Genomic DNA, 142388 nt, shown 5'->3' with positions numbered 1-142388 from the left:
TGCTTAATAAAGAGTAGCTGTGATTATCTTCTGTCCAGGAATATGAAGGGGAACGGAATGAGGCAGGTGAACGGCATGGACACGGGAAAGCAAGACTGCCCAATGGGGACATATATGAAGGGAACTATGAGCATGGTAAAAGACACGGCCAGGTCAGAATCGGTGACTTGAGTGGGTGGTTTTCCCGATTTAATGCTCTATTAGCAATCATTAAATCCAGGAGTGATATAAATTATATCATCACTGTGTTTCAGGGGATCTACAAATTTAAAAATGGTGCTCGGTACATCGGAGAATATGTTAGAAACCAAAAGCACGGCCAAGGCACGTTCATCTACCCAGATGGATCGAGATATGAAGGTAAAGTGTTACCACGAAGCAAACCTTCTTGCTGGGGCGGGGGTGGGGGGGTAGGGTGTAGGGAAGCTGCGGGATGAGGGTAGACCCGGGGTAGTAGGGTGGACCGAGGCCATTGGTGCTTGGTGTATTCTTCTCCTTGGAGTTGTTTTTGCTGTTTTCCATTTCTGACCAGCCCCTCTTCTGATGAACACAGTGTCTGTTTATATGATGATTCTTTCACTGAGGGCTTCTGCTCTGGGAGGCGTTCTTACCTCTGCCGTAGTTGTAACCTCTGTGTTACATGGCAGAGTCATGTCTCAGGAAGATTCTTGCCCCCTAACATGAACCTCACTGTTGCTCCCCCCACCACTGTCACCTGTGTGATGACAAGTGAAAGTGAAAGTGAAGTCGCTCAGTCGTGTCCAACTCTTTGCGACCCCATGGACTGTAGCCCACCAGGCTCCTCTGTCCATGGGATTTTCCAGGCAAGAATACTGGAGTGGGTTGCCATTTCCTTCTCCAGGGGATCTTCCCCACCCAGGGATTGAAACCGGGTTTCCCTCATTGTAGGCAGATGCTTTACTGTCTGAGCCACCAGGGAAGTCAATCCCAACAACAGATGAAGGCAGTTCCGACAGGCAGGGCTGGGTGGTGAGCTTCGCAAACCGCGTGCAAAGGTTAGGCTCTGGGCTGCTTTTCTGGGCAGAAATTGTCTAGTTTTCATCAGATTTCCAAAAAGGTCTGTGAGCCCAACCCTGGTGCTGGGGTGACAATAGGTGTGACCTTATTCAGGGACGTCATTCCGCCTCGTTTCTGCCTCCTCCTCTTCAGTGTGAGGACTAGATGGATTCACACAGGTGAGATGCTCAGAGCCAGGGCTAACCGATGGTACTTGTTCAGTAAATGCAGGCGAGGGACAATGTCGCTTGTGTGACAGCGGCGTGTCTTAGCTCGGATGCCACCTTCTCAGGGGGCAGGCTGGAGCGGCCTGTCTGCTGGCCACGTGAAACCAGAGCCCAGGCTGCCTCGGAACTTCTGCTGGAACCCGAGACCGAAGTGGAGAGTGTCGCTGCTCTTCCTTCTAGCAATGGGATTTCTCTTTTGTTTTGTTTCATGAATCTTAGAAAACTGGCTCCAGACATAGCTCCATCTGCTTTTTAAATCAGCTCAAAGCAATTTAATTTAGGATTTAATTGAATTCTTTTAAATCCTTAGGAGCCTAATCTCATTGTGGTCATTTTGATTTCAGTGTAGGTGTTAATCTAATTTGAACAACATTTCTATTTATATATGTTATTACGTATGACAAGATATTTGTTATGTATGATAAAATATGTACATATGTGGAGATACATATGTACATACACACATGTGTGTGCGGTCCCTCCAGGGGAGTGGGCAGACGACCTGCGGCATGGCCACGGCGTGTACTACTACGTCAACAACGATACCTACACCGGAGAATGGTTTGCCCACCAAAGGTTCGATTCCCTCCTCGGACCCACAGCTCGGTTCATGTCGTGAGCACACGACCGTGACTAAGCAACATCATGACCTGAGCCCACTGGGCAGCGTGGCCCTGCAGTTCATAGCTTTAGGGCGAGCCTGTGGGCAATGCCCTGTTGGTCAGGTGCGTTCCCCGGGAAACAGGCCCAAGGGCCCCAAGCCATGGAGGACACAGGACAACCTGCTGGGGCTGAACCACAGCTCCCGGGAGCCCTGCCCCTTGCCTGAGCCAACCAGCTGATGGGCAGGAGGTCGCCGCTGCCCAGCAGGGGTGCCCAGCCATGCCTGGACTGTGAACAGGATGTGTTTTGAATGAGCCCAGATATAGAAGCCATTTCGTTTGTGAGCCACATCAGCCTAGGCCCCCTGGATTTAAATTTCTGTCTCATAAACCTGGAAGGGTTTTCACTGCAGCAGAACCAAGTGTGTTGTGCTCCTTGTCTTCACCAGGCATGGGCAGGGCACCTACTTCTATGCAGAGACGGGCAGCAAGTACGTGGGTACCTGGGTGAATGGCCAACAGGAGGGCGCAGCTGAGCTCATCCACCTGAACCACAGGTACCAGGGCAAGTTCTTGAACAAAAACGTAAGTCAATGGGCAGTGACATTTGCCAGTGAAATAAGCAGCACCCTCCGTGCCCCACCCCCTGCCCTGCTTGTGACTATGTGTGAGCAGGAAAGAGGACAAACCCAGGCAAACCATCCACCCGCTCCAGACAGGGAGACAGAGCTGAGCCTCTCTGTTACCCACAGAGGACAGGGTGGGCACGGGGGAGGCTTGGCGGGTCTCTGCATCTCTGTAACATTCACACAGCCTCCCAGCAGTGGGAATCCTTATAGCATTGGGGCATCTTGACCTGGTCTCATAAGTAAATTGGATATGAAATACTTACTTGTTTGAATGACTGAGCAGTTGGGCATGTGATGTTTTGACTTTCTTTCTCCTGAGAGGCCCACAGCCTGAGCCTGGGAAGGAAGACCCCATGAATTCCTCCCTTGAGCTCTGTGCCAGCCCACCCACTCCAGGCTACGGTGGGATTGGAGGGCTGCTCCTGGCCTTGGGCCTGGAGGTTTCCAGTTCACAGTACCCACGATTGATCATCTCTGTCTGGAGGATTCTGTGGCCTTGCTTGTCCTACTTCCCAAGCCCTGGTGGGATGCAGAGAAACCCTGAATCATTTGGAACCTACCTACCACCCTGCATTTGCTATAGCTTTGATCAGGGGTTGAACAGACACTTTCCACAAAAAGAGAGTTTTTGGAGCAAATGAAAGGTGTTAGATGTTGACATAGGGAACATCCAACTGATTTAATAAAGTTGCCCCAGATTCCAGTTTTCATTCCCGTATAATTCACGCCCTTATTACAGATTCTACTTGTAGTCTCTTTAGTGCAGGCAGCTTTTCCTCAAATCTATACATTAAACATGTTTGCTGTTTTAGTCGTTCAGTCGTGTCTGACTCTTTGTGATCCCATGGACTATAGCCTACCAGGCTCCTCTGTCCATGGGATTTCCCAGGCAGGAATACTAGAGTGGGTTGCCAGTTCCTTCTCCACTGAGTATGTCATTCTTGCAAAATTCTCCTGGGATATTTTTTTTTGGCACAGGGAGGTGAGTGGAGGAAAGAGAATTTAACACAAGTTGGTTGGGAGGAATCAATGAATATGGTGAACTTAAACCAACCTGAGGAATGAGAATGAAAGTGAGACTTCGTTCTGCCAGTTAGTAAAAGATTTAAGGGTTGCACAGGTAACACATCAGGATGTTCCACTTGTAAAACACTCCGCCTCTGGACTCCTCCTCACTCACCTCAAGCGGCCTGGAGGTACAGACTTATACAGACAGCTCATACAGAAGTGCAGTGTGGGGATTTTAACTATACAAATAGGACCACTCTGTTATCAGGACACAAAAATATGCCCAGAGAAACATCTTTTATCTTTGTGCACATTTGGAAGTTTTTATGTTGGTTAGCTACTGGAATTGGAGAATCTACAAGTATTGATATTTTTTTTCTTACAGATGCTGGTGATTTATTGATGATTAGATGCAGTAAATGTTGTATATAACTTAGTTTCATTCTACCTTAATAATATTGCATCATTTTTTGAGTAATTACTATGTGCCAGGCATTGTTCTAAGTATTTTACATGTATTAACTCATATAATTTAAAATAAGTGTACCCATTGAAAAAAAAAAAAGTGTACCCATTGATGTATAAGTATACCAAAAACAAAGACAGGTTAAACTGAGGCTCCCAAAGTTGTTCTGTTAAGTGGTAGAGCTAGGATTCAAATGCCAGCAGCCTACTGCTGGAGCTTGTGTTCCTAGATTTGGTATTTTTTTCAAACTGTTGATATTTTAAATGATGCCAGATACTGCCGATTGTCCTGAAAAGCTGAGCCAGTTTATATTCTGATCAACAGGATATGGGAGTCTCTTCATCACATTTTCCCAACAACATTGGATTTTATTAGTCTTTTTTTTTTTCAAACCTAATTGGGTAAAAAATGTTATCTCATAGTTTTACTGTGCAGTTCACTGGTTACTGGTGAGGCCCAGCATCTTCAAACACTTCTCCTGCTAGTCTGACTGTCTTCCTTCAGAGACTTACCTGTTCACATCCTTGCTGGCAGGCTGTGAAATATACGATAAAGCTTCAATAACGAAAACAGAGTGCCGCTAGGTTAGAGATATACATAGTCAGGGACTTAGGTCAAAGAGTAGACAGATTCAAGCATATATAGTAATTCAGCACTTGAAAGGATGTCATTTCCAGTTGAAAGAAATGGTGGGGAGAAATCAAGAAATGGTGCTGGGAGAGCCTGATGACAACTTGGGAGAAAAAAAAACCAGAGTTTGTCCTTCAGCATTTAGGTGAAGACACTGGGTTGGCCAAAAAGTTCATTTGGGGTTTTCCATATGACGCCATGGAAAATCCAAGCACATGTTTTGGCTAACCATACTTGCTAGAAGAAATAAAGATTTAAATGTAAACAGAAAGTCACAGACAGAAAAATAGGCATTTTTTTTTTTTGAGAAATATGGACTTTCTAAACAGAAATATAAAGGAAAAACCAAGAGATCCCACTTGACAAACATAATCCCATATAGATTAGAAAACACCATAAAGAAAATTTAAAACCTAAAGGACAAATGGGCTTGGGATATTTGTAACATGTAATATGTAAAGCACTTATGTCAATCAGCATGATTTAAATTTCAAAAATGTTGAAAAAATTAAACCTTGCTAATAATGTAAAAGATGTGACTTAAAATTCTGAGGTTCTATTTTTTTACATATAAGAATGTAAAGATAGAACAAATGTTAATGCCCAGAAAAAAATAAGGGTTTGAGGACAAAGGGATCTTAAGTGCTGTTGTGGGAGTGAAAGTTACTAGAGGCTCATTCTGATAAAATCTATCAGATTATCTGTCTACCTATACATACTTTTGTCCAGAAATTCAATTTCTATAAACTTACTTTGAGGAAATTATCAAGACTGTATGTAAAGATTTAGCTCAGAATATGTTTACATAGTGTTTTTTGTCAAAGTATCAGCATAACAAATATTAACAACAGTGAGTAAAATAGATGATGATTCCTTGATGAAATAGCATACCACGTTGACTACTGATGTTATGGAAGAGTATCTCTAAATATGTTCATACTCTCAGTTCAGTTTAGTCGCTCAGTCGTGTCTGACTCTGTGACCCCATAGACTGTAGCACGCCAGGCTTCCCTGTCCATCACCAATTCCCAGAGCTTGCTCAAACTCTGGCCATTGAGTCGGTGATGCCATCCAACCATCTCATCCTCTGTTGTCCCCTCCCCCTCCTGCCTTCAACCTTTCCCAGCATCATGGTCTTTTCCAGTGAGTCAGTTCTTCGCACCATGTAGCCAAAGTATTGGAGCTTCAGCTTCAGCATCAGTCCTTCCAATGAATATTCAGGATGGATTTCCTTTAGGATTGACTGGTCTAATCTCCTTGCAGTCCAAGGGACTCTCAAGAGTCTTCTCCAACACCACAGTTCAAAAGCATCAATTCTTTGGGGCTTAGCTTTCTTTATTGTCCAACTCTCACATCCATACATGACTACTGGGAAAACCGTAGTTTTGACTAGATGGACCTTTGTTGGCAAAGTAATGTCTCTGCTTTTTGAATCAACTATATTTCCATAAATATTTTAAAATTATTTATTAGTAGTCCTTTTCTAGCTAGTTTGACTGTGGGTGTTGACTAAGTAAAATTTCTGTCATAAATACTTTTGTAAAGAAATAAAATGTAGTTTTTTTTTTTTTTTAACAAATGTAAGGGGACCTACACTTTGCATTCCATCAGCTGTTAGTTTACAAAGCCATCTTTAATTTGTACTGGATTTCCCCCAGTTCCATGATTCTGGGTAGAGCTTATGCAGGTCACATTTATACTCTATGTACTTTGTATACACATTTACACATTTTGTACTTTCTACCGAGCGTTGACACTAGAGAATGAAGTTGGTTTCTCTTTGCTCATAGCCTGTTGGCCCTGGAAAGTACGTGTTTGATATTGGATGTGAACAGCACGGGGAGTATCGCTTGACTGACGTGGTAAGTTGCAGAGTCTGTATCTTTTTCTACATTCATAGGCAAATAAACTGTTCGATGATGCTGACCCTGTAGATCTATGTTGGGATCAATTGCCCTGAGGCAGTATAGGAAATGGAGTCGGGCAGAAGGGAAAGTTGGGTTGTGATGGGACCCTGTGGGAGCTCTGAAATGGTATAACCCTTCAAAGTGTCCTGAACAGGGCTTCCCTGGTGGCCCAGTGGTAAAGAATCTGCCTGCCAGTACAGGAGACAAGGGTTCGATCCCTGATATGGGAAGATTCCACAAGCCCCAGAGCAACTAAGCCCATGCGCCCCAACTATTGAGCCTTTGCTCTCAAGTCCAGGAGCCACATCCATGGAAACCTGCATGCCCTAGAGCTGGTGCTCTGCAACAAGAGAAGTGTCCACAGTGAGAAGCCTGCGCACCCAAAGGAAGAGTAGCCCCGGCTCACTGCAACTAGAGAAAGTCAGAGCAGCAACCAAGACCCAGCACAGCCAAAAATAAATAAAATAATTTTTAAAAATGTTCTCAACAGAGGCCAGGTACCTTAGACTCCCATGTGGACCAGTCACTGGGTGTGGGCTGCCCGTGGACGGAGAGGGGGCATGAAACCTAGGCTGTGCAGCTTGCTTTGGCCAAGGGCAGTTCACGGGAGGGACTTTGCTATGAGTGAGCAGCCACCCACCCTCCAGCAGCTGGAAGAAGGAGGGCCTGAATCTTGGGGGGAGAGCACGTGAGCACCTACGAGTGACGAGACAGCAGGCACCCCCTAGACGGTAGTTCTGCAATGCAGTCCCCGGCTTGCAGCTTTGGCAATGCCTGGCAGTCTGTTCCATATGCAGGTTACTGGACCTCACCCCAGACCTCCTGAATCAGAAACCCTGGGGCTGGGCCAGCGATCTGTACATTAACAACCTCTCCAGGGGATTGTGGTACAACTGAAGTCTGAGCTCCACTGTCCTGGGGTCCTGGCATCACCTTTCCTGAGGGACAAATTTTTAAACCAAGGAGTGAGGTTTATTTCTGAGTGACTCAGGGGAAGTATTAGGCAGGGATCTGTCACTCTGTGTGTTAGATATTATCATGTTTGTAGCAGTGAAGTTTTCCATATTTATAGGACTGATGTTCGAATTTTTGGAATTTTGTGATGGGTACAAATCTGAGAAGTAGACAAATACGCTTGGCAACATCGACATATGTGGCTGTTAACCACTGTTGGAATTATACATCATGGTGGTGAGGGACAGGGAGGCCTGGTGTCGTGCAGTCCTTAGGGTTGCAAAGAGTTGGACATGATTTGGCAACTGAACTACAACAAATAAACTATTCCACGTTTAGAACTGATGGACTTTGTTTACTTTGTGTTTTATTTTTCTCTCCATTATCCTTGAGACTAGAACTTAAGAGTCCATGCCCTTGCACGTCCTTACGTGGATGTCTTTGGGTGTCTTTAGGTTTTTGCTTACAGTAATGTTGACGCTGAATCTTGACCTCTGTCCACTCATGCAGAATTGAATCTCAGAGACAGAGTTTTGATGAAAAGACTAGCTTTACTGGTTTGCCAGGCAAAGGCAGACATAGAGAGCTAATGCTTTCCACACTGTCCCAAGGCGGCAGGGATTTGGTGAGGAGTTTCATAGCAGTGGTTCAAGGGCAGGGTTTTGACGAGGATGGGGTGTGTGTGGGTCCTGCGGTCCTTTAACCTGGCCGCAGGTGTTCCCCTGATGAGTTCTGTGGTTCTCCAGGTTATCCCCTGGCCCCAGGTGTTCCCCTGATGAGTTCTGTGGTTCTCCAGGTTATCCCCTGGCCCCAGGTGTTCCCCTGATGAGTTCTGTGGTTCTCCAGGTTATCCAACTATGACCTTCTCTCCAGAATGAAGAATGTTTCATCACGTAGTTAACATCTTCCACTTGTTAGGGTTTCAGTTCTGCAGAAGAGCTCAAAGACACAGTTCTGTGTGTCTCTTGAAGCAGAATTGGGCCTCTTCCCCAAGGCTTGTTGTTTCTCGGCTGCTCCTCCCTCGTCTCTGCATCCCTTCGCTTCCCTGGTTAGCAAGTGCCTGAACCTGCCCTTGGGAACTCAGGGAAGGTCATAAAGGCTGGAGTCTGTTTCCTACAAACAAGAAATGGGGGACACAGAAAGACACCCATGCCCAGGAGCCCCATGGGGTCCTACTTGGTTTCAGTGTTTGTTTCGTTATGTTTGAAGAATCTTAGAGCTGAAATGTAGCTGAATGGTTGCAAAGAGTCGTTCGTTCTGGCCATTTCTTAACTGGAAACGGTAGTCTGAAAACCTCTTGCACTGTCACCGAAATGAGTGCGGGAGCTGTACTGACCCCACTTAGATTTCTTGTCCTTGTTGTTTTAAGCTCCATTTTGAGCTCTCGAAGTATACCATTGACACTGGCAATTACTCTGATCACTGAATCCTGTTATAGAAATGTTAAAGCACCTTTTAAAACCTGTCCCATCGACCTGCACTGTACACATCCCATGCATGTTGGTCAATTTACATTGTTTTAACTTAGGAAAGAGGAGAAGAGGAGGAGGAGGAGGAGACACTGATAACTGTCATTCCAAAATGGAAAGCCACCAAAATCACAGAGCTGGCCTTGTGGACCCCAACCCTCCCCCAGGAGCAGCCCGCTGCAGACAGACCAGGCCAGGAGGAGGCCCCAGGAGCTGAGGGTATGGAGGTCTAAGGGGGTGAGGGGAATGGGGCTCTCCGGGGAGCAGGCTCTGAGTCCTTCTCCTTGGCCTGTGACTGGCTGTGGGCATGACCTGGGCAAGGTTCCGACTGCAACTGGAGTGACAGGTCCTTCCTGAAGGACAGCACTTCTCTGTGACCATCACAGGGGACTTCCTGGCAAGTCCTCAGGGGGCTGTGGAGGATCAAAGGTTACACTGGGCAGGAGCCCTTCTGTTGCAAGTGATTGAAAGTGTTAGTCACTCAGTCGTGTCCAACTCTTTGTGACCCCCATGGACTGTAGCCCACCAGGCTCCTCTGTCCATGGGATTCTGCAGGCAAGAACACTGAAGTGAATTGCCAGGCCCTTCTCCAGGAGATCTTCCTGATCCAGGGTCTCCTGCATTGCTGGCAGATTCTTTACCATCTGAGCCACCAAGGAAGCCCTAAGGGATTGAAGATCAAGTCCAGTTGGCCTAAGTGGAATAATACTGACACTAATTCATTGGTTCATACCACTGGACCAGTCGGGTAGGACGGCCTCAGGTCTGGTTGGATCAGGCATCTTCTCTCTGGTCTCCATTTTCCCGTGTACTGGCTCTACTTGGTGGTACCCCCTTCCCTTTGGAGACCAAAGCTCAGTGACTTTATCAGATTGTCACCCAATCTGCTCAAGAACCCTGGAAAACAGAAGGCTTCTTTCTCCATATGCTCATCAAAACCCCTGGGATATATACTGTACACTTAAAACAAAAAACCCTTGGGAATTAGATTATCAGACAAGGGATGCCCATCCCTAAACCTGTCACTGTGATGGGGACCGGGGACCAGGTGTCAGGCCTGGGTGGAGCTGAGACTCTGCGTTGGGGGTGGTCCCCTGATGGAGAGGTGGCCGCTGCTGTCAGCAGGAGGCAGGAGTGGGTGCTGAAAGGCGCCTGCTGATACCGTTTCCTTTTGTCCATCTCAGGTGGGGGCGAGATGGTGGAGGAGGTCCAGCCTCTGACCGATGTGTCAGAGGGGGAGTTAGAGTCGATGTGGCCTGGAGACGAGGAGGGAGACGCCAGTAGAGAGGACCGAGAGGAATTCCAATATGACAGCTTAGACCAGGGTGAGCCTGTGCTTCGGTGACCGAGGTGGGCAGAGGGGACGAGGCACTAGCACCCTGGAGTGGGCACAGCATTTTCTCTGCCTTTGCTGGAGGCCGTCCTTGGGTCAGGCCTGGGGGACTGACCCTGGGATCCAGGGTCATTCAGGGGATCCACCCTGGGAGTGTCACACCTTCTTAGCTGTCCTGCACAAGGACAGCTGTGTGACATGTGTTCTCTCTGACTCTGTCCTTGCTAGTCTCCGTTTCACCAAACACCAAATGACTTGGGTGTCCCGGTAGATAATGATGTGGCTTTATTTTATGACATGGTTTTCACCTTTATCACACTTTATAATAATGCTCTGTCTAGAAATATATAGCATACACCTTCAAAATGTAAACCCTTTCAACATTTAATTTTTCATCATTAATTCACATAAACACTATTATGGGGGTGGGGAAGGGGGGGTGGGGAGTGTGGATTACAGCCTCTGTAGAGATCAGAGTTTCAACAGTGTTGTTTATAAATTATAGTCCATCAATTTCATTACTGATCAGTGCACATAGGCAAAAGACAATGATGAACCTTACTCTCACTGACATGCATATTCTTATCTTAGCATTTACTCTGAAAATATTTTTTGCCTACTTTATTACTGGTACCAAAACAAAAACTATATAAGTCTGTCTAAGATAAAAGTTAACATTCCATGACTTTGCCTGATAATGTGTTTAATATTTGTTACAAAAGATCTGCAAGCAAATCAATAGTTTTTAAATAGAAATAAGGTTAATACACTCACGTTTCCTTTTTCTTCTCAGGAAACGTTAGTTTTGAAGAAGAGGAAGGCAGACAGTCAGAACTGCTAGAATAAGATGAAGCAAAGCCAGGATCGTAGGAGATGAATCAGAAAGATGCTCTGACACCAGCATAGTAATTACTGATGTATCACTAATTTTTCTTACTTAGTTGTTTGTTAAAATGTTTTATGATTGCAAATAAATTTCTTTATTTTCCTTTGTTTATGAAATAGCCTCTGCTTCAAGTTCTCAAGTTCTTTAAAAGTTACCAAGTTATTTTGCCATGATTTTTTAAAAGATTATTTTCTTTTAATGTGGACCATTTTTAAAGTTTTGATTGAATTTGTTACCATAACCAGCTGGTTACTTGAATTGATGCTTTTGGACTGTGGTGTTGGAGAAGACTCTTGAGAGTCCCTAGGACTGCAAGGAGATCCAACCAGTCCATTCTAAAAGAGATCAGTCCTGGGTGTTCATTGGAAGGACTGATGCTAAAGCTGAAACTCCAAAACTTTGGCCATCTCATGTGAAGAGTTGACTCATTGGAAAAGACCCTGATGCTGAGAGAGATTGGGGGCAGGAGGAAAAGGGGACGACAGAGGATGAGATGACTGGATGGCATCACCGACTCGATGGACATAGTTCAAGTGAACTCTGGGAGTTAGTGATGGACAGGGAGGCCTGGCGTGCTGCGATTCACGGGGTCGCAAAGAGTCGGACACAACTGAGCGACTGAACTGAACTGACTTGAAGTTGAAGCCCTTGCTCATTTACCATTCTTAAAATCCTAGGACCCTTAAGAATTATGCTGTACAAATTACACAAACTGGGTGGCTTTAAACAACTAAAAGGGCTTCCTGGGTGGCGCAGTGGTAAAGAATCCACCTGCCAATGCAGGAAATGCAAGAGACTCAGGTTTGATCCCTGGCTCAGGAAGATCCATCCCCTGGAGGAGGAAATGGCAACCCACTCCAGTATCCTTGCCTGGAGAATCCCATAGACAGAGGCGCCTGGAGGGTTATGAGAGAGCTAATTCTCAGGTAGGTTGATAAGGAGTCTGGGGCCCTCAAGGAGGAAGGGGTCCAGGGCCCTTGAGAGGAAAAAGGGGTCTGGGGCTCTCGAGGAGGAGATAGGGGTCTGGAGTTTTCAAAGAGGAGAAAAGGACAAAGGTTTTTTCCTTTATTGCTTTGTTTTAGTCAATATAGTATCTTCCTTCAGAGAAGGCAATGGCACCCCACTCCAGTACTTTTGCCTGGAAAATCTCATGGATGGAGGAGCCTGGTAGGCTGCAATCCATGGGGTCGCTAAGAGTCGGACACGACTGAGCGACTTCACTTTCACTTTTCACTTTCATGCATTGGAGAAGGAAATGGCAACCCACTCCAGTGTTCTTGCCTGGAGAATCCCAGGAACGGGGGAGCCTGGTGGCTGCCATCTATGGGGTCACACAGAGTCGGACACGACTGAAGTGACTTAGCATAGCATAGTATCTTCCTTGAGGACATGTTTTTCCTTCTTAAGACCCTTCTGAATAATCCTTTCATCTTAAAATGTATATTGTGGGAGTGGGTCTGGTAAGATCTTTCTATTGTTAGTTCTAATTCTGTTATCTTAAAATGTAAATTGTGGGAGTAGGTCTGTTAAGATCTTTACAACCTTGAGACATTCTTTTGACTTATTGTTAATAACCAATTGAAAAAGATATAGCTCACTTGCTAAGACTAGCAGCAAGGGAGGCACTCTCCGTCCCCCTTCTGATGTCTATGTCAGAAGCTTTCTCACTTTAATAAAACTCTGCTACACAAAAGTTCTTGGGTGATCAAGCCTGGTCCCTGATCCCGAAGCCAAATCTTCAGAGATCACGAATCCGACATCGTTCACCATAAGTTATCAGCTACAGTCCATGAGGTCCCCCAAAATCAGACACGACTGAGCACATCCTCACTCATAAATGACTAAAATGTATTCTCCCACAGCCCTGGAGGCCAGACATCCCAAACTGAGGTCTCAGCAGGGCTGTGCTCCCTTAGAGGCTCTGGGAGGTGGCGGTGCTGGTGGGGGCACATCTTTCCTGCTGCTTCAGCTCCTGGTGGCTCCCATGTCCTTTGATTCGTGGCCACATCACCATGTTGATGCTGCATCAAACGTTCCTTTGTCTGTCTTACAAGGACACGTGTGATTAGATTTGGGGCTCTCAAATTAGATCCGGGATCAGGATCCAGGATCATCTCCCCAGCTCAAAATCTTTAATGACATCTGCAAAGATCCTTGTTCCGAATGAGATGCCATTCTCAGATTCCAGGGATTGTGTTGTTGTTGTTCAGTCGTGCCTGACTCTTTGTGACCTCATGGACTGCAGCACGCCAGGCTCCCCTGTCCTTCATTATCTCCTGGAGTTTGCTCAAATTCATGTCCATTGTGTCTGTGATACTATCTAACCATCTCATTCTCTGTTGGCCCCTTCTGCTCCTGCCCTCAGTCTTTTCCAGCACCAAGGTCTTTTTCAATGAACTGGCTCTTCATATCAGGTGGCCAAAGTACTGGAGCTTCAGCTTCAGCATCAGTCCTTCCAATGAACAGTCCTTCCAGGGATTAGGACCTGCTATCTTTGGGGCCACTATTCAGCCCACTCCAGTTAGTTTAAAAAATGGTTTTTCTAGCTCAACTGATCCTTCTGCGTTTATCAGGCTGTGAAATATGCATTTAATTGGTTTCCAATACAGTCACCCTGGGAAGACAGGGTAAATACTCAATTGTTTCCTTTGAATTACCAGTTAAAATAAAAAGACATTAGTTTAATAGATGTTAGTTTAATAAATGCTTTAAATGGTAACAGACTGGTTTGTTCCGGACCTCTCTTTTTGAGCAGTCATCAAGGACTCATGGATTTTCATGGATATGATATATTTATCTGCTACAATTCTTATTCTTTATCATGATGAAACCAATGCAACTTTGGTCAGGGGTAGTTCTGCATGCTAAGTAACTTCTGGTCCTGTGGACACAACTCCATTAGTCCTTGAAAATTTTAGTACACTTTCCTCCATGTTTTTATAATTTATTTTGGTGTAAATTTAAATTTGCAAAAACACTGCAAGAATAGTGAAAGGAACTCCTGTGTACTCCTTACCCAAGATAAGCAATTACTGACACCTTGCTCTATTTGTTTTAGAGATAAAAAAAGAGAGAGAATAGTATGTATATAAATGTACATACACATGTGTGAATATATGTATACAGTTTATTTTTTTCAGAACCATTTGAATGTAAGATATGCCTAAGTATTTCAGTGTATTCTGTAAAAGCAAGGACATTCTCTTACATAACCACAGTATAAAGATCATATTCAGGAAATTTCACCTGGATATAACTTGATATGATTCCCCCAATCCACACTCCTCATGTAAATTTCATCAATTTTTCCCCTTTTAGCTAATATTAACAATGTCTGTGTGTGTTAGTTGTTCAGTCGTGTCTGACTCTTTGTGATCCCATGAACTGTGGCCTGCCAGGCTTTTCTGACCATGGAATTCTCCAGGCAAGAATACTGGAGTGGATAGCTATTCCCTTCTCCAGGGGAATCTTCCTGACCCAGGGATCGAACGCAGGTCTCCCACATTGTAGGCAGATTCTTTACCATCTGAGATACTGAGCATTTATTCATGAGTTTATTGGATATTTACATATTGTTCTTTGTTAAATGTTTGTTCAATATTTTCCCAGTTTTTGAAATTGGCTTGTCTCATTTTTTTTTATTTTTAAAAGTTCTTATCTCTTTGGATTTAACCCTCCATCAGACATGTTTTCTTTCAGTCTGTGGCTTCTTTGTTTTCCTGACCATCCTTGATGAGAAGAAGTTCAAAGTTCTGATGGATCTAATTTGGGCAGATGTATCCACAGAATTTGAGGCTCCTCCTTTCTGGCTTTTTCTGCTCCTGGAGTCTCTGCTCACCTTCCAGCAGTGTGGTGGCCCTGAATTTGGTCTTCTGGCTCTTCAGGTCAGAGGAGTGCTGTTTGGCATCCAGTCGCTCTGCGTGGCTACCACTGCCCTGGGCCAAAGTCATCATCTGCCACCAGAGATAGCATCCTATCCCACAGGGTAAGGACTCAGTCCCACAAGACTGCCCAGCCCTCCAGCAGATGCCGAAGGCCAGGAGTGGGTCCCCAGCTGACCCACAACTTCTGTCTGACATTGCTACAAATCAGAGGTGTCTATGACCCACCTCCCTTCTGGATGCAATAACTTTCAAGAACCGCTCACAGGACTCAGGGAAGCACATTTACCAATTTATTAAAGGATGAGATAAGAGAAGCAGATAAATACCCAGAGAAGTAGGTACAGAGGCTCCTGAGCACAGGAGCTTCTGAATCCATGGAATTGGGGTGTATCACACTCCAGAAGAACCAACTGGAAGAGCCTCAAACCTCATCCTGTTGGGATTTTTATGGAGGCTTCCTCACATAAGCACCATCAATCATTAACTCCATTTCCAGCCCCCATCCCATCTTTGAAGAACAGCGGGGAGCAGGGGCTGAAAACTCCAAGCTTCTCATCCTGGCTGGTCTTTCTGGTAAGATCAGCTCCCATTCAGGAGCCACCCAGAGTCATCTCATTGGAACAAAAGACCCTCTCATCACCCAGGAAATTCCAAGAGATTTAGGAGCTCTGTGTCAAGAACTGGGGTCAAGGAACAAACATTAGAACAGTGATGCTCCTAGTTGTTTTATCACCTAGAAAATGACTAGGGTTTCAGGAACCCTGTGCCTGGAACAGAGACCAATTTATGTATTTTCTACTATTTCTTCTTTACCTTCCACCTCTTCACAAAGGCCTCCTTTGACCTGCTTTCTTCTAGACCCCTCCTTAATGTCCTGTCTTTTAGCCCTCTTTTGTTTTTCTTTATGCCTTTCCCGTAATTTTCAATTCATTCATCCAGCAAGTATTTCCTGAAAGCCAGTTGCTTGCCAGGCAGTGTGCTGGAGGTGGGGCTTGGAGTGGGCGCTTGTTCCCAGGATCCCCTGTTACATAGTGAAGCAAGAGCAGTCTGGCTTCCTTGACTGTGTTAGCCAATGCACCGGCCACCGAGAGAAGGCTTCCTCACTCAACACCGAGCCCTGAGCAGTGCTGGCACCTTTCTGTCTTTGACCATCATGCCCACACTTCTGGCAGTCAGTTTTTCTGACTGTCAAATTTTCTGCAATACAATACTGCCAACAGATGCCAAAGTGAAAATTCCAGTCTTGCAAAAGACATAAGATTTCATGGAATTGATTAATGTCGGAGGAATGCTCAAATCACAAACAAAACTAGTGGGAGAGGTGCTGGCAAAGTTAGACTGAATTACAATCGGGTATAAGACCGACTGGAAGAGGGCATGGCAATCCACTCCAGTATTCTTGCCTGGAGAAGTCCATGGACAGAGGAGCCTGGCAGACTACAGTCCATGGGGTTGCAAAGAGTCAGACATGACTGAAGTGACTTAGCATGCAAGGGAGACCATCAACAAAGGAGACATAACAAGGCCTTCAAAACACAGCAGCTTAATTCAAAGGAGAATGAAGAGCTCTTGGGAAAAATCACAGGCCAAATATTTCTGCTAAAAGGATCACGTTGGTGCACATACTCTGTTGGTCAGTCACAGGATCTATGATGATGTGATGCTCTCATAAAACTTTACCAGAACCATTATGAGTGCTCCACTGCCATCGCTCACTTTGGCTTATTCCTTATTCCAAGAATTTGAGCAGAAATGCAATTTTGCCTAATTTACCTTTAGGTAAAAACCAGATAAGACTAACCCATGTTCATAATTTTTAGTTTATCAAGCCAGAGTCTAAATCAATACCCATTTTTTTCACTCCTTACTTGAATTTTGGTTTCCGTTTCAGCTGGATTGTCTTTGTGGTCAGGAGAACTTCCTGATGAATTTTTAAGTAATTGCTTGTGGAATGACCATCAGCCCCACTGAGATGAAAGGCCATGAGCGCACAGCCCTCTGAGATCAGGCTCCCAGAAAGAAACAGATGGTTCTTTCAAAACAGGGTCATTGGAGGGCACACCCAACAAAGGACCATCCTGAGGGGTGCAGGGAACCGACTGAGGGCCAGGAACTGGGCTGCAGTCCTGGGATTTCCAAGCCTTCATCTGCTGAGCAGGACTTAGCAGGCAGGCATCTCTTTCCTGTCTAGGGACCCTGTGAGCAAGGAGCCAGCAACATAGTTGCCCTTCTGTCCCTGGGCCTCCTCCCTGGTGGTTGGGCACTGCCCTCTTCCTGGGGGCCCCATTATTCCCACCAAGATGGGGAATTCAGCCCCCAACTTCACTTCCAGCTTGGAGAGGACAGACCTCCAGAGCTCCTTAAGGATGCATTTTTTTTTTTTTTTTTTTTTTGCCATCTGGCCTCTGGGGAGAGGGCTGCAATTAGGGGCTGGCTGAGTCAGCTGCAGACAGCAGACCCATTTCCACAGTTCTATTTCCCTGAGCCTTTGGCCTCTGTTCTGCACAGCAGGCCAGGGATTTCAAGGAGTTTTACCTCATTAATTCTAAACCACCCATGTTCAGGATTCAAAGAGTCAACCTGGTAGATTATTAAACACCTTCTCAGGGCTTGAGCCAAATGTAAACCTCAGATGAGAGAATCTGTGTCAAACATTCCAGCCAAATCTAGGTGTTTTTCCATCCATTGGGTCCGGTAGTCTGACTCCACGTCCACGTGGCCCCCGAGGCTCTGCTGGTGGCACCAGGTGGACCTGTAATCCTCTCCCTGGGGGTGCCATCTCCCGTCCCCGCTCCAGTGTGTATGTGGGGGTGTCCTGTGCTTCATCTCCTGGGCTCTGCTGGCCTCAGCTCTCTTCTAGGTCTGGGGGGCGTTAGAGGTGGTAGGTGGGTCCTGGGCAGAACAGGCATCAGATTGCAAAGGCACCTGCTCCCAGCAAGTGTTGAAAGGCTTTAATAACAGAGGTTGGCTTCCCTAAGGGAGGGACACAAAGGAGTGAAGGAGAAATGAGAGGAGGGGCGAGGCTGGCTGGGAGAAGCGGAGTGGACCTTCCAGAGGGGTCCACACAGGTCAGAAGACACTCAGCTCTGCACCTGCGAACCCAGCCCTCACCACAGACTCTGGCACCATGTGGACACGCAACAGTCAACCTTGAAGGTTTGGGCAAGAGTTGTTTTAGGAGCTCTACCGCGAAGGCGCCGCCCCACCTACCCAGGCCGGCCCGAAAGCGGCGTTGCACATGTGTTCTTCAGGCTCCTTGTTGCTGGTTGCGTTCCTTTTGGTCGTCTGTCCTTCTGTCTTCTTCCTCAGACATCTGGAGGAAGATAAGAAAATGAGCATTAGTTGAAATGTTGTCTATGTCTCTAGCTTCCCTAAATTCAGGGTCTTCTTTTTCTGAAACTTAAAGAAAAAATAGAATAAGTGGTTTGCTTACGACTCCACCCAAGCAGCCCCACTTTCCGTTGGGTCCCTGGGAGTCCCATCCGGGAGCAAAAATCTGTGCACCCTTCCCCTCCGCCTGGGGGCAGTCCCCAGGGGGCCTCTCGCCAAGACCAAGTGTTGATCCTGGTCCTGTGAAAACAAAGCTGGCCGCCTGCAGGCTCATCAAACACTGCTTTTACAATTCCAATATTGTAACTACCCGGATTACAATTATTGTAATCCGGGTAATTATGCAGTAATTTATTTTCCCACAACTGAAATTTGGCAGGAAGAACTTACTGGTCAGTTTTTACTGAGCTCTTGGGAGTATCCTCAAACACCCAGGAGCCCCCATAAAGGGTGGATGGGGTCCCAGGAGCTTCTCTGGGGAGAGGGTCATTGCAGTGCAGAGCCTCAGACTGCAAGGTGGTGTATGCATTTTTGAATTTCCGTGTAGTGAAGACCTTATTATTTCTTCATCAAAATTGTAAGAAGGAACAAATATGCACATATATAAATACATGATATACATGATGAATGCATATGTATATGTATGCATATATATGTCACGTCATGAGATAATTTTCTTGTCTTGCCTTTGAGCAAATCTGACCTGCTGGCCTCAGTTCTCTTCTAGGGCTGGGGGTGTGCGAGATGGTGGGTGGGTCCTGGGCAGAATGGGACATGAACACCTGATCACCAACCTCAAAGGGGCAGCCTTCCTAATGGACTTGCAGTGGGATTCTTTTACAAAGCTAAGTTGCCTCACTGCAGTGGTTCTCAAACTTAAGTGTGTACTGGAATCTCCTGGAGGGTTGTGAAAACAGATTACTCTTCTCCACCCCAGAGTTTCTGATTCACTGAGCCTGCGGTGGGCCCCAATGTGTTTGTCACAAGTTCTCAGGGGATGCAGGTGCTGTTGGTCCAGGTGTTGCAGGAAGGGGGACCCCTGCAGGGCCCGAAAGGGGGCTCTTGTCTAACATTCAGAAATCAGTTGTCTGAAGAGACACATGTGCTGATGAAGCCAGAGGCTTTATTGGGAAGGGGCACCCAGGTGGAGAGCAGTAGGTTAAGGGAACCCAGGACTGCTCTGCCACGTGGCTCACAGTCTCTGTGTATTGCTGATCCTGTTCACAGTGCCAACTGTCTTGGGGTTCACACTGTTTGCTGAACCCAGGGTAGGCAAGGTGTGAGCTAAGAGGCTCCTGGAAGGAGACTCGAGGAGCCATAGGAATTGCAGACACATTTATTCTCTCCTGACTGACACAGCAGTCATAGCAGTAGACATGCTGTCTTCTCTCCTCCGGTGGCTGACCCAACAGACACAGATGTGACGCAGCAGCAATCACCCCTGCTTTCTAGGTAGAGCTCACACAGGCATACAGCACAAGGTGGCCTGTGACCAAGCGGGTACCTTGTGACACGCATTCCCAGTACTATAAGGGATCTCTGCTGTTACATAATCATTATTTACAAAACAGGGGCAAGAGTGAGAGGCCGTGGGACGAGACAGCCTGACCATGCCATCTTGGCTCATTTGCTCTTTCCCTACGCTCGGGTTTTATGGTGATGGGATTAGTTTCCGGTTGTCTCTGGCCAATCACTCTGACCCAGGGTGCTTCCTGGTGGTGCATGCATTGCTCGGCCAAGACGGATGCCAGCGAGGAGGATTCTGGGAGGTGGTGGGACATGAGGTGTCTCCTTTTGACCTTTCCCCAATGCTTCCGGTTGGTGGTGGCTTATTAATTCCACGTTCCTTACCAGTACTGCCTGTCATAAACTAACTCATGCAAATGGTTACTGTGATGCCTGGGCAGGGTGGGCAGCTTCTGTCAGTGTACTTCTACTAACACAGGGACCACACTTTGAGAACCACTGTCTTAGGGCACTTATGACATGGCTCAGAGTCACAGTGGTCAGGACAAAGGCAGATGCATCCCAAGCACCAGAATTCAGACACCAGCCTTACAGCCAGCTGGCATCATGATCGCTGCATGTTACTTATTTTTTTTTTTTCACTGTATATCTCAAAGAGTTGCCTTGAGGATTGAATGAGAAAATGTAGGTAATATGGTTATGTACCATGATGAACAGTGATTACTGCAGCTGCGTGATTAAGTCCATTCGCATTCCTTTTATATACCAGCGATCCAGAATACAATAAATTTATTTGAAAACAATATTGTAGAATTTAGATTATTTAAAGTATGTGAAACAACTTACACTAAATGACTGGATTGTATTGCCTTTGGCAAGTTTAATATAAATATATTTTTCATAAGTGTCACAAAATTATGAAGTCACAAGCTATATTAAAATCATAAAATGCATTGTAAGTGGGCTATTTTAGGTTTATCACCACAATAAAATCAACTACTGAAATAAAATTATAAGCCATTTTACTCCAGGGATTCTTCTATTTGCTTTTTCCATGACCACAATTTGCAGAACAGGGACTGTGATCAAAATATTGCTTGGAGTGCGCACAGGATGGGTAGCTCGTGTCCCATCCATATCCCATCACAGCGAGGAGTACACGCGTCTGGATAACTCTAAAGTGCAGACTGTAGGGAGGTGTGTGCAAGTGGGGCTGGGGAGTAAGGGGTGGGTCGTGGCCAAGGGGTTGTTGCTCTTGTTATTTCATCACTAAGTTATATCCGACTCTTTGTGATCCCAGGGACTGTAGCCCGCCAGGCTCCTGTGTCCATGGGATTTCCCACCCAAGAATACAGGAGTGGGTTGCCATTTCCTTCTCCAGGGGATCTTCCCAATCCAGGGATTGAACCCTAGGGTTCTGCTAATAATTCTACTGTTCTGAAATGTTTAATATTAAAATAGTCATTCCAGCTTTATTCTGAATAGGGCAAGCATGGTATTTCTTTCTCTATTCTACTTGCGGCTGCTAAGTCGCCTCAGTCGTGTCCGACTCTGTGCGACCCCATAGACAGCAGCCCACGAGGCTCCCCCGTCCCTGGGATTCTCCAGGCAAGAACACTGGAGCGGGTTGCCATTTCCTTCTCCAATGCATGAAAGTGAAAAGTGAAAGTGAAGATGCTCAGTCGTATCTGACTCTTCGCAACCCCATGGACTGCAGCCTACCAGGCTCCTCTGTCCATGGGATTTTCCAGGCAAGAGTACTGGAGTGGCTTGCCATTGCCTTCTACTTAGAATAAGTTAAAAAATACATACAAAAGATATTTCATATGTGTAGCATATAGTTCAGTTCAGTTCAGTTCAGTCACTCAGTCGTGTCCAACTCTTTGTGACCCCATGAATCGCAGCACGCCAGGCCTCCCTGCCCATCACCAACTCCTGGAGTTCACTCAGACTCACGTCCATCGAGTCTTTTCCAAGGAGTCAACTCTTCACATGAGGTGGCCAAAGTACTGGAGTTTCAGCTTTAGTATCATTCCTTCCAAAGAAATCCCAGGGCTGATCTAGGTCTTGATTATTTATCTTATTTGTTTATCTATGCTTTTTAATTGGCGTGTGCAAGCATGCTAAGTCATTTCAATCGTGTCCAACTCATTGCAATCCCATGGACTGTAGCCCTTGAGGCTCCTCTCTTCATGGAATTCTCCAGGCAAGAATACTGGAGAGGGTTGTCATGCCCTCCTCCAGGGGATCTTCCTGGATCCCAGGAGGACTGAACTCGGCTCTCCTGCATTGCAGCGAGATTCTTTACCATCTGAGCCACCAGGGAAGCCCCTTTAATTGGTATGTCTTTTTTTTTTTTGATAATTTTATTTATGACTGTTCTGGTCTTCACTGCTTGTGGGCCTCCTCTAGTTGCAGAGAATGGGGCCTACTCTTTAGTTGCAGCTCAAGGGCTTCTCACTGTGGTAGCTTCTCTTGTTGCAGAAATGGGCTCTAGGGCATGAGGGTTTCAGCAGTTGCAGTTCTCAAGCTCTAGAGCACCGAGTTGTGGTGAAAGGACTTAGTTGCTCTGCAGCCTGGGATCTTCCCAGACCAGGGATTGAACCTGTGTCTCCTGTATTGTCAGGCAGATTATTTACCACTGAGTCACTGAGGAAGCCCTGGTATGTTTATTTTTTATTTTATTTATTTCTTTTGACCATGACTTGGGACTCGGGGGACTCTTAGTTCCCCAACCAGAGAATGAACCCAGACAACTTCAGTGAAAGTGCCCAGTCCTAACCACTGGACCATCAGGGAACTACATTAATTGGTATGTTTAGACTACTGATATTTATTGGTATTATTTATTGATATTTATTGGTATTATTGATATGGTTAGGTTTAAAGCCAACTGTTATTGCCTTTTCCCTTCTTTTTTGTCTTCTTTTGGATTATTTTTATGGTTCCTTTATCACTTAGATATTAGATATGAATTTTTCTCTTGTTTTTTAGCAATTGTTTTAGGGTCTATAGTACACATATTTAAATACTAACAGTCTGCCTTCAAGTGATAGTATACTAGTTCCTATGTTGTATAAGAATCCTACAATATAATCTTTCTATTCGTGTTTCCAGTCTATTGTTGCCCTGTATTTTAATTCATCAGATATTACAAACCTTATCCTACATTGTTATTATTTTTGTCTCTCTATCCCATGGTCTCAAAAATAACAATAAGAATAAATGTTATGTACTTATCCATCCAATTACCATGGTAGATGTTCTTTATTTTTTGGGTATACCTTCAGATTTCCATCTGGCATCATTTCCTTCTGATAAAGAATTTTCTTTATATTTTTTATTATGTGGCTTTGCTGGTGATAAATTTCTTTAGCTTTTTATATTTGAAAAAGCTTTTATTTCACTTTTTTTTGATGCATGTTTTCACTTGGTATAGAACTTTATGTTGACAGGTTTTCCTTCAATACTTATAGATGCTTGTCCACATTCATCTTACTTGTATTATTTCAGACACAAAGTCTGCAGTCATTCTTAAATTTGTACCTCTGTATGTTTTGTATAATTTTACTCTTTCTGCTTTTAAGATTTCTATTTATTCCTGGTTCTGAACAATTTGATTATATTTTTTCTCATGTAATTTTCATTATATTTCTTGTGCTTGGAGTTTGTTGAAATTCTTGGCTGTGGGTTTGTACTTTTCATCAGACTTAGAAACGTTTCAGCCATGGCTTTTCAAAAATATTTTTTCCCTTTCAAGGACTCCAGTCCTTCATGCACTAGCCCGCTCAAGATTTTCTTACAATTCACCAATGTCCTATTTTGTTGTCAATCATTTTTCTCTGTTTTTATTTGGTTGGTTTTTATTGTTACGTGGTCATATTCACCAGTCTTTTCTTCTGCAATGTCCAATTGACCATAAATTCTATCCAGTGTGTTTTTAAGCCTCAGTTTTAAAATTGTAGTTTTCATCTCAAGAAACTTGATTTAAGTAAGTGTGCTGGGGACTTCCCTGGTAGTCCAGTGGTTAAGAATCCACCTTCTAGTGCAGTGGACATGGATTCCATCCTTGGTCAGAGTACTGGGATCCCACATGCCGCAGAGGAACTAAGCCTGTGTGCCACAACTCCTGAGATCGTGTGCCACAATGAAGTTTGGAATACCAATGCAATAATGAGCCCATGTGCCGCAACTAAGACTTGAAACAGCCAAAGAAGTAAATAAGTGTGCCGCTGAACAATTGAAGTTTACCATCCACATATCCCTGGAGTTCTCTCTGTGCAGCTTTCTTGTCTGGTACTGGTGAATTCCTGCTGCTTTGTCACAACAAACTCTCACCCCATCTCATCTACTCAGGCAGCCTGCTGGGCCTACCTAGGCTCGCCCTCTCTGTACTGTTATCTGACCCTCTCTCCCCAGGCAGTAAAACAGGCAATTGTACAGCCTACCTTGTTTGTTTCTCTCTCCCAGAGTTCATTGTCCTCTGTTGCCTGGTGTAAAAGATCTCAATAACCATTATGTTATATATATATATTTCCATTTCTAGCAGGAAAGAAAGCCAATCCCTCTAATTCCATCTTGACCAAAGGCTGAATTCCTATCTAGTAATTTTCAATTATATGTCTGACATTGTCAGTTTGATACTGAGCTCTGGGCTTTATTGTACTTCATTGAAGACTGTTGAAGCTTTTTTCTGTCTCACAGTTAAGATATTTGAAGACTGGCTTGATGCTTTTGTTTTATATTTGTTTGGAGCAGCTCTAAAGTATCCTTTTACTCTGCATTTGTCCCACTGCTAAGGTGTGCCTCATGCCATTTATCAGTTGTTTGCCTCTCAGCTCCTGCTCCACCCGTGGTTCTCCTGTGCTGCAGTAATGAAGCTTTAAGTCTGTCTCCTCTTCAGTGGGACTTCCCAGGTGACTCAGATGGTAAAGAATCCACCTGCAATGCAAGAGAGTTGAGTTTGATTGCTGCGTTGGCAAGATCCCCTGGAGAAGGGATTGGCTACCCATCCCAGTAGTCTTGCCTGGAAAACTACATGGACAGAGGAGCCTGGGAGTCTTCAGTTCATGGGGTTGGAAAGAGCAGGACATGACTGAGTGACTAACACTTTTCTTCCTCCTCTTCAAAAAGCACAATATTAAGTTTTGTCAGCAGAGGGTGCTGGAGGGAAATTTCAGGAGGAAAGAGCTTCTATTTCTGGTTCTGGCATGTTGTCTTATTTATATATATATTTTTTATGCTGAACACAGTCTGGTCACCACCTGGATATGGCCCTCCAGACATGGACACCAGGCTTCATGCCACTCTGTTGGCAAGTGGACTTCCAGTGTCCCATCCCTCTCTGCACACTGGCTCACCAGCTTTGGTCCATCTGCACCTGCAGGGTGTTTCCTGTTTCCATGGTTGCTGTGAACCAACTCTGGATTGCACAATCTAGCAAAGTTCTTTGCACCCATTGACTTGCAAATACTGTCTCCAATGAGGTCTGAACCCCAGCCACAGGGAGGAAGCCCTCCTCCCACAGTTGTCCGTTCTTGGATACTGTCCCTTAGCTTTAAGTTGTTTTTTAGTATTCTCTTTCAATTTTTATACTTACTCCCCTGTTACAGTTCATAATTCTTTACGTTAAATGTTCCTGTTCAAATTATTGGGTGGTATCCTGATTTGTTGTTGTTGTTGCTCATTTGGTAAGTTGTATCGGCTCTGTGCGACCCCATGGACCACAGCATACCAGGCTCCCCTGTCCTTCACTGTCTCCCAGAGTTGGCTCAAACTCATGTCCATTGAGTCAGTAATGCTATTCAACCATCTCATCCTCTGTCACCCTCTTCTTCTCTTGCCCTCAGTCTTTCCCAGCATCAGGGTCTTTTCCAATGTGTCAGCTGCTCACACCAGGTGGCCAAAGTATTGGAGCTTCAGCTTTAGCATCAGTCTTTCCGATAAATATTCAGGTTGATTTCCTTTAGGATTGACTGGTTTGGTTTCCCTGCAGTCCGAGGGACCCTCAAGAGTATTCTCCAGCACCACAATTCAAAAGCATCAATTCTTCAGCGTTCAGCCTTCTTTATGGTCCAACTGTCACATCCACATATGACGACTGGAAAAACCATAGCTTTGACTAAATGGACTTTGCTGGCAAAGTGATGTCTCTGCTTTTTAATACACGATCTAGGTTTGTCACTAACATGTAAGTTTTTTTGGCCCCTATTGAATGCCTTACATATTCAATGAGCAGCTCTGTATGCTGACGGGTGGAACTTAAGTGTTTCATACACATGTAAAGCTCTGAGAAGTCTTTTGCTTATGGTTCAGTGGTCATTCATTGCCTGACTTGGTGGAATTTCTCTCTCCTCTTGCTCAGATGGGAATTCAGCCAGAGACTCAAGGGAACCTCCTTGTAGATTCTAGACCTCTTTCTCTGTGTCTCCCTCCTTTTGTGTTCCTTGTCCTACCATTTCTATCTGCTTCATCCATCACTCAACTCTGGAAGATCTCTAGATTCTGTTTATATTTCCCTCCCTGAATTCTGGTTTAGAAATTACTTCTAGGTAGAAAGCTGAAATTATATTAGGGTTCATTTCATTTTTTTTGTTGTTTGTTTGTTTTCCTTTTCAGTCATCACAGTCTCACACTGCCTCTTGTCCAACATTTGAAAAAATTCTATTTCATGTATTTTTGAGACCAGATTTTGAGTTATTCATGGTGAGAAAGCAAGTCCCATAACAAGTTACCTTTAGGACTCACTCACTTTTGATGCAGACTCTGCATTTCCATCAAGCTCCCAGGTGACGTCCATCCTTATACAATTTTGAGAAGCAAGATGTTAGATGGCTTATTCAGAGTTTCTTGCTTTTCCTCAAAGACTGGTTGTGTTTCCCCAGATTATAAGCTCTGAGATCCCCGCTTTTTAATAATGATGATGTGAGCCAGGGTACAGTGTCTGCCCTTCTGTTAGCACCCAGACCAAGGAGAGCAAAATTTGTTCAAGGACCACTGAAGGCAGTAAAACATGTTTTCCAAAATCAGCTGCTAAAATAAGCTGGGTTCTCTTTCCAGGAAGTGTTCTAGGGGAGAGCTTACCTATGGCTCATTCAGAGCACCTCTCTTTGGGGTTTTTTCACTTTTGCGCTACAGTTTCTTTGGAAATTACAGTATTTGGCCTATTGCCAATAAGATCCTCATCTTATTGTGAATGGAACAGCATGAAAGATAATGAGTTATGAGTTGAAAGAGACATTTTTGGAGGGAGAAGGAGAAATCTGAAATTTCCAGATCTTTCATTTGGGGAATGACTTCTTCCAGGACATCTTTACTTCACTGAGAAGATTGTGTGTGTGAGTGTGTGTGTGTGTGTGTGTGTGTGTGTGTTGTTTCTAGCTTTTTGGGAGGCTGAAGTCTTAGAATAAAATGGTACCCAACAGCTGGAAATGGCATTTCCTTGGAACCAGACAGGAATGAGAAGCTAAGGATTCTGGGAATTTTCTGCAGACTCTTGCCAAGACCTTTAGACACAGCTGGCTTCTTATTACCCTTTGTGATGGGGCAGCCTTGTAAAACCTACAAACTCTCTAAATGTCAAATTCAGTTGGTAGTTTGCCGCCTCCACCTCCCAGCGTTCACTCAGCCTGTGGAGTATTTGGCTTTGTCTTGCCTCGGAGGAAGTGTGTCCGTTTCCTGTGTGGGGGAGGCAGCAAGTCAGGGCGGGTGGAAGCAGGCGGCATCCAGTTGAACGGGGTGGCTGGGTACCGGCAAGGAGAGCGGCTCCCTCCAGGCAGGGTGCAGGCGCCAGAGTCGCCAACTGGACTGGGAACCCAAAAGAGAGAACCCTGGAGGGATCTTAGGAGCCAAACGTCTGTCCGGAGGCTAGCATTTCACTCTGAACTCCGGCCCCAGCTCTTCTGAGTCTTTCCTCCCAGGCCAGGGCCACGGTCTCTTCTGATCTGGCCCCTTCCTCCTGCCCCTCTCCGCTTTGTGAAAGAGACTGGTTTTCCTCTGCAGGAAGTGGGCACCGGCCTGATGCACTTGCTGCGATAGTGCCCACAGGCCGGCCGAAGCCCCTCCCACTAAGCCAACGGAGCATTGGTGGGCTCAGCCGGTTCACACCAGATCAGGAGAGGGGGTTTTGAAATTCTCAGACAATTTGTAAATCAACTGTTACAACGCTGGTGGTGCCTCAGAATCCCCAAGGTGAGAGGAGTGTTTCCCCCGCGGAAATGAACGAACATCAGAGACACTCCAGATCAGTCCCCTCCCCCACCAGCCACCGGTAAGAGAATGAGGCTTCCTCCAGAACAGAGTGCGGGACGTTGCCCCGTGTCACAAAGGTGAGCCCAGGACACACGGAGATTGTGTCTTCAATCTCATGAGTAAAGACAGAATTGGAGCTCACACCTAGGTCCGTTGAACCCCATTCATTTCCCCTGCTGGAGGAAATGTTTATACACAAAGCTGGAGGTGATGTTTATACACGTTGAGTAATTAACGTCGCCATCATTATGGAACCTATTTCAAGCAATTCTGTTCATCTTTGTGCATCCGCACTCTTTGCTGGCCCTTGGGGCCTGGGGAGAGGGGAGTGTAGGGAGGGATTGAGGAGAAGATTACTCTGATTTAGGATCATACCCTGGTTCCAAGGACTCTACAGCCTTTGGGTGTTTGTGGCAGACTTTCATATGGTATTGCTTTTATGTGGAATCTAAAAATGCGAGCAAATGAACTTACTTACAAAACAGAAACAGACTCAGGAAACAAGCTTATGTTTATTAGAGGGGAAAGATGGTGGAGAGGGATAAATCATGAGGTTGGGATTAACATACACATACTACTATATTTAAGATAGGTAATCAACAAGGACACGTTGTATAGCACAGGGAACTCAATACTCTGGTAACCCATGTGGGAAAAGAATCTGAAAAAGAATGGAGATATATATAATTGAATCACATTGCTGTACACCTGCTGTACACCTGAGACTACCACAACATTGTAAATCAACCATACTCCAATACAAAGTTAAAAATTAAAAAACAAACAAACAGACTTTAAAGATCTAGAATTTGGTTGGAAGACTCAGTCAAACACACTAAAAGACTAGAAGCAAGGCTGGGCTGTCACCAGGACTGGCTACCAGGACAGAAAGCTCTGGCCACTGGACAGAGCTTATCCATGCTGTTCTCGGGCCCCTGTCAGAGCAGCATATCCCTGCCACTCACACATCTGTTCATGGGCACCTCTAGGCCTCCTCTGTCCACTAATTCACAGAGCCTTGTGCTTCAGATCATAACAAGCTGCTCTGGTCAAGAAGGGTCCTATTCATTCTGACATCTGTCTTCACAGTAGCATGTGTACCCAGCAGGGGTTCTGCTGCCGTACCTGTGTGGGGCCTGGGGAGCCTGAGTGCCTTGATAAGCCATCACCCAGGACCAGGGTATTTGGCATCTCTGCCAAAGGAATGCATCATTGGTTCTCAACCAGGGCTCTTTTGCTCCCAGGTACGTTTGGCAAGGTCCAGAAACATTTGGGGGGCTTCCCTGGTAGCTCAGATGGTAAAAAGAATCTGCTTGCAATGCAGGAGGCCTGGGTTCAGTCCCTGGGTCGGGAAGGTCCCCAGGAGAAGAGAATGGCCACCCACTCCAGTATTCTTGCCTGGAGAATCCCATGGACAGAGGAGCCTGGCGGGCTACAGTCCTTGAAGTTGCAAAAGAGTCAGACATGACTGAGCAACTAAGCACACACAGACACACACACACACACACACACACACACACACACATTTTTTGGTTATCGCGATAGGGAGGAGGGGTGCTTACTGGGTCTAGACCGTGGATGCTGTTGAATGTCCCTCAATGTGCAGGGCACCCCCCACAGCAAACCATGGACCCTCCCCAGTGTAAATATTGCTGAGACTGGGAAACCCTGGACCATGTGAATGGAGCAGGTTGGCAGGTGCATCACTGTCTCAGAGGTGGCTGGGTCCGCTCTGTGCCCAGGTCCTTGGCTTACAATGAACTTGGCACCCAGTCACCACTGCACTCCCTGAAACAAGTGATGCCCACACAAACAAGTGGCAGCAAACAGCAGAGCAGGGCAGAACATGGCTCAGGGCATGGGGGTCCCTGGGGTACAGAAGGCAGAGGCTGGGAGGGTTGGACAGCAGGAGAGCTCCCGGGAGGAGGGGGCTGCAGGTAGGGAGGAGCGGTTGGCTTTTCCAGCTTGTACTTTTAAGCTTTGTTTAAGGTGCCTTTCAAAGCAGATTTGAAAAATGTTTTAGTTGAATTTATCTCTTTTTCCTTTTACAGTTCCAGATTTCTGTGTCATGGTTTTACAAAGGCTTTCCTCGTACTCTGAAATACTTAAAAAAAAAAAAAAATTCTCACATGGTGTCTTCTAGTACTTCTACAATTTCACTTTTTACATTTAAATCTTTGATTTTTTTTTTTTTTGCAATGAGTGAAAAAATTTCCTTTCCTTTCCCCAGATGGTGACCCCATTGTCTCAACATCGCTGACTTAACCATCCAATTACCCCCAGTCATCCCATCACCCAGTTTAACGAACATAAACCCCTGTGTTCTATTTATACCTCTGCTCTCTCTGCCTGAAATCCAGCGTGTCTACCACACTGTTCTAACTACAGTAGCTCTGTAGCGTGTTTACTGTCTCTTGGGGTTACTTCCCTTCCTTCCCCCATCGCTCTCTTTGGGATTTGTTCATTGTTCCTGGGATGTTTGTTTTTCCACATGAACTTTCAAATCCACTTATCTCCCTCAAAAGTCATTTTCACAATTTTCATTTGACTGTGATCCCTCTGTGGGTTCATTTAGGAGACAGCTTCTTTGTGGATGTTGAATCTTCCTTTCTGTGTGGGAACCGTCCCAGCCTTCGCTGCGTCCCTCGGGTAAGCTGTGTTCGCCAGTCCTGTGAGTGTATTCCTAAGGTGTTTATGTTGTGCTGTCATGGCCGTGCAAATAGGACATTTCCTGCATTATAGTGCCTAAGGATGTGGCCATAAAGAAAAGCTATTGCCATCTGAATTTACCCCCTTGAACTCAGCCACATTGCTGAATTCTCTTCTTGGGGTATGAGGATTTCAGTCTATTTCATGGGGTTCCAGGCTTGTGGTCCAGGAGTCTGCAAATACTGACAATTGGCTTTCCATGTGACAGTTGTCTGGAAGGAGCAGGGGCTCTGCACGTGCATGGGTGGGAAGGATGGTTCTGTTCCCACTTCATCTTCCATGGCTCCTTGCACTGGTATGGATGGAGTGGGAGGAGCAGTTAGAGCTGTTTGTAGACCTTTGTGAGCCCCTGAGACCAAGCAGTAAAGGGCCTGGGAGAAGGTGAGAACCCCAACTTGTCTCTGTGCAAAGAGGTTCTGGGAGCCCTGGCTGTGACCTAGGTGGGTGCCTGGCCCTCCTCCAGGTGGCAGGTTGGCAAAGACACCAGAGGCTCATGAACTTGGGGGCTGAGAATGGCAGTGTCCCACAGACCCCTCCTCAAGCACCCGTGCTCCCTTGGGGACTCTGGGAAATACATCAGGGTGTCGGCACAGTGTCCCCAGACCTCATTCTTCCCCAGGGCCAGGGCAGGAGGACCTTTGTGTGGCCTGGGTTCTTGCCTTTATTCTTTGCAAGAGCTGCCCACAGGGAGTCAGATCTTTGTGTTTCCTATTTGAAAATAGGTACAGAAAGAGTCAGGAGAGGTCATGCATGAATCTGGATGCATTAAGTGGGTTCAGTTGGTGTGACATGTATTATCTTCCTTGTGCAGAGCTGCACGCCTCTGGCTGGTCCAGCCCTTCACAAACAACTGTTTTTGGCATTTGTATCAGTGTTTTTCACGCTCTGTATTAGTGTCCTGGGGCTGCCTTGACAAAGTGCCATAGGCTGGGCAGCTCAAAAAATAGTTGCTAATTATAGTTTTACGCTCTGGAGGCTGGGCATCCAAGGCTGAGGTGTGGGCGGGGCTGGCTCTCCTGAGGCCTTTCTCTGGGCATATGGATGGCCGTCTGCTCCGTGTCCTCACGTGGTCATCCTGTGTGTGTCAGGGTCCTCATCTCCTCTTCTTATAAGGACACTGGTCATCTTGGGTTAGGGCCACCCCAGTGAGTGCCTTTCACTTTTATTACCTCTTTAAAGGCCTGTCCAAAAAAAAAAAAAAAAAGTCCCATTCTGAAGTGCTGGGGTTAGGACTTCATCTGAACGAATTTTGGGAAGGGAAGACAGGATTCAGCAACACGACTCGTAGCTGAAGCATCTCAAATTTGGCTCTAAAATAAGACCGGGTTCAGTGGAACGTGACGGGTCTTCCTTCTCAGAGAAACTCAGCAGAGTGTTTGCAGGGACTGGTGGCCCCAGAACCTGCGGCTCAGTGCTTCTCCATCACAGTTGCAAGTTCAGGATCCCCGGCTCCTCGGCAACCCAGCCCTAGGCCAGCTCCTCCTCCGGTTTCAGCCTCCTCCCTTCTTCTGAGAAAGCTCTGCTGGGAAGAATCCCAGTCATCGTGCCCCCAGGTTCATAGACAGCGTTTGCTGGGTCGGGGATGCAAGTAAACCACGCTGGGGGTTTCCTTTCCAGTTTTGTTCCTGTCCATAGGTAAGGACATCAAAGAGATGATGTGGGGCCGGGGTTGGAGGTGGGAGCTTGTGGGAACAGGATGTCTGTTTCCAGATGATATCAGCAGGGGGTCAGATGAGGCTTGTGAACCCCGAGGACCAGCAGGGCCAAAGAAAAGAAGAAAGTGCTCAGAAATTTTTTTTTTTTTTTTTGGTTTCTTATTAGTTCACCAAAAACTTATGCCAAATAATGAAACACTTCCAAAGGCACCTCGCTGTGCGCCCCTCCCCAGCATAGTTCTGTGCTCCAGCCGCCTCCCACCCACTCCCCCCACCTCCCACTTGAGGGTCATTCTAGAAGTCAAGAATGACAGAAGAGGGCTTTTCTACCTTTGTTGCAGAAGGAGGTCTTGTCAACCAGCATTACAGGATGTAAAGAGAACTGTGTTCCTTGCATACTTGACCTCAAGCTCTGAGGTTCAGACCCATCTTGTTGTCTGGTGTAGACCCCCACAGGTAGTCCAGCGAGGAGGAGGTGGTGGTTTGCCTCCTTCATCACTCAGGCCATGAGACCCAGAAGCCTCACCCCACAGAGGGTGAACCCAGATGTCTTGGGGACCATCCCAAAGAAGTGGTGACTGTGTAAATCCCACAAGCTTGACTTGTGACGTTTTTATTCACCATCATGATTAGGAATATCAGTGTGGCACTGGTGTATCCAGAAAAGAACAAAGGTGTTGGAGTCGGGCAGCATGTCTCAGCATGACTGCGCCCTCCCTCTGAGCACTCTGAGGGCTATTTCTTCTTCTTGGGCAAGGATGGGGTGAGAGGACGGAGCTGGGTGCTCCCTCCATTGACTGCCTGGACCAGCTTGTTCAAAGTCAGAGCACCCTTGGATGCACCATCCCTGGAGGCTTCACTGTGCCCACGTGGGGGTCCTCTCTGGTTTCTCTCTCCTGACAGGGTGGGCCCCCCCCCCTCCATTTTTCAAAGCCCTCCTCCCAGCTCCACTGGATCAAAATGGAGAAAAAGAGAAACTGAGTAAGCCCTGCACCAAGGGGATGTCACAACCCTTCCACCCTGGCCTCTGTATAAATAGCCCAATGTGCTTGGGAGGACTGGGGGTGATGGACTGAAAGGTGGCCCCTGAGAGGACTGGGGGGTGATGGGCTGAAGGGTGGCCCCTGAGAGGTGCACGCCCTGATCCCTGGGCCTGTGACTGTGTCACACGGTATGGCGAAGGGGACTTTGCAGGCAGAATTAAGTTAAGGGTCTTGAGATGGGGAGATATTCCGGATTGTTGGGTGGGTTCAGTGTAATCTGAGGGAATTCACAAAAGGGAGATGGGAGAGTCAGCAGCAGAAGGTGATGTGACCGTGTAAGTAGAGGAGCAGGGAGATCTGAAGGGGCACCAGTGCTGCCTTTGAGGACAGAGGAAGGTGCCAGGGGCCAGGAGTGCGGGCACCTCTGAAAGCCAGAGAAACAGAATCAGACTCTCCCTGAGGGCTGTGGAAGAGGAGTACTCCTCTGGCCCATTTCAGAACTGCTGGCCTGCAGGGCTGCAACAGAGTAAACGCGTGTGTGTTTAAAACTTGTGTCTCTAACCACCAGCGTGGGCTTACTCGTTATAGCAGCAGCAGGTCACAATACCTGGTCTGTGGACACAAGCTCAGTTCCTGGTTTTTATCTGGTAGGTGGTTTCCTTGCACCATTTTATTCAATATTTTACCTCCTTCAGCCTGTGTGGAAACAGCCCAAGAGTGATTGAAACAGAAAAAGGAAAACTAGCTGGGAACTTGACAAAAACATATAAAGTGGAATTTTTCCTGGGGTAGGCTTGGGGTGGGTCTGGAACCAGAGTCACGGGTCCTCATCCCCCGCCAAGTGGCACAGCCAATGCACAGGGTACAAGATGGTGTCCCCACAGCCTAGCTCGCAGGGTGGCGGTTGGCAGATGACCAACACTCCGGTGTCTGAAAGTGCGTTTTGTGCTTCTGTGAATCACCTTGGGGAGACCAGCGTCCCTTCAAGATAGCAGTACCTCACGGCCTCTGCGGAGTCCCTTCTCTCCAATGTGAGTCATGCAAACAGAGGTGGCATCAGTTGCCCTGGATCCAGTTCCTCCAGTTAAACGCAGAGTTGGAGCCGTGAGTCAGCGTCTTCACGGGTGGGTTCACCAACTCCCATTTTCCTTCCTCTTTGTTTTCTTCGCAGAAGCACATACCCAGAGACGGGACCTGGAGCAGAGGTAAATCAGTTATTAAAATTCCATACCAGGTTGATCGATTTTAGACTTGTTCTCAAGCCAGCAGCCTTGAAGCCTGGCATGATACATCCATGCTGGCACTGTGACCTTGAACTCGGCACCAACATCCAACACAGTGGCCCCCAGGGGGACTCCCCACCTCTCCCACAGCAGTGGGAAGTGTCTGCAGACCTCATTGTCTGTCACAACTGGGGGTGCCATGGCATCTCAGGGTGACAGAGGACTGTATTTTTTCCTGGCAGCGCAGGGAGGGGCTCAGAGACCCAAGGGCTTTGCACAGCAAAGAGAGGCGCTGGCTGGGCCAGGCCGGGCCAGGGGTCGGCTCTTCTGCAGCCCCCAGGCCACTCTGGGGCTCAGAGACACCTTGCTGCCCACACCTGCAGCAAACAAGCTGTGGCCGGCAATGGTGCTGTGACCCGGTCAGAGACTATCGCTCGTCACAGGCGTTGTCTGCACTGCTTCACTCCCAGCCTCAAGGCCGGTCAATCAACTGATTAACTTGATGAAAAGGACAAGGGCAGAGAGCAAGTCTCTCCCTGAGTAGGTCTCTGGGGCAGGGAATGGGGAGGGCTGAGTCCTGAGTTTGCCCGCCTCCTTCATCTCGCCAATGGGAGGAAAGCCATCTCTGCTTTGCTGGGTGATGCTCTAGAGGTTGGTCCACCTGTTATTCTTCTCTACACATCCATCACCCACTTGATTTTTCAGTATGTGTTGAGGGCAGGAGGGGAAGGGGTTGACAGTGGATGAGATGGTTGGATGGCATCACCGACTCAATGGACAAGAATCTGAGCAAACTCCCATAGATAGTGAAGGGCAGGGAAGCCTGATGTGCTGCAGTCCATGGAGTCCAGCGAGTTCATGACTGAACAACAACAGATGACCCCGGCCCAACACTGGGCACTCTGACAGCTTCAACAAGCTCCTATGTTCCATGGCTTGATGACTCCAAAGGCTAGAGGGAGGGGCTGCTTTCTGTCTGTCTGCAGTCTCCCCCCTCACCCACCCCCAACCCCAGAGCAAGCCAGCCCAACAACTGGTCTTTCTCTTCTTTCTTAATTTGCTCAACCCCTGCACCTACCCTTGCCAAATGGACCATGTGCTCGACTACTAGAGTGGTAAGGGCTTATCATATGACCTGATTATAAAAGTCCCCTGTCTTGTTTTTTATATTGACAGCAAATGGCCAAAGCTGCCATGATGATAAAGATGACAAACGTCCTCTGACAGACCCCTGCCTGAGGCCACCCTCTGCACAAGAGCCAGCGGACACCTTCTCAGGGGAGGAGGGGGTGTCCCTGCTGCCCTGGGTTGTTCAGGACATTTGTCTCTGTTCTGAGAAGGGGGTGTGGGGACCCACATCCTCAGGCTGCCTGCTTCCGTGGCCCCAAGAGAAAAGAGGGGGCGCGTACCTTTCTCACGAGCTGGGCGAAGTCCGCGCAGTCCCGGGGCAGCAGCCCGAGCAGTGGGCGAGTGCAGGTGTCCAGCGCCGAGCTGTGGCCCACAACCAGGATGACGCCTGCCATTGAAGGAAAGCACGAGTCGGGGCAGGCACAGAGGATGCCCCTTATCAGACGGGGGCCCCAAAGTGGTCAGGTGGAATAAACTTGTGGTGCCCCGAGGCCTTGTCGACCCCTCGTGGAGGCAGGCGTGGTTGGTAACAGGTTAATAACACTGGCAACTGGCCTCTGATTTGTGTGTAAGGTCTTCTGAGCCTGTCACATCCTCACACAGGGTCAGTGCAGACATACCCGCCCTCGAGCTTCAGGGATGGGACAGTGCCATGCTCTGAGCTGTGTCGACAAGGCCTGTGAACTTGAGCTTGATCAGCTGGTCATCACAATGGACCACAGAGGACTCTCACTTTATGGAAGGACCTTCAGAGTCCAGGGCAACATGGATGGGCAGCCAAGGCTGGGATGAAGCCAGGCTGGGGAGTTAGACCTGCTGCTGAGTCAGGGAGACCCTGGGGCTGTACCCACTGAACCACCTGAGGAGGAAACTGGAACCCAAGCTTCCTTGGAAAGTCCTGGGCCACAGAGTGATCCATTCGAGTTGCCCTAACGTGACTGTAAGGACTTCCCAGGTGGCATAGTGGTAAAGAACCCACCTGCAATGCAGGAGACGCTAGAGACGAAGGTTTAATCCCTGGGTCGGGAAGATCCCCTGGAGGAAGGCATGGTAGCCCACTCCAGTATTCTTGCCTGGAGAATCCCATGGACAGAGGAGCCTGGCAGGCTACAGTCCATGGGGTTGCAATGGCACCATTACTTTGGAGGCCACATTTCGTGCATCTCCTGCACTGCAGGCAGGCTCTTTACCACTGAGTCACAGGTGAAGCCCATAACATTCTTGCTATTCCAGACGTGTCCGCCCCTTTCCTCTAATAACATTCAAATCCCTTGAGGGTAGATTATGCATCTTCTTCACTGAGATTTTTCCCATGATGTTCTATTTGATGCCTGACATATGGCTGATGCTCACACTTGCTAACTTAAATCTTATAGAATTGGCTTTTCATGTTTCACCATGGACATTTTCATATATACCCCAAAGGCAGGTCTGATGAATCCCTGTGTCCTCATTAGGGAGTTCCAACATTTGTTGACATTCTGCCCATCTGATATCATCTGTCTGTTACCTGACATCCTTCCCCGTGAGGTTTTTTTATTTTTACTGAAGTATAGTTGATGTACAATATTATATAAGGCATACAATATAGTGATTTGCAATGTTAACAGTTATACTCCATTCATAGTTACTGTAAAATATTGGCTATTTTCCCCGTGTTGCACAATAGATCCTTGCAGCTTATTTTTATCTCCTGCTCCCCTCTTCCATCTTGCCCCTCCCTACTTCCCTCTCCCCACTGGTCCATTCTCCCACCACTCATTCATTCTCTATATCTGTGCGTCTGCTTCTTTTTGTGTTATATTCACTAGTTTGTTGTATTTTTAGATTCCACATACAAGTGCCATGTTTGTCTTTCTCTGTCTGACTTATTTCACTTAGCATAATGCCCTCAAAAGTCCATGCATGTTGTTACAAATGTCAAAATTTCATACTTTTTATGGCCGAGTGGAATTCCACTGTACATATGTACCACATCTTAATTTCTTGGTTGGATGATGGACACTTAATGCAGTTTTTTAGAGCATAGCCCAAACATCACACTACTTCTCAGGATGTACCACGGTTTGCATCTCCAAATGAGGACTTCTCATTTTTACACAACTGCCATACCATTACCCCACTAACAAAATTAAGTGTTTTTTAAATATTTCCATATTCACCTTCCATATTTAAATTTCTCTAGTGGTCTGAGCCATCAACTTAAACAGATGTTTTGTTTGAATTGTCATTTAGACATGACCCAACATTTGGTAGTTTGGTCCTTAGCTTCTACTTTTGTTTCCTGGGAAGTGGGCACCGGTGGTCTGTGTTGACCCTGTGATCCTGGGTCCCATCGGTTCTGGAATTGGGGGTCCCAGGGTTTTGGGGGCATGTGTCTCTACAGAGGCAGTGTGCAGCACTCTGGAGGTGGGGAAACTGGATGGGGAGGTCAGGGCATTCCTAGGTTCAAAATCAGCCATTTCCAACTCAGAGGTAGGGGACCCCGGCCCCTGGGGCTGCTGGCACCAAGGTCGCTGGGGCACTTACCATCCTGTGGGCAGGTGCTGACGATCTGCTCCATGCTCACTGCACACCTGTGCACATAATCATCATAGCTCTCGGCTGGCAGGAGAGAGGCGAGGGGGAAGGCGGGCCTAGAGGAGGAGAGGGGAGCTGCCATTCTGGCCCATGCTTCAATAGAAGGAGCGAGATGGCTCTGCCTCTAGCTAGGGCTCACGGTCAGCAGTGAGCCTCCAGTTTTGTGCCCCAAACCAGCAAAGGGCTGGTGTTGGGGGCTGCAGCCTGCATTGTCACTGAGCAGCAGGCACACAGGCTTGTGATGGCAGAGCCAGCTACGGGCAGTTCTCTGGCTGACACATGCTAGCCGGGCTCCCTGACCCTCTTCTCAGTGGGCTGGACCTGTAGGCTTCACGTCCAACCTTGTGGACTGAGTTCAGTCAGAACCCCTCACCCCCTGTATCTGACCACCCTGGATACCTGAGCAAACTCGGCTCCCCCTCCACCTCCAGATGTGACTGTCCCCCTACCTGTCTGCAGTAAGGATTGTTTAAGGTCTGCAAGAATTGCCCTATTCTTATATGAACTTCCCACCCCACCCCTCTCCTGGTTGAAAAATCCCCACTGGGCCTTGTATTTGGAGAGGAGTCCCATCTCTCTTCTTCTGCCACGCCCCACTGCAGTGGTCCCTCATGAATAACACCTTCATCATCATCTTTAAACAAGAAGCAGGAAGCCTAGTTGTAGACATCATGAGGCGGCTCACCTGTAATCCAGGCTGACGTTGAAATCCGCCTCCTTCATCTCTTCCAGGGTCATGAGGGTGGGGGTTGTTTTGCCGGCCTCCCATTTGGTCCATTCGAAGATGCCAGGTTCCACTCTTATCTTAACTTTTTTCTCCAGTTTGAACTCTGAATTCAACAGAACACAAGTGTTTATCATCTTTAGGGTTTATTTTGGCTTTCTGTAAATAAGTCTCTTCCTAGGTCTAAATCAACCCTTTGGGGGGAAAAAACATGATTTTATTTCACGCACAGTCATGCTAGTTCTCAGACAAGAGCCACTGGGCAGTTGGAGGCTATCAGGATGACCCTCTGTCCATCAGGAAGGACCGGAGTCTCCTGGGATCTGGGAGACACCTGAAGCCCCCTGGTGCTCACCCTATCCTTGCATGGGTCCCACTGCACACGGCACTTGGGCTCATCCTCAGGTTAAGAAGGAGCGTACCCATGAGGACTTGGCCAGTCCACTGATCCTCGGAAAAGACGAACAATCGTGGAGACTGTTAGTCACACAGAAGCGCCATCCTGGTAAACACTTAGCCCAGACCGAGCCAAAGCAGAGGGTAGATGGGAGTCATCTTCTAGAACATTCTAACTCTCCCAACTCACCCTACCCTAGGATTTTTTTTTTTAATAAGAAAAAAAAAGCTCCACTTTCTATTGTAAATTAGAAAACTGGAAATGGAAGTCATGATCTGTTTTGCCAAAAATAGCACATATTTTTGCTATAGAAAAACACATTCCATAACTGATTTTTTTTTTTCTCACACCTTCGGTAACTCCTCCTCCAATGACATCCTTTCCACTGCTCTTCTAAGCTCAGCACCAACCTCTCTTAAAAAACCCATGCATAAGCTGGTCCAAGGCAAATTAAAATCTTGACCTTCCAGAAATGCTCACAGGCTCAGTGCCTCCTCACAGTTCTCAGGGGCTGGTTCGCAACTGTCTTGTAGATTTAGACTGTCATTCACAGCCATCCACTCTCTTTGCACCTCTGCTCACTGCCCTCTCCCCCCAGAGAAGAACCATGAGGTCACGGCCATGCGAGAAGGTCGCTGCAGTTCTCACTGACCTCTCAGTATATGTTTGGCCGTCTGCAAACAGCGGAGGGCGGGGGAGCTGAAGACTGAGGCGATCCTGATGCCGCTGTCCAGCAGAGCTTCCCCTGGAAAACAGCAGTGGGAGATGTGCCCTCTTCATCAGTGTAGCCGCCCAAGGGGGCAACTTCGGAGGGCAGCTTACTACCTGTGGCAGGAAAGCTTTTATGTAGCTCCATGATTCCCACCCCCAGTGTATGCACCTCCTACGATTGTGCCTGACGTGTGGATGGAAACTGTGATTAAGTTCAGCTGGCATGGCCCCCAGGGAGAAGCTGGTTTTAGTATGTTCCTCCAGCTAACCACTGTGTGACTTGGGAAGCCAATGAACCTTCCCAATTCTAGATTTGAGTTTCTTAATTCATAGAATGCAGACCAGATGAGCTCAATGGCCTCTTCTCTTCCACAAGGTCAATCATGTGGAACCAGAACCTCAGACAAAACAAACAAAGGGACAGATTTTGAAATAAAATCAAAGACAGGATGTATCTTTCAATTTTTAAAATGACATCCTTAGTGTACACAGTGATCACTGATTTTTTTTTTTTTTCCTTTTCTCTCTTGTTCTTTTTATCCCTTTCATTCCTCCTGACTTCCCCACCAACCCATTCCTGGGTCAAGTCTCTGAGCTTCCTACTTGCTGTGTGATCTTGGGTTACTATGTGATCTTGGGCAACATACTTAACCTCTCTGGGCCTCAGTTTCTTCATCAGCAGAGTGAGGATAATGCTAGTACTGCCTTCAAAGCGTGTGGCAAGGGCTCAGTACAAGTGAGTGATAATCACTGCTGCAATCATTGTTACTATTCTCTTGGTTGTTGCTGTTTAATCGCTAGGTTGTGTCTGACTCTTGCAACCCCATGGACTGTTACCGGCCAGGTTCCTCTGTCCATGGGATTCTCCCGGCAAGAATGCTGGAGTGGGTTACCATTTCCTTTTCTAAGGCATCTTCCCAATCCAGGGGTTGAACCCTTCATTTCCTGCCTTGGCAGGTAGATTCTTTACCACCGAGCCACCTGGGAAGCCCCATTCCTCCTAGGTTGAGCCTCAAACATACCTGCCATCCTGGACTGGAAAATTCCACAAGACGATAATGGTGGATCGTTTTCAAAGTCTTTGATGCCGCGGCTCCGTTTGGGCAGGCTGCGAGGGAAGTTCAGGTCTGGCCGGTAATATCTTCCTACAGCATAAATAAGCACCAGTTGTTCAATTCCATCAAGTTAGGTCATACCTGTCCCACTCAATGCTTAAGATCAAGACCCACATTTGAAGCACAGTAATTAAACTGTTGTCAATGGTGTTTTTTCTTGAATGCACCCTGAAATGTAGATTAAATTTCAGGAGGAAATTCTACTCTACTCAGCGCACATTTCCTCAAACTCAGAAAACCTGTGTTTCATCTGCAGGCACCACCAGACCTTCTTCATTCTCTCAAAACCCCTCCCAAAGATACACTCGTGCAACTGCCCTGATTAAGAACAAGCATCTCCATGACTGACTTAGCTTAACTCAATACGAATCTCAAATTGGCATTAATTAATTAGATGCAATTCAACCCATCTCCATGGCTTTAAGGTGTCACATTGCCTGTGGGCCGGAATACAGATGGCAGGAGTGGGTCCTGCATTGAGTGCTGTTAGTCAATTGCTTCAGGCTGGAGAATTCCATGGACAGAGGAGCCTGGTGGGCCACAGTCCACGGGGTCGCAAAGAGTCCGACATGATTGAGCGACATCATGTTCACTTTCACTTTTCACGGGGGAGTGGACGTCAGGGGGATTCACTGGGACTGCCCTACCCCCACCCCAATCCATTCAGAGGCTCAGAGCACTTTGGTTCGCCTTGAGTTTGACCTTGAACTCTGCTTGGATGGTCTGGTGCACATCCTGGCACCACCAGTGACTAGTTGTGTATTAGAGGCAGCTGACTCACTCCCCTTATCTGTAAAACGTGGGTGATGATATGGTTGTTTGAATGAGTCAGTAAGGAGATGCCTGGAGCCCACAGCCTGGCTCAGAGTAAACAGTCAGTAGGGTTAGGTTTGATCTCATCCTCAGATAATCTGTGATCCCCACAGAGGACTCCGTAACACACCAAGCCCTCACATCTTCTCACATGTCTCCCAGACGTCCTGGCCACAACAGATTCTAGCAGCCAAATTCCTCTCCCGAGGCTGCTCTGTGTATGTCATGTGGCCGGTCAACACTTGTGCCTGAACACACCAGCCCAGCCTTCCAACAGTTCACCAATCAGAGAGAGGTAGCGGCTGTTTTCCATGTCTTGTCTTTTTAGGTTCCATGCAAGATTTTTCTAGAAGCCACCTCCCCAGAATTTCCATTGACAGAGACTTTGCTGGAACTGGAAGCTTTAAAGGCTTTTATTAAATGCCAAAGTGTTAACTGCATCTGCATGGAAGGTGGTATTTGTTTTCCATTCAAAGAGAAGGTCCATCACTTTTATCATATTCTCAAGAGCATCTATGACTCCCCACATGTGAACCTACTCTGTTGAGGTCTTCTGCCCTCAGTGATGCTTCATCTGTGGTCACTTTGTGAAGCAGAGGGCAGAGCTCCAAAGAAGCCGAGAATCTGGGAGGAGGTTAGGTTCTGATGGGAGTTCAGTCTGAGTAAAGAATGGTGCCCCAGGGCTCTGACTAAGCATATTGAGACGTGATCTGTGTTAGCTCTAATTCCTCTGTTTGGATCCTGCCAGGACTGTACTTACCATCAGGTGTTGTACATTGCTGCAGCCAGGACTTCCCGAAGATCTGGTCCACCCTCTCCCCATGGCGTACCACCAGGACGCTTCTCCTCACTATCGTGGCCTGGGATGGGGGGAGGAGAGGCGCCTGAGGTTTAGCACTGCGTTCTGAGACTTGTCCCCGGCCCCCACTCCAAGGCATCCTTCCCGTCCTTGTTCAATAACTATGCTGTGCTGTACTCAGTCACTTCAGTCGTGTCTGACTCTTTGCAACCCTGTGGACTGCAGCCTGCCAGGCTCCTCTGTCCATGGGATTCTCCAGGCAAGAATGCTGGAGTCGATTGCCATGCCCTCCTCCAGGGGATCTTCCCCACCCAGGGATTGAACCCACATCTCTTATATCTCCTGCATCGACAGGTGGGTTCTTGACCACTGGTGCCACCTGGGAAGCCTGTTGAGCAGCTGCAGCCTGTCTTACCGGGGCCTTTACAATGAGATGGGAGTAGAATCATCTGTTATTTCTTGCAGCCTTTACTGTTCTAGGTACTAGAGTGCACACAGGAAATAGAGAGAAAGTGGAATGAATGGTCCACCCCTCAGCACATCAGTTTTCCACCTTCCCTCTTCTTCCAAGTGCCTACCCTGGTCTTGTCCCTTCAGGCTGCTGGAATGAAACACTTTCTGACCCAGGGATTGAACTTGGGTCTCCCACATTGCAGGCAGATTCTTTACCTTCTGAGCCACCAGGGAAATCCATAATCTATAGTATTAACATAATAGTATAAAATATATATTACGTGGTATAATAGATGTATATATATGATACGTAGATAAGTACAGATCTTTTCTTAACTTGTGATGGGTTACATTTCAATAAAACCATCATAAGTTGAAAATGTCTTAAGTCAGAAATGCATTTAATGCATCGAAACTACTGACCATCTAGCTCAGCCCAGTCTGCCTTAACCATGTTCAGACACCTACATTAGCTGACTGAGGGGCAAACTCATCTATCACAAAGCATATTTTATAATTGTGTTGAACATCTCCTGTGACTTGCTGGATACGGTACTGAAAGTGAAAAGCGGAACGGCTGTCTAGGTGCAGCATGGTTATCAGTGTATCAGTATTTCACCCTCGTGATCAAGGGCTAATGGGGCTGTGCTGCAACTGCCAAGCATCAGAGAGAGGACTGGACTACACATCACTAGTCTTGGAAAAGAGCAGAATTCAAGTATTTAAAATTCTACTGAACGATTTGCTTTTACATCATCATAAAGTCAAAAGATTGTAAGTTGAACCTTATAAGTTGGGGACCATCTGTATCTAATGTATCTATCTATGTATCTTCTATGTATCTATTATCTGTCTATCTGTCTGTCTATCATTTATCCATCCATCCATCCTAGTCTCCTCTGTTGCTGGCACTTGTCCTCTTCTGAGGGGCCCTCCAGGACCACCCACGTGTTGGCATGTTAAAGATGGTTCTCTGCTTGGTGTCAGGGTATATGTTTAGCTCTGAGTAACCAGGGAAGAGGGGCTTCCCAGGTGGCACTAGTGGTAAAGAACCCACTTGCCAATGCAAGAGATATAGAGAGACACAAGTTTGATCCCTGGGTTGGGAGGATCCCCTGGAGGAGGGCATGGCAACCCACTTGGAGAATCCCAAGGACAGAGGAAGCTGGTGGGCTACAGTCCATGGGGTCGCAAAGAGTCGAACATGACTGAGCAACTGAACAGCAGTTCTGGAGCAGAATGGGAAATTCCACATCAGCACAGGCCCGTGGTCTCCTGTGACTTGTGCCGTCAGCATCTGGAGCATCTGTGCCTGATTCTGGGACACAAGGTGTTGTCCACAGGTGCCCCACTTAGGGGGTCTCACTGGGGCTGAGGACAAGCGTGGAAAGATGAGTCACAGATGGTAGAGGATGGAGGGGGAGCAGAGCTGATGGTGCTGCCACAGGAGGTGGGCTGGGGGGACTCCACGGAGGACGCAGGACTTGGTCATGCCTGGGGTCAAGGTCACCAGGGATGTTTGGGCTGAGATCACCAGGAATGTTATAGCACCCACTTCAGGGATGAAAACAAAAGTAGCTTGTTCCCTTCTGGTTCTGAAGGCTATCACAGGGCCAGTTCCCCTCAGAAGCTCTAGGAGAGGGTCCTTCCTGCCTCTTTGAGCTCCCGGCAGCCCCAGCATCCTTGGCATGTGGCTGCCTTGGTGTGTGGCTCCAGGTTCTGCCTCCTGGGCACATGGCTTCTCCCTGAGTGCTGTGTCTCTTCTACGCGCATCACACCCCTGCTTTCGGTGATTCGGTTTAGAATTACGGGATAATCCAGAACAACCTCTCCACTGAGATCCTCATCTCAGTCCCACAGGCAGACACACGTTTCCTTGTAACTTTCACAGGCGGCAGGAATTGAGACCTCACTTCTTTGGGGCCATTATTCAGCCCACTACATGATTGTTTTTGCACACCTGTAGCCAGTTTCCCTTTCTCACAACGTGGATGAAGTGGTCTCAGACCAGAGGAGGGTTCCATTCACAAGGACTGGTGTCAGGGTCTCACCCACTAAACACCAGCACGTTCACACAGAGGCTGAGCCTGAGGCTGAGCTTTTCCTCCTAACTCCTCTCCTTGTTCAATCTGAAAAGAGGGGGCTCAGTCTCAGGGGGCCCCCAGCCCTACTCTAGGCCAGTTCTCCCCCTCCCCAGTAAGACTGAGGCAGGCAGCGGGTGGTGCCCATCTGTGTCTGCCTGGGGCCGGCAGGCCTCTGGCCCCCAGTCAGTGGCTCCTCTTCCCGGGCCGTTGTCCCCCTGAGGACCCAGCTAGAGGTCACCGTGATGCCCTCACGCTGTTCTGGTTCCCACGCCCTGTGTGCAGCTCTTGTCTGACCTAGAGGCAGCCTCTGGGGTCTGATGGGTTCTTGGGGCAGAAGTCAGCTGGCTGATGGCAGAGTTAGGGAGAGAGCACGGCAAATTTGGAGGGCTGGGTCTCTACCCCTTCCCAAGCATGTGTCCTGGCCCCGTGAGTGACTGACCTTTGGTCACGAGTACTGAGTTTTGGACAAGAGCTGTATGTGGACACTGTGGACACTGTCCTGCGGACACTGGACAGGTTCACAGCCGTGTGTGTGTGTATATGTGTATGTGTAGTATGTGTGTATGTGTATATATGAGTGTGTGTATGTGTATATGTGAGTGTGGATATGTGTGTGTATGTGTATATGTGTGTATGTTATATTTGTGTAGTGTGTGTGTATGTGTATATGTGTGTATGTGTGTGTATATATGTGTGCATGTGTATATGTGAATGTGTATATGTGTGTGTATGTGTATATGTGTATGTATAGTGTGTGTATGTGTGTATGTGTATATGTGTGTATATGTGAGTGTGTGTATGTGTATATGTGTATGTGTAGTGTGTGTATGTGTGTGTATGTGTATATGTGAGTGTGTGTATGTGTATATGTGTGTAGTGTGTGTGTATGTGTATATGTGTATATGTGTGTGGTATGTGTATGTGTGTGTATATGTACATGTAGTGTGTGTGTATGTATGTGTGTGTGTAGTGTGTGTGTATGTGTAGTGTGTGGTGTGTGTGTATGTGTGTGTATGTGTATGTGTAGTGTGTGTGTATGTGAGTGTGTGTGTGTGTGTATGTGATGTGTATGTGAGTATGTGTATGTGTATATGTGTGTGTAGTATGTGTGTATGTGTATATGTGTGTGTATGAGTGTATGTATGTGTATATGTGTGTGTGTATGTGTGTATTGTGTGAGTTTGTGTATGTGTATATGTGTGTATGTGTATATGTGAGTGTGTGTATGTGTATATGTGTGTATGTATGTGTGTATGTATATGGAGTGTGTGTAGTACGTGTGTATGTGTATATGTGTGTATGAGTGTATGTATGTGTATATGTGTGTGTGTAGTGTGTGAGTGTATGTGTGTATGTGTATATGAGTGTATAGTGTAATGTATGTGTATATGTGAGTGTGTGTATGTGTGTGTGTGGTGTGTGTGTATATGTGTGTGTAGTGTGTATATATATGTATATGTGAGTGTGTGTATGTGTATATGTGTGTATGTATGTGTGTGTATGTGTATATGTGAGTGTGTGTATGTGTATATGTATATGTGTGCGTGGGTCACCCTCTTCCCCGGATGGACGGAGCAGAGGGATGTGGTAGCAGAAGGATGGGCCCTTTGCTGGCCCACGCAGGCCTGAGCTCCAGGAAGCAGTGTCTGAATGAAAGCTGCTCCTGGGGGGCCGAGTCTCCCCGGAGCTGACCCAGGGCACGGTTGCGTGGTTTGTTTGGTATCAAGGGCCCCGTCACCTGTAGGGACTGCAGGCTGCTGAGGCTCCTGGACGAGGATGGTGGGTTGGGCTCCCCGTTCCGTCTGCTGCTGGCCTCGCCATCCTTTCTGGAGCTCAGGTCAGGGGCTACACTGAAGGTGTATGTCCTGTGGGAGAGGAGAGGGATGTCATGTCATGTGGACACTGGGAGGCACTCAGTCATCACGTGATTGAGAACACAGGAGACCAGATGGGTGGGTGGGGTCATTTTGAGGGTGAAACAAAACAATGGTTCAAAACAGCTCTGTGCCCAAAAGCATGGCATCTCCAGAGGAATGGTGGTGGTTTGTCTTCTCCATCACCACCTGTTATGGACTGAACTGTGTGTCCCCAGATGTCTAGTCGTGAGGCTCAGGACCTCCAAATGGGACTCTATGTGGAGGTAGGGCCTTTAAAGAGCAGATGAAGTTAACATGAGGTCACCAGGGTGGGTGCTCATTCAACCTGCCCAGGTCCTCCTGAGAAGAGATCAGGACTAGAGGGAGGACCCTGTGGGGACACAGAGAGGAGATGACCATCTATACACCCAGGAGAGAGGCCTCGGGAGCTTGAGCTTGGCCTTCCAGCCTCCAGGACTGTGAGAGAAGGGACACCTGTTTAAGCTGCCCCATCTGTGCTGCCTTGTCACTGGGCAGCCAGGGCATCATCCTCTTAGATTCACCTTCCAAAGGCATGAAGATGCTTGTGGTGGGGATGCAGGGCTAAGGGAGCAGAACAGACACATCAGTGCCATAGAAACACACAGAAAAGGCACCCATGCACGAGTGGGCAGGTGGGCAAACTCAGTACCCAAGCAGTTGTAGACAGAGTGGAGGCTGCTGCTGGTCCAGGGGATCAAGAAAGCTGCCCTAGGTGGGCAGTTGCTTGGAAGCTCTGAGGACCACCAAGCGCACACAAGAGCTGTGAGAACCCCAGAAGGCCAGCGGGTGGTGATGCCGAGGTAGAGGACAGGGTAGGGGCCAGAGGAGGAGCATGAAAGAGGAACTAAGAGCCAATGGTCATGGAAATCCTCCAACAAGAAATTGCCAGGTTCCCCCAGGGGAAACTCAGTTTACAAAGGGAAAGGTCATCTTTTTAAACTGTATGTAAGAATCATCTGGGCTTGCCAGGTGGCGCTAGTGGTAAAGAACCTGCCTGCTAAAGTAGAAGATGCAAGAGACATGGGTTTGGTCCCTGGGTCAGGAAGATCCCCTGGAGGAGGGCAGGGCAATCCACTCCAGTATTCTTGCCTTGGAAATCCCATGGACAGAGGAGCCTGGTGGGATACAGCCCATGGGGTCACACAGAGTTGGATAAGACTGAAGCGACTTAGCGTGCACACACACAAAAATGATCCACAGTCATCTCTTGGTTCCCTTTCTTACTGGACCTGAACCTGGGTCCTGGTGATTTTGAGGGGAGGACTAGTTATACTGGAGTATAACTATATAACTAGTTATACTAGCTACACTCATGGGGCCTGTAGACTGCTTTATAGCACGTGGGCAAGTTTCAAACAGGGTCAAGCAAAAGACATAGCCATTCAGAGCAAAGACATGAACCGTAGCTGGACAGGGAAACAGGAAAAAGAGAACTTGTGCTTGATTTTGTTTTTAAGATGACAGCATCTTTGTCTGCTGGGGGGAGCCATTGGGGAGGGTCTCATGGGGACAAGTGATGCTGGTACAATGCCCTTGGAGGATGCAGGATGCCCAGGAGGTGTGGAATAAAACACACTACGAACAGGCACCCTCAGCTAGGGGTTGGGACCAAGCACCACAGTGTGACGAGGGGAGAAGGGTAAGTGGCCCAGAGGCTGCAGGTGACTGGAGTGGGGGATATTCTCCCAACATTCACCTCTCATAGCAGATAGGAGTGAAGAATGCAGTAGGTGGCCTTTTTCATCTTTTCCACTAGATGAAAAAGTCAGACGCCAAGCAGCTGGTGAGCAGAGTGTCTGGGATTTATGGTGGGCGAGAAGGAGGCAGACAGTCCTCTCACGTGAGTGACTGGTAAGGGAGCATCGTCTTTATTACTATTTACTTTCTGAAAAGCATTATCACCTTGCTGTTTAACTTGTAGTTTTGTCTGTGATTTTAACATAGAGAAGGCTTACAATTTAAGCATTTAATAATCATTATTAAAGATGATCTGATTAAAGATGAAGTCTGAAGCCCAGGAGACAGCACCTCAGATAGCTCTGAAAAAGCAAGAGAGTTCCAAAAAAACATCTATTTCTGCTTTATTGACTATACCAAAGCCTTTGACTGTGTGGATCACAATAAACTGTGGAAAATTCTGAAAAAGATGGGAATACCAGACCACTTGACCTGCCTCTTGAGAAACCTATATGCAGGTCAGGAAGCAACAGTTAGAACTGGACATGGAACAACAGACTGGTTCCAAATAGGAAAAGGAGTACGTCAAGGTTGTATATTGTCACCCTGTTTATTTAACTTCTATGCAGAGTACATCATGAGAAATGCTGGACTGGAAGAAGCACAAGCTGGAATCAAGATTGCTGGGAGAAATATCAATAACCTCAAATATGCAGATGACACCACCCTTATGGCAGAAAGTGAAGAGGAACTAAAAAGCCTCTTGATGAAAGTGAAAGTGGAGAGTGAAAAAGTTGCCTTAAAGCTCAACATTCAGAAAACGAAGATCATGGCATCCGGTCCCACCACTTCATGGGAAATAGATGGGGAAACAGTGGAAACAGTGTTAGACTTTATTTTTCTGGGCTCCAAAATCACTGCAGATGGTGACTGCAGCCATGAAATTAAAAGACCCTTACTCCTTGGAAGGAAAGTTATGACCAACCTAGATAGCATATTGAAAAGGAGAGACATTACTTTGCCAACAAAGGTCCATCTAGTCAAGGCTATGATTTTTCCTGTGGTCATGTATGGATGTGAGAGTTGGACTGTGAAGAAGGCTGAGCGCCGGAGAATTGATGCTTTTGAACTGTGATGTTGGAGAAGACTCTTGAGAGTCCCTTGGACTGCAAGGAGATGCAACCAGTCCATTCTGAAGGAGATCAGCCCTGGGATTTCTTTGGAAGGACTGATGCTAAAGCTGAAACTCCAGTATTTTGGCCACCTCATGTGAAGAGTTGACTCATTGGAAAAGACTCTGATGCTGGGAGGGATTGGGGGCAGGAGGAGAAGGGGACGACAGGATGAGATGGCTGGATGGCATCACTGACTCGATGGACGTGAGTCTGAGTGAACTCCGGGAGTTGGTGATGGGCAGGGAGGCCTGGCGTGCTGCAATTCATGGGGTCGCAAAGAGTCGGACTCGACTGAGCGACTGATCTGATCTGATCTGATTAAAGATGAAGTCTGCAGCCCAGGAGACAGCACCTCAGGTAACTCTGAGAGACTGCCCCAAAGAGGCCGTGCTGTACCTAGTCATTCAGTGGTGCTGACTCTTAGTGACCCCGTGGACTGCAGCACGCCAGGCTCCTCTGTCCATGGGATTCTTCAGGGAAGAATACTGGAGTGGGTTGCCATTTCCTCCTCCAGGGAATCTTACCGACTCAGAGATCGAACTTTTGCATCACAGGTCACTTCTTCACCATCTGAGCCACCAGGGGAGCCCAAAAGATGGCTCTGTTACATCTCACTTAAGATATGTTCCATTGTTTCTCTGTTTTCAAACTCTACCCAGTCCAGAAATCAGAAGTACCGTCATTTAAACGTCCTTCTATTTAAAAATAATTTTCATTTTCTGTTTAACTCGACTCAGTGTGTGCTATAGGATCATACAGAATACCACCTGTTTTATACCCATGTATTCTCCTATTTCTGATGCACCCATCAGATAGGAGCCCCTAATATACCAGGTCTCCTGCTCTGCCGTCTATTCTCTTTCCCTCATCAGTACCATATCATAGCTCTATAACATGCTTTTAATATCTGGTAAGGTAGATGTCTCTTCCCATCATTTTTGTTTCCCAAAGTGTTCTCAGCTCTTCTCTCCTGTTTTTTCTCCCAGATAAAGTTTTCAAACATTCAGTGAAGTTCCAACAAATGACCCCATTGGGATTGCCCTAGAAGGTACTTCACTAAGCCTGGAAATGACTCTGACAGGATTCGTCCTGCTCCATCGTGAACCTGGTGTGTTCCTACTTATTCAGCCCCTTGGTAAATGTTTTCTTTTCTCTCTCAGAGAGGCCCCAAGCCCTCCAGTGCTTGTAAGGCTGATGGCTCCCAGGCCTGCATCCCGAGACCCTCACCGGGTCCTGAGCTGGGAGTGGAGCCATTTCTTCTGCATCTCAGGGGCCCACGGGCTCGGTCACCTGCCTTTCTTCCTCACCACCATACACTCAGTGCCCACGTGGGGTTTCAGTGTAGTGAAAGCATTTCTGAAATCGTCTGCGAGTTGTACCTTCTCTTTCCATGTTCTCTCCTGTCTCAAGTGGTAAATCCTACCAGAGGGGTTCAGGTTAAACAGATTTACTTGGCTCATATTCTTACAGCATTTAGGGCTTTAGCTGGTGGTAAGCAGATGAGAACACGATCCCTGTACTCAGACCATTGACCATTGACGTTTCCCCCTTCAAGCGAACACGCTCTCAGTATTTGAAGAGCCTCACATTGATACAGGAAACACTGATTGGTTTCCCCTTCCTGAGGGTGAGGTGGGGCCCCCCACACACACCCTGCTTGTGGCCCACAGGGCAGGTAGTGAAGCCATGTTATCTATAAATAACATCTGTGAAGTTTACAGTCAGAGAGAAAAGCTGAATTTTTTTTGCTAGTTTATCAAATGAAATACAGCCTAGATTATGATGGGGATGTTGGCAATGAGAGGAGAAAGGAAAGAAGGTAGCATTTCGATATTTCTGTTTTTCTCTTAAACCTCAGAAAACTACTTAATGCTTAACTTACACCATAGAGATAGATGCGTTTAAATTCCCCCTGACTTTTACCAGGGGCACAGCTGCCATTTGCGGGTTGTGTGGACTGTGTCCCAGCGTGTCTTCCAGAAATGCCAGAGTGAGGAACCACAGACGAGGTGGCTTACGGGACAGATACTTATTCTCACACAGTCTGGAGTTTGAGAGCCCAAGGCCGAGGTGTGGTCAAGGCTGGTTCCCCCCGAGGCCTGTCTCCTGGGCGTGTGGATGGCCATCTCCTCCCTGTGAACAAGTGTGATCATCCTTCTCTGTGCGTGTTTGTGTCCTCATCTCTTACTCTTCATATGAGGACACCAGTCAGCTGGATCAGGGCTCATCCTTGAGATCTCCTTTTACCTCAATCACCTCTTTAAAGAATTTCCCTGGTGGCCCAGACGGAAAAGCGTCTGCCTACAATGTGGGAGACCCAGGTTCAATTTCTGGGTCGGGAAGATCCCCTGGAGAAGGCAATGGCAACCCATTCCAGTAGTCTTGCCTGGAAAATCCCATGGACGGAGGAGCTTGGTAGCCTACAGTCCACGGGGTCACAAAGAGTTGGACACGACTGAGCGACTTCACTTTTTCACCACTTTAAAGACTCATCTCCAAATATAGTCACATTGTGAGGTGCTGGGATTAGGCTGTCAACATATGAATTTTGGGGACCCAGTGCAGCCCATGACATCACCTTTATAACTTCTGAGCTACTTGCCACCAACTTGCTCTGTGGTTTTGGAAACTCATGGGCGTGTATTGCTTCCAGGTTGGGACTCTTATCCTGGCTCAGAGAGGATGTGTTCTCTGAGCTCTAATATTCCCAGTTCCTTGTTGGACAGTTATACTACATCCTTCTTCTCCGTGGAGGGTTGAAAACTGCTGTGATTAATGTATGAACTCCATCGTCATCACGCTGGTGGCCTCTGATCTTTTTCTTCAAAATAATGGGTGAAGTAATGGTCATTTTGTTGCCAAGTGAATCCAGAGACCCCGAACTGTTGGCACAAAGACTGAATTGTCATATTGGAGATGGGTCACTGGTGCAGGAAAACTTTTCCTGCTTGGATTGCATGTGCCAAGTGTGAATTCTGAACTGACACTTTCCAAGATATTTATCCACTGTCTGAATAACAGTATGTCTGCCCATAGCCAAGGTAGCCGTGGGACAATGTCACTGAACTGCAATTTCTTAATTTCTGCTTAAGCAGTTAGCGATGTGTCCTGACATTCTGGGGCCGGTTTCTGATTAAAAAGCTCTGAATGGTTAATAAAGTACACTTGTGGCCGTTTTAAAAGACACAGCCAGGACAGCCGAGTCTGACAGCAGAGCTGGGTCTCTGCCTTTCTGAGTCATAATCACAGGCCACTGTTTGCCATGCGTCTTCCCCAGCATGAATGCGGCGCTTCCAAAACACGGTCATCAGACACCCACGGCCCAGCTCAACACTCAGTTTTCTCTTCTTTTGCTGTGATTCTTGTTAATACTTATACATTTCTGCAGGAAACTTGCTTCTAGAAGGAATAGTCCCAGAAATGTCCAGCCTAAAACCTGGAATGGTTATTTTGGTGGCAGGTTACTGACAGATAAACTTTAAGATGAAAAATGTAACAAACATAAACTCATTTTCTAGAGAGTCTTTGCAGCATAGTTGTACCAACATCCAGCTTGCCAGTTGCCTGGTGCCCGTGAAGCTCTTTTGTCCTGAGCAAGGACTGGAGGACTCACTAAAGGACATGAGCCAGATGGAAGCCCATGCCTCCTGGACCTCAGATGGTCAGTTAGGGTGGAAGCAGCATCTTCTGCCTGTTACTCCTTAAATGGACTGACTGAACTGGTTCTACAAGGAACCAAGTGCTTCTTTAATTGCATGATGAATTGGCCCCTCCAGTTCCCTGGGCCCAAGTATTCTCAAGTCTCAGAGAGGATGATGTAGCCAATTATCTCTGCAGTACCACGTGGTACCAACGTGCTGTGATTTTGTCCTGGCTACTGGACCCATGGCCATAGCCACATCCAAAAAACTGTGCTTCTCTGGAATGACTGATGTCCTTGCCCCCGGGATGACTGTGATGGTTTTGTGGAAATTGTGTCCCGTTCCACGTTGGGTGTGGGAGGGCTTGGAGCCTGAGTCCCACAGCTTGCACGGTGGGTACAAAGCTTGGCCCCAGGCTTGTCTGACTTCTCTCCCTTTGACCCAATTTCCTTATATTTTTTTCTTTAAAGTTAAAATTGATTATCTTACATTTTGAAGAAGCAATGCATTTCTAAGTTTCAAAAATTTTAAAAATTTTGCAGTTGTAGAGACCTAAAAGACCATTCTCCCAACTCCACCTTCAACCCTGAAGGGTAGCTCTGTTGGAAGTTTCTAGAGGTTTTTCCCTTCCAGGGAACTTTTAGGCATCAGTTCACTTCAGTTCAGTTCAGCTGCTCAGTCATGTCTGACTCTTTGCGATCCCATGAATCGCAGCACACCAGGCCTCCCTGTCCATCACCAACTCCCGGAGTTCACTCAAATTCATGTCCATTTAGTTGGTGATGCCATCCAGCCATCTCATCCTCTGTCGTCCCCTTCTCCTCCTGCCCCCAATCCCTCCCAGCATCAGGGTCTTTTCCAATGAGTCAGCTCTTCACATGAGGTGGCCAAAGTATTGGAGTTTCAGCATCAGTCCTTCCAATGAACAACCAGGACTGATCTCCTTTAGGATGGACTGGTTGGATCTCCTTGCAGTCCAAGGGACTCTCAAGAGTCTTCTCCAACACCACAGTTCAAAAGCATCAATTCTTCAGCGCTCAGCTTTCTTCACAGTCCAACTCTCAAATCCATACATGACCACTGGAAAAACCATAGCCTTGACTAGACAGACCTTTGTTGGCAAAGTAATGTCCTGCTTTTCAATATGCTATCTAGGTTGGTCATAACTTTTTCTTCCAAGGAGTAAGCACCTTTTAATTTCATGGCTGCAATAACCATCTGCAATGATTTTGGAGCCCCCCAAAATAAAGTCTGACACTGTTTCCACTGTTTCCCCATCTATTTCCCATGAAGTGATGGGACCAGATGCCATGATCTTCGTTTTCTGAATGTTGAGCTTTAAGGCAACTTCTTCACTCTCCACTTTCACTTTCATCAAGAGGCTTTTGAGTTCCTCTTCACTTTCTGCCATAAGGGTGGTGTCATCTGCATATCTGAGATTATTGATATTTCTCCCAGCAATCTTGATTCCAGCTTGTGTTTCTTCCAGTCCAGCATTTCTCATGATGTACTCTGCATAGAAGTTAAATAAACAGGGTGACAATATACAGCCTTGACAAACTCCTTTTCCTATTTGGAACCAGTCTGTTGTTCCATGTCCAGTTCTAACTATTGCTTCCTGACCTGCATATAGGTTTCTCAAGAGGCAGGTCAGGTGGTCTGGTATTCCCATCTTTTTCAGAATTTTCCACAGTTTATTGTGATCCACACAGTCAAAGGCTTTGGCATAGTCAATAAAGCAGAAATAGATGTTTTTCTGGAACTCTCTTGCTCTTTCGATGATCCAGCAGATGTTGGCAATTTGATCTCTGGTTCCTCTGCCTTTTCTAAAACCAGCTTGAACATCTGGAAGTTCATGGTTCACGTACTGCTGAAGCCTGGCTTGGAGAATTTTGAGCATCACTTTACTAGCGTGTGAGATGAGTGCAATTGTGCAGTAGTTTGAGCATTCTTTGGCATTGCCTTTCTTTGGGATTCAAATGAAAACTGAACTTTTCCAGTCCTGTGGCCACTGCTGAGTTTTCCAAATTTGCTGGCATATTGAGTGCAGCACTTTCACAGCATCATCTTTCAGGATTTGAAATAGCTCAACTGGAATTCCATCACCTCCACTAGCTTTGTTCGTAGTGATGCTTTCTAAGGCCCACTTGACTTCACATTCCAGGATGTCTGGCTCTAGGTGAGTGAACACACCATCATGATTATCTTGGTTGTGAAGCTCTTTTTTGTACAGTTCTTCTGGGTATTCTTGCCACCTCTTCTTAATATCTTCTGCTTCTGTTAGGTCCATACCATTTCTGTCCTTTATTGAGCCCATCTTTGCATGAAATGTTCCCTTGGTATCTCTAATTGTCTCAAAGAGATCTCTAGTCTTTCCCATTCTGTTGTTTGCCTCTATTTTTTTGCATTGATCGCTGAGGAAGGCTTTCTTATCTCTCCTTGCTATTCTTTGGAACTCTGCATTCAGATGCTTATATCTTTCCTTTTCTCCTTTGCTCTTTGCTTCTCTTCTTTTCACAGCTATTTGTAAGGCCTCCCCAGACAGCCATTTTGCTTTTTTGCATTTCTTTTCCATGGGGATGGTCTTGATCCCTGTCTCCTGTACAATGTCATGAACCTCTGCCCATAGTTCATCAGGCACTCTATTTATCAGATCTAGTCCCTTAAATCTATTTCTCACTTCCACTGTATACTCATAAGGGATTTGATTTAGGTCATACCTGAATGGTCTAGTGGTTTTCCCTACTTTCTTCAATTTAAGTCTGAATTTGGCAATAAGGAGTTCATGGTCTGAGCCACAGTCAGCCCCTGGTCTTGTTTCTGCTGACTATATAGAGCTTCTCCATTTTTGGCTGCAAAGAATAATCTGATTTTGGTGTTGACCATCTGGTAATGTCCATGTGTAGAGTCTTCTCTTGTGTTGTTGGAAGAGGGTGTTTGCTATGACCTGTGCATTCTCTTGGCAAAACTCTATTAGTCTTTGCCCTGCTTCATTCCGTATTCCAAGGCCAAATTTGCCTGTTACCCCAGGTGTTTCTGGACTTCCTACTTTTGCATTCCAGTCCCCTATAATGAAAAGGGCATCTTTTTTTGGGTGTTAGTTCTAAAAGGTCTTGTAGGTCTTCATAGAACCATTCAACTTCAGCTTCTTCAGCATTACTGGTGAGGCATAGACTTGGATTACTGTGATATTAAATGGTTTGCCTTGGAAACGAACAGAGATCATTCTGTCGTTTTTGAGATTGCATCCAAGTATTGCATTCTGGACTGTTTTGTTGACCACGATGGCTACTCCATTTCTTCTAAGGGATTCCTGCCCACAGTAGTAGATATAATGGTCATCTGAGTTAAATTCACCCATTCTAGTCCATTCTAGTTCACTGATTCCTAGAATGTCAACATTCACTCTTGCCATCTCTTGTTTGACCACTTCCAGTTTGCCTTGATTCATGGACCTGACATTCCAGGTTCCTATGCAATATTGCTCTTTACAGCATCAGACTTTGCTTCTATCACCAGTCACGTTCACAACCGGGTATTGTTTTTGCTTTGGCTCCATCCCTTCATTCTTTCTGGAGTTATTCTCCACTGATCTCTAGTAGCATATTGGGCACCTACTGACCTGGGGGGTTCCTCTTTCAGTATCCTATCATTTTGCCTTTGCATAAAGATGCATATAAATATATGTGAGTACAGATGATCATGTTTTAATTCATCTGTTCCCCACAGTTAGTACTATCCTGTACACATTGTTCTGCAATTTACCTTGTATTTTTTTATATCAGTGGATAAATACCTCCTCGTGATCATTTTTAAAAACTTCAAGTATTCTATTGTATGGGTGTATCATAATTGATTTCAGGTGCTTATTTTCAATTTAATTATCTCTTCCTTTCAGGTTCAGAATAAGGACGTGTATTTTGTAGTCCTTTGGGGATTATGGTCTCAGAAAAGTTTTATAGAGTAATTGATGTCTTCTGAATGTTTTCAGTGGAAAGCCATGAATCAGTCAAGACATTTACCAGATACCTACAGGGATAATGCTGCCAGCACGGAGCAGGCCATTTTCACCAATGGTAGGAATGATCTAGAAGCATACAAGTACTGTGAACACTCTTTCCAGAAGACACTCTCTGTGACTCCAGGAGAGATGTGTGGGCTGCAGGGCGGGGGTGGCACTCACCTGTGTCTCACCCAGGTGTCACACTCGCTGGCTCGCTCTGTGTAGTTCTCTGGCAGGAAGCCCCGGCAGCCCGTCCGCTGCGAGATCCCAATCACCCAGCCCTCGCTGGCTTCCTCCTGCTGCGTGGGGTCCACAAAGATGTAGTCCCCAGGGCTGAGTGTCAATTCATCCACATTCTGGGGTTTGTACTGGAACAGGACCCGCAGGGTCTGGAAAGGAGGCGGGAGTCTTCAGGTCTCAAGTAAGGGCTGGTTCTGTGTCTCCAGGACACACCCAAGCCTTTGGCTGATGACAGTGGAATGTGACCAAAGGATGCACAGACTTCTTTGGAGAGATTTAGAAATGGGTATTGGTAACTACCTGTCATGTCTCTGTCTCTCTCATCTATCTACCAAAGTATCTGTATTTGTGCTCACTCAGTCATGTCCCACTCTCTGTGACCTTATGGATGGTAGCTTGCCAGGCTCCTCTTTTCATGGGATTCTCCAGGCAAGAATACTAAAGTGGGTAGCCATTTCCTTCTCCGGGGGAATCTTCCTGACCCAGGGAGCAAACCTGAATCTCCTGTATTGGCAGGCAATTCTTTACCATTAGTGCCACCCATCTATCATCTATTTAATATCTATCAATCATCCATCATCTATATTTCTGTATCTCTTATCTATCTATCCATCATCTACTAAACATCTACTTACCTGTCTATCCTCTATCAATTATCAATCTATACCTATCTATTTATCTGTCTACCTACTTACCTATCTATCTCTGTTTACTTATTTCTTATATGAAAAATCTCAAAGCATAACCAGAGGTCACATCCGCCCCCATTGGAGTGAGGTTATTTACAGCTTCTCCCATGTGAAGGAACACAGTGGATTCATACTTGTTCCATGGGTCTGAAAAGGAGTATAACAAAACCTTCTAAACCAATCAATCCCACAGGGAGGAAGTCCTGGACTGAAGTGTCACTAAATCACTATTTAAACAAATTAATAAGCAACATAATGCATTCATAAATCTTTGCAACAGTCCATTTTTAATACCACTCCCGCAGGGAGGGAGTCCTGGACTGAGGCTTCACTCAAGTCACTATTTAAGCAAATTAATAGCCAACATAATGTATTCATAAATCTTTGCAATAGTCCATTTTTAATACCACTCCCGCAGGGAGGGAGTCCTGGACTGAGGCTTCACTCAAGTCACTATTTAAGCAAATTAATAGCCAACATACTGTATTCATAAATCTTTGCAACAGTCCACTTTTAATACCAGAAATGTTCCTTTTTTCCCCTCCAAATTTCTGGATGTCTGCAACTTATAAATAAAAGAATGTTAATTCCAAAATGCAGGCAACAAAATGATTTTCAAGAAGGGATTCAAATTCTTCCCTCTACTGAGATAGGTCCAGCTAAGGGCTCTTGGGGTCAGGGCTGTGTCAGGCAGGCAGCAGCTCACCAGATCCCAGGGTGGGGGGCCCAGTCCAGCCACCCACCTGGGCTTACCCACCTGGGCTTACCCACCTGGTAGTGTACGAAGCGCATGTCCCGGGAGTAGAGCGCGGCTGTCCACTGGCAGCTGTGGCCGGGGTTGATGGCTCTGGCCAGCTGCTCCAGCGTCCTCTGGTGGTGAGGGTAGAACTTGTGGGCCAGGGTGAGATGCAGCTGCTTGGTGCAAGGCTTCACCGTGCAGTCTGTGAAAGGAGGCACACGGGCACCTTGACCCAGATGGCTGTACTGCACGCCCAGGGCTCCCCGTCCAGAGCGGTTACGCGACCAGGGTGGCGATGCAAATGCCTTTACACAGGGTCCTATCTCTGCCCATTCCCACCCCCGCCCCCTGCACCAGCACTTTCCCGACGAGGCGAGGACTTGGCCCAGATGGGCTGCTGCATGGAGGTCAGTTTGTGACGGAGACGGCTGGGAGCGTGCACATCTGACCAGGAAGCAGGTGAGCAGAGAGAGTAGAGATACAGGTTTAGGGGTACATACTTGGAGGGGGGGGGGTCTGTCAATTTGCAAGCTAGTTGCTCCAACAATTGATTCAAATCTCCCTCGTCCCCTGGGATGCACATGTTTCTTGGTGGCCTGGATGGGTGGGATCCCAGCCAGGTCATGGTTTTTTGTTCAGTTGCCAAGTCTCTGGAAGAAAACACCCCAGCAGCTCTAATATCCGGCTGGCTTTGTGAAGCAGGAAGACTTTGGAGTGGCCAGGCCCTGGCCTTTTTGAGTGACCTCTGTCCCCTGGGCCCCAGTTCTCCTGGTCCTCATTCCAGGGCCCTCAGGTCAGTGGGCGGTGGTGTCCCTGAAGCAGCCAGGATCTGATTTCAGCCAGGCCACAAAGTGGCTCTGTTCTGGGGAGGCAGTGATCAGTGGAACCGCACAGACTCGGGAAGCAGATAGACCTGACTTTAGACCCACCTGCCCCGTTTGGCAGGTGACCTTGGGGAGCGTCTTGGTCTGACTCAGCTTCAGTTTCAACAGCAACAACCTGAGGGTGAGGATTGCTGGGGTGGCCTGGGAAACCAGCCTCTTAACTGTAAGGTCCCCCAGAGACTTCCAGTAGATAATAGTTGCTTGCATGTTCAGTTGCTTCAGTCGTGTCCGACTGTGTGCGACCCTATGGACTGTAGCCTGCGAGGCTCCTCTGTCCATGGGATTCTCCAGGCAAGAATACTGGAGTGGGTTGCCATGCCCTCCTCCAGGGGATCTTCTCAACCCAGAGATAGAACCTGCGTCTCTTACGACTCCTGCATTGGCAGGCGGGTTCTTAACCACTAGTGCCACCTGGGAAGCCCAGATATTAGTTACCCACGGGCAACACTGAGAGGCACACAAGGACGTGTCCTCAACCGAGCAATGTCAGTGACGCACTTCCTGGAGCCCAGATTTGGCGGCCCCACCAACGTCTTTATCCTCTGTCTGAGCCTTTGGTAGTAAAAGAGAAACCGCTGAGGTCTCCATGCCCCAAGTTGCGGGGATTGAGGTGCCTAAATAAGAGAGTGTGTGGGCGGCAGGGAAATTCCTTTTCTCAGATGTTCCAGCTGTGGCGGGGAGGGCTGTCTTGCCGGGGGTGAGTCAGCACGGCCTGGGAAGGGCCCGCCATGGTAGTCATCCGAGAGATCACTGAGTCACTGGCCTTCTGAATGGGCACTTGTGTATCTTCTCTCCATGGCCCATGCCCCTGAGGACTGTGCTCTGGGCAGGGACACACATGCCGGCAAGGCCCCCTGGAGCTGTGACTGACCCCTCCCGACCCAACAGGGTCAGGCCCGGGGCAGCAGCCATGGAGGGCAGGGCAGAACCAGCTCAGGGTTGGGTGATGGACAGGGGGTCAAAACCAGCTCTCGCAGGACAGGGGCCGGTCAGCAGGAGACCCAGGTGGAGCAGGAGAGGGCTGGACTCCAGGGCCAGCTTTAACACTCACTGGCTCGGGGACTTTGTCAGTTTCCTGCGCTGATGTCACAAATGACCACACACTGGGTGGCTTAAAACAGTGGAGATTTGTTCTCATGGTTCTGGAGCTGGAAATCCAAAACCAAGGTGTCGAGGGCCACCCCCTCTGAAGGCTCTCGGGAGGGTCCCTCCTTGTTTCCTCCAGCTCCTTGGCTCGTTGCTGTGTCACTTCAATGCCTGGCCTCTCCTCTGTGTCCCTGTGTTTTCTCGTCTCACAAGGACACTGGTCACTGGACTTAGGGCCTGTCCTACACTAGTGTGACCTCAACTACTTACATCTACAAAGACCTTATTTCCAAAGAAAGTCCTTTTCAGAGGTTTTGGGAAATGTGAATTCTAGGGGACACTTTTCAACTCACGATAGTGACCTCAGGCGGGTCACAGCCCTTCACGGCCCTTGGTCACTCCACTTTTAAAATGAGTGGCCATTGAGAGTCCCTTTTGGTCGGGAGCAGAGGGTTATGAAAGTAAGTGAGGCACTGGTTCTGTGTGAAGGCTAGCAGCTGACACATTGCATCCTGACAAGAGCCACGTCATCCTTTTAGAGACAAGGGGACTCCAGAGTCATCATCTGAACTCAGGTTTACATAAAGGAGATCATTCCTCACAAATGACAACTCGCTCCAGTATTCTTGTCTAGAAAATCCCATGGACAGCGAAGCTGGGAGGGCTACAGTCCATGGGGTTGCAAAGAGTCAGACATGACTGAGCAACTGAGCACTCCTCAAAGACACGGCTAAGTTTATAGCTATCTAGAACATATGACCCCGGACTCGTCAAGCCAGCTTCCAGGTGGAAATCTGGGATTGATGAAACTAGTCATGTGGCCAGGATCGAAGTTCATACCCGTCTTGGGGGCAGAGGGGGGTCCTCCCGTCAGGGCGCCATGGTCTCTCTGAGTCTCAGACACAGAAAACATAGCAGTGCTGAGCACCTCTGTGTCCTAGGACCACTAGGACGTTCCCAGGAAGGTTGCACTGTTTGAAGGGTGGGCCCAGTCATTCGAAAAGAAAGATGACTCAAGGGTCAGAAGACACGATTCAGGGTCACATCACCAACCAGGAATGAGGGAAAATTCACACCTGAGGTCAAGTCCAGAACGCTTTCCACTAAACCCCAGCTGGAGCCCCAGTCCCCAGACCAGGGCTGATGGTTGAGAAAAGGGAATTTGGCTGATTCTCAAAGTGAGTCTAGGTAATGCACCTCCCCCTCCATCTCCCTACCAAGAGGCCAAGGAGACTAGACTATGCTCATACCTAAAAAATTTAAAGAAATCAACTAGGACTTGTGTTTTACACACAGCACTGGCCCCTTGAGGACAGGTGTCCCAGGTGGGATGTGGGGCTGGGGGAGGCACCCCAGCCTACAATCCTCATCGTCATGTGGCCGCACAATGACCCCCCTGGGGCCGTTTCCCAGCAGCTGAGTGTTTTGAAAAACCACATCAATGCAACAAGGCTATTCTCACTTAGAGAAGAGCCCTCTGCTTGCTCGGAGTCTATTTGCTCACTTTTCTTAAAAATTAAATAGTTTTTGCATATCAGTGCAGTTCAGTCGCTCCATCGTGTCTGACTCTTTGCGACTCCAAGGACTGCAGCATGCCAGGCTTCCCTGTCTTTCACCATCTCCCGAAGTTTGCTCAAACGCATGTCCATTGAGTCGGTGATGCCATCCAACCATCTCATCCTCTGTCATCCCCTTCTCCTCCTGCCTTCAATCTTTCCCAGCATCAGGGTCTTTTCCAACGAGTCAGTTCTTCATATCAGGTGGCCAAAGTTATTGGAGTTTCAGCATCAGTCCTTCCAATGAATACTCAGGACTGATTTCCTTCAGGATGGACTGGTTGGAAAGTCCAAAGTCAGTCAGTTATGCATATACATGTATCCATTCTTTTCAGATCCTTTTCCCATATAGGTCACTACAGAGTAGTGAGTAGAGTTCCCTGTGCTACACTTGTTTAGCCGCTCAGTCACGTGCAATTCTTATAGTGACTCCATGGACTTGAGCACACCAGGCCCATGGGATTTCCTGGGCAAGAATACTGGAGTGGGCTGCCATTTCTACTTCCAGGGAATCTTCCCAACCTTGGGATTGAGCCTGCATCTCTTGCACTGGCAGATGGATTCTTAACCACTGAGTCACAAGGGAAGTCCCATACTATACAGCAGGTTCCTACTAGTTATCTATTTTATATGGAGTAGTGTATATATGTCAATCCCCATTACCCAGTTCATCCCTTCCCCCTTCTTGGTAACCATAAGTTTGTTTTCTACATCTGTGACTCTATTTCTGCTTTGTAAATATGGTCATTTGTGCCTTTTTTTTTTTTTTTTTTTTTAGATTCCACAGATCAGCAATATCAAATGGTGTTTGTCTCTGTCTAACTTACTTTACTCAGGTTTCTGAAGGACATTCTGGCATTTTAGGGAGATTCTAGGTAATTGTTAAGCCACAGGCTAAGGCTAAGTCATAGCTGTTGGCCGTAAAGGGCCAGGTGAGGGCTGAAGTGGCCTGGTGATGGTGCAGGCACCCCCGTGTCCCGCCACCAGACTAGCCCGCAGGCTGACCATCACTGCACTGGAGAACAGCCTCACTCCTGCTGCCCTGGGCTCCACTCCTAGCATCCGAGTGTGGTGAACCCAGCCCCAGGCACAAAGGGACTCCCTTCTGTAAACTGGGGCTCTGTGTGCACCACTGCCCAGGGCTACCTACCTGCCAAGACGGAGGCTTCTGTGGCGAACATCACAGCAAATTCCCGGATGATGTCTGCGGGGCTGTCGTCCACAAAGAAGCCCAGGTAGCTAATGGAAGAATGGAGAACCAGAGGCACGGCCGAGGGAAATGCGCACAGGGTCCTGTCCCCAGCTCTCTTCAGTGCCTCGTATAGATACTCCACCTTCTGGTCCTCGCACTGAGGGACAGAGACAGGTCGGTCACCTGTTACCTTAACTGATGAGAACCAGGCAGCCATGGGAGCCTCCTTTTTGCTCCCGACACCGTAACATAATTTACCTGGTCCCGGTGTTTGGGATGATGGGTCTGTTCTATAGCTGGTCCCCAGTTCCTTAGGCAATTCAGGTCAAGCTCTTATTGGAATAGAATAGCCTCTAAGTGCCCAGGCAGGAAACCCCGGGTCCCTTGAACTTCGTCCTTCACTCCATCTTGAGTTGACCAAATCCTCCCATATTGCATCCTGAGCCCCTCTCCCACTTCTATGGAGCACAGCTATGCTCAGAACTGCATTATTGGCTTCTGGGGGTTCCTGTAGGCTCCACTGAGGCAGTCCTGGGGTGCGCTGCTCAGAACGTAACCTACTGAGGAGGATTGTAGCCTAGTCCTTGGCTGCTGGTCTTCAGACTGGGCAGCAGGCCTCACACTTGGCCAGTGATCAAACCATCCTTGTCTACAAGGGTCTCCTCTGATGTGGTCTTGGCTTATAAGCTCCCTGTCAATCCCCACTGTCACCCACACACCCACTCTCTGGCCACACAGCTCCTGGCTCAGTGAGGAAGACTCCATGAGGCCATGGGGGACCCCAGTGAACCCCAACAGAGCGACCCCCATGGGGAGCTGGCTGATCCCTCCTCTCCCCAGCAGCAGGCCCCCCCTGGGTTTACCATAGCCCCCTTTGCTCTCTGAGCTGTGAACCTTATCATTGTTGTTAACACACACCCACAGCTCCCCACTCACCAGGAGCTCACTAAATTCACCCCTGCCATATCTTTGCAGCCCTCACAGGCCTGGAAGGCATGGGATATACCCACAGGGCACTCAACTCATAACTGCCATGTAGATGAACATCTCTGCACACGTATTTCTTGGCCTCAGGCATGTAACCTTGGAGCATGGAGCCACGTTTTACATAGAGCTGTAGTTGACGCCACCATTTGGTGGCTGTATGTTCTTAGAATCAGACAAAGAGTGAATTCCTGTTACACTCTTCTGCCGGAAAAAGACCCTCAGCCTCTAGGGCAGGGTGAGGGAAAGCGGGGCAGCTCCCTTGGGAGAAGGGAACTGTGTGTGTGATGTGTGTGTGTGTACACTTGCGCCCATGCCTCAGTGAGCTGTGAGGAAGAGCTGGAGCCCCAGGTCAGCTTCCCGGTGGTCATGACCAGGCACATCCATTTCTAAGATCATGTTCAGAGCTGGCTTGGCTGCCACTCCTTTCCCTGATGAGCTCCCAGGACAAGCCATAAAGGAACCCAGTCGCTGGCCAAGCAGGGTGACCAACTCACCCAGCTTACCTGGACTCTTCTGGATTCAACACCTGGGAATCCCTCCCCACCTCATGGCAAATGAGGGTGTTTATCAGGGGCTCTGGGAGGCACTGCTTCTCCTGGGCATCTTCTGGAAACCATCCTGCACAGGTTTGCAGCCCCCTTTCTGTGCAATGCAGAGGAGCCTGGAACAAAGGATTCCTTGGGCCCCATTGGGACGCTGAGAGTTTGCTGACAGCAGAGCCAGGATGGTGCGGTGTGTGCCCTCTCTACATTTTTCTGGTCAGGAGCCCCAGTGTTGTCTTTCCCTCCTCTCATTCTCATGCCTCTCTCTTGTCTTTGAGCAGTCCAGGTCCTTTCCAGGACGCCTGCAGAACTGCCTCCTGACCTCTTCTGGGTCAGAGAGCTGGTCCCCAAGGCAGGAAGAAATCCTGCATCTGCGGCTGGCCAATCTGTTCATTAATTGATCCATCACAGGTTTGTGAAGCTCCCACTCAGGCTGAGGCACTTGCTAGTGTCTGCAGGTACAATAGTGAGCGAAGCCTCCTCCCTGCCTTGAGGGTTTCAGTCCAGTGAGGGATGCCAAGTTGCATCAGACACACTGCCGTGCAACAGGGAAAGAGCCACTAGATAGAGAACAAAGGGATGGTGGGAGCACAGAGCACACAATGCCTCTAGCTGGGGAGATGTTGCTGTTTAGTCGTTGACTCTTTTACAGCCCCATGGACAGTAGCCCATCAGGCTCCTCTTTCCATGGGATTTTCTAGGCAAGAATACTGGAATGGGTTTCTATTTCCTTCTCCAGGGGATCTTCCGGACCCAAGGATCAAACCTGCATCTCCTACATTGCAGGTGGATTCTTTACCACTGAACCATCAGGGAAGCCTGCCTGGGGAGGGGGTGTAAGACTCAAAAAGGGAGAGGACAAATGATTTGGGTTCTGAAGGATGAATAGGAGTTGAACAGATGAAGACGAGGAAGAAAGTAAAGGCTATCTCATGCAAACATCACTGTTGTGGACCACTCTATGAAAATAAACCCCTTAGTTTTGCCCCTTCACCACCAAGTTATTGCAGGAAATGACTCAGCTGCTATGTTAATGAGAATTAAATGTGCCTTGGGCCAACTCACCGTGAAGAAGTCACAGAGCGTTATATGAGGGAAGACCTCGTGGGCTCTGTTCTTGGCACACTGCCGCCTGCTTTCTCTCCAGAAGTCTTGAAGCTTGTCCAGCAGGGGACCGGTGGGGCAGAGGAACAGGGCGTACTCCTGGGGGATGGGGTCGTCCAGAGAAGGGTCATTGCAATGGCAGTGTAGCCTGCAAGAGAGGAAGGGACACTCATCTGGCGCTGTGGCCAAACGAGTCTTTCCCCAGGAAGGCAGAGGGCAGTGCTGATGGGGACTCAGAACAGCCGGCCACGTGTGGAGCACCAGGGTGCCTGCACCCAGGCAGAACTTACCGAGGACAGGGCTGAGTGTGATCGCAGAGGAGCTGGGCATCCACCCAGGTCCCTGTGCTGTGCTAAGTCACTTCAGTCGTGTCTGACTTTGCAACCTCAAGGACTGTAGCCCGCCAAGTTCCTCTGTCCATGGGATTCTCCAGGCAAGAGTACTGGAGTGGGTTGCCCTTTCCTTCTCCAGTGGGTCCTCCCAACCCAGGGATAGAACCTGTGTCTCTTATGTCCCCTGTGTTGGCAGGCAGTTTCTTTACCACTAGCGCCACCTGGGAAACCAGGTTTCAGACCCTGGCTAGTCTGAGTCCCAGGCTAACAACCAAGACAAGGTGAGAAGGTGACCAAAATACTCAAAACCTGGTTTTCTAATGGTCCTTCCGGGTCAGGTATCTCCTTAGGGTTGAAGTTTTCTGGGAAAAACCTGCATTTTAATTTTATCTCAATCTTCAAATTAAGGATAAACCTCAAAGCCCCAAAGACCTAGACAGAACTTAGGCAGCTACTCTATTTTTTTTCAGCTCAGAAAGTTATCTATGTTGACTTGGCTGCCGCAAGCTTTGGTTAAGGCACGCGGGGTCTTTCGATCCGGCGTGTAGGCGTCAGTATTTGTGGCGTGTGGGCTTTGTTCCTTCTAGGCATGTGTGATCTTAGTGCATCCACGCCGTTGCAAGGTGGGTTCTTAACCACTGGACCACCAGGGAAGTCCCAGAAAATTATTTAAAATACTATGAAAGATGACATACAGCCCCCGAGTCAGGTTCCTTCTCACCAATAATAAAAAATGAATAAAATTGAGGCAACCATGAGATACCACTTTTCCCACTTGTAAAATTACCAGAATGCCTTCAGAGGATAAAAGCTAAGCTTCATTTTGTCAAAGGTGCCCAGAGACTGAAGGATGAATTTTTACAACCTTTACATAAAGCAATTTGTCAAGATGTATCAAAAGCGTTAAAATACCCCTTCCATTTGAACTAATAAATCCTTTCCAGAAATTTATTCAAGGCAAAAAGTGTAGATAACACTGCATGTATAAAATGTTTATTATACCATTATTTATAACACAAAAGAAGGAAAAAACTAGAAAAGTGATAATAACTTTATCATGTAGTCACTGGAAATTACAGATTCAAATAATTTTTGATGGCTCAGAGAAGTGTTTGTGATATAACATTAAATTTAGAAATCAGGGTACAACCACTGGAGAAGACATGAGATACACACAAATACCTTCTTCTTAACAATAAAAAAACACCAAGGAGGAGGCTTTGCTCCCTTTATCACAGCTCACTTACCAGCTCTAGGAGAGGAAATCTCAACTCTTAATCTGCTTTGTCTTCTCATAGACATTTAGGTAACAGGTGCATAGATAGCATTTGTGTGTATTATTTAAATCAAAAGCTATTGTTAAAATTATACTACAACTCGCATTTTTTACTCAGCAATATGTTTTTGTAATCTCTCCCTGTTGATACACATACATCTGGTTAAGTGTGTCAGAGCGAACCTTCTAAGGGCTATAAAACAGTCCATACTTCATCCATCCATGCCACTGATGGACATTTAAATTGTTTTCTTCTTTTAAAACTTCATAGCACTGTGATTAAGATCTTTTCACATTCTTTATTTTATTTTATTTTAGTTTTGGCTGCTCTCCGGGGCATGTGGGATCCTAGTTCCCTGACTAGGGATGGAACATGCAGCCACTGCATTGGAAGCAGAATCTTAACCACTGGACCAGCCACCAGGGAAGTCCCCTGCACACTCTTTTTAGGCTCTTTGTGTTTCTCCAAGGAATGTACTAAGACATGAACTGCCAGGCAGCATCTACTAACATTTTCAGTGTTGATATTTACCCCAAGTTGCAACCAGGAAAGTGAGAGAGAGACCACCTTCCCCTCATCCTCACCACCGCTTGAAGCTGCCTTTTGTTCTTAACGGCATCCTAATTTGCAACCCCCTGATTGCCAGTGAGGTTGGGCCACTCTCGCAGAGTCCAGGGACCCACGGTCTCCCTGATCCTTGGCAGGTCTGCTGATGTGTCTGGCTGAGTCACCATCAGCAGGGACCAACCACGACTCTCACAGCAGTACGTTTATTTTTTACTTCCAATTTGGCCACTGACTTTAAAATAAATTCAAAATGGATTAAAGATCTAAATGTAAGACCAGAAACTATAAAACTCCTAGAGGAAAACATAGGTAAAACACTCTCGGACGTAAATCATAACAGGATCTTCTATGACCCACCTCCCAGAGTAATGGAAGTAAAAGCAAAAATAAACAAATGGGACCTAATTAAACTTAAAAGCTTTTGTACAATGAAGGAAACTATAAGCAAGGTGAAAAGAAAGCCTTCAGAATGGGAGAAAATAATAGCAAATGAAGCAACTGACAAAGAATTAATCTCAAAAATATACAAGCAACTCCTGCAGCTCAATTCCAGAAAAATAAATGACCCAGTCAAAAAATGAGCCAAAGAACTAAACAGACAGTTCTCCAAAGAAGGCATACAGATGGCTAACAAACACATGAAAAGATGCTTAACATCACTCATTATCAGAGAAATGCAAATCAAAACCACAATGAGGTACCATCTCATGCTGGTCAGAATGGCTGCTATCCAAAAGTCTACAAACAATAAATGCTGGACAGGGTGCAAAGAAAAAGGAACCCTCTTACACCGTTGGTGGGAATGCAAACTAGTACAGCCACTATGGAGAACAGTGTGGAGATTCCTTAAAAAACTGGAAATAGAACTGCCATACAACCCAGCAATCCCACTGCTGGGCATACACACTGAGGAAACCAGAGTTGAAAGAGACATGTGTACCCCAGTGCTCATCACAGCACTGTTTATAATAGCCAGGACATGGAAGCAAACTAGATGTCCATCAGCAGATGAGTGGATAAGAAAGCTGTGGTACATATACCCAATGGAATATTACTCAGCTATTAAAAAGAATGCATTTGAATCAGTTCTAATGAGGTGGATGAAACTGGAGCCTATTATACAGATTGAAGTTAGTCAGAGAGAAAAACACCAATATGGTATATTAACACACATATGGGATTTAGAAAGATGGTAACAATGACCCTATATGTGAGACAGCAAAAGAGACACAGATGTAAAGAACAGACTTTTGGACTCTGCGGGAGAAGGCAAGGGTGGGATGATCTGAGAGAATAGCACTGAAACACGTATATTATCATATGTGAAACAGATCGCCAGTCCAGGTTCAATGTATGAGACAGGGTGCTCAGGGCTGGTGCACCGGGATGACCCAGAGGGATGGGATGGGGAGGGAGGTGGGAGGAAGGGTCAGGATGGGAAACACATGTACACCCATGGCTGATTCATATCAATGTATGGCAAAAACCACTACAATATTGTAAAGTAATTAGCCTCCAATTAAAATAAATTAAAAAAAAGAAAAGAAATAGGCAATTCAAATAAAATAAAATAAAGTCAGCCTAGTCCAGAGGGTCCTGGGTGTTTCCTTTTTTCCTCTACAGGGGTTGCATTTTTACCCTTGAGTTTTGGAGGCCTATAGTTTTTGGAGGAGGAGGGGTTTCCTGCTGAGGACACGCTGAGCCCCCAGTGCTCGCCATCCTGCTCTGGGAATGGCCCCCCAGCCAGTGGGACCTGGGGTTTCTGTTTGATTTTCTGCAGCTATTCCAGGGTGGAGCACAAGGGGACTTCCCACCGTGGGACAGAATGATGGCATCACGGCACATGCGGGCGGGCCTGAGTTTTAGAGAACAGGGCATCCTCTTTGATTCCTGGGGCAGGACAGCAAGGCTCGTAGCAGTGGGCGGCTGGCAAAGCCATAGAGCTGGAGGCTGGCAGGGCCGCCTGGAACCCAGAGCTCCCCTGCACCCAGCACCCTTAAGGTGCAACGTGCCATGGCCTGGGGGCTCTCACCACCACCTGCCAGTTCTCACTCCATCAGAAGTGGAGAGAGTGGCGACCTCGATTTCACATCAGCAAAAATGTCTCTTTCTTGTTTATTCAACAACAAACCACATGAATGTTTCTGTTCATTGATAGTCACATTGGGATCATATCAGAATTTTAAGAAATCTTAAGAAAGCATTGTTCAGAGTTTTCTCTCTTTTGTTTTCCGTTTTAGCTGGGGGCTTTTTACTGCTTTCCCTGGGCACCGTGGGCTGCGTGGAGGTGCCCGCCCACCCAGGGGATCCTGGGGACCTCCCAGCTCCCCTGCAGAGACCCTACAACCTGCAGGCCCCCCACTCACCAGTTTGACGCCTCCTCTGCCGTCTTCCTTCCAGTGGCTGCCAATGCCTTGAGCCTGTGGGAGGCAGAGTGTAAGGAGCTCTCAGAATGCTAACTTTCATTCTTTGGAAAAGGTTGGGGTTGGGGGGGTGTCTCCACAATACACCGGACCTTCAGGAGGGACCCCAGAGGGCTAGATGGTGAGACCTCAGAGCGTGATGCAGTGCCCAGACCTCCACCCTCTGCACAGCATCACTGTGGTTTGGGAAGCAGACTGCTTGCATCTCTCCACTCCCACCCATGATTTCCCTTCCCTGACCCCACCCCCAGTCCCTGGCATGGAGACCAAGGGTTCATGTCCTGAGGGTCACCCATGCCTGAATCCCACCTCCCTGACCCTCCCCCATGCACTCTCAGATCTTCAAGGCAGCCGTGCAGGGCCACGTTCCTGGCTTGTCCCTGTGCCTCCCTGACCACATGCCCTAGGGGAAACGGCACAGGGTCTTCCAGGCTTGGCTCAGGTGTTCTTCCTCCAGGAAGCCCTCCCTAAAGTGCTCAAGGAGGGTGCACGTGCAGCTCTCCTGTGCTTCCCCACCACACACATGGTCACCTTGCCCCTCATCTCAATGGACTCATGTTCGCCTGCCCGTCCAACCATCTGTGAGCTCCCTGGGCTTAACTGTGTCTTACTCATTCTTGATGTATGTACAGTGAATCGAATTCAACCGAAGGCCCCAAACTAGACAGAATGGAGTTTGATGAAGGCAATTCATCCTCAAATTTAGCCTAGATATCGCCAGGAACCCGAGATGGCCATTGCCCAGTAGGGCTATTTCAGAGGATGCTGATGGGGCTGAGGCCACCTGGACAGGTTAGCAGGAGACTTACCGGGGTGCTCCCACCCCAGGGAGACACTTAAAACATGTTTAAACTGGAAGGAATTGGGTTTATTTTGGTCACGCCTTGTGGCATATGAGATCTTAGCTCCCCAACCAGGAATTGAACCCACATCCCTTGCATTGAAAGTATGGCGCTTTAACCACTGGACCATCAGGAAAGTCCTTAAATTGGAAGGAATTTAAAGTATGTGTCTAACGGCAACTTCAGTCACATAATAAAGAGTGAATTTTACAGGCACCGGGACTGGGGTTCCAGCCCTGCCCCTCCACTACCATCCCTTTCTTGCCTCTATGTCCTCGTCTGCACCCGATGGATGGTGTCCAGCCTACGGCAGGCACCCGCGCATGCCTGATCCTGTTCCTGTCGCACAGACTCCCGGTTTACTACGAACTCGACGTGACAACAAAGTCCTGATTTGGTTTGGGGAGAAAAGAGGTCTAGCCTCAGTCATTCCATCCAGTTGGGCAGGGGTTTGTTATCTGTTTAAAGCGAGACTGCCCCCTCCCACATCCACAGTCACCTAAGGGGACTTCTGATGTGTTTCCCATGTGAATACGGGCACGAAAAGGACCAGATCTAAGAACAACGTGGAAGCTGCCACCGCTGTCAGGCTCAAAGCTCATCATTCTGGGAGGATCCTTCCCTGGAGGAGGGCATGGCAACCCACTCCAGTATTCTTACCTGGAGAATTCCATGGACAGAGGAGCCTGGCAGGCTATAGTCCATGGTGTTGCAAAAGAGTTCACATGACTCACACCTTCACCTTCCTTCTCTGGTGGGGATACTCAGGGTGGAGTCATCTCTGTGTGGCCCTTCTCCTAAGATCACATCCTCCCTGCTTGGGGGCTTCCTTAACCATTTCAGTTCATTATCACACAGTCAAGAACCCTTACCCACAAGGGGTTTCTCTGCGCATTTAGAAGTAACATTCCTGTGTATTTCAACAGGTCCCAGCAACAGAGACCACCCCTGACTGACTTAGGGGCTTTCACAACGAGTCTCAAAAGCCATCTGTGATTATCCAAACTGCTCACAGAGAGGGTACAGCCAGGCGTCTCCAAACCCTGGTTCCAATTTCACAAACCTCAGGATCCCACCATCACCAGACAGCAAAGTTTGTCTTTAAAAGGCAAAGCGCGTGTCGTTTATAAAAGCAGAAAAGGCCTCATTTTGAGATGAATCCCGGGCCCACAGGGTGCACCCCTTGACAGGAAGTCAGGGTTCTGAGCCGCCCACAGTTCTGTGGCCACAGGAGGGTCAGCTCAGGGTCCGGGGAGCCGGGCCAGGCCGGGCGGTACTCACGCGGTGTGCGCTGGGAAGCCCATGCTCAGGAGGGGGTCCAGGAGGGAAGGGGTGCTGCGGCCCTTGAGTTTATTGAAGACTTTGGCATAGAGCTGGGTCTCGCCTGCTGCCATCGCTTCCTGCTGCAGACTGAGGCGAGCAGATAAAGCTGAGAGGCTGAGGCTGAGAAGAAAACCTCAAGCCCTTTCTGATCTTTCTGACAAAGCTAATATCCTGTTTGCATGAGATACTGCTTTTCAGAGTTCTCTTTGCAGAGTGTGGGTGCAGGGTCCACCAAGCCTCTTCCACAGTGGGGTTTGGGGTCAGGAGGTCATGGGATCGGCCTTGGTTCTGACTTGGGCTGCACTTGGGAGGAGTCTGCCTGGCATGGGTGGGAAGGGAGGCTGGGGGAGGGGAATCCGGGGTGGGGTTCTTTACTGGGTCCCACTGGCGGCAGAACCCTGAACCACCTGGATCTTAGTTTCCCTATCTGTAGAAGACATTAAACTACATTGTATCTGCTGTCCCTCATAGTTTTAAAATTTTGGCTGTTTTAGTTGTTCATTGATTTCTTTTCTTTAAAAACGTTATAAAGTTTAACACGCATGCAGAAAAGCTGATGAATCCTACGTGTAGAGCTTCTTACGTTTTCATAGTGAACTGACACCCCCTAATCCTCCAGGACCAGCAGTAAAACAGAGGTCCTCGACCTGGGAATTTTGGCCCCCATTCCCAGGGACCACTGGCATTGATGGAAGACATTCTGATTGTCACAACGAGAGGAGGGGGTGTTTGCTAACTGTGCCTAGTCTGGGGAGGCCAGGAAAGCTGCAGCACACACGACAGCAAAGAAGGGTCCAGCTCAAGACGATAACAGTGCCAGAGTTGAGAGCCTCTGTTCTAAACATCATCAGAACCTTGGAAGCCCCCGGGCCCCAATGCCCCACCTCCAGCCTCCTAGTTTTCTCTTCCCTTTCCCGTAGCTGTTGCTTTCACTTGTATATTAATTTTGCTCATCTTTGAACCTGACATAAACAGAACCGTATAGTATGTTCTCTTCCGTGTCTGTTCCTTTTGCCCAAAATCACGAGCATGAAATTTATCCTTGTTGAGAGTCACCATTTTTCACTATACTCCTGTATAGTGTTCCATCAGATAAATGCACCATGCTTTATTTCTCTAGTTGTCATTTGATGTACATTTGGGTGCCTTTCAGACATTCTTGGTATATTTCTTTGAGTACCCGACGCATACATTTCTGTTAGGCACCTGTCTCAGGGTGGGATTGCATGATCACAGAACGTGTTCGTCCTTCATCAGACACCGCCAAGCAATTTCACTCAGCAGTCATACCAGCTCGCCCCCTCAGCAGCAGAGGATTGAAGTTCCTGCCCACACTTGATGTTATCATTCTTGCAGCCAATCTGGGGGTGTGTCGTGGTATCTCACTGTGGTTCTAAATTTGCATTTCCCCAAAGGGCGATGACATTGAGCACCTTGAGATGGGTTATTGGGCATTTGGATTTCCTCTTAGGTGAAGGGCCTCTTCTAGCGGTCCGCCATTTTTAAACTGGGTTGTTTGGGCTTTCTTATCCATTTGTGGAAACTCTGGAGACGAATCTTTTGTTGGATGACTTTATTTATTATTTTATTTTTAATTAATTAATTTTTAGTGTTTTATCATTTTCAAAAGATTTTTTATTGGAGTATAATTGTTTATAATGCTGTGTTTCTGTGGTACAGAAAAGTGAATCATCTATACGTATACATATATCCCCTCTTTTTTGGATTTCCTTCCCATTTAGGTCAACACAGAGCACTGAGTAGAGTTCCCTGTGCTCTACAATAGTTTCTCATTAGTTATCTATTTTATACATAGCAGTGTATATATGTATAAAGCATCTACTTCTGCTTCATTGACTATGCTAAAGTCTTTGACTCTGTGGATCACAGCAAACTGTGGAAAACTCTTAGAGAGATGGCAATACCAGACCACCTTACCTGCCTTCCAAGAAACCTGTATGCAAGTCAAGCAGCAACAGTTAGAACTGGACACGGAACAACAGACTGGCTCCAAATTGGGAAAGGAGTACATCAAGGCTGTATATTATCACCCAGCTTATTTAACTTGTATGCAGAGTACATCATGTGAAATGCTGGGCTGGATGAAGCACAAACTGGAATCAAGATTGCCGGGAGAAATATCAATAACCTCAGATACGCAGATGACACCACCCTTATGGCAGAAAGTGAAAAGGAACTAAAAAGCCTCTTGATGAAGGCAAAAGAGGAGAGTGAAAACGCTGGCTTAAAACTCAACATTCAAAAACGAAGATCATGATGTCTGGTCCCATCACTTCATGGCAAATAGATGGGGAAACAGTGGAAGGTGACAGACTTTATTTTCTTGGGCTCCAAATTCACTGCAGATGGTGACTGCAGCCAAGAAATTAAAAGATGCTTGCTCCTTGGAAGAAAAGCTATGACCAACCTAGACAGCATATTAAAAAGCAGAAATATTACTTTGCCGACAAAGGGGTGTCTAGTCAAAGCTATGGTTTTTCCAGTAGTCATGTTTGGATGTGAGAGTTGGACCATAAAGAAGGCTGAGTGCTAAAGAATTGATGCTTTTCAACTGTGGTTTTACAGAAGTCTCTTAGGAGTCCCTTGGACTACAAGGAGATCAAACCAGTCAATCCTAAAGGAAATCAGTCCTAAATATTCATTGGAAGGACTGATGCTGAAGCTGAAGCTCCAATACTTTGGCCACCTGATGTGAAGAACCAACTCATTAGAAAAGACCCTGATGCTGGGAAAGATTGAAGGCAGGAGGAGAAGGGGATGACAGAGGATGAGATGGTTGGATGGTATCACTGACTCAGTGGACATGAGTTTGAGCAAACTTCAGGAGATGGTGAAGGACAGGGAAGCCTGCCATGCTGCAGTCCATGGGGTCACAAAGAGTCAGACACGACTGAGCAACTGAACTGAACTGAATAAATTTTTCTGGGCTTCCAGCTCAGTGGGTAAAGACTCCTCCTGCAATGAGGGAGATGCAGAAGACTTATGTTCGGTCTCTGGGTCAGTAAGATCCCTTGGTTGAGGGCATGGCAACTCACTCTAGTATTCTTGCCTGGAGAATCCCCATGGACAGAGATGTCTCAAAGAGTTGGACACGACTGAAGCAACTGAGCACATGCAATAACTTCTTCCAAGCTGTGGTCTGCTTTTAAAAAATCTCTTAGTAATGTCTTTGGGTGGAACAACATGTAATTAATTTAGCAATCTTTTCTCTGATTGTTAGGATTTTCTATATCCTGTTGAAGAAATCACTGTTAATACAATATGGATGTAAGTAGATTCATGGGGTCGCAAAAAGTCGGACATGACTGAGCAACTGATCTGATCTGATCTGATCTGATGTTTTCTTCTTGGCACTTCACCAAGTTTACAATTCATATTAAGCTCTACTAGCCATTTGAATTAATTTTATATATGGTGGGAGGTAGAGGTGAAAGTTCATTTATTCCCCACATTTTTGTTCATTGAAAGGACTATCCTTTGCCCAGTGAATTGAATGTTTACTATAAGTCAGTTGATTGAATATGTATCAGCCTGTTTCTGACTCTATTATACTTTATTATTTGATTGTTCAATTTTGTGTCCACATTACACTATTTTAATTACTGTGGTACTGAGCCCTCTGATTTTGTCTCCTCCTTCAAGGTTGTCTTGCTCCTCTACACCCTTTGACCTTTTCATATAAATTTAAAAGTCAAGTTGCTGTAGTGGGCCATTGGAAGGTGCAGAAAGACTCTCATATGTTGCCAAACCGGTTCTCAACAAAGGGGCCAATGTAATTTATAAAGTGTTAGTCACTGAGTCATGTCCAATGCTTTGTGACCCCATGGACTATAGCCTGCCAGGCTCCTCTGTCCAGGGGAGTCTCCAGGCAAGAATACTGGAGTGGGTTGCCATTCCCTTCTCCAGGGGATCATCCTGACCCAAAGATCGAACCTGGATCTCTCCCATTGGCAGGCCAATTTTTTACAGTCTAAGCCTCCAGGGAAGTCAATGTAATTCACAGAGGAAAGGATAATGCTTTCAACAAATAGTGCTGCTAACTGCGTATCAGTATGGAGAAAGTATGAATCTCAACACTTTCTTCACATCGTGTCCCCAAATTAACTCAAAATGTATGATGGACCTAAATGTAAAAGCTAAAACTGTGGAACTTCTAAAAGAAAAAAGAAATCTTTCCTATGTTGGAGATTGCCAAGTTTTCTTAGTACATAAAAAGCATGAATCATACAAGCAGAAAATTGATAAATTTGGCTTCAAAATGGAAAACATTTACTCTTTAAAAGACATCATAAGGAAAATAAAAAGGCCATGCACAGACAGGGATAGGATATCATCATATGCACACCTGACAAAGGACTTAGATCCAGAATATAATATAATATAATTGCATATGTATCCACTGTGGGTATAGTAGTGTTAGTCATTCAGTCGTGTCCCACTCTTTGTATATATATATAATTTTCTTAATAATAAGAAAACAAACAATCCAGCTTAAAAATAGGCAAAAGATCTAAATGAACACTTAACAAAAGAAGATACAGAAATGGCTACTGAGGACGTGAAAGCTATTCAATATCATTAGTCATCAGGGAAATGTAAATTAAACCACAACGTGATGCCGAATACACTTACTGTGCTGTGCTTAGTCGCTCAGTCGTGTCTGACTCTTTGCATCCCTATAGACTGTAGTCTGCCAGGCTCCTCTGTCCATGGTGATTTTCCAGGCAAGAATACTGGAGTGGGTTGCCACACCCTCCTTCAACGGATCTTCCCAACACAGGGACTGAACCCAGGTCTCCCACATTGCAGGCAGATTCTTTACAGTCTGAGCCACCAGGGAAGCCCAAATACACCTACTAGAAGAGCTAAATTTGAAAAGACAGACAGTACCAAGTATTGGCAAGGCTGTGGAATAATTGGAACTCTCGGAAGGCTGTGGAATAATTGGAACTCTTGTATGGTGTTGGTAGGAATGCAAAATTGTCCAACATTTTGACATTTGAGTTTCTTATAGTTAAACATACATTTGCTATATGACCAAGTCATTCCTAGCAATCTTCCAGGGAGAAATAAAAATGTATGTCCATACTAAAACTTTACATGAACCTCCCTGATGGCTTTATTCACAGGAGACCCAAACTGGAAAAATTCAAATGTCCACTAGCTGGTGAATGGATACACAAATTATGGTATATTCAATCAATGGGATAATATTTATCTATAATAAGGAACACACTGTAGATCCATACAGTATCATAGGTGAATTTAAAAGAACGTTATATTGGCTAAAAAAATCCAGAGACAAAATCATGCTATACGATTTTATTTAAATGAAATTCTAAAAATGATAAAACTCATCTATAGAAACAGAAAGCAGATTAAGTGGTTGACCAAAACTAGTGTATCCAGTGTTCTTGCCTGGAGAATCCCAGGGACGGGGGAACCTGGGGGGCTGCCGTCTGTGGGGTCGCACAGAGTCGGACACGACTGAAGCGGCTTAGCAGCAGCAGCAGCAACAGTGTATCCAGGGGCTTTGCGGGTAATGGAAATGTTCTAGTCCCTGATTTGGTGGTAAGTATATAGGCACATAGATCTGAACTAAGCATGTAGAATGACCGAACTAACACTTAGGATGAATGCATTTTATAGTGTGTAAACTAAACTTCAATAAAATTGATTTTAAAAAAGGAAAGAAAAGGAATCCAAAGGACAATAAAAAGCAGTATGCCAATTTCCACCAAAAAAACAAAAAACAGATCCTGCTGGGATTTTGATTGAGATTTTCCTGACTCTGTAGATCACTTTCAACAATACTGAGCCTTTCATTCCATAAATACGGTGTGTCTCTCTATTTAATTTCTCTTAATAAGGCTTTGTCATTTTCAGGGCTTTGTACTTCTGTCGTTAAGTTTATTCCTCCATGTTGTTTGTTTTTGGTACTATTGTTTAAAAATAATTTCTACTTACATTTGTTTGTTGCCTGTGTATAAAAACACGATTGATTTTTATGTACTGACATCACATCCAGTAATCTGACAGAGGTCACTTATTAATTCTAACATTTTGTAGATTCTCTTGAATTTTCCATGTACACTATTACGTAATCCTCAAATAAGGACAGTTTCCCCCTCACTTTTTAATATTTATAAACTTCATTTATTTAATATTTATGAACTTTATTTCCTCTTCTTGTCATATTGTCGAGCAAAGACCTCCATAAAAGTGGCTTTTTGGTAGGCAATCATTATCAAATAAAAGAAATTCCTTTTCACTCCTGGTTTACTGAAGTGTGTTAAAATGTCATTAATAGATATTAAATTTTATCTTATGTTTTTTCTGCATCTATTGAGGTGATCATATTGTTTTCCTTCTTTATTCGATAATTATACCAATTGACTTTTAAAAAAACTGACAAATTAAAATAATTTTATTAATCCACTTTAAAATAGCAATAATAAGCCGTTATATATTAATGTAAATATCATATTTTGGTAACAGTAAACTATATTTTACAAAACAAAAAAATTACTGATAAGATTGGCATTTTTTATATTTTTGCAAATCTCTTTAATACCCAACTTAACATTAGAAGACACCTGAATTCTCACTTCCACATTCAAATCAGCATCAATATTTGTTGTTTTGGTTGAAGTATATGAAGAAAATCTGGCCTCAGAGAGTTTGATACCAATGGACTCTTGAATGTTAAATTGATCTTATTTTAAAAAATAAAATAAAAAAAGATAAAACCTCCTTAGCCATGGTATGTTACCCTTTGTGTATATTGGTGTGTGCACGTTCAGTTGTGTCCGACTCTTTGCGGTTCCGTGGACTAGCCCACCAGGCTCCTCTTTCCATGAGATTCTTCCAGCAAGAATCCTGGAGTGGCTTGCCATTTCCTCCTCCAGGGAATCTTCCTGACCCAGGGATCAAACCCGTTTCTCTTATGTCTCCTATATCGCACGCGGGTTCTCTAACACTAGCACCACCTGGATTGCTAGAATCAATTTGTTAATGCTTTGCTTAAAATTTTTGCATCAGTAATTATAAATTAGCTTGGCCAGTTGTTTTCTTGTAATTTCCTTGTCAGGTTTTGTCAGTAGAGTGATCAACTCATTCTGCTTGACCTGTGAATTTCTTGGTCTTAGCATGGAAAATTCCCATCCTTGGAAACCCCCTTGGTCCCGGGAAGATGAGGACTCAGTTGGTCAGCCTAAGTGTCAGCGTTATTCTGCTCTCATAAATGAGCTGGTAGGTGCTATCTCTTTCCAAGTTCTTGAGTTTTTGTAAGGTTGATATAGTTTCTTTCTTAAATTGAAAAAATTTATCAGCGAAATCATCAGAGCCTAGAATTTTTTTTGGGTGAAGTGGCTCAAATGGTAAAGTATCTGCCTGCAATGCAGGAGACCTGAGTTTGATCCCTGGGTGGGGAAGATCCCCTGGAGAGGGGCATGGTAACCTACTCCAGTATTCTTGCCTGGAGAATCCCCATGGACAGAGGAGCTTGGCGGGCTGCAGTCCATGGGGTTGCAAAGAGTCGAACACGACTGAGTGACTAACGCTTTCTCTTTAAACTGTAGATTTAATTTAATTTATTTAAGTGGTATAGGACTAGTCTTCTGTTTTCTCATATTGTTTTTCAAGGAATTTGACCATCTTATGTGAGCTGCCCAAGTTCCAGGCACTTCCAATTGTTACATAATTTCCGTGTCCGGATTGTTGATCTTAAAAAAATACAAGTCAGTTATTTTACCAGCAAAAATGGGTTCATTTGAGAATAACAAAGAATTGCAATTTGGGACAAGCAAATCAAAGTAAAAATCATGGACGAGTCTTGTAAATAAAGGAGAGGAACATTACTTCATAGCTAAAAAAGAGGAAGTTGGGAGGGCTTATTTTGAACTAAGTCCATTGGAGAAAAGAGAGCGTGCACGGTGATGATGGTTTCTCATTGGCTGAGTTACCGAGTTGGTCAATTCCTTGAAGAAGATGCAGTGTGCCTCTTTTCTCAGTAATGGGCCTCATTACTGGTAATTCCTTCCTCTTGATGATTCTTCAGTTGGGGTCTGTTATTGACAATTTGTCCTGTAACTGGCATTTCTAATTGTATGTCTGCGAGAGCGCCCCCTTCTGGCCTCCCAATTCTATTTTAGTGGGGTTTCCCTCTTATTAATTTTCACATTTTGCAATATTGATTCTACTATTCTTAGATATTTGATTATTATTGATGCACTGTAAATTATATCTTTTTGAAATTTCACGTTCTGATTCTGTTGCTCAGAGATCAAAATACTACTGGTTTCACATTATTTTATATTTAAATTATATTCACCAGTCTTGCTTGACTAACTTGTTAATTCTAATAGTTTATCTTCAGAATTTTAAAGATATTCTATGTGCAAAATAATTTTTCTATCAATCAATAATAGCTTTATTTCTTTTTATTAACCAGTACATATTTTCTTTTAAAAATTCTCCATCCCCCGCTTACTTCTTTCCTTCCCTCTTTCCTTCCTTCCATTGTTCCTTTCTTTTTTCTTCTCTTCTTTCATCTTTTTTCTTTTTTCCTTATTCTGTATTCCTCCCCTTTCCCTCTCCCTCCTCCTCCTCCTTCTGGTTTTATTGCCCTGGCTCGGATATCAAATATTGAATACATATGATATATATCTATGTAGTGAATTTCCTTATATTGTTCTCCACCTCAGGGGAAAAGGCTTTTCATATTTCACCTTTAAGTGTGAAATGTAAGAATTATATTTTAAAGTATTATCTTCTTCCCTTGAGGACATCAAAAGATGAAATCATTTCAAAATCAAATGAATTGCAAATCTTATATTTGAACATCTGAAAAGAGACAAAGCTTGCTACCCAAAGGGAAAAAGGCAGCTTTGGACTCTGAAATACAGCTTCTACTCAAACATATTTTTCTCTTCTAAGGGTGAACCACTTTTAGAGCAATGATGATTATAACACTAAAATATATATTTATCTTTTTTATTTTTTTAAAAAACTTACTTCCGTATACCAGGAAATGCCTTATCGAGGTTAACTCACTTTTCTTAGAATGAAAAGCTATCTTCAAAGGCCAAAAGTGAGAAGACTGACGCTTCCTGCCAGACGGTCTCTACTGTGACTGACCCCTCCCTTCGCTCACCAAAGTAATCAAGGTGAAAACAGGCCACACCTGTAACTCCAGCTGTCTGCAGGTGGTCCCCACAGCTTCACAGAGCCTAGGGGGTGCCCTCAGGGGAGGATGGCCCTTCTCACGCCTCCAAACCAAGACCTCTGAAGATAGCGGCTTGGGGAATACCAGATGCCAGCCCTAGGCATGCTGATTTCTATTTTCTTAACATTTATCTTGAGCTTGATGGAATTGAATTGTAAGTTACGTTTCTGAAACGCTACTTCGTGGTGGTAGAAGTTCAGCTACCTCCATGGGCTCTTTTCCTAATACTCCCTTGGTGAATTGTCTCAATCTTTGACCTCATCTGACACACGTGCCAACATGTGAACACATGTTACTATGACCTTGTGATTGCTTTTGCTTCCTGCATGTCTATTCAGTATTGTTCATCCATCTTAGTTTATAATCAGCTCGTATACATGGAGACCCATCATACACTCATCATTGTGCTAAACACCCAAAAGTACATTCTGGACTCTGTCCTCCAAGGATTGAACTGCACTTGGGAGCAGTGCCCATGACATCTGGGTAAAAGCAAAGAAAGGATTAAGTTCTAAATTTCCTGTCATTGTCTTTAGGAGCAAATATTCCTTCAAGGAGGCTTCCCTGGTGGCTCAGATGGTGAAGAATCTGCCTGCAATTCAGGAGACCCGGGTTTGGTCCCAGGGTTGGGAAGATCCCCTGGTGAAGGGAATGCAACCCACTCCAGTATTCTTGCCTGGAGAATCCCATGGACAGAGGAGCCTGGTGGGCTACAGCCCATGGGGTTGCACAGAGTCTGACACGACTGACTAACACTTTCACTTTTCATTTCATTCCTTCAGGGACTGGAGACGATAGTTAAGAAAGAATGAAAGTGAGCCACATCTATGAGCCTGTGCTTTAAAGCCTGAGAACGGCAACTTTTGAGCCTACGTGCCACAACTACTGAAGCCCAAGCCACCGCAACAAGAACCCCACACACCGCAATGAAGAATAACCTCCGCTCGCCACAGACCTGCGCGGCAACGAAGACCCAGTACAGCCACAAATAAATGCATAAATAAAAATGATATTAAAAAGATCACCCCCAAATCCAGCCCTGGTCTCCACCTGCACCACCAGCGCCTGGTCATGGCTGCAGGGCCCAGGTTTTCAGTGGCCTCCTCCTGCCTCTCCACACCCACCCCTGACCCTACACACATGGGTAGATCCCCACCTGACCCTGCTCAGCTCCTCCAGCCTGTCCCTCACACAGATGCCAGACCAGAGTCCTTCCAGGGGCCCAGGCCCTTACCTGCCTATTCCCCTTTCCAGGCACAGAGGCTTCCCTGAGCTTCTCCGGCACCACTAGCTCACTCCCTCCACTGGGCCTTTGGCATTGATGTTCCTGTGCTTGGAGCCACCTCCCCTCTTTGCTGGGATCTGAGACCGTTATTGCAGTGCTTGCTCCTGGACAAACATCTCCTCAAGCAACAAAATACAAAGAAAGTATAAGGGACTAAAAACAACTGCAGGCATGCAGAAAGGTGACAAATTCTGGACAAGATACAAAAAATACAAGAACTAAACAAAACCACCCAACTGCCACTTCTGAAGAGCTGGGGGCAAAAGCAGTGTACTGCCCGTGCCCCCTGCCTTCAACATGACCCAAGGGGTGGGCAAACCACCTAAGCCACCCCTCTGGCCCGACCACTGGACCCACTCCCACCTTCAACCTGTATAAGGAACCAGGTCAAGCCTCCTCGAGGAGCAATCAAGGGAAACTTGTGTTTTTGCTCCTTCCTGGGGCCGCAGGAGCCCCGATAAAGCCTTGCCTGAATTTCTCATCTGGCCTCTTATCTGTTTCTGTTTATTAAGGAGGTCAAGAATCCTGCTCGGTATCAAGCTCCTAAGACCCACTTCATCACGTCATCAAGGGCTCTGCTAAGACGTCACTTCTTCCTGGAGGCCTTCCTCCACCACCTTGTCCCACGATTCTCTAAGCCTCTCCCAGCCTCATCTCTTCCCAGTATTTTCTTCACCTGAAACCACAGGTGAGTCCTTTGACCCCTTCGCCATCTGCTCTGCATCTAGATGGCTGGCCCATGGCAGATGGCCTGTGAATGTCTGCTAAATCAATGAATGCCTGATTTCCATCTAGCTCACATTCTCCCCAGCCTTCCAAAGGGGCTCCTAGTCCCCGGCCCACAGCAGCAGGGCTCTGTGGTTACACAGAGTTGAGCTGTATTGTGTGCGGGAGCCTCTTGGGAGGCAGAGGCCCCTGCAGAACGGAGCCAGAAAGTGTCTGCACTGTGCTGACCACGGGTCCCTTGTTTTTTGTCTGCAGAGCGGCTGCAAGTCTAAACCTCGGCTCAGGCATGCAGGGGGCTAGAAGCACCCACCAAAGCGTCTCCCTGCCCCCTGGGTGAGCTTGCTCAGCATCGGGCAGGACCTCTCAGTTCTTTTAAATAAAAGGGGTGCCTATGACCCAAAGCCTCTCGGATGAAAAGTGTCTGAAAAGGTTGCTCGCTTACTAATTAAAGGCGAGCCACACTTTCCCCTCCTGGTCTCTGCAGTCAACCCCCAGTGGCTACCTGATAGTCACCGCCAGGTAGGGTTACACAGAGGCCCGCGATCTTGCCATTTGCTGCGATGATTGAGTCGACAAGGCTGAGTGACTCCGTGGAAATATTTCCCGGTTGGACTAAGCTGTTGGCGGCCTGCTTACCATCACGCTTGCATTTATAATGAAAAAGGAATCTATTTCTGCTTTGAAGGATGGCGGCTCCAGAAATGGTGAGTGAAGTGGGTGGGTGGAGAGAAGATGATTCTAAAAGTTGACTTCTCAACATTTCTCAGTGGAAACCTCCCAACCATGGCCCTTTGGGAAGGGACTCCCTTACCTAGGTTCCCGGTTTCAGAAAGCATTTTGCTGTTGATTCTTATGCTTGTTCTAAAGTTGGGCTGTGTAATTTGCCATAAGCTGATGGCAAGCAGCATGTATCAGCAAGCATCAAAGTAAAAAATGTTGAGTGTGAATTGATTAGTTTCCTAAGATACAGTTTGAAGCTACTCTTGCAATGGAAATGAAATAAACGTTTTTAACGTGTAACTCTTGCTTATATTTCCTCATAACTTCGAGAAATGCCATGAAGACAGTTTAAGTGGCTTGATAGTTCCCTTTTGAATTTCAAATATTACAAGTAAACAGAAAGTAACAATGGGTGATCTACATATTTATGTTTATATGACTGTTGGAATGGTCTAGGTTTTAGCTCTTTGCAGAAGCAGCTTCCTGGGGAACTCCTGCCTGAGTCCTGGGAGAGTAAGCTGGAATTTCGTTGGGAACATTAGGCCCCTTCCTTGCCCCCTCCATCCTTCTTTGAGTTACTGGAAATGACTTCCAAAGGTTTCTCACCTGTCCAGCATCATGACAAGTGGAATTCTTTTGGTGGGAACAGAGCCCCAGTGTAGCTTTGGTGCAAGCCCATGGTCAGTGCCCAGCCTCTCCTCCCTTTGCGAGGGAAGGGGGGGCCTGGGCACCCAGAGGCCAAGGATACTCCCATCCTTAATTAGGTCAAGCCTGTGCGAGCCAGGAAAGGGTTGTGTTTATGGGAAGCTCCAAATACTGGGGATGACCGTCCCTTCCCTGGTGCTGTCTGCATTTTAGGGACACGAACATAACGTAAGTATCAAAACTTATGATTACGGTATGTGTTATCACCTGTGCAGGCAAAAGGTCAAGTTTATGGGGGATGAAAGACAGGAGGAAAGTGTTTGAAAGTAATTTATTTTCTGAAAAATAATGGCACGCTGACTTCTAAATGATAAACTGGCATATCTCTAACGACGTGCTATTCAATTGAGCTGAAAATTGGTTGAGCAAACTGGGAAAATCATCTTTGGAAGTATTACGTTCATAGTTTTTCATTCTCTCTCGAGATTTCTCTGTTATCTGCTGGGGCTCAGGAAAAAAAAAAAAAAAAGATGCATTCTCCCCGGACAAATAGTTTTGATTTATCAGGATCAAGTGCGTTTTATGTGGATTGTCAGATTTCAAAGATTTCTCTCAACAAAGATTCTTTTGATGCGAATACTCTAAATAGAGAAGCAAACACTCTCTGCTCTTTCCCAAGAAGGAGGTGGAGGTGGAGGTGGAGCCCGGCCTCCGAGGTCCTGAAATAGTTACGATGGGGGAGAACGACCCGCCTGCTGCTGAAGCCCCCTTCTCCTTCAGATCACTTTTCGGCCTTGACGATTTGAAAATAAGTCCTGCTGTACCAGGTAAGCGGGACCAGGTGTGATGTCTGCCCCCACCTCACCCCCCAGATACAGATGATCCATGTGTATCTCCCCAGGAGTCCTCACATCCACAGTCCACTTCCTCAGGTTTGCAGAATCCCAGAGGGAAGGGGCATTAAAAAGGCCATCACTTTGTTCAGGCCTCTTTGAACAACTCCCTGGAGACAATTGGTTTTTTTCTGGATGGAAGTTTTCAGAAATTGAGGCTCCAGTTTCTCCTGGGGAGTTAGGGGTCAGATCCTGGCCAGGAAATCTCTGAGATCTTCAGGAAGTCCTGACAATCAGCGGTCACCGGCCCCTCCAGAAAACTTAAAATAAGCTGGGTCCCCTGAAGGTGTCGGATACCTAGATTAAAATTCAACAGCAAGTGACGGAGTTGCTTCTAGCAACTAAAGGAAGGGAAGTGGGTTTTGTAAATGGGTCATAAGCGCTTGGACAAACGGTGGGCTCCTTAATACTTGGTTAGGATCCTTTTGGCAAGAACCTATCAGAACTTGTCACAGGAAGCTGAGGCTCCTGGTCCCGGATGTGGTCAGGAAGACTGAACTGGGGGCTAAGCAGAGGGACATGTGGGGGCTCTGCTGAGGTTTCAGAAAGCATGGTGTAGGGGGCTGTCATATGATTCCTTTTAAACCACTTGGACAGTTGATGTAAATGAATGCGAGGTGGGAGAAGAGGTGTGAAGTAAGGGAAAAGATACACAATTTACAAACACTTTTCAAAAATTAGCATTGGTGCAAATTAAAGAAAAAAGTGCCCTGCAATCACCTGACCACCAACATTTAGCTTGGTTTTATATCTTCTTTATTTTCTCTGTGTCCTTGTCTATAAGTACATGCTCATCTACAGTGCAGAGAGAGACATGTATTGTTCCATGTATTTTCTTGGTTTTATAAACATGCTGCCCCCTTTTTTAAAATAGGGATTACAACTTTGCATCAAGTAGATGTATAATCTACATGGCCATTTGGCATCATTTGACATACAATTGTTGCTAATGCTTTATAATATATATCATATGAATACCAATAGCAGTATACATATTCTTTTCTGCTAATTTTTGAAAATTTCTCCATGATTAATTCCTAGTTTCAGGAAAGAGTAAAAACTTTTAAAACTTTTCTTTTTAAATAAGTCAATGCATTGTTCATGATAGAAATTTAGAAAATATAGTTAATCAAAAAGATTTTTTGAAATGACCCACAATTTTATACTCTTACTCAGAGATAATGCTATAGCATTTTATAGGTTTTATTGCCTTTTTCCTATCCTATCAACATATCTGTATTTCCCTTTGAAAGTGACATATAAAGGGAGAACCCAGAGACATTTTGGGTTTGGTTCCAGACCACTTAATTCATCAATTAAGCGAATACTATAATTGAGTCATATTCATTTTTTAATTTCCCCATACATGTAAAAGTCAAACTTATTCTCTACTGTAGTCTATTCAGTGTGCAACAGCATTAGGTATAAAAACAATGTGCATAATACCTAGTTAAAACTTGAGTTTTAGCTTAATTTAACAGTTAACTTATTTCTAAATAATATTAGCCATTAGCTGACTACACAGTGTTGCTACAAACCTTCAATTTATGAAAACTGCAATATTGGCTGGCTAAGAGTGATAAAATGAGGCCTGCCATGCTATTTGTACAATTTTGAAGCTTTTTTGAAACTTAAAAATATCATGTTCATCTTTCCATGGCATTAAGTAATTAATAGCCTTTTAGGGTTGTCCAACAATGGCTTCTGGGCCAAATCTGGCCCATCATCTGTTTTCATAAATTAAGGTTTATTGGAGCACAGACATACATTTATTCACATTTTGTCTGGCTTCTGTCAAGTATAGCTACAGAGTTGAGTAATGGTGAGAGGGACTGATATGGCCCATAAAGTTGAAAACATTTATATTGGGTCCTTCACAAAAAAGTTTGCTGAGTCCTCTTCTTTATCATTTTAAGCATTTCTATACCACTTGCTATTTCACCAGCTCCTTTTTTGGGGGTACTTAGGCTATTTTTCCTGGTGGTTCAGATGGTAAAGCATCTGCCTGCAATGCAAGAGACCCAGGTTCGATCCCTGGGTTGGGAAGATCCCCTGGAGAAGGAAATGGCAACCCACTCCAGTATTCTTGCTTGGAAAATCCCATGGATGGAGCCTGGTAGGCTACAGTCCATGGGGTTGCATAGAGTCTGACACGACTGAGCCACTTCACTAGGCTATTTTCATGTGTCCATGTATCAATATTATCAAGGTCATTCCTTTAAGTGTACTTGTTTGTAGAGATTTGTGTACATCTCTGATGACTTTTTAGAATAAATTCCTAGAAGTGAAATTAATAGGTCAAATGTCCTATCCATTTTAAAGCTTTTTAATGTGAACCAAAAGTCACTTAGTCGTGTCTGACTCTTTGTGACCCCATGAACTATACAGTTATGGAATTCTCCAGGCCAGAATACTGGAATGGGTAGCCTTTCCCTTCTCCAGGGATCTTCCCAATCGAGGGATCGAACCCAGGCTGGCTGCATTGCAGGTGGATTCTTTACCAGCTGAGCCACAAGGGAAGCCCAAGAATACTGGAGTGGGTAGCCTATTCCTTCTCCAGTAGGGTCTCGTGCATTGCAGTCGGATTCTTTACCAATACATATTTCCAGTTTGACTTTCAAAAAGTTTACACAAATTATACTCCTGTTGACTGTTAAGTGGAGACCTATTTCTTTTCACTTGGACTTCAGCAGGAATAATACTAATAATAATACACTGCAAAATTGATACACAATTATGTCTAATATGCTTTTTTTTCCTTTCTATTTCTGAAGAGATTGAAGGGCCTTTTGTGCTTGTTTGTCATTTGCATTCCTTCTTTGAAGAGATACTATGCTTTTGCTTTTTATTCCAAGCTTGCCCTCAAAGACAGCAAGGAAGAAGGGGGGCCAGGATGGGGCCACAGGGCATGCGGCTGAGGAGCTGTAAAGGGGCAAATGTGAGCTGATACAAAGGTTCTAACTGAAGGAGAATCTTTGGATTTACAGGGGCTTCCCTGATAGCTCAGTTGGCAAAAAATCCGCCTGCAATGCAGGAGACCCCGGTTTGATTCCTGGGTTGGGAAGATCTGCTGGAGAAAGGAAAAAGCTACCCACTCCAGTAATCTGGCCTCAAGAACTAGTCTATGGGATCACAAAGAGGCGGACAGGACTGAGCAACTTTCACTTTCTTTGGGGCTTCCCTGATAGCTTAGTTGGTAAAGAAGCCACCTGCAATGCAGGAGAGCCTGGTTTGATTCCTGGGTTGGGAAGATCCCCTGGGGAAGGGATAGGCTACCCACTCCAGTATTCTTGGGCTTCCCTTGTGGCTCAGCTGGTAAAGAATCCACCTGCAATGTGGCCAACCTGGGTTCGATCCCTGGGTTGGGAAGATCCCTGGAGAAGGGAAAGGCTACCCACTCCAGTATTCTGGCCTGGAGAATTCCATGGGGTTGCAAAGAGTCGGACACGACTGAACGACTTGCACTTGAATCTGCAGTTAGGCCTTACTTCCTAAATCTCCCTCTTAGCTACAGAACAGTTAGAAGGATGAGTGCCCATTCAGGGCTCCCACTGAGTTGTAAGTGAGACTGGAGAGTGGGCATCTCAGTGGGGAGACTGACTGGTTTGGGGCAGGCCTCCTGGGGCAGAGAAGGTAGAAGGGAGGAGTCTGCTTTGCTGACAGTGAATTGGTCATCCTGGAAAGAACTGGTCTCTGACCCTGAGATAAAACCACCTTCATTATCCTGAAACAATCCATCCGTCCATCCATGTGCCCATCCCTCCCTTCTTCCCTCCCTCCCTTCAATCTACTAACATTTATTGAGGACTGCAGTGTGGCCACTGCTGTTCTGGGTGCTGAGAGTACAGCTTAGAACAAGCCACTTGCTCCTCCATCCAAGGCTAAATGAGGGCCGTGCCAATGGTCCCTCCACCCCACTCTGCACCCTTGGCACTAAGCCTAGTGTGCTTCTCTTGTCCCCTCATTCTTCTCTCCCCCCACCCGCCCCGTGCCCTTTTCTTCTTTACACTTTTCTCCTTTTCTATTATTTCTTCACCCCTTCTCATTTTTGTTTCCCAATTCTCTTCTGTTTTGGACAACTTGGAATGCTACTGATCATTTTACAACCACAGTCTTTATTGCCAGAGGGGGCTTCCCAGGTGGCTCAGATTGTAAAGAATATTCAATGCAGGAGATGTGAGTTTGATCCCTGGGTTGGGAAGATCCCTTGGAGAAGGGAATGGTTACCCACTCCAGTATTCTTGCCTGGAGAATCCCATGGACAGAGGAGCCTGGTGGGCTACAGTCCACGAGGTCACAGACAGTTGGACAGGACTGAGCAACACTTTCACTTTCTTCACTTCAAGTTGTGAGTTTCCAAGCACAGGCAGGGGGACTCTCCAAGAGATGGTCTGGAATGAAGGCCATCAGTGTCTGCACCCATGACTGGTGGAGAATGACCTGCATGCCATCTGGTGACCCTCTCAAAAGTCCCAGCTCTTCCTCTCCTGAGAGCACCCTGTTTGGATTTTACATGTTTCTCTCTTCTGTAGGAGAAGTGGGGTCCTACCTCCCCTCTGTATTTGTTTCCTAGGGCGACCAACACCACAGACTCCATGGCTTAAAACAGCAGAAATCTATCACCTCCTCATCTGGAGGTTAGAAGTCTGAAACCAAGGTGATGACAGGGCATTACTCCCTCCAACACCTGCAGGGAAATCCTTCCTTGCCTCCTAGATTATGGGGGTTGTTGATAATCATGCCTTCCTTGGCTTATAAGGCTTATAGATGAGTCACCCCAGTCTCTGCTTTTGTCTTCACCTGGCGTTCTGCCTGTGTCTTTTCACATCATCTTCCCTTTTCGTGTATTGGTCTGTGTCTGAATTTCCCCTGTTTATAAGGATGCCAATCATTTTCGATTAAAGCCCATATTGATGACCTTGTTTTAATTTGATCATCTCTGTAAAGACTCTATGTCCAAATAAGATGATATTCTGAGGTATGAGGGGTGAACATAAACATGTCAACATGTCAGGGGGACACAGTTAAACCCATCAGATCATCCCCAAGTGGAGAATGAATAGAACTGGGTTGGAGTCAGGGAGCGTAGGGCTCAAATTTTAGAGAATGTGCCCGTGGTAGGCGGTCACTCCCCTAAGTCAGCTTTCTTTGGCTGGAACATTCTCTGCATTGAGGACAGGCGGAGGACTAGTTAAATTTTGTTTTCTTTCATTCAAATTTGTAGTGCCATGGCCTTTTGCTCTTCCCTCCCCACTTTTTGGTTTCTAGATGCCGATGCGGTGGCTGCCCAGATCCTGTCTCTGCTGCCATTGAAGTTCTTTCCCATCATCGTCATTGGGATAATTGCGTTGATATTAGCGCTGGCCATCGGTTTGGGCAGTGAGTACCATCCATTATTTAGTAGCTTCTCAAATACTTGTTAAGCATTTAGACTCTCACAAGGTCCCCTTTCCTCCCAGGGCCACCGCACAGCCTGAGGCAAACACTCTCTGGGTTTGCTGATTTGAGCTTTTTTGCCTGCAGGACTCTGGAGGGCCCCAGTCAGAGCCTTTGGCCATGCTGGAGGCTTTGTCACGAAGGAGCCTGCCTTGTTAGATGTGTCCAAAGGCAGCTGATGAAACTGAACCCACAGGCAGGAGGGGGTGGGAGCCGGTGGAGGAGACAAGGAGGCCATTCATGCTGGGCCAAGCCAGGTTTCAAATAAGGTGCAAGCAGCTTTTGAGAAAGTGAATCATTTGAATGGTCTCTGATAGGGAACAACTTCTCATTTACTCCTCAAATAAGGAGCTCTCAGATCAGTTTAACTCTCCACGTGCTCGCCATTGGGGTCCACAGTTCCCTCATTTCTCACCCAGGGTCAGAGATGACAGGAGGTAGACTGGAGGCCAGGGTCCACCCTCAGGGCTTCTTGCTTAACTGGCTCAGCCAGTCAGCCACAGCCATGCACTTTCTCTGTTGACCTTGAATCTCCAGAGTCTAAATTCATCTTGAGTTGTGGCTTGAGGCCACTTAGGGAGACACAGCCAGGTGCAGCTGCCCCACCCTCTGGAATCCAGAAGAGAAACTGGGCTGAGGGGAACAGGTTGCTGGCAGGGCTGCCATTTCAGTGCAGCTTTTATGACTCTGGAGCAAGTTCAAGGCTGAGTGGCAGGTGCATGGTTGTCTGTGGGGCACACTGAAGCAGCCCTTCCTTGACACCCCCTCTCCTTTCCTCAGTCCACTTTGACTGCTCCGGGAAGTACAAGTGCCGGTCGTCTTTTAAGTGTATTGAGCTGACAGCTCGATGCGACGGGGTGTCAGACTGCAGAGACGGGGAGGATGAGTACCGATGTGGTAAAGTCATGACTTTTCACTGCAGAAGCAGGAGGACTTCAGTAAAATTCGGCCTTGACCTTCCTCATCTGTGAAATGGGTCCAAGGCAATGCCATTCTCAAGACCTGGGACCCAACTGGCACTCACCCCAGGAGACTCTGGGCTGGGTGTTAAGGGAGGGCCTTATATGGACCTTAAATTAAGTTGGGGGGACTCCATAAGCAATTGGAAGAGACTCAGGTCCAGATGAGAAGAACTGTGGCTGCCCTGTGGGGGTGGGATGCTGGTCAGGGGAAGGTCAGACTCAGGACAGGAGGGTCTGGGCTGGCTTCAGAGAAACTCTGCCGGGTCTCAGGGCCCTTCGGGGCACTAATGACCTGTCTTCCTGTGTGCCGGCCAGTCCGTGTGAGTGGCCAGAACGCCGTGCTCCAGGTGTTCATGGCTGCCACCTGGAGGACCGTGTGTGCCGAGGACTGGAAGAGTCACCATGCGACTGTCGCCTGTGCCCAGCTGGGGTTTCCAAGGTAATTCAGGGCATCCAGTGGTAGGCAGGACACAAGCAGTGGTCACGAGGTGGGCAGACAGCTGCCGTTTATCTGGACACCCACAGGGCACCTCAATATCCTCATGGCAACCTCACGATGTCTGACGTCACCGGTGCGTGCGCAAACCTAGGTCCCGACACACTAAGGGGCATGGCGTGTTTGGGGGCATCTCAGGCCAGGACCCTAGGTGCAAGCATTCAGTAAAGAGCTTCAGAGCTGAAGACCGAACCCCCGGTCCCTCTGACCACAGTTGCAGGGAAGCTTCCAGCCACCACCCTGCTTGGTCCCACTTCCCAAGGAACACCAGAGAGTCAAGTTTGAGAAGTCAGTAATTTAATGGAAGTCTAATCATTTAAAACAGTTGTTTAGCACTAAATAGGAAAAAGAACTCTTGCAGTAGAATCGCTGCATTTCAGCTCTCTGTGTTGCCCATGTGACTTTTCGCACTGGGGTGATATATTTTGGCCCTGATGCAGCCCCTCTCCTCTCCTGTCTTCTTCCTTTAGACTCCCAAGCAGCTGCCCAGGACATCTCTCTTGCTCCCCTTTGCTCTGGATTTTCAGGATTAAAAGCATGCAGGCTCTGAGTGCTCATACTACCCACAGAACGTGAACATCCCTGTTTATACCCAAGGAAATGGGCATCAAAACCTCAGTGCTCCGAATCCAGGGACCCTGGACTTGCAAAATGTGAAGTATCGTATTCTTAGGTCCTTCCTCCCAAACCGGTGAAACCTGCCCTCCAGCCTGTATCCCTGAGACCCGCCTCCTCTTCTCCAGCAATAACCTGAATTGAGGAATCAGCTGCACTTCTAGGCCCATGACGATAGCAAATCATTCCCACAATTGCCCTCAGAAATGACGTAGGCTCGACTCCTCATAGACTTGGAGGAAGCTTGCATGCCACACACACACATACATACATACACACTACAAACACACCATGCAATTCTTACTCACACACTACACACACCACACACACACACTGCAAACACACCATACTCACAGACTACACACCATACATATACCACATCACGCAACACCGTATCTCTCCCTCACACACACACACACACACACACTCACACCAATTACCCAGATATACACACAAGCCGCACCACCATGGCTCACAGCTGAAAGCTTCCCTTGGACATTTCTGCTCCTGGGTAGGTGGTTTCTTGGCCTCACTAGGGGGCGTCCCTTCCTCTTCCCTTCTGCCTCCCCTGCCTCTCCCTCTTGGAATACTTCCCCTTCTGGAATCCTTGACCTCCTCTCCGTCAAGCACAAGGGCCCAGTGACCCCCCTCCCTGGCTCCAACACTTCCTGGCCCCCTCATTCCTTTGCTCACGCCTCCCCATCTGCTGGGATGGTCATTCCCTGATCCGTCTCAGGGTAAGTCCAGTGGATGCAAGATTCTGGGCTGTCACCTCAGCAGTGTCCATTTTTCTTCCCTCTAAACTTGCTCTTTGCTTCCCTATCTCTTGCTCCAGTTTTAAGATTTATTCTGTATCCATTCTTGTTTATTCTACTTCTCTATTGAAAGCCCTCCTTTGATCCCTGTGCACTATAGCATCCCATGTCAGAGGTCTGTGGTAAAAAGAAAAGATGGACTGACAACTCAGATTGCTGCTGCTGCTGCTAAGTCGCTTCAGTCGTGTCCAACTCTGTGCAACCCCATAGACAGCAGCCCACCAGGCTCCGCCATCCCTGGGATTCTCCAGGCAAGAACACTGGAGCGGGTTGCCATTTCCTTCTCCAGACAACTCAGATTGCCTGGGTCCAAATCCCAGTGCACTTGCAGCCCTGTCATGTGACTGGGCCTCAAAATTAAGGCTAATAATAGTACCCACTTTAGAGGGTCACTGTGAGGTTCAAGTATCTGAGTGCTTCAGAGCCAGCCTGGACCACAGGGACACCCTGTAAGACGTGGTCATGGCTATTGTTACCACTGAGACTTTGACGATTTGTGGGATTCCAGTAGCAGCCTTTGGGATCCCTTTGCATCATCCCTACTGCCCCGCCTGTAGCCCAGTCCACCTGCACTGGGACCTCCATCTCGGTGACAACTGGCTCTTTCACCTGGCACCTGCCGTATCAGCGGGTTGAGCAATACCTGGGGAGGCTGGGAGGGTCAGTGCCACGGCCTTGATTACATTTTCCTCCAAACCAAACCTGGCTGGACTTTGTATCCCGTGCCTGCCGCCTGCCCCACCCCTCTGCATTTAGAGTGACCTGATGAAGTCCTGTGTGATAAGTTGGTGAGTTCAAGAGTGAAGCAAGTCAGCGACTTTGTCTTTTGCTTGTTCCACGTCCTGCTATGTCATAACTCTTCCAACACCTGATCTGAAAAAAATTATGTCCTCTTCATCATTCTCCATTGGCCCTTCAAACATTGACTTGCCCTGGAGCCCCACAAAGCGCTCTGTCTACTGCTCATCTCTCTGTAACAGGAGCCCCACCAGCTCTGGGCAGCCTGGGAAAATCTTCCATTCCTACCTGGGTTTCTCAGCAACCCCATTTTGGTGCACACCTGAAAACACCCCAATGAGTTCCATGTTCTGTCCCTTCTGGGACTTGCTTTAGGTAGCATCAAGGTGTAGCGGGGTCCACCTAGCTACATCAGGAAGTAGTCCTCTCTCCCATGTGCCTGGAGCCAGGGGTGGGTGAATGGGCTTCAGGGAGGGGGCTGTCCCAGACTCTTCCAGGTCTGAAATGCCTTGCTAGGTTGGCAGAAGGAAGCCACTGATGGTTTGGGAGCACACCAGGACCTTCCCTCCCCCCCACACAGTGTGATACCTCTGACCCTATGACTTGAGCCCAGGTTGATTTGGGGCACAGAGTGAATTTCTCAGGTCCGGTCTGCATTTCCAATGTGCTTGCAGCTACGTGAGTTCAGACACCCTCAGAGTGGATTCGCTCGAAGAGCAGTTTCGAGAGGACTTCGTGTCCATCAATCACCTCTTGCCAGATGACCAAGTGACTGCTTTGCACCACTCGGTGTACGTGAGGTTAGTGCCAGGTGGTGCTGGGTCCACTCTGTCTAGTCACGCACTGAGTTTGAGCATGGGGTTGTGTTCTCCAAGTGCAAGTTGAGGGCTTGGCCAGTTTGGTTAGATAGGGTGGACACACCAGGCTGGAGTACAGGAACTTAACCCCAAACCAGGCAGATACAGCCCAGCAGAGAAACGGAGGAAGGGTGATGAAGTGGTCACCTGATGCAGATAAGTGCGGTACTGCCTGGGCACATAGTGGGCACTGCAGATGTGTTTAGGAAAAGAAGGGAGGGAAGGAAGGAGGGGAAAATATTAGAAAGAAAGGAATTAAGAAAGAAACTTAACTTTATTTACGAAGTACTTTAATGTTCACCATTTGTATTAAATGTTTCTCCAAATAACTTGTAAGTCAGTCAATCAGTCAGTCGCTCAGTCGTGTCTGACTCCTTGCGACCGCATGGACTGCAGCCTGCCAGGTTCCTCTGTGCATGGGATTTCCCAGGCTAGAATACTGGGGAGGGTAGACATTTCTTTCTCCAGGAGATCTTCTAAGGAAGGTGAAATGAGGTACCCATAAATGACAGGTGCCTGAAGCTTAGAGGGGTCACCTGCCTGATGCAAGGAGGTCCACAGGCTTTCTGAACCCACATTCCATACTCTTCCTGACTTCTTGGACCAAACCCCAAGAGGAGTATACCCTCTGCTCCAGTAAACAATAGTCTTCAGCCTGCCGTCATGGAGTTGACAATCGCCCCCCTGGACCCACATGCAGTTTTCAGGGACAGTTCATCTCTTGGGTCCTAAAACCCTGGGCTGGTGACATCAGCTTTTTCTTGCATGATTGAATGACAGGCCTGGGCTCTAAAAGCAGGAATTTACAGAGGGTTCGCAGGGTGTGTTTTCCTGTCTGACGTGTGTGTGTCCTGGGCTGCAAGGATTTGGTGCCAGAGGAGCTTGTCACGTTATCCGATGGACATTCTGTGTCCCGCAGGGGCCAGTGAAGTACATCGGGGTAAAATGGACAAGCAAACGATACCAGTATATGTTTATCTAATATAGCTCTTTATATGTCTCTTATCGTTAGCTATATAAAGCCTAGAAATACTCAATAGTGGTCACACATACACCATACTTCACTGTGGTCACCGGTTGTTAATGACTTGCTTGTTTTTTAATAGACTAAAAATTGAAATCTGTATTCAAGTGTGGGGGAATAGAGTTTATGTATTTATTTATTTTAGCCCAAGATTTAAGTTTAAAATAAAAGTGTTTGGTTCCCAGGCCTCGGGTGTGTGAGTGCTAAGACTCTTCAGTGGTACCTGACTCTCTGAGGCCTGGGGTGTTTCATTAAACACGCTCTTTTTCCATTTTAGGGAGGGATGTACCTCGGGCCACGTGGTTACCTTGAAATGCTCAGGTGAGAGTTGCAGGACTGCAGAGAGGAGCAGATGGAAGCCCTGGCTCACGGGCTCCTGTCCCCTCTGCTTGGACCATCTGCCATCGGGCCCTTCCTCCTGGGTGCCAGGTGGGAGCTCTGTGACCCCACTTGCCAGGTCAGGGGAGGCAGCCTCAGCAGCAGACAGGACCACAGTGCACAGAGTTCTGTCGCTCCATGGTAGCTGCAACAGCCTGACTCACGTTTCCCCTCCCCCCACCAGAAAGTGGGCACAGCCTGCTCTGTCCAACCCCTCAGCCCTAGCCTGGGCAGGAGCCCCTTGTCACTGGCAGGGGGCTCTTGTTGCAGGGCTGGAGCTGAAGAAGTCAGCCCCTGCATTCATGAGGCTCCCCGGCTCCTGGGGCGCTGTCACCATGCTGGGGACATGAGTGTCATGGGGAGGTGGATGCCAGCTCCCAGCTCTTTGCTCTAATGGGCTGTGCCCACTGCACCCCACAGCACCCTGCCCATCCCCTGTCTCAGGTGACCTGCCCCCTCCCCTCCCCTGAGGCTCCCGCCCCGCCGCTCCCTCTCCCTCTGCAGCCTGCGGTCTGAGGACGGGCTCCAGCCCCCGCATCGTGGGTGGAAACACATCCTCGCTGGCTCAGTGGCCCTGGCAGGCCAGCCTGCAGTTCCAGGGCTACCACTTGTGCGGAGGGTCGGTCATCACCCCGCTGTGGATTGTCACAGCTGCCCACTGTGTTTATGAGTGAGTTCTCCTGACCTCCTGGCGGGGGGCATTCTCATCTCCCACAGAGCCCCGTCCAGTACAGGCCACATGGGGACAAGGCTGATTTGGGTGGTCAGCAGCAAGGCAGGTCAAGAAAGCATGAAAACAGACCATATCGTCACAAGGTAGTGTCCACAGACCCTCCTCACTGTGGATCCAGCTCCATCAGCTGGGTGGGATTGGTGACTCCAGGATCATTTTAAGGACCTTCAGCTCTTACAGAAAAGATAGAAAGAGGGGAAGGAAACTCTCATGTATAGGAAACCCAGCAATGCAAATCCCCTAGACCTCCTTGTAGCTCATTCCCATGGACCATGTTGTGACTGAGAGAGAGAGGGGTGCGGGGTGGGAGGGGTCTCCCCAGAGCAATCTCTGTTAGGGGGTTTGGCGTGGAAGAAAACCACAGAAAATACTTCCAAACACAGTAGCAAGTGTCCGTGTTATTTCCACCTGCCTCTATTTCGATTTCTGATGGAGAATGGGCCATTATGGAAAGGTGAGCTCATTTCTCAAATGCCCAGAGGTGCAGAGATCAAGGCCTGTCTAGGGGACGCATGGGTGGATCTGCGCTTCTGCAGGGCTTGTGGGGGCATCTCCTGCCATCTCCTTAGCGCTGGCTCTCGGGAGACTTGTGATCTGTGGGTGAACGTGCTTGGGGCTGTCTCATTTCAGTCTCTACCTCCCCAAGTCCTGGACCATCCAGGTGGGCCTTGTTTCCCTGCTAGACAGTCCAGCCCCCTCCCATCTGGTGGAAAAAATCATCTACCACAGCAAGTACAAGCCGAAGAGATTGGGCAATGACATCGCCCTCATGAAGCTGGCCGGGCCTGTCACTTTCAATGGTACGTCCGGGGATCTGTCTTTTTCCTGCTATCATTGTTTCAGGAGAATCTGAATTGCTTGTTGAAGCATGTTGATGAAGGCTGCCTTACAATTTCCACTAGGTAATTCCAATGTCTAGTCCTATGTCCAGATTCATTTCCGTGTTGATTGTTCTCAGCTGACTGTCTCTTTGCATTAAAGTTGTGATTTTCCTGGTTCTTGGTATGAGGAGAAATTTTCAATCACATCCTGGGCATTTGGGCCAGCGTGTTAGGAGACAGACATCTTCAGTTTTAACAGACGGTCACCCTGTTCAAGTTTACTGTGAGGTCTTGGTCTACTTTTGTGGGTTGTGGTTCTGATGACTATTTGACTTCAGAGGCTCTGTGGCTCTAGTTTAGCCAACTTGGTTTGCCTGGGGCCACTGAGGTCTCACCTGAGCTACTTGCTTTCAGTTAGTGCCTCTTGGAGATTAAAGGGGTTTCCCCAGACCAGGCCACCTGGTACCTGTGGGTGGTACAAGGGGGTCTTAGGTCCCTGGGGACAAAGAGCTTTTCCTTGTTTGGTGCTTATTCTGGTGAGGTGCTCTGCCACTGCCACCCACATGCTGGGTATCTTGACCTTGGCTGAGGAAGAGAAGGCCTCCCAGGCTGGCCGGCTGGCTGGGGTGGGATCTTCTCTGTGATCCTTTCTTTATAAGCTGGAAGGTACTGGGCATCTCCAACTCCTGGAAATACTCAGAAATATTCTCTCACAACCAGCTTCTGAGTCCAGCAGCTCTGTTTACCCATGGAAATGTCAAGTCCTAATGATTGGAAGTTTCAAAAACTCCAGAAAAGTCACACAGGACAGAATTCTCCAGTTGCTTGCCATTATGAGCCTCTGCCTAAATCAGGAAAAGCCCCCTTCTTCTTCCCAAGGACTAGAGCAGCTTGGAGATCAGGTAGAGTATAACAAACACAGCCCTTGCTGGAGCAGAAACCTGGCTCAGGACCAACAGCTTGTAGAGTCATCAACGCATTTATCACACAGCACACAGAATTCTCTATGCGTCACACTCTGAGACAAATATTTCTAGAAAAACAAAGAGAAGTTGTAATGGTGGTGTTCCTTTGCTAATTATGATTAATGATCCTTGGTTATAAAAAAATGAGGCGCCAACACTTGCACTTTGATAAAACTGAAAATGAGTGCCCTTGTCCTTTCTCCGCCTTTCCATTTTTGTCCTACCTGGAAAGCTTAGTGCGTATCTCAGAATGTGGTCATGTGAAGGGCCCGTGACAGCTTCTGGTGGAGGGCTTGTGTGATACAGCCCCCATGGACAGGCAGGCTCATTGCCTCCAGATGTGTCAGGAGGGATGGGAAGATTCACAGAGCGGTGTTCCATAAAGCAGTGTGCCCGCAGTCTAGACCGGGAGTGGGCAGACTAGGGCCCATGGGTTGAATTGGACCTTCTGCCTCCTTTTAAATAAAGTTTTATTGACACACAGCCCACTCTGTTCACCATTGACTGTGGCTGCTTTAACGCTACAGTGGCAGAGGTAAGGGTTGAAATGGAGACCTCATGGCTTACAGAGCCTAAAATGTATTCTATTTTCCTCTTTACAGAAAATATGTTGACCTCTGGTCTAGACTCACTCACGTTGCCATGGTCTATGGTCGACCTGTGCTCTAAACTCACCCATGTTGCCTTGGTCTTGGGTTGAGTTGACCTCTGGTTTAGACTTACTCTCATGTTGCCATGGTCTACGGTCAACCTGTGGTCTAAACTCACCCATGTTGCCATGGTCTAGGGTTGTTTTAGGGCTCTGGTGAGGGAGAGGTCCCCAATCTGAGCACATGACCAGGGACCTGGTCTTTCTCTGGGAGACACCCCCACCACCAGCCCCGAGAGGCAGACACCAAGTGGCGGCTTTCTCAGACGGCAGCTTCCATGGCCTAAGCTCTCTTGTTTCCTCTCCAAACAGAGATGACCCAACCAGTCTGTTTGCCCAACTCCGAAGAGAACTTTCCTGATGGAAAATTGTGCTGGACATCAGGCTGGGGGGCCACAGAGGATGGAGGTCAGTGGTCTGAGATCAAGATTCTGTGTCCAGTGTGCCCAGAACCAAGAAGCCCGGGTGCCTGCTCCCCACTGGTGTCCCAGTGTAACGTCCCGCTGACGTGTCATGGTCAGGGGGAGCACAAACCCTCAGCCAGATGCTGAGACCTGAGAGGAGGGAGAGGCGGGGTGTGCCCTGCGGTGAGCCCATAAGATGTTAAAGTCACAGTCTACAAACACGTGGAGTTAGAGGGGGTCCATCCCTCTGGGTGAGGGGGTGAGGCTGAACCACCGCAGATATTACTTTCTGGTCGCTGCTGCAACACATGACCCCAAGCTTAGAGGCTTAAAGCAACACTCATGGACCACCTCACAGTTATGGCCGTCGGAAGTTGTAAATCAATATGTCTGGGTGGGGGCTGCCATCCTCCCCGAGGCTCTGGGGGAAGATCTGTGCCCCTCTTTCTAGCCTCTGGGGCCCCCACATCTCTTGCTCTTTCTCCTCCTCCTCCTTTGCAGCCAGCGGCACAGTGTCCCCCAGTCTCTCTCTCCTCTCCGACCTCTGCTTCTTCCATCATCACATCTCCTTCTCTAGCCCTTTGAAGGACCCTCGGGATTACATTTAAGGTCCACCCACCCAGGTGTCCCCATCTCAAGGTCTTATCACATCCTCATAGGCCCTTCTGCCATGGAAGGTGGCAGGGCCCCAGGTTGGAGGGTTGGGGCCTGGAGGACACGTTTCTGCTGACCACCCCCAGGCTCTACCCCAAGGCTGTGTGTGGGACCTCACAAGCCTCAGTTTCCTTCTGTTACCTGGGTTCAGGGAACTAAATGGGCTGGTGTAGGTCGAGTGCTTGGTCTAGGATGGGCCCTGGGGGAGGGATGCCTGCTGGCTGTGGTTGCCCCATCTTCCCACACTGGCGACCTTAGGGAAATGAGTGGCCGTGGGATAAAGCAGGGTCTCCCCCAGCCCACTCACTAGGGGACAGAGCTCTAAGGCTGTCTACCTTCAGGCTGCCCCACCCCGAGGCAGTCATCTGAGCTCCTGGTGGGGCCCCCTCACCACACAGAACCCCCATCCCCTTGCTCTGACCCAGGAGATGCCTCCCCGGTCCTCAACCATGCGGCCGTGCCTCTCATCTCCAACAAGGTCTGCAACCACAGGGATGTGTACGGTGGCATCATCTCCCCGTCCATGCTCTGCGCTGGCTACCTGAAAGGCGGTGTGGACAGCTGCCAGGTAGGGGCACCCAGTGACGTCCAGGGGCCACGCCATGGGCAAGGTGACCCAGCCTTCAGGACAGACTACCGTCAGCATGTCCCTATGACCAACTGAAAAGCAAATTTACAGGGTGTGGGACGAAGTTTGCTCAAGATATCGCTTCTTTTCCTGTCTGGCCAGGCCCGTGTTTACTCAACGCTCCCCTCTGCCTGGGTGCTGGGTGGCGAGGAGGGTCTCAGAGTTTCCAGGGGGTCCAAAAGGGCAGAGGGCAGGGGAAACCTGTGAATCTAGCCTGCACAGCCACAGTGGACGAGACTCCAACACTGCCTGGTTCAGCTGAAGCCCCTGGCCAGGCAGATCCTCCCTCTGAAAGCACCCCTCTGCTCCCCGTGCTGCCTTGACTTTGTGGTTCAGGACTCTGAGCCCTGGCAGGGAGACAGCTGTCGGGGGACCATCCCCGAATGACAAGGACCCCACCCTCAGGAGGGCAAATCAGTTCCAGAAGGGCAGTGGGGAAGGTGGTGGATGCAGCACCATCCACGTGCTGTATTTTGTGATACAGTGAAGCAGGGTCCTGTCACCAGGACAGGGGACACATGTGGCAATGTCTGTTCCGTGCGCATGCCCTTTGCTCTTTCCTTGCCATCCAGGGAGACAGCGGGGGTCCCCTGGTATGTCAGGAGCGGAGGGTGTGGAAGCTGGTGGGAGCCACCAGCTTTGGCATCGGCTGTGCCGAGGTGAACAAGCCCGGAGTCTACACACGCATCACTTCCTTCCTGGACTGGATTCACGAGCAGATGGAGGTGGGTGCAGCCCCCACGCCCCCTGCAGCTCATGTCCGTGCCTATCGTTCTAGCTCTAGCATCCTTTCTGTGGGCCCCCAGTCCTGCTATCTGGAGCCAGGAAGTGACTAATTAGTTATTAATTTATCAAGCAGTGACTTTGTGCTCCTGGGTGTGAACTAGGCATGGCTAACCCCACGAGCAAGGCCCGGGCAGGGTGAGCCTGGTGGGCTGGACACACACAGGGCAAGTATGGCTGGGACATGGAGGATCATGTACGTCTGCCAACTGGGGAAACAGGAGGGGCGACTGAGGACCAGCCCTGGGGGTGGAGACCAGTCAGGTGGGCACGTGCTGGCATGGGGACAGGTGGGAGTGGTCTGGACTGGAAGCCCTCAGTGCCCACTGGGGAGTTTGACTTTGGGGGAACCAGGATAGGATGGAGCATCTGGAATCAGGAGGAGTCTGGGTGGCTCTGTGCCTTGGGGGCCTCACTACAGTGGGGGTGGGAGGAGGGAGACGGGTCAGTGAGGTTGGCTTAGCAGGACCAGGGTGGGCAGGAAGAGCCCTGGAGATGGAGGGAGGAAGAACAGAGCATCCAGGGACAGAAAATGCCCAGCTGACTCCAGGTCCTACCGCGATGGCTTAGCAAACATGGGGTGACACCCTCCCTAGGAGCAGAAACCTCAGCCTGGCCTTCCATCCTATGGGTGTTCAGCCAATTTTTACCTACTCGATCGCCAGGCTGAGCCCCATGTCAGGCCTTGGACCACTTTTAAAGAACTTTGGTTTTTTGGTTTTGCTGGGGGTTTTTTGTTGTTGATGATTGAGGCAAAATATACGCAATGTGAAGCTGGCCATCCTAAAGTGCAAATCTGGCAGCATTCAGCCCATTCAGGATGTTATATTGCTGCTGCCTGACCTGTACCCAGGACATTTTCATTTCCTGGAAATGAGACTCCATGAAGCAGTCATTCCGTGTTGCCAGGATCTCGTCCTCTGGCAGCCAGTAATCTACTTTCTGTCCTGGGGGATCAAGACCTTTTAAAATGTTCCCTGATAGCTCAGTTGGTAAAGAATCCACCTGCAATGCAGGAGACCCTGGTTCAATTCCTGGATCGGGAAGATCCCCTGGAGAAGGGAAAGGCTACCCACTCCAGTATTCTAACCTGGAGAATTCCATGGACTGTATAGTCCATGGGGTCTCAAACAGTCAGACATGACTGAGTGACCTTCGCTTTCTTTTCATTTAAAGCAGCTAAGACGGGCACCAAACTGCTCAAGTGCCTTGATGTCAATTTCCACTCCTTCTTCCTTGAATATCTGCCTTAAATCAGGAGGGCAGGGCTGGGGCCCTGGCCTGGGCCTGGTTATGATTCCAGCACTGCTGCTGTGTAGCTGTGTGCTATTAGCCCACTGCAGGGCAAGGCCGCAGACAGGCTGCGGAGGAGCCTGCTAGGGTGCTTTGGCTGTTAGCTGGCTGCCTGGCCCAGCGCTGAGGGCCGTGTGGTACTCTTCAGCACAAAATTCAGCCCAAACCCATCACTCCCTCAGAAAACAGACATTTGAAAGCACAGCCTCCTCACTGCAGTGGCTGCAGACAGCCTGTGAACAGGACTAAAGGGGTTGAGAGCCACGTGGGGGATGGGGGAGGAGGAACCTGTGGGTGGGGAGTGGGAGGGTCACATGGGCTGAGAGCCAAGTGCACAAGGGTGGGGCGAAGGACTCTTCCCATTCACCCAGGGAGCCTCAGAGGTGCACCCCCATGAGGGTGCTCGCAGGGTCAGAGGGTCTGTGTGACAAGGCTTGTCACAGCGGCAGGTTGAAGAAGCCTGGCTCAGTCCTGAGCTGGGTGGAGTGCAGGTCAGGCACAGGGCTCCAAAATCACTGTGGGAGCTTCTGAAGGGAGGTGTCCTAATATCTCAGCCCATTTCCCTCAGCACTGCCCTGGCTGTTGGCCCCTGGGACCATCTCCATATTATAGGTGATGGATCCTCATAAGCCCCAACCCAGGCTAATGAGGGGCAGAGCCTGAGTCTGACCAGCTCTGAGAGCCCATCCCCACACTCGCCGCAGAGCACAGTGACGAGTTCCAACCTGGAGTACAGAGCGCCTCCCTCAGCTGCTTGCTAGCACTGAGGGTCCCAGCACCCGTTCCAGAGGTTCTCATCAGGCGTCTGGTGGTTCAGATGCAGGAGGCTCCAGGGCGTGCTGGGGGAAGTGGGATGGTCAGAAAGGGCTCCCCTTCCTCCCAGAACTGGAGGAGCAGGCTCTTCTGGGCAGGTGGATGGCTCCCATGAGGCCTGGGGAGCATATCAACCAGGGCTGCCCCGGGCCCTGAAGGCCTCCGTGAGTCACGTCCCCTCAAATGTCTCAGGGGACAACCCAGAAGATGCTTCCCTCCACGAGAGCTTTCCAGCAGGCCTGCCGTTTTAGTTGTTTCTTCTGAACATCAATGGGAGGGCCTTTCAGTAGCTCACACACCTCGAGGGGAATCAGCCCATCTTTTTTCTCTGATGCTAAAGGTTACTGCACCATTTTTCATCCACTAGTTTTCTCTCCCTACTGGGAGCTTGAATCATTGTTACAACTCAGAGCAGGACACAGGAACACTGATGCTAAGAGCTGGGAACTGTGGAAAAGTCTCAGGTTGGAGATGGAGAAGGTGGGGCGTGGCTGGTTGGAGGTGCACAGGGCAGAGAAACTATTTCACACTTACCTGGGGTCCACATGGAGCAGAGACCAGTTTTATCCCCATTAATTGTGAACTTCTGATGCCCTCCTCAGGGCAAAATGCTGGTACTCACTTGATCTTGGGCTTCCCCAGTGGCTCAAGCAATAAAGAATCCTCTGCAATGCAGGAGACACAAGGAGATGTGTGTTCAACCTGTGGGTGGGGAAGATCCCCTGGAGGAGGAAATGGCAACCCACTGTGGTATTTTTGCCTGAGAAATCCCATGGACCCTGGCAGGCCACAGTTCATGGGGTCAAAAAGAGTCAGACACGACTGGGCAAGCATTCACTCACGCTTTATCTAAATATTGGAGAGATGACTTGACATGATGAAAAAGGTAATACGTACGTTTTCATTTCTAGAGGGACCTGAAAACTTGACAAGTTAGAGGCAAGTTACCACCATGAGTTCCTGCCAAGATGGAGACATTCCCATCCTTCCATGGATTGTAACAGCAGAGCTGAATGAAGGAGCATCTTTTCATTCCTCCACATCTAGAACAATTTTCTTCTATCATCTCTGACAAGCCAGAGGGGCATCAGAATAAAACGATCCTGAACCTCCTTTCTGATCTTCCCAAGAACAGAAGCAGGAACACCTCCTAAGCGCTACCTTTTCCCACTTTTCCATCTGGTTTCCTCCCTTGCAGAGCCCCTCAGCAAAGATATGCAGCCAGGACCTACAGGAGTGCTGTCAACGTAGACACAGCTGTCCACACCTTTCATCCAGGTACCAGAACCAAACCGATTTTTTGTACCAGGATCTCCTTTGACACGTGGGAACTTATAGGTGATTATAGTTTTGTAGTCTTTGGTCCTCGATGTATCATTGTCTCTTGCTTCCGAAGGACATAGACTTTCATAGCAAGTTCATCACTCGGAGTTTATTGAATGAATCTTGATTGTTCATGTAAGCTTGATTCAAGAGGCTCAATTCCTTTGATCTGTAGGAACGGATTTATTGGGAAATCAGAATCATCCCCTATTACATCAAAGTAGTCAGAGGCAGAGTAAGAAAAGAAAGGAATACGTCAGGACCACCTAACTCCCACACAATGTTACCGAAGGCCAACTAGACAGTTTCATGTCATTAAGACACTATGGCTTCTCTACCTCTCCCTATGGGCCTGTTAAATCTCCTGCACAGCTGCAGGTTAGAGGCCCCTCCTGGTACCCACCCATCCTCTGAAGTCCCCATAAAACATGCATAACAGAGGAAGATTCCTTGGTAAGTAATCATTGTCCAGGGGTGCTTTATCACAAGTGACTTTGTTAGAGTATGAATCTGTTGCTTTGCCCTCAGGCAACAGTGGGAAAGATGGGTGAGTTCCAAGGAGATCAGAGATAGGTCCAGGTGCCTGGGGAAGGGCCAGCTCCAGGGAGCCTCCTGGGCCATGTGTTAGAGCAGGATGGAGGAAGATATGGAGGGTGAGCTCAGGCAAACTGCTAGGACGCACTTCACTGCATCAGAGTTCCTGCACAGATCTCTCTGCATGTCAGAAAGCGAAAAGACCATTTTTATTTTGAGTGCTTCTGCCCAGCTCTCTTTGAAAGCAATGGTAGCTCACAAAAGCATCTTGAGAAAGAGCAACAAAGCTGGAGGTATCACTCTCTTGATGTCAAATACAAAGTTTCAGTCCTCAAAACAGTATGGTACTGGCATGAAAACGTATACATCAATGGAACAGAATGAAGTAAACCTGCGTTTATATGGGCAATTAATCTACAAAAAAGAGGCAAGAATATACAGTGGGGGAATGGACAATCTCTTTAGCTAATGCAAAAGAACGAAAGTGGCCTATTTTCACACCATACACAAAAACAAGCTCAGCAGGGCTTAAAGACATGAATGTTGCCTGAAACTGCAAACTGTGCAGAAGAAAACATGGGCAGTAGGTTCTTTGAAATTAGTATTAGTATTGTTTTTTAACCTGTCTCCTCAGAAAAGCAAAAATAAATCTTACTAAAAAGCATTTTGCACAGCTAAGAAAAGCATCAGTAAAATGAAAAGGCTGCCTACTGAATGGGAGAAGGTATTTGCAAATGATATAACCAATAGAAGTTTAATATCCAAAGTATACAAAGAACTGATACAACTCAATAGCAAAAAAATGCAAACAATCCAATTTAAAAAATGGGCAGAGGATCTGAATAGACATTTTTTTTCAAAGAAGACATACCAATGGTTGGCAAACACATGAAAAGATGTTCAGCATCAATAATCACCAGGAAAATGCAAATCAAAACCACTCTTGTCAGAAGGGCTATTATCAAAAAGAACACAAATAACAAATGTCAGTGAGAATGTGGAACCCTTGTGCACCATTGGTAGGAATGCAAGCTGGTGCAGCCACTATGAAAAACAGTCTGGAGATTCCTCAATAAACTAAAAATAGAGTGACTATTTGATCTAGCAATTCCACTTCTGGATATATGTCTGAAAAAAAAAACACTACTCAGAAAAGATACATGCATCCCAGTGTTCATAGCAGCCTTGTTTATAGTAGCCAAGATATGGAAGTGTCCATCAGCAGATGAATGGATAAAGAAGATGCGGCATACCTATACAATGGAACATTGTGCTGCTGCTGCTGCTGCTAAGTCGCTTCAGTCGTGTCCGACTCTGTGCAACCCCATAGACGGCAGCCCGCCAGGCTCCTCCGTCCATTGGATTTGCCAGGCAAGAGTACTGGAGTGGGTTGCCATTGCCTTCTCCAACAATGGAACATTATTTAGCCATAAAAAAAACCCCAGAATCTTGCCATTGGTGACAAGGTAGATGGATCTTGAGAAGATCATGTTACATGAAATAAATTAGACAAAGACTAATACAAAAAAAATAAAGGAAATATTTCACTTACGTGTGAAATCTAAAAAGCAAAGCAAATGAACAAGGAGGAAAAGACTATCACATACAGAGAACACCTGGGTGGTCGATGGAGGGGAAGGGGTTGAGGGCTGGGTGAAATGGGTGAAGGAGATTAAGGGGGACAAATTTCAGTTATAAAATAAATAAGCCACAGGGATGTAATACACAGCACATATATATAGTCAAAAATACAGTAACAGGTTGATATGGGGACAAATGGTAGCTAGACCTACCGCAGTGATTGTTTAGTAACTTAATAATGTATTTAAATGCTGAATCACTATGTTGTATACCTGAAACTAACATAATATTGTACATCCACTCTACTTCAATAAAAAACAATGTTCTGTAGGAAAAAGGAAAGAGAAATCGTCAAGTTCTTCATATTTCAATCTATAATGGCATCATGGCACTTGATCATTTCTTGGTCTAAACCCATGTATCTCCATTAAAATTTGTTGCTGTTGTTCAGTCGCTAAGCCATACCCAGCTCTTGGTGACCCCAAAGACTGCAGCATGCCAGGCTTCCCTGTCCTTCACTGTCTCCTGGAGTTTGTTCAGGTTCATGCCCATTGAGCTGGTGATATTATCCAACTCTCTCATCCTCTGCCACCTGGGAAGCTCAGTGTCATTAAAATCACCCTGTTAGAAATTAAGTAGTACTCCAATAAAAAATATAAATAAAAGAGAGCAGTGGTAACTCAAGTATTGAAGATCCAAGTTGTGAAAAGATGAAAGATTTCATATGTGATCATCTCGATTGTGAAAACCTGACTTTGAGGTCACCAGAAATGTACTTCAAGCCTATTGTGGTTTCTTTCTGCTATTTTGTTGGGAAATATTTGCTGGCTTGCATCTTTCGAAAGGTCTTGGGTAACACTACGGGCAGGAAGTTCCTTGGCATGTCCTGGGTCCTGGCCCCATTCTAAGCTTGTTTCGTGTGCTGACTTGTTTCATGGTTACACCAACCCTATGACACAGGGGTACTCACAGTCCCATTCTGCAGGTGAGGAAACCAAGCCGTGAAACAGACAATATTTTCCCAGGACCACACATGGGGCCAGTGGCACACATTATACTACCAGGAAGTAAAGCATGCTTTGGCATCTGAGTCCAAAGGGATTTTGCACCACCAGCTTGAACCCATTTGAGACGTAGTTCAGTTCAGTTCAATTCAGTCGCTCAGTCGTGTCCAACTCTTCGCAACCCCGTGGACTACAGCACGCCAGGCTTCCCTGTCCATCACCAGCTCCTGGAGCTTGCCCAAACTCATGTCCGTCGAGTTGGTAATACCATCCAACCAACTCATTCTCTGTCGTCCCCTTCTCTTCCTGCCTTCGATCTTTTCCAGCATCAGGGTTTTCCCAATGAGTCAGTTCTTCATATCAGGTAGCCAAAGTATTGGGGTTTCAGCTTCAGTTGAGATGTGATAGTGATTCAAAATCATAACCAACTTCTCTGTTACCTGGAAATGTTTAGTCCCAATGGAGATATTTGCTGTCTTGAGGTTTATGGGTGGAGCTGTTTGCCATCTTGTTCTTTTTTCCCCCTGGAAAGAGCTTAGCACTCACCTCATGCCTGACAGCCAGCCAGAGCAGGAGCCAGGAGAGAGGGCTGGGCTCTCCTAACCTGCAGCCCGACCACAGCCAGAGGAACACTTCATAGATGGGTGGGCTGTCTTCCCTGGTGACTCAGGTCTGAAGAAGCAGCTGTGGGACATTAAGGTCCTGAGTGGATGAGGGAGCCACCTGACCTCAAATGTGCAGGACGGTACCCCAGAAATGGCTCCTCTCTCTGTCTCTCTTTCTCCCTCTCTTTCATTGCCTTAGTATTTAATATGGCTATGTCGGCACTAGTGGTAAAGAATCCACCTGCCAATGCAGGTGATGCAAGAGACACAGGCTCCATCCCGGGGTCGGGAAGATCCCCTAGAGGAGGAAATGACAACCCACTCCAGTATTCTTCCCTGGAGAATCCCATGGACAGAGGAGCCTGGCGGGCTACAGTCCATGGGGTTGCAAAGAGTCGGACACAACTGAGTGACTTGAGGGCACACTTGAGAATTGCAGAAAACCTAGTGATACTATACAAAGCTTGCAAACAGTATTACAAAAGTGGTCAACAGCGTGAATACTGTAGTTGGCCACAGAAAATGTCCGTTGCCTCCCTCTCCTAAATAGGAGGGCTTCTGCCAGGAGCCGAGGAAAATGCTGGAGCTGATTTCCTCCTCTCCTCTCCTGGAGAGGCCACCTGGATTGTGCAGGAAGCTTCCAGGAAGGTCTAGCTGTGCTTTCCCCACCCTGCCACCCTGGCCCACAGCCCGGCCCAGGAGCCACCGCTGGTGGAGGAAGCTCAAGGTGTAGGTGCAGCTGTGCTGGTCTCGGCGTCCAAAGGCTCCTCGGCAAGAGTGTCTCCAAAGCGCGACAGTGGGACTGGGGCACGTGTGTAGCAGCCAAGCTCTGGCTTAGTGGCAGATGCATTTTTGAAGGGCCCAGCCTCCAGCAAACAGATGTGCCGGTGATGACCAAGAAGGATCAAGTTTCTGCTGTGAAATCTTAAACAACATTGGCTTCTAATCAATTAATTAATACAAATTTAATCATCTGGCCATGTTTCCCCCTCATTGCGGGAAAGAAAGCCTGGCTGGCCTGCTGCGTCTCGGTGAGGTGGGACACAAGGTCCTCTGTGCCTGGCCCAGCCCCGCACCAAGAACCGTGGGGCTGTCTGTCTGTCTGCCTGGGAGCAGCTTCTGGAGACTCGCTGCCTTCTGCTTCATGTGCCTCTTCTGGGTTCCTAAATGGTCTGAATTTTCCCCAAAGCTCATGGACCTGTAGAGAGAGGTCATTCTTCTGGGGTCCTGTAGCACTCTGTGTGTGTGTGGGGGTGTGTGTGTGTGTGTGTGTGCATGGGCACACATGGAGATGGAAGCATATTTATATAGCAAACTCATTTGTTTCTGAGCCTGCCTTTCATCTCGGCTGAAGCTCCTGAGTTCAGGCTATGTTTTCTTCACCTGCACGTCTCAGCATCCAGCCCAGGACCCAGAAGCTGCTCAAGGACGCCAGTGGAGGACTGAGTGATGACCATGAAATAAACGCACCACCTCTACGGACTCTGCCTGAATGCCACTGTGTGATAAACCAGGACATATATGTACGGAAGTCGGTGAAAATCAACCTAATAATTACACTCATAATTGAAAATTATGACTCTTTAGAAAACCATCCATATCTCTCCCCTTAAAGGTACACAGTAACCACCCGTTGTGTGAAGACTGAGTCCTGATAGATGTCTTCACTGTATCCTGGAGTGCCGTAGCATGATCATAATTCTGTAAAAAAATTACGACTCGAAGTCTAGTTCACAGAAAAACTATCAAGCATCGAGAAATGGCAAAATAGAGGATTTACTCTAAGAATGAAAAGAAACAATAGTAATGCTCTTTAAAATCCATCCACTAAGCGCTGATGTCATGTTTTCAGAGTTGGAGAAATGGACTTGAGATTTTGTTTTTCTATCAGGATCTTTTTACCATTTTTCCTCTTTCTTTTTTCATCTTAGGTGCAAACTAGAAGTGCCCACTGGCCCTCGCTTCCTTGCTGGGGTCAGAGCAGCGGGGGAGGACGGCAGGAAGAGCTGGGGTCTGCTGTGTCCCCACCGCCATGTGCCTTGCCCTCTGCTGACCCCCCACCTCTGGAGTTGCTGCAGACCCACCTCTGCACGATTCCCCCTGCTCTCTCCTCAGGCCTGGGGGGTGGCCCAGGTGGGAGGCCCCAGGTTGGCACACTATATATAATGAGTAGCATCACTGGTTCCCAGCGCAGTATCTGAAGTTAGTGTTCATTTCCCGCAGCCCCAGAGGACAAGGCCAGGAAAGGGGAGGGACAGAGCATGGCGCTGTCCTGGGGTCCAGACCCTGCTGGTTTATCACACCCACCCTCAGAGCCTCCTGGAAAGGAAACCTGGGCGCTTCCCGGGCCTGGCCGCCAGGTGGGGCTCTGGGGAGTGCGGCCACTCTCTTCCACTCCTGATCACTGGGAAATTCCAGACTCTCTCCCAGACCCCCAAGAGGAGCCTGCTGGGCCTGTGACCATGGAGCCACATCTCACCTTCCTCCTGGCTTGTGAGAGGGTGGCCAGGCCAGAGCTGCTTCCCGCCCCCACCCCTGGGGTGCCCCTTGTCAGTCAGAGCCAGCCAGGAGGGATGCTGGAAGATGGCAGGGCCCAGGGGGGACTCCTGGGTCTGCACCCACTTCAACCAGGGCTTCAGTCAGGTCTTCGGCCATGAAACTGTGAGGACACCCCCACAGCCCCCAGCTTCCTTGAGGCTGAGGGAAGAGTTCCCCGTGGGCCTTTGTGGGGGTGCTGGGGGGCCTTATCTACCGGTGCAGTCAGGTGCATGGGGCTGGGTGGAGCGCTGGTGTTTCCGTTTACTTCCCCATGGCCAACCACACAGAGGGTTACTGACAAAAATAACTGTGACAATGATTTTTTAGTTATGTTTGGTTTAATGAAGCCGCAGAACCATGATTTCTGAAACATTCTTTTTAAAGGGTTTTTTAAATGTGGTGAAAGTCACTCAGTCATTTCCGACTCTTTGTGACCACATGGACTATACAGTCCATAAAATTCTCCAGGCCAGAATACTGGAGTGGGTAGCCTTTTCCTTCTCCAGGGGATCTTCCCAACCCAGGGATCAAACCCAGGTCTCCCACAGTGCAGGCAGATTCTTTACCAGCTGAGCCACCAGGGAAGCCCTTTTTTAAAATATGAACCATTTTAAGTCTTGATTGAATTTGTTGCAATGTTGCTTCTGTTTTGGGTTTTGATTTTTTGGCCAAGAGGCATGTGGGAGCTTAGCTCTCCAACCAGGGATGGAACCAGCACCCCCTGCATTGGAAAGCAGAATCTTAATCACTGGACCTCCAGGGAAGTCCCTCCCAGAACTATTCTTTTCAGGCTAATATTTTCTAGCTGGAATCTTTATTGAAATTGTTGCAGCATCACGTGCAGGCATGAGGACTAAGGCAGGGAGGGGTCTCTTGTGAATGTGGTCCCATTTCCTCTCATGATGACATTTTACAAACCTACAGAGCCCTGTCTCAGGCAGGATGTGGCCAGTGACAAAGTGTGCTGACCATATTTGGATGTGTCCAGTCTCACTTATACTCCTGTGCGTGTGTTTGTATGTGGTATGTGTTTGGTGTGTCTCTGTATATGCGGTATGTATAATATGGAATCCTATCCCAACGCCACAGAGATGACCAAGGTCATCTCTGGAACTGACTGTGCCCCATTGTAACCACTGCCTACATACACCCCCTGATCCTTAACAACCAGCTTCCTGACCTCAAATTAGGCAAAACTGTCCACCTGGTAATCACCCTGTAACTCCCTAACTGATCACCTGATGCCACCCTTCTAGCAGGAATTTTCTTTGTCTTGAGGCTATAAAAATTGGCTACTAATCCACAAAAGGGGTCGGCTCTGCCTGGTCTAGCAGGCGGTCCACCTGCTGTGCTGGCAGCACGCTCATTATCTCTGCTCTTTGTTCTTAATAAACTCACTCCCTCTGTGTCTAGAAGTTCTCTTCCAACCCATGCTTGAATTGCCACAACATGTGTGTGTGCGCACGTGGTGTGTCTGCTTATGTGTGTGTGTACTTGTGGTTTGTGTATGTGTGTGTGGTGTGTCTATGTGTATATGTATGTGTGTGTGTTTGTGGTTTGTATGTGTGATATGTCTGTTTATGTGTTTTTCTGTGCATGTATGTGTGTGTGGAGTGCGTATGTGTGTTTGGTGGCGTGTGTATGCAGACTGTGTCTGTGTGTGTGTGGTGTGTGTCTGTGTGCCTGTGTGTGCTGTGTGTACTCAGCTCTGTTCACCTTGCAGAACCTGTGTAGGTCTGTGTACCCAACACCACGGTTCAGACACTGAACAGTTTCAAGGCTGCAAGGATCCCCCCTCTGCCCTTTTAAAAACCCCACCTATTAATAATTCCCTCACGAATCTACCACCCTCACCCCCGACCCCAGACCTATTCTCTAATCTCTGGCAACCACTAATCTGTTCCTCGTTTCTAAAATACAGTCATTTCCAAATGTCCCATAAAGGAAGCAGACAGTTTCCATTTCTCTCAGATAGATGCCCAGAGGTGTACTTGCTGGGCGAATCCCCCAGTCACATAACTAGATTTTTAGAAAACTGCTGCCCTTTTTCTCAGAGCGACTCCAGCACTTGACAAGCCCAGAAGTGCACGAGAGTTCTGGTTTTCTGAATCCTTGACAGCATCTGCTATTGTGCCTGTGTTTTATTGGAGCTGTTCTGATAGGTGTGTGGCAGTATTTCATTGTGAAGTTAACTTGCGTCTCCCAGAGGGCTGATGTTCAACACCTTTTCAGGTGATCATTCGCCATCTGTGCATCCTCTTGGTGGAATGTCTGTTCCCGTTTTGCCTGTTTTCTAATTGGATTGTTTCCCCACTGCTGAGTCTTGAGAGTTCTTTTATACCTTCTAGATACAAGTCCTTTGTTTGGTGTGTAGCTTGCAAATATTTCCCCTTGGTCTGTAGCTTGTCTTTTCATTCTCCTCTCACAAACATCCAGAGAGCAAAAGTTTTAAATTTGTGGAATGGGTTACACAGTCCATTTATCACAATTTTTATGTGTCTTGTTCATGGTACGAAGTTAAACAGCTTCTTGCCTAGTTCTTGGTACCAAAGGTTTTCACTTATTTTCTTCCAAAAGATTTATAGGTTTATGTTTTACTTTTGATTCTATGCTGTATTTTGAGTAAATTTTTTGTATAACACGTGGATTTAAGTCATAGTTCACTTTCCCCCTGTGGATGTCCATTTGCTCAGCACCATTTGTTGACAAGGTTGTCTTTCCTTCACTGAATTGCTTTTACTCCCTTGTCACAAATCATTAGGGCATATTTGTGTGGGTTTATTTCTGGGTCCCCTGTCCTGTTCTATTCATCTATCCCTCTGTTTTGATTACAGCCACTAGATAGAAAGTCATATTATCAGATAGAATGATGCATCTCACTGTGTTCTTTTTCAAGATTGTTTTAGCTGTTCAAGGGCTTGCGCCTTTCCATATAAATTTCAAAGTAACTTTCTCTATGTCTATAATGCCTTACTGGGATTTTGATAGGAATTGCATAAATCTAGGGCTTCCCTGGTGACTCAGAGGGTAAAGCATCTGCCTGCGATGCAGGAGATCTGGGTTTGATCCCTGGAGAAGGAAATGACAACCCACTCCGATACTCTTGCCTGGAAGATCCCATGGACAGAGAAGCCTGGTAGACTACAGTCCATAGGATCGAAAAGAGTCGGACACAACTGAGTGACTTCACTTCACATAGATTAATTTGGAGAGAATTGATTAATTTGGAGAGAATTGACATCTTGACTATGGTGAGTCTTCCAACACATCTATTAGATTTTCTTTGATTTCTTTCATCAGAATGTTTTCATTTTAGCATTCAGTTCTTCAATGTGTTTTGTTAAACGTATACCTAAGTGTTCCTTTTTTGAAGTGGTTATAATAGTACCACATTAATTTTAGTTTGTGCATGTTAACTGAGAGTTAGACCACAAAGAAGGCTGAGAGCTGACGAATTGATGCTTTCTAATAGTGGTTCTGGAGAAGACTCTTGAGAGTATCTTGGACTGCAAGGAGATCAAACCAATCAATCCTAAAGGAAATCAGCCCTTAATATTCATTGGAAGGGCTGATGCTAAAGCTCCAATACTTTGGCCACCTGATGCAAAAAGCCAACTCATTGGAAAAGACTTTGAAGGCAGGGAAGATTGAGGGCAGGAGGAGAAGGGGATGACAGAGGATGAGATGGTTGGATGTCATTACTGGCTCGATGGACATGAGTTTGAGCAAGCTCCAGGAGGTGGTGAAGGACAGGGAAACCTGACATGCTGCCGTCCATGGGGTTTGCAAAGAGCTGGACACTGTTTGGTGATTGAACAACTGAGAGGTGTAGAAATACCTTTGATCTTTGCATACTGATCCTGAATCCTATGACTTCATTGAACTTTCTTATTACTTCTAAGAGTTTGTTTTTAGTTTCCTTGGGCTTTTATACGTATAATCATGCCATCTACAAATGATTTTATTTCTTCCCTTCTCATCTGTGTTCTTTTTATATCTTTTTCTTCCCTTATTTCAGTGGCTAGAAGATCTAGGACGTATTAAATAGTAGTGATGAGAGTAGATAGCTTTGCTTTGCTACCAGTCTTAGGGGGAAAGCATCAGTCTTTTTCAAGTTGGACCTCATCTCTAGGTGTAGATTCCATTTTCCAAGCTGAGGTAATACCGCACTATTTTGAACTTGCTGAGAGGTTTTGTTATGAATGACTGTCAGACTTTGTCAATTTGTTTTCCATGTTAGTTGATATGATTACATGGGTTTTCTTCTTTACCTTGACATTGATTATTTCCTGATGTTGAAGCAGCCCTGCATACCTGGAATAAACCCTCTTTGGCCACAGTATATAATTCTCTTTTCTATATTGTTGAATTAAGTTTGCTAATATTTTGTCGGGGAATTTTGCATCTAAACTCAAAGGAGACGTTGGTTCCTAGTTTCCTTTCGTGTGTGTGTTGTCATTGTCTGGTTTTGGTATCAGGGTGATACTGGCCTCGTAAAATGAGCTGGGAAATGTTTATCCTTTTCCTATTTTCTGGAAGAGATTATGTAAGATTGTTGTTAATTATTCTTTTAAAACTAGGTGGAAATTTTTTTTTCATAGATTTTACACTATAAGTTACAATTCTTTGGTGTTTATAAGGATGATCAGATTTTTTAGTGGCTTCCCAGGTGGCTCAGACAGTAAAGCGTCTGCCCACAATGAGGGAGACCTGGGTTCGATCCCTGGGTCAGGAAGATCCCCTGGAGAAGGAAATGGCAACCCTCTCCAGTATTCTTGCCTGGAAAATTCCATGGACAGAGGAGCCTGGTAGGCTACAGTCCATTGGGTCACAAAGAGTTGGACATGACTGAGCAACTTCACTTTCTTTCTTTACAGATTTCCTAGTCCATCTTCACTGTGACTTTTGGTTGTTCATAGTTTTTGAGGAATTAATCCATTTCTTCCATGTTGTCAAAGCATAAAATTCTTCACAGAATTCCCTTATTATCCTTTAGATGCCTGCAGAGTCTGTAGGGATATCCCTTATTTCATTTCTGATGTTACTTGTGGCTTCCTGATTTTAATTTTTGTCAGTTTTGTTATAGGTTTGTTGGTTTTACTTATTTTCCTGAAGAACTAGCTTCTGATCTCATTGTTTTTTTTTTTTTCTATTGTTTTCCTATTTTTCAATTTCTTTGATTTCTGCTCTTGTCTTTCTTGTTTTCTTCCTTCTCATTGCTTTGGATTTATGTGCCTCTCATTTTTTTCTAATTTTTTGAGATAGAAACTTAATTTTTTGGAAACTCCCTGGCAGGCCAGTGGTTAGGACTCTGCACAACACTGCAGGGGGCATGGGATGCATAGCTGGTTGGGGAACTAAGATCCTACAAGCTGCATGGTCAAAAAATTTTTTTAAATATGTTAAGAAAAGAAACTTAATTTTTTGATTTAAAAACTTTTCTCATTTCTAGTGTATTAATAAGTCTATGCAATGAATTTCCCTCTCAGCACTGCTTTAGCAGGTGGTACTAGTGGTAAAGAACCTGCCTGCCAATGCAGGGGACACAAGAGACACGGGTTCAAACCCTGGATCAGGAAGATCTCCTGGAGAAGAAAATGACAATCTACTCCAGTATTCTTGCCTGGGAAATTCCATGAAAACAGGAGTCTGGTGGGCTACAGTCCACAGGGTCACAAAGAGTTGGACACAACTGAGCGACTGAACACACACATGTAAATTTTGATATATTGTGTTCACTTTCACTCAGCTCTATGTACTTTTAAATTTCTTTTGAAACTTATTTTTTAACCTGTGAATTATTTAGACATGTGTTCTCCCACGCGTGTTATCACCTGGTTGTGTCTTACTCTCTGTGAACTCATGGACTGTAGCCCACCAGGCTCCTCTGTCCATGGGATTTCTCAGGCAAGAATACTGGAGTGGGTTGCCACTTCCTCCTCCAGGAGAATCTTCCCAATCCAGGGATCGAACCTGCGCCTCTTATGTATCCTGCATTGACAGGCGGGTTCTTTACCACCTGAGCCACTTTAGAGATGATCAAATCTAGAACCTTGGTCTAGTAAATGAATCTCTCCCCACTGGTCAATCGTGACTGATCACTAAACCACAGGATAATCTTGGGCTTGTGAAATATTGTCGCAGAAGCAGCTTCAGGGGCAGTAACTGCCCTCCTTGGGCAGCTCTACTTAAGAGTAATTTACATGTAGTTCTTCTTGTCCTTTTCTTCACTGTTGTTGTTCAGTCACTCATTCATGTCTGACTCTTTGCAACTCCATGGACAGCAGCACATCAGGCTTCCCTGTCCTTCACCGTCTCCCGGAGTGTGCTCAAACTCATCTTCATTGAGTCAGTGATACCATCCAACCATCTATCCTGTGTCATTCCCTTCTCCTCCTGCCTTCAATCTTTCCCAGCATCAGGGTCTTTTCCAATCAGTTGGCTCTTCACATCAGGTGGCCAAAGTGTTGGTGCTTCAGCTTCGGCATTAGTCCTTTCAAAGAATATTCAGAGTTGATTTCCTTTAGGATTGACTGGTTTGATCTCCTTGCAGTCCAAGGGCTCTCAAGAGTCTTCTCCAGCACCACAGTTCAAAGGTATCAATTCTTCGGCACTCAGTCTTTTATATTGTCCAGCTCTCATATCCATACATGACTACTGGAAAAACCATAGCTTTGACTATATAGACCTTTTTTTTGGCAAAGGTAACGTCTCTACTTTTTAATATGCTGCTAGGTTTGCTGAAGTGAAGACAGTTCTTCACCAGTTCCAGCCAGATGGCAAGTCCTCGTGCCTGGAACAGCAACCACACACCTTTGTCTGGGGTATACAGGGATTGAAATCAACCAAAGGATCATATCAAAGGGCTCCATCTGGGAGTCTGGGGGATGGGATGCAGGAGGGAATAAGGTGGACCACAGGAGCGGGAGTCATTGGGCTGAACCAGTCAGCGCTCTTGGTCAGGAGAGGAGAAAAACCGAGGCCCAAGGAGGCGAGACTCCAGCCACGGCCTGCTGGCAGGCAAAAGAAACAGAATCAGCATCACTCGGAGGGGCTGGCCCAGTGCTCACTGTGGGGACTAAGGTGCAGATCAGGGGGTGTATGTACTGTGCCGGCACTCACCCTAGGCTCCCTGGAACCAAGCTGAGGAAGCGGCAGATGAATCCAGATGCACTCGCTGGGAGGCACAGACCTGGCTGGTGCCGAGATGAGTGTGGAAGGTTTAACTGCTGCTTGGCAGAGTCAGGGAAGGGTGGCTTGGTAGTGAGGAATTAGGTACTGGGCTCCCTGACTTAGAGGCTATGGTTAGGACGTTGTTGGTTTTTGGAGCCTTGGTCATTGAAAGAGATTGCTGTGTCTTGGGACCACCTCCCTGAACAGGAAGGGTGGTGAGTGCTACTGCTGGGCTCAGAGGCTGTAGGGGGGAAAGCCAGGGGGCGAGGGGGCAGGGAGGGGAGGTGAATTGTGTAGAGGCCTCTGGGTCTTGCCGTGTGGGTCTAGGACTCCGGCGGCAGGCATGGGCAGCTTTGCACAGCGGGATTGCTGAAATCTAAGAGATTATGGGCAGCTCACACCAACCCCAGAGTTGTGTTTAACTCTAGGGAAGGTGGGGGCCAACAGGTCAGTGGGGCATGGACTATGGGTAGTGCCTCCAACGTCAAATACCGGCTCTTAGACTCACTGACTCACTGATGAGTCGGGGAGGCTTGGAAACTCCCCTTTCTCTCTTTTTGGGGAGGGCAAAATCATTACATTTTAAATATAGTATTTTTCAATCATAAAAGTTAATAATACTCATTGCAGAAACAGTTCAATGACCAGGAAGGCAGAATCCAAGGAGAGCAATGGAACTCATCCTTTCACAGGGATGCCTACTGGCACAGCTTCTTTTTTCTCTTTTTTTCTACTGAGCTGTTGTAAAGCTTTGTGATCTCATTCTTTCTGATTTAACACTGCAAGATGAAAATTCTGTATATGATTACAAATTCCATGATTACTAATTTCCAAATTCAGGAAATCAACCCTGAATATTCATTAGAAGGACTGATGCTGAAGATGAGGCTCCGATACTTTGGCCACCTGATGTGAACAGCTGACTCATCAGAAAAGACTCTGCTGCTAGGAAAGATTGAGGGCAAAAAGGAGAAGGGGGTGACAGAGGATGAGATGGTTGGATAGCATCATTGACTCAAAGGATGTGAATTTAAGCAAACACCAGGAGATAGTAGAGGAAACAGGAGCCTGGCCTGCTGCCGTCCATGGGATCACAAAGGGTCGGACATGACTGAGCACACCCCATAGTGACGTTTGCATGCTATTTTACCATGCAGCTGTAACCAACACATGTTAGTGATTTCTCTATTGCTGGAAATTTGGGTTGTTTATAATTTTTAATTATTAGTAAGCTTTCCTTTGATGAACATCTTCATGCAAAATGATTTTTCTTGGGGGAAAAAAATTGATTTTTCTATGCTTAGAATTCTTTCTTCAGGGCATCCCCAGAGTAGATTTATTGAGTCAGAGAGTATGTGCTTTTTCAGAATCTCAATACAAAGCACCATGTTGATTTCCACAGAGGTGATGCTGTATTTCCACTTATGGATATAAGTATTCATTCCACCTGAACGTCATTCACCAGCATTGAATTTTCTGATTAAAAAAACCCAAATCTTACCATTTGATTGGTTTGAATATTGTTATTGTTGCTTCAAATTATTTCTGTGTTTGTTAATAACTTTTCTTACTTTTCCTGTAATTTTGGGCATTTGCATTATCGTCTTCTAAGAATTTTGTGTTAATATTCTTTGCTTCTTTAACTGTGGGAGGATTCCAGGGTTTAAACATCATTTTGTGTAAGAGTGTTAAGTCTCATAAGTTTCTAAACCTTTGTCTATCATATATACTACAAACATTTTACATTTAAAAATCTTTTATACTCAAAGTTCGAGACATTTTACATAGTCAAATTTGCTCTCTACCTATATTTTTATATACATTTAGATCATTTCTCTTATTGTTATACGGCTCAGAAACCCCTAAACTTTCTAGAAATGTGCTGAGTATTTACTATCATCTTCTGTCATTTTCATTAAACATAGATGCTACAGTACCTGCTTTGGTTGCTGGTCAAGAAGTCAAAGTGGGTTGTCTTAACTTCCTTCCCATTTCATGTCCTGTTTTCACCTGCTGTCACTCCAGCTGGATGTGGTTATTTCCCTGGTGTGTGCGTGTGTGCTCAGTCACTTCTATTGTGTCTGCCTTTTTGTCACCCCCATGGACTGTAGCCCGCCAGGCCTCTGTACATGGGATTCTCCAGGCAAGAATATTGGAGTGGGTTGTGATGCTCTTCTCCAGGGGAATCTTCCCGATGCAGGGACTGAACCCAAGTCTCCTGTGTCTCCTGCATTGCAGGTGGATTCTTTACCACTGAGCCACCAGGGAAGCCCATTTCTCTTAGTAGGACTTCCCAAAGGTGTTATATAATATCTGTGCCTGCCATGAATATTTCACAAGCCATTGAAACTTCTGGGCCCAGTGGCAAGGCATCTTGAATTACAGCTTGGACCAACTGCTGCAGAACTCTCTCTGACTCTGAACTCCACTGAGAACTGAAAAATTATTGGTGACCTGGAAAATAAGCTAGAACAATATGTCCAATGTCATGTATATTACCTCAAAACCCCATGAGTATTTTGAGGGAGTGAGTGGTACAAAGTGCAGAAATTTATCTTTTTCTTTTAAGAGAATTGCCCCAGACCTCCTAAACACCTCACTCACAGTCCCTGAACCTTCCCAGTTCCTATCTCTGCTGCAAGTGTGTTTTAACAAGGCCTCTAACTTCCCATTTTCCAAATCCAATCAACATAGCTTCATGTCATCAATGTAATCTTCAATGTAATGGGCCAGCAGGATGTTTAGTGTAATGTTCAAGTTCCCTCTGAATGTGTTAGTTATATCAGAGAGTAGGGGACTCGGCATAACCCAAGCTCACACAGCAGAAGTATATTGCTGCTCCCACCATGCAAAGGCAATGTACTTCTGATTATCTTTTCTGAAGAAATGGGGGAAAATCAAACATTTTCTTGGTCAGTAGCTGCATGTCAAATACCAGGGCATTTGCTTCAGGAACAATATCATGTCCAGAATCTCAACAGCAAATTGCCACAGTTACATTTATGATACTCTATACAAAGGGCACTTGATAAACGTCACTCTGTGGGCCAAGCTCTGCCTGTGGCCTGTTTTTATACAACTTGCAAACTGAGAGTGGTTTCTACATGTTTTAAGGGTAACTGAAAATAAAACAAAGAACATATGAGCAACTATACACCAATAAAAATTAATTTTAAAAAAAAACATGTGACAGAGACCAAATGTGGCCCACTAAGCCTCAAATAGAGCTTCCCTTGTGGCTCAGCTGGTAAAGAATCCGCCTACAATGCAAGAGACCTGGGTTTGATCCCTGGGTTGGGAAGATCCCCTGGAGAAGGAAAAGGCCACCCACTCCAGTATTCTGGCCTGGAGAATTCCATGGACTGTGTAGTCCATGGGGTCGCTAAAAGTTGGACACGACTGAGCAACTTTCACTTTCAAGCCTCAAATATTCACTGCCTGGCCCTTTATAAAGAGTGTGTGCTCGGTAGCCATTCTCCATAACTCACCTGGCTTGAGCACTGGCCAAACACATGAGCTCAAAGGGCATGTGCAGTGACTACTCCTGAATTTTTCAGTTCCCTGATAATGGCATTGATTTCTATAATTCTTTCCTGGACTGTAATACTGGTTTTGACTCCCTGTCTTGGTGAGAGAGACTTCTGCTACAATACCCCTCTCCGAAAATCAGAGAAGCAAGGTACCTACTAAATGTATCAATCCTGGGCCTGAGGAGATCCCCAAGGGTGCCTGTGTCACCTTGCTGGACCCACAGTGAGACAGACTCAGGCCAAGACCTCAACCTGCACCTGAAATCCACTGGCTCCATCTTTGGTGAACCACGTGATGTTTGGGCTCTGAGGATTGGTGTGAGTTCAGACCTAATATTTCATGACCTTCAGAAAGTCTTAATTTTCCTTCTCCAGTACACAGTCACCCTGGTTGTATTAGTTGCTGAGACTGCCGTAATAAAGTACCACAAACTGAATTTAAGGCAGAAGCTTATTGTCTCTCAGTTCTAGAGGCTAGAAGTCTGAGATGAAGGTGTCACTGGGGTTGGCTCCTTTTCTGAGGGTGACTGCTGTTCCTGGTTCTCCCCCTTCTGTCAAACTCAGGTGTTTCCTTGGCCACAAATGGTATTAACTGTCTATGTCTTTACATCACCTTCCCTCTGCGTATATCTGTGTCTGAATGTTCTCTTTTTATAAGAACACAGTCATAATGGATTATGTTGTAGTTCAATCACTCAGTCATGTCCGACTCCTTGCAACCCCATGGACTGCAGCATGTCAGGCTTCCTTGTCCTTCACTATCTCCCCGAGTTTTCTCAAACTCATGTCCACTGAGTCAGTGATGCCATCCAACCATCTCATCCTCTGTGGTCCACTTCTCTTTCTGCCCTCAATCTTTCACAGTATTAGGGTCTTTTCAAATGAGTCGGCTCTTCCCATCAGATGGCCAAAGTACTAGAGCTTCAGCTTCAGTATCAGTCCTTCCAATGAGTAATCAGGGTTAATTTCCTTTAGGACCGACTCATTTTATTTCCTTGATGTTCAAGGAATTCTCAAGCGTCTTCTGCAGTACCATAGTTCAAAAGCGTCAGTTCTTCTCACTTGGCCTTTTTTTACGGTCCAAATCTCATATCTGTACATGACTACTGGAAAAACCATAGCTCTGACTATACAGATCTATGTTGGCAAAGTGATGCCTCTGCTTTTTAATACTCTGTCTAATGAATTCATCCCCAACTTGATTATCTGCAAATCAATTCCAAATACTGTTACATTTATGGGTATTAGGGGTTAGGACTGCAGCATCTTTTGAGGGGACATAATTTATCTCTAGCAATTGAGCCCTTGTGGATGGCTCAGATCACTCTGGGGAAGGCTCAGCACTTGCATCTTTGGCCTTACTGTGAGGCTCTTCCTCAAGGGGACCTGGCCTTTATTCTTGTTGAGAGACTCTGGATCCCACATCAACTCTGGACTACAAAGGCTCGAAGAGCCATGGGTCTTGTGAAGGATGCTACTGTCCCCTCAGGGAAATTATGAACACCTGAATGACAGGTGTACCCAAAAGATTGCAGTACTGCATCAGCAGGAGCCTGGGGAGGACGGTTGAGGATTGAGTTGAAGGATGCTGGACCCCAGGGTGGTTGAGAAGGGTTCACACCATAGTTCCATCCAATAGTGAAACCTCCCTGAGCCTGGGACCCCTGCACCTGCTGCATCACTGACCTTCCCACAGTTAACGTGCCTGTGTAGTGCCTGGAACTTTCTAGAATGCAGATTTGACCTCATGAAGCCCGGGGGGCAGAGCACGTCTGCTGAGATCCCAGGGTGGGATTCTGCTAACCCAGGACCACTTTGAGTAGTGAGGTTGTCATGTTTGGGGTGGGGGGTGGTGGAGGGTGGGACACCAGTATTTCTGCTGCATGTATTCTTGGCCACTTTCGACCCAGGGCTTGGTTACCCACTAGCAGGATGGTCACAGATTGGCTCCAAATTGGGAAAGAAGTATGTCAATGCTGTATACTGTCACCCTGTTTATTTCACTTATATGCAGAGTAAATCATGATAAATGCTGGGCTGGATAAAGCACAAGCTGGAGTCAAGATTGCTGGGAGAAATATCAATAACCTCAGATATGCAGATAACACCACCCTTATGGCAGAAAGCGAAGAACTAAAGAGCTTCTTGATGAAAGTGAAAAAGTTGGCTTAAAACTCAACATTCAAAACATGAAGGTCATGGAATCTGGTCCCATCACTTCATGGCAAATAGATGGGGAAACAATGGAAACAGTGATAGACTATTTTGGGGGGGCTCCAAAATCACTGCAGATGGTGACTTCAGCCATGAAATTAAAAGACGCTTGCTCCCTGGAAGAAAAGCTATGACCAACCTAGACAGCATATTAAAAAGCAGAGACATTACTTTGCCAACAAAGGTCTGTCTAGTGAAAGCTATGGGTTTTCCAGTAGTCATGTATGGATGTGAGAGTTGGATTATAAAGAAAGCTGAGCACTGAAGAATTGATGCTTTCCAATTGTGGTGCTGGAAAAGACTTTTGAGAGTTCCTTGGACTGCAGGAAGTTCCAACCAGTCAATCCTAAATCAAATCAGTACTGAATATTCATTGGAAGGACTGATGTTGAAGCTGAAACTCCAATACTTTGGCCACCTGATGTGAAGAACTGACTCATTGGAAAAGACCCTGATGCTGGGAAAGATCGAAGGCAGGAGGAGAAGGGGATGACAGAGGATGAGATGGTTGGATGACATCACCAACTCTATGGACATGAGTTTGAGCGAACTCCAGGAGCTGGTGATAGACAGGGAAGCCTGGCATGCTACAGTCCATGGGATTGCAGAGTTGGACACGACTGAGCGACTGAACTGAACTGAGGATGGTCACAGCCTGTCGTGTGCTTGGTCAGCACATCTCTTCCAGATCTTGGGGAGTGTTATGATGCCAGTCCTCTGAGCATGGCACCTCATCCTCTGTGGTTCAACACCCCACATGCTGTCCTTACAGAGTCCTGCTGATGCCACTCTGCAACTCTCCTGGACACAGGATGTGCCTCTGTCTGGGCTATGAGGCATCACAACCTCATGCACCTGAAAGTGATGTAGAGATGATCTCATTTTGTGGCTGCATCCCGTGTGAGCTGGGGCGGGGCGGGGAGGGGAGCAATGGTCAGTGGAAATGCTTACAGAGAGGAAAGATGCTCGGTCTCAGATGGGTGTAGAGGGAACACCTCTGCTGGGGGAAAGGGTCAGGGCTTTTGCTAAGGATCCCAAATTGTCATTCTCATCTTTCTGCCCAAGCATCCCAATCTAATGTTTAGAGTTTAACTCTTTGCTCTCCAATGTCAAGGCTTTGGTGTAAGGAAGCAGGAAATGATGGACATCTAATTGGTGCTGTAAACCCAGTATCTGGGCTGGACCTGAGCCCCACCCTACTGCCCTGCCACTCTGGGGGCTTAGCCAGGAAAGCCTTTCCACTGTCCCATTCCCAGGAGGACACTCTCAGCCCTCCATTTCTTCTTTCCTTCTTGAATGTTGTATACCTCTTGGAAGAAGCCAACTGACCCCCATCTTTATCACTTTTCCAGGGACATGAGATGCCCCCCTGCTCACGCCCCCTGCCTTACCTTCACTCCACACCACCTTTGATGGGTTTGTGACCTGTGCCCGGAGACCTGCCCGGGGAGCCAAACTTGGGTCTCATTTTCAGGATCTGTTAAGAAAGAGGGTCACTGTTGGTAGCAATTTCTGTATCAATCAGCTAGCCTGTCACTCCCAATCCAGGAAATTAAAGGAAAATTAGATGCACAGTGCTGACCTCCCTTTAGGGCTTGTGAACCGCTCTGCCAGAGGAGTGAGGAGAGGGATCAGTTTTGGGAGGCTGGAGAAGACCACTGTGTGGAGAGCACTGCCCATTGGGGCTGGAGGTGGACCTGGGATCATGGCCCATCCAGGGTGACTCTGCTGACTTCCTCCCAAGGACCTGTGTCCTGCTGGCTCCACCACAGTGGCCAGAAGCCAGAGGGCAAGAGGGCAGGATACAGCCAATGCCGCGCCACCCCCCAGGGGCTCAGAGAGCTGATGGGATGGGCAGACAGAGGACACCCAGCTCTCCCAACTCAGACACTGACCCTTGAGCAGAACCAGTGTGGCTCTGGGATAGGGGAGACGGGGTGAGGGGATGGGACAAGTCAGGCCAAGTCACAACACGGGAAGTGGGGGTGGGGGAGGGGGCCCAGAGATAGAGAACTTTATCCCCAAAGCAGGAAGATCTGCTAGGCATGCAAAACCAGGGGCATCCTCCACCCCAGAACCCTAGCACAAGAGGATGGCAGGTTAGATCAGGCTCCAGCTCCCTCAGGGTCCATCCACTTTATTTTCCAGTAAGAAAAGTGAAACCCAGGGGACTTAAACTATTTATACAAGATGACACGACCCCTTAGCAGACCAACACTCAATTCAGTGCATTGTCTTCTTCAACAAGTAGTCATTAAAAAAAAAATAGAACCATAAATCATCCTATGATTCTGCGATCTTATTTAGCCTTGTCTTCTAGGAGTCTTGAAGTCATGGCTGCAAGTCTGAGAGGGCCCGAGAGTGACATGGGCTCTGCCAGCCATACCACCTACATGGGAGGTCAAAGTCGTACATGCACAAGGAGTGATTAACAAACAGCCATGTATCCTGCACATTGCGCCTCTCCTGGAGACCCTGTCTTGGGATTGGCAGCCCGAGCCAGGTGGGTGGGCTGGGGGTGAGCCTTACTCAGAACATGGCTGCCCCGGTTCTGACTCCACTCCCCTCCCAGAGGGACCACCAGGGCAAGCTTACCAGGTCACCCAAGAAAAATCAGTCTCACTCCAAGGCTTGATTGTTTCCCCAGAGCCTAATCTTTCAACGAAAAGAAAACATTTCTCCGATATTCATTCATTCATTCTTCAACAGACATTTATTGAATAAGGCACCCCAGGTGCTTGTCCACCTGAGAACACCAAGTAGGTGAAGCCCTGTGTGTCACGGCCCTTCTGCTCTGCTGGAGGGCTGGGAGAGGATCGGTAAATAACAAGCCCAGGGTGCAAGCAAATCCCTGTGTCCCTTAGAAGGTAGTGAGAGCTTTAGGGCAGGAAGGGTCAGAGCATGGGAGGGACCTGGGACACGGAGGCTAGAGGAGACCCTTTGGGTGCAGAGTTGAGGAGGCCGCACCTGGAGGACCCGAGCAAGGGAGCCCCTCCCAGATGCGGTCTCCTGCTTAAAGGAGAGCCCGATATGTCATCAGCGTCACGTCAGCTCTTATACACACAACCTCGCTGTGAAAAGGACTCCGTTGTAAAGGAAAGAATAAAGCAAAAAATGTATTAATTAGTTTTTAAGATTTGTTGCTGCTTAGTCTCTAAGTCGTGTCCAACTTTTGCAACCCCATGGACTGTAGCCTGCCAGGCTCCTCTGTCCATGGGATTTCCCAGGCAAGAATACTGGAGTGGGTTACCATTTCTTACTCCAGGGGATCTTCCCAACCCAGGGAGGGATTGAACTTGCATCTCCTGCATTGGCAGGCATACTTTTTACCGCTGAGCCACCAGAGAAGCCCGATTTTTAAGATAAATCATCTTAAATAATTGTGAAGAAAAATAAGGTAATTTATTCTTAATTAATTAAGATAAATAAGTAAAAATGCTCCTACAATGCCACAGTGTAAGTAGGAGGTTGAACATATGTGAGTTTTCAATGTGGATGCCAGCAGGAAAGGGGCACCTCAGGACAAGGCCAGGTCAAAGAGCCTATGGGTGCTTTGCACATGCACCAGTTTCCCAGGGGAAAGTCTGACAAGACAAACGAATGGGGAAAAGAAGTTTGAAGTCCAGCTCCTAGTATTTTCTGCTCTTCTTGTCTGGGCACAGCTGTTCCATGAGACATGAATCCTGAAAATCGTCAGAAACAGCTTCACGCCCACTTGAAAAGGACCACATCAGTCCGGGGGAGCCTCACCTGTCCCCTGTCCTTCCCTGAACCACTGTGGGGGAAGCCGATGGCCACTGCTGACCCTGTGTCTGGCATGGCGTGGGCGTCTCTCCCTATGAATCACCCTCAAGTAAGTGTGCTGTTGACTTCGTAGGACCACTGTGGGGGAAGCGCATGGCCTCTGCTGACCCTGTGCCCAGCATGGTGTGGGCGTCTCTCTCTGAATCACCCTCCCATGAGTATGCTGTTTGCTTAGCAGGAGGGTCTCTGAATAGTTCAGGCACTGGATGAGGTCATAACCAGGGAGACTCCCACAGGATAAGAGAGGAACTTTCTGAATCTCCAATCCTTTAACTATGATGACTGCATGATAATGCATTATTCTCTATCAGCAAACCTGCCAGTTTGGCTTGGCCGCGTTTGGGAAACACCTTTTAATCAACGGAGATTACTTGGAATGAAAGGTTTCGGGGCCCTCCTTAGGCAAACGTAATCTGGCCCTCTGTAGAAAGCAAACAGAGCCTGGGGTATAAGATCGAGGGCCAGGATCCACTCTCATCCTGGATTGCAGGCCCCTCTGGACAGAGCAGGAAGGTCACGGCCGCTATGGAGCCCAAGGTGATCTGCGTGGTGGTGCTGGCCTTATCGCTGGCTCTCAGCAGCCTGGCACAGGACGAGACCGGTAAGACAGCCCCTTCCTGCTCTGCAGTGGGCACGCTGGGCAGAGGCCCACCTCTGGGGGCAGTCAGGGCTTCGTAATGTACTTTTGAGCCAAGTGCTGTTTTGTGCCAGGAGCTGTTCTAGGCCCTGGAGAGATTTTGGATGGCAGAATTCATAGAGGACAGGGGGAGGGTAGAGGGGTCGGTGGAAGCGTTGGGAACTGGGGTAAGACAGCAGTGGTGGCTGTCTTCAGTCGTTCAGTCGCTAAGTCACGTCCAGCTCCTTGCGACCCCATGGACGGCAACACGCCAGGCTCCTCTGTCCTCCGCTAGCTCCTGTAGTGGTAGTGTTAGCCACTCAGCCGTGTCCGACTCGGCGATACCACGGACTGTAGTCTGCCAGGCTCCTCTGCCAGTGCGATTCTCCAGGCAGGAACACTGGAGTGGATTGCCATTCCCTTCTCCAGAGGATCTTCCCAACCCAGGGATCTCCTGCATTGAAGGCAGATTCTTGACCGTTTGAGCTACAGGGACGACCTCCTGAGGTTTGCTCAAATGCATGTCCGTTGAGTTGGTGACACTCTCTAACCATTGAACTGGCATCGCCTGCATTGGTAGGCGAATTCTTTATCGCAGAGCCACCAGGAAAGCCCTGTCTTCAGAACCGCTGCTAGAACATACTACTGCTTTTTAAGTAACGCATTTCAAAGAGCTGTCTTTAATGTCGGGAATAAGAATAGCTCTTCCAAATGTCCGAGCCAAACTCTGCCCCCTGGGGCTGGACCCACTCAAGGTCCACACAAACGTCCAAGAGCCTATTCCGAGGGTCGCCGTCCCTGGGGACCCCTCCAACAGATTCCGTGGGCTCTTGGGCCCCCTGCTCTGTGGAACCCACCGGTGTATGTGTCCTGTCTGGCTAGTCCATGGGCATCACTAAGTGAGGGACTTAAGGTGGGAGGTCCCACTGCCTCCCCTGAATGTGTCTGTCTCAAATCCTTTATCTGCACAAAGGGGTCAGTCTTCAGCTTTAGAGGGTTGTCACAAAATTAAGTGGTATTCGGGAAAAGCTACAAAGTGCCATATAAACATTATTTATTACTGGTAGATATATTTTTAAATGCAGGGGGCAGGAGAAGAATTTTCCAAAGTTTTTGGAATGAGGATTCCCATAGAGGTTTGAAGGGAGGTAAAGAACAGTTCCCATGTGTCTCTGGGCTCTTTCCAAGGATCTCACGACTCAGGAACAGAGGATCAGGCATGGGGGTTCAGGGGAGGGGGCCCCACAGTCTAAGGCAAGGAGGAGGGAGTGGGCTGGACCTGAAAGGAGGTATGACCTGCTGTGGGGATGGAGGAGGTGGTCTGTGCCTGGCCACCCATACCCACTGGCCTGTCTGCATCTTCCCTGCCAGCCTAGTGCCTAGCTCTGCCCACTGCACAGCCTGGCTCCAGGAGGCTGTGCAACCCAGCCCTGTTCCCCACCATCCAGGCTGCTGCTGGCTGCCCACTGGCCCTGCCCTAGGGCCCAAGGCTCAGCCTTTCTGTATGGATCTCACAGGTCAGCCATCCTGTGACAACGGAAAACTCCATCCAATTGTAGTGAAGCTAATGCTGCTGCTGCTGCTAAGTCACTTCAGTCGTGTCCAACTCTGTGCGACCCCCAGAGACAGCAGCCCACCAGGCTCCCCTGTCCCTGGGATTCTCCAGGCAAGAACACTGGAGTGGGTTGCCATTTCCTTCTCCAATGCATGGAAGCGAAAAGTGAAAGTGAAGTGGCTTAGTTATGTGTGACTCCTAGCGACCCCAGGGACTGCAGCCCCCCAGGCCCGTCCATCCATGGGATTCTCCAGGCAAGAGTCCTGGAGTGGGGTGCCAGTGTAAGCGTGCCTTGGATGGAAGTCATTTCCGTCTAGTCCTGTTATGCAACAGAAAATGGTGGGCAAGGTAGACTCCTGTGGACAGAACCCTTGGACACCTTCAGTTCCTATTTAGGATAGCAGCTGGTACAGCGGGGGCGGTGGCGGGGATTAGGTTACCCAGCAAAGTAGCCCCCTCCCCCTCCTCTAGGGAGAGAAAGGACATGAGAACTGTGGTCCCAGCTCTGCACACACAGCCTGTTTTAACCTTTCCCATCATCCTGCCCAGTGGAGTGGGTGATAACCACCTTTGCTCTATGTCAAGACAGAAGCCCTAAAAAGCCTAGGTTGTGTGATGTGCTCTGACTTAGGACACTCAGCTGGACTCCGTGGGGGACAAATGTGGCCTCCTGCCCCTCAGTCTAGGAGAGGCCCTGCGTCTACCTGTCTTTGACTGGATTGTCTTTTAGAATGAGCGCGATGCCCTAAGTCAAGGAGAGCCCGTGACAACATCTGCTCTGGATCTCGGTCCTGCCCTCCTCTCTGACTCTCTTCCCTCTTCTGTTAGGGCTCCTTCCCTCCCCGTCTCTTTATCACTCACACTCCTAACGCCTCGTTGCACGTCCCTCTAGCCCCAGGGACACTCTTGTCTGGGAGTGAATGGAGCACCTGCACAGCCAGGCCTCCCTCTGGAATCCGGATGATGGCCTTCATCCATGGGCACCCCGAGACCAGGTGTGGAGAAGAGCCCCCCGTTCTCCATTCCCACCCCCAAGAGAGAGAAGGGGCTTCATACTCTTCTGCCCCTGCCTCAATCTGTCCACTACCAGATCTGAGTGGCACTCTTTCTCAGAGTCCCAAGTCCAGACCCCACATGTCTGGCTGCCCATCTCCCCTGCATGTCCTGTGCCTTGGGTCAATGGCCTCGCGGACCTGGCCAGAGCATCTGAGTGGCTCCTTTTGCTCTAGAGCTGCAATCGTCCGCTCCCAGCCCTCAGCCTGCCTTCCCCACATCGCCCCATCCGCGCCTCCCCCTCTCACCTGGAACACACCTTGCTCTCTCTCCTCTACCCCTTTGAACACTCTGTTCTCTCTCTCCTTGGAATACATATTGCCTCGTTCTTACCTGGCCAACCTCCTCCAACAGGAAGCCCTCTTCACTTTGTTCAGTCTGTAGTCAATCACCCCTGCTGGGCTTGCCCTGTGGCTGACTGTACTATGCTATTTTGTATGTTTATTTGGCTTCCTTCTCCATCAGACTGTTAGCTTCTCAACAACAGCTTCTCTATTTTCAATTTCCGGGTCCCTGTTACCCAGCACGGGGCCTGGCGTGAACTTGATCTTTGAGGGGATAAAAAGATTCCTGTCTGTGTCCCGTGCTAGCTCCAGTGTCTAGCACCCACAAACGTGCTCAACAGATATTTACTCATCTAGTGACTAAAGTTTAATAATTGTTCATTGACATTAATGAGCAAATGGGTAAATTGCCTGTGTAGGTGCAAAGTCGATGAATCTCAGACACTGCATTGTTCCTGAGTTTCAGTGTTTCCGCGCCAGTAAGTGAGCTCTGGGTCTCCATGGGCTGCTCGTCTGATGGATGATTTAACTGGGGAAGGAAGCAAAGTGGAGGGTGGGTCATAACAGGGAAGGAGTCAGCCCATGACTTGCTTTCACCTCGTGGCCCATATCCTTTCAGAGACGTGTCAGGTGGAACCCCACCAAAGACAGAATTGCGGTCACCCCGGCATCACGGCTAAGGAGTGCAAAGATAAAGGCTGTTGCTTTGACAGCACAGTCCGCGGAGTCCCGTGGTGCTTCCATGCGCGCATGGAGAGGGAAGGTAGGGCCTTGTCGACACCACAGAGTCTGAATATGCGGGACCATGGGACCCTAATTCAAGTTGCCAGCTGTGTTTTTACCCTGAGTAATGCCTCGGAGTGACTAGGAAGATGTAGTTTTGCCTAAATCGGTGTGAATCCAGGGCTGGGGGATGGAAAGACCTGAAAGACCTGTTTGGTGGGACACCCTACTTTTCCTGACTTTTCTTCACATGTTTAACCATGAATCTGTGAAGAGCTGTCCTTGGTAATGCTTCATGGCTCACTTGGGGTTGGGGGCTTGGAAAGAGTGACAATTACGATGCAAAGACCACCCTTGTTTTCTAAAGAATTTTCCCAGTGATGTTTTTAAGTAAATTCTCTGTGATTATTTAAAAGTGAAAGAAAATACTTATTCTCACTAATCTCTTCTCTTGGACACTTCACCCTTGCAGACTGCGAGTTTTAGATACTTTTCCAGTGGAAATGGCATTGGAGTGAGAAGGACGTCTGCCTGGTGCCAGGGGCTCAGCTCCATCGCTGGCCGGATATCTTGGGGTCCTATGAACCTGAACTCCCTGCCTGGATTGACTGCTCAGATTCTTTGTATTCCAAATTAGCCTAAAAATTAAAAGAGATGAATGTTCCTCTCTGCTTGAACTTCTTATAAAAACATAAACAGTTTTCCCTTCTTTGAAAGAGAAATGAGATACTTGTGCCTCTGGGTTTTCGCTGTGGATTACACATTAACTCAGGCTATCTTGGGTCAGACGAGACCGTGGCTTGTAACATTGTTAGGTGGTCTCGGTGGACGTCAGTCATCAGGGTCAGTGGACCAGGCCATCGGGTTAAGAAGCCTCAGAGAATCAACGTGAGCCCACGCCCTTGTCAAATCATAAAAACAGGCTCCAATTCTATCACATTCTTTGCATATTCATTGTGGTAACAAAAATTGCCTTGCAATTTCTTCACGTCCCTCACACAGAAACTGGCTTAGGAGATAAAACCCACAACCAAGTGCCTGAACGTCCTCATAATAAAAACAATTGAGGAGGACAGCATGAGTTGACCCCTTGAGGAAACTCCCCCACCCACCTGGCTCCCCAAACTTGAGCTCCGAGTTGGAAAATAGGACAAAAGGGAAGGGTCGAGAGTCCCCAGTGACCCCTCATCACCGACACAAGAAAGACAGAAGGGAGCCAATCGGACCTGCCTGGACCTGAGCAGACGCGCCCACCCAGGTGGGCAGTGCTGCCTGAGCAGCCTCTGGTGCCCCCAGCCCCACTTGCTCAGTGGGAACAAGAAAAACACCCCCCACCTCCCATCCACCCTGGGCAGTCAGCACTGCTCCAGGGAGCTCAGCCCAGCCAGTCCTGCTCCTGGACACCTCCCCTCCCAGGCGCTTGATCCTGGGGTCCCTGGAGCCCTGGGAGCACTCTGGCCCTCCACAGCCAGCTGGTTCCCGGGAAGTAGGGGCAGTGCTCTTGGCGTGACCAGTTGTTTCCAAATTTACCAGAAGAGCTGTTACCCACCCTCAGCCCTGGCCACCAGGGCAAGCAAGCACAGATGTCCTGGGGCCAGGAGATACACTGCACTCATGAAACAGTCAAGGTGGGGCCCCCAGCACACGCACCCAGCAGCCGGCATGCGCCTGTGTGCCATGAGGATCACTGTAGCCTTCCTTCACTGGAGAATGTGCAGAAACATGTTGGCTGTTTTTCCTTTTAATCTGTAGCATCTCTGATCTTTTTCAACATCTTTGCCTGCTGCTGCTGGGGCTGCTAAGTCGTTTCTTTGCCTGCTAGCGAGAGGTAAAAACCAACTATTCAGTTGGCCCCTTTGGAAATGCGGTGTGTGATTGTAAATTATGCAGCTTCTGTAGGTAATACGGTGGTCCCTGGGGGTAAGTAGCCAGTCTCCTCCTCCTCCTCTCCCTCCCCCACTTTCCTGCCCCTCTTTAGAATTGGATGGATGATGGGGAGTGGACCAAGCACCCACAGCTGTGGAGCGTGGGAGTCTTTTGGGTTTCCACTGGCCTATCTGGGACCTCGTCAGACCCTTCTTGAGGCCCGGCTGGTCCGCCCCAGCTCCTTGTTCTCCCTACATCCCCCAGCCCCTGAGAGAAGGGCTTTCTCCCAGGACACAGCAGGCCCATTTCCCCGTGACTACGATCCATTATTTCCCTCTTTCTTCCCTGACCCCACCCTATAAAGAACGATAGAAAGACTCACTTTCCCGAGCTTTCTTTCAGTTAAAAGCAGGGCTCCTTTCTGGCCCAAGAGGAAAAGGGGGCATCTACCTAAAGGCTCTGGGGAAAGGCTTTACCCCTTGGTGAGAGGAGAGCTCCCTCTAGCTGTCCTGGACGGCCTCTGCAGCCTGTCTTTGGATGCTGTGTGATATGAGGGTGTGAAACAATGCTTCAGGCAGCCATTCTGTGATAATGAGGAAAAGTCACAGCACTGGAAACTTGTTATCCCTGAAATGCTGACTTGGCCCCAGCATCACCCATCCACAGACTTCATGTTAAGTAAATCTGAATATTCTTATGGATTAAACCAATGCTGGTTGAGTATTCTATTCCTTGTCAGTGCTTTACCAAGACCTGTGTATTCCCTGTACCTAACAGCAATGAGGCTTCATCCTAGATACCATGGATAGAGGCAAATTCTCACCAAAGGTAAATGTCCTCATCCAGTCCTTCGGCCTGGGCTCTTCTTCTATTAAAGGAACGTGGGCAATCTGCTCTCTCCAGCACATCTAGTGTTTCATTAACTTTTCATTGAACCATCTGCCTGTCCCAGGCTCTCATGAGGAACCTTAGGCTCAGAATCAGGAGTGATCAGGAGCAAAGGGAGATGCGTGTGAGGAGAAATTAAAGGCATTTCTTTAGTTTTCAAAGCAAACCCCACTACAAATGTTATCTCACTCTGATCTTCATCCCCGTTTTGGAAGCTGAGAAACATTTAATAACTCGCCCAAGTGAGCAGACACACAGATCAGACTGGCACATCAGATTCTTGTGAAACAGAGAGCCTCCTGAATTCAAGTTTACTAATTTCAAAGATGCAGTCAAGAGAGAGCCAAGAATGGGGCCTGGGACATGACCTGGGCACACTCCTTTCCCCAGGCACAGCACCGTGTGGGTTGCACCACTTTCCAGGGGGCCGTGATGCACAGATTGGGGGTCCTTGACCCGAAGTGCTCCTGCAGTCAGGGTTTCTGGCAGGAAAGTGCCTTCCTTCTGGCATATATGCCAGACTGTGGAGCAGAGGCCAGGTGACAGGAGGCAAGCTGGGTCTCCTGCCCGCTGAGGAAGTGAATAATGGAGGGCCAGTGCCTTCAACCACCACCCCCGTCCACTCCCACCATGTTACACAGAAAAAACCTGAGGTCTGTGAGCCACGATGGCTGGACCCCTCCTCTGGTGTCTGCTTGCATGGATGTGTGATTTCGAGGCCCTATCATCTGGACACCAAGCCTCTCTGGCTCACCAGTGTGAGGAAGACAAAGCGGGGGACTCCTACAGAGACACTCCCACAGGGCCCAGCCCCATGCAAGGGCAGGAAAGAGGATTCCACTTGGCTCCTGTCACACTGTCCTCCCCAAGAATCACAAAATCCACAAGAATTCTGACAGTGGAGGCAGCTGAGAGCAGGCACCCAGACAGCACATCGGGAGGACCTGTCAGAATAGACGCAGGATGCTCTGGGAAACCAGGTGTCCTTAGAAGGTGATCAAGCCCGTGCCCGCCTGCACTGTCCAGCCTCTGCTGTCCAGGAGGTCCCAGTGTGTCCTGTGCTCAGTGAGGCTGTGCAGGGAGGGAGACAGGAGCTGAGGTATCATGTGTTTCCTATGTTCACAGCCAAGATGGGGGAGATGAGGGAGGAGATGGGGAGGCAGAACAGGGTGAGGTCCCATGAGAGTGAAATATCTTCTCACCACTGCAAAGGATTGTAAAGAAGTGACCACAACCCACAGGGATCGGCCTGCCCCTGTGACCCCTGCCATCATGGTCCCCCGTCATCTGCCTCCCCCATCATGCACCCACCTGCACCCTCTGCCCCATGAAGGTGATTGCTTGGTCCCAGGGAGGGAAGTCTGGGTTTCCCGGGAGCCTGGGCCACTGCCCCGCCCCACACCTTGCTGCAGCCAGGAGTCCACGGCCAGGGAAGCAGAGCTGACGGCAGGTCTTAGGAGCAATGACCGCCTTCTCACAGCCAATGTGGAGGCCTTGAAGCATCCGGCGGTGGTGGGAAAAGTGCAGGCTGCTTGATAAAGTGCCTGAATGAAAACAGCCCTGCTGATAAGGCACGAGGAGCCTTTAACAGTTTGGGGACCTTCTCACATGCATGCACACACGCGTGTGTGCACACACACAGACACAGAAACACACAGCTCTAAAAGGGTCTGTGCGCCTCCCACCCCCAACCTTGGACACTGGTTGGGGACAAGCTCTCTGCGCCTCAAACCCACTGGATTTCTGCCAGAGGAGGGAAGGCCACCTTACTATTTTCTACATCTGAACACGTCACTTGTTAGTGGGAAGTTTTATGTTTTCTCTTTGTTTTTCAAGATAGGCCTTCAACTTGAGAACAGTACAACAGAATGATGTGTCTGTGTAGTTTCTTGGCTTTTGCACTTGTGAAACTATGAGGCTAACTGGCCGATCAGCACGGCTGAGTGACATCCTACATGCTGCCCTTTCCCTCCATCCTGGAAGCCGCCAACTCGGGGAACTTTCTAGAACTTTCCATGTCCTTGAAGAGCTTCGGATGAAAGTTTAGGAAGTCTTTCATGGGAGAGATTCGTGTTTGGTGGGGGGAAGTTGGGGGTCTTCTGGTGGACAACTGGGGTGGGCAAGGGTCATCTCTGTCAGTGGAATGGGTAACAATGTATAACCCAGGAGCCCATGAGAGCACAGCTCTCCACACAGCCTGAGGGGCCGGGCAGGGAAGGCAAGGATGCAAGTCCTCACTCCCGGGACTGGATGTGCCCCCAGCCTGGGGTTCCAGTAACACCTGAAGCCATGTGATACCCCCTCCCCATTCCTCATCAGCTCGCATTGGTGTCCTCGTTGGCTGCCAAGCAAAATACCACAGATGGGGCGGCGTAAACAGCAGACATTATTCTCAAAGTTCTAGAGACTGGAGGTGCAAGGTCAAGGTGTGGGCAGCGTTTATTTCTCCCGAGGGCTTCCTCCTTGTCATGTAGACGGCCGTCTTCACTCTTCGTCGCCTGTGTGAGTCTGTGTCCCAATCTCCTCCTCTTTCTAGAAGGACACCAGTCCTCTTGGACCAAGGTCCACCCCACTGGCTTCATTTTAACTTAGTTACTGTTCAGAGACTCCATCTCCAAATAAGATCACATTATGAGCTCCTGGCGTAACCCCAGAACCTAATAGACTTCCACGTGTGACTTTAGGGGAGATAATTCAACCCAGAACAGTTGGTGTCTCTTGCAACCAAGGAACCCCAGTCAATGCAAATTACCAAAGGGCAGGGGTCATGACTGTTTGCTCTTGGGACTAGCCGGTTCTGTCCAGGTGGTAAGAAATCAAAAGGGCTACATGAGCCTGAGAACATGTCGAGTACAGACAGTGAGCAAACCCAGAGACAGTGAGCCGTGGGTGACACTCATACGGTGTGGTGGTGGTGTTGTTGTTCGGTCATTAAGTTGTGTCCAACTCTGTGCGACCCTGTGGACTGTAGCCTGCCAGGCTCCTCTGTCCATGTGATTTCCTGGCAAGAATACCGGAGCGGGTTGCTATTTCCTTCTCCAGGGGAACTTCCCCACTCAGGGATCGAACCTGCCTCTCCTGCAGGCAGATTCTTTACCACTGAGCCACCAGGGTGACCACAAAGGACAAAGGACATACAGTGTGTTAAGAACAGTGAGGGAGTGGGTCACACATGGGATGTGTTACTTGACAAAGAGGACGCAACGGGAAGAATGTCATCACAGGTGGGACTGGACCCAGCCTATCAGAAGCCGACCACTCACCTCCAGGCTGACTGCTCCATCATCCCTGATCAAGTTCCCATTGATGACCCTTGTGCTGGTCCAATTCAAGGCCCCGTGTGTCACCCCAGAAACACAGACTAACATCACGGCGGCTCTGTGGGTCACTGGGGGTGCAGCTGGGCCAGCACTGCTTGCCCAGAGTCTCCTCACTAGAGCCTGAGTGTGGTGGCCCTGCCCATGTCCTGGCCCCTTGCTCAGAGCCCAGTTCTGGTCCTTGTCACCACGTACTGATGGGAAGTCCAAGAGAGGAACAGGACATCTCAGGACTTGGGATCCAGTCTTTCCACCCACTTGCACCCCATGCAAAGTGCAAACCTGCCTCCTCTGCCCCTCATTTTTCGCCATGTGCTGGAGACTGATTTACTAAAATGCATGGCTCAAACACCATAACTGGGTCTGTGAGCCTCCCACCCTGCGGCTGGCTATGTGCATGGAGGTTATCGCTGCTGCCAGATGATTGCCCTCGCAAAAACAGGCTTCCGTTCAGAATATGTTGAACTAAGGATCAGACCAGGAACCAACTGCTGAGGCCAAGTTGTGGCTTTAGATTCTATTTGTAGGGTCACTGGGAAGGGTCCTGTTAGCTTAAGGAAACTCCCTCACCTTTCTTTGTGCATGTGGGCAGGGACAGTTTGTGGAAATATTCAGAGCTTGTGAACCTGATAGGGATAATCACCCAAGAAGAGACACGTCCCAGGCCAGTCCCAGCACAGGGACTTAATGGAAGGTATCAAACAGTCACTGGTTTAAAGGTTTGAGCGGGCACATCATAGATATACATAGAAAAAATTAATAGAATAATTTTAAAGATATTTCTTAATTGTTCTCAGCTCTTAATATTGCCCCGAGCTGGACATTTTGGGGTTAGCAAACCAATTAAATTAGGAAAAACCAGACATACTCACATATATATATATGTAGCATATATATGTGGTACAGTGAGGTTTGAAAGTGTTATTCACTCGGTCATGTCCAACTCTTTGCAGTACCATGGACTGTAGCCTGCCAGGCTCTTTGGTCTACGGGAATTCTCCAGGCAAGAATATTAGAGTGGGTTGCCATTCCTTTCTCCAGGGAATCTTCCCAACCCTGGGATCAAGCCTGGGTCTCCTGCATTGTAGGCAGATTCTTTACCATCCGAGCTACCAGGGAAGCTTAGTAAACCTATAAGTAGGGAACCTCTATGCTGAAGGCAAATATTGGTGGGACTTTCTACATTTAATCTGATCTAGTACATCAGTGGAGAAGGAAATGGCAACCCACTCTAGTATTCTTGACTGGAGAATCCCAGGGACGGAGGAGGTTGGTAGGCTGCCATCTATGGGGTCGCACAGAGTCGGACACGACTGAAGTGACTTAGCAGCAGCAGCAGCACATCAGTGTGGCAAACTCAGAAGGGCTGAGGGTTCACCTTATTTGCAGGTTAATGGCTTCATGGGTGCTGGCAGAGGACAGGAGACTCTTGGGAGAGATAAACCCCTCACTACACTGCATAGCTAGCAATGTAAGCAGCAGCACGTTTGGTTCCCTTGTCCCCATGTCCTCCAGGGATGATACAGATGAGCTCAGATGGACATCAGCACACACGGAGTCGCATCGCAGGGGAGGAAGCCTGACCTCTCC

The 142388-nt window shown here is 47.5% G+C and overlaps 4 protein-coding genes and 1 long non-coding RNA gene across 5 annotated transcripts in view; 4 read left to right on the top strand and 1 right to left on the bottom strand.

The window, feature by feature from the left end:
* Window positions 1–11226, top strand: part of RSPH1 (radial spoke head component 1) — a 13009-nt gene extending 1783 nt beyond the window's left edge. Inside the window, exons 2-8 of the mRNA XM_055570388.1 lie at window positions 255–360; window positions 1730–1820; window positions 2296–2431; window positions 6370–6441; window positions 8969–9128; window positions 10094–10234; window positions 11036–11226. Of these exons, the coding sequence (XP_055426363.1) occupies window positions 255–360; window positions 1730–1820; window positions 2296–2431; window positions 6370–6441; window positions 8969–9128; window positions 10094–10234; window positions 11036–11088 (759 nt within the window). The 3' untranslated portion in view covers window positions 11089–11226. The remainder of the gene's footprint in view (window positions 1–254; window positions 361–1729; window positions 1821–2295; window positions 2432–6369; window positions 6442–8968; window positions 9129–10093; window positions 10235–11035) is intronic.
* Window positions 11227–39029: 27803 nt separating this feature from the next.
* Window positions 39030–73681, bottom strand: UBASH3A (ubiquitin associated and SH3 domain containing A). The gene is made up of 11 exons (XM_055569742.1): window positions 73569–73681; window positions 71389–71442; window positions 66808–66994; window positions 64172–64370; window positions 59528–59697; window positions 58008–58216; window positions 47172–47298; window positions 42858–42957; window positions 41192–41314; window positions 40111–40283; window positions 39030–39167 (listed from the first exon to the last, which is right to left on the bottom strand). Exons 1-10 carry the CDS (start codon window positions 73679–73681, stop codon window positions 40114–40116), a joined length of 1452 nt encoding a protein of 483 aa, XP_055425717.1. The 3' UTR covers window positions 39030–39167; window positions 40111–40113.
* Window positions 73682–82813: 9132 nt separating this feature from the next.
* Window positions 82814–85506, top strand: LOC129645029 (uncharacterized). The gene is made up of 4 exons (XR_008711127.1): window positions 82814–83011; window positions 83394–83469; window positions 83640–84830; window positions 85124–85506. It is a non-coding gene; the product is annotated as an uncharacterized LOC129645029 (long non-coding RNA).
* A 1344-nt stretch (window positions 85507–86850) lies between these two features.
* Window positions 86851–109861, top strand: TMPRSS3 (transmembrane serine protease 3). The gene is made up of 12 exons (XM_055570387.1): window positions 86851–87060; window positions 92395–92505; window positions 93343–93459; window positions 93840–93963; window positions 96863–96988; window positions 98347–98390; window positions 98952–99117; window positions 99811–99980; window positions 101928–102023; window positions 103099–103241; window positions 103874–104026; window positions 107102–109861. Exons 1-12 carry the CDS (start codon window positions 86967–86969, stop codon window positions 107117–107119), a joined length of 1362 nt encoding a protein of 453 aa, XP_055426362.1. The 5' UTR covers window positions 86851–86966; the 3' UTR covers window positions 107120–109861.
* A 21160-nt stretch (window positions 109862–131021) lies between these two features.
* On the top strand, window positions 131022–139857 carry LOC129644546 (trefoil factor 1-like). The gene is made up of 4 exons (XM_055570134.1): window positions 131022–131097; window positions 134624–134767; window positions 135500–135615; window positions 139801–139857. The coding sequence occupies exons 1-4, from the start codon at window positions 131022–131024 to the stop codon at window positions 139855–139857; spliced, it is 393 nt and encodes a 130-aa protein (XP_055426109.1).
* Window positions 139858–142388: the final 2531 nt, after the last annotated feature.

The sequence above is a fragment of the Bubalus kerabau genome, chromosome 2, assembly GCF_029407905.1.
Source record: "Bubalus kerabau isolate K-KA32 ecotype Philippines breed swamp buffalo chromosome 2, PCC_UOA_SB_1v2, whole genome shotgun sequence".
In the NCBI taxonomy this organism is placed as follows: domain Eukaryota; kingdom Metazoa; phylum Chordata; class Mammalia; order Artiodactyla; family Bovidae; genus Bubalus; species Bubalus kerabau.
The sequence above is the reverse complement of the archived record's forward strand: the minus strand, read 5'-3'. Positions and strand labels throughout refer to the sequence as shown.

Bases quoted from the DNA above. Each gene is read 5' to 3' on its own strand.
- UBASH3A (XM_055569742.1), bottom strand. From the start codon at position 73,681: ATGGCAGCAGGCGAGACCCAGCTCTATGCCAAAGTCTTCAATAAACTC. The intron at 47,299-58,007 runs GTGAGTGCCACC...CCTCTCCCACAG, and splicing joins GACACCTGGGTGAGACACAG to GACATACACCTTCAGTGTAG. The intron at 42,958-47,171 runs GTGACGGGGCCC...CCCCCATCCCAG, and splicing joins GCAGCCTGCAGTCCCTACAG to GCCACGATAGTGAGGAGAAG.
- TMPRSS3 (XM_055570387.1), top strand. From the start codon at position 86,967: ATGGGGGAGAACGACCCGCCTGCTGCTGAAGCCCCCTTCTCCTTCAGA. The intron at 102,024-103,098 runs GTCAGTGGTCTG...GCTCTGACCCAG, and splicing joins GGGGGCCACAGAGGATGGAG to GAGATGCCTCCCCGGTCCTC. The intron at 103,242-103,873 runs GTAGGGGCACCC...CTTGCCATCCAG, and splicing joins GCGGTGTGGACAGCTGCCAG to GGAGACAGCGGGGGTCCCCT.
- LOC129644546 (XM_055570134.1), top strand. From the start codon at position 131,022: ATGGAGCCCAAGGTGATCTGCGTGGTGGTGCTGGCCTTATCGCTGGCT. The intron at 131,098-134,623 runs GTAAGACAGCCC...ATATCCTTTCAG, and splicing joins CCTGGCACAGGACGAGACCG to AGACGTGTCAGGTGGAACCC. The intron at 134,768-135,499 runs GTAGGGCCTTGT...ACATTAACTCAG, and splicing joins TGCGCGCATGGAGAGGGAAG to GCTATCTTGGGTCAGACGAG.